Source organism: Chrysemys picta, chromosome 20 (assembly GCF_011386835.1).
Source record: "Chrysemys picta bellii isolate R12L10 chromosome 20, ASM1138683v2, whole genome shotgun sequence".
In the NCBI taxonomy this organism is placed as follows: Eukaryota; Metazoa; Chordata; order Testudines; family Emydidae; genus Chrysemys; species Chrysemys picta.
The window spans coordinates 7,649,478-7,757,627 of NC_088810.1; the positions used below are offsets into that span (position 1 = coordinate 7,649,478).

The following is a 108,150-nucleotide window of genomic DNA, read 5'->3' on the forward strand; positions in this document are numbered from 1 at the left end:
CGAGTTTCCTGGCACCCTGGGAGGAAATCGACAGCTCTGATGAGATGCAACCCAGACTCCTGGGTTCCCTCCCCACCCCTGGGAGAAGCCAGGAATCCTGGGTTCCCTCCTGGGCTCAGGGAGGAGCCAGGACTCCTGAGTTCCCTCCCCACCCCTGGGAGAAGCAGGACTCCTGGGTTCTCTCCCCGGCTCTCGGAGGAGCCAGGACTCCTGGCTTCCCTCCCTGGCTCTGAGAGGAGCCAGGACTCCATACTGGGGGGAGGGGAACTCATTTCTGCTCCCCCCGTTCCTTTCCTTTGTACCTGGCAGGGGCAGTCAGCCCCTGGGGGTGGCTGGGTGGGAACTGGAGTGTAGCATAATTGACAGCATCTCCGGATACTCCATTCAGGCACCCCACCGAGCTGGCGGGCCGCTGGACTTTCAAAGGTTCCCGTCTCCTAGGCTGAGAGAGAGACAAAACATCCATTGAGTGCACGGGGATGGCTCACCCAGCACTGAGATGCAGCCACCTCTGGGGTAGGGCATCTGGGGAACAGCTGCACATAACGCCGCATGGGGACGGCTCGCCCAGCACTGAGATACAGCCACCTCTGGGGTAGGGCATCTGGGGAACAGCTGCACATAACACCGCATGGGGATGGCTCGCCCAGCACTGAGATGCAGCCACCTCTGGGGTAGGGCATCTGGGGAACAGCTGCACATAACGCCGCATGGGGATGGCTCGCCCAGCACTGAGATGCAGCCACCTCTGGGGTAGGGCATCTGGGGAACAGCTGCACATAACGCCGCATGGGGATGGCTCACCCAGCACTGAGATACAGCCACCTCTAGGGAGGGGCAGCTAAGGAACAGCCGCTCAGTGATGCCACAAGTTTAGGACAGGAAGTGAAGAAAAATCCTCTTTCTTCTTGTAATGTCTGAGAGGGCTTGGTGGAGGGAGAACAGAATCTCCCACTCTGGGGTTTCGCCCACACGCTGGGTTTGATGTCCTGAAGTTTAGGGAATGGGCTCGGGAATCTTTAATGACCCCAAGGGCTCAGGACTAGAAATTCAACTCTGATCTGCTATAGGGCAATGCCCTGCAGCACAGCGCCCCCTAGCGCCACCCTGGGGCATCAGAGCCAGCCCTGCCTGCCAGGGGAGAGTCCCCCATCCCGCCCCCTGCAGCACAGCGCCCCCTAGCGCCACCCTGGGGCATCGGAACCAGCCCTGCCTGCCAGAGGAGAGTCCCCCACCCTGCCCCCTGCAGCACAGCGCCCCCTATGAAAAATCTCTCACAAAGAACGATCTCCTTCGCCTGCCCAGAGGCTCCACAACCAGCTCGGGAAGACGCCGCTTCCTCCTGCAATGACAATGAGGAGCAGGGTCAAGAGCCAGGACTCCTGGGTTCTACCTCTGGCTCTGGGAGGGGAGTGGGGTCTAGTGGTTAGGGTGGGGGAGGAGCGGCTGCACGAGCCTGTTGCAGAGGTCAGGTTGCCCGGCTCCGTGGGTGCTGATCCCTGGGGATTGGGGATGCCTGGGTTGGGGGTGAGGAAAGGTTTCTGCTTACCATCGCCTAAGGGCAAAGACCAGCGCCACCAGCAGGGGGATAAACACTATGACCACGCCGACCCCTAGAGCCGAGTTCTTGGCTATAGTCATGGAGCTGACTGCAAAACAACAGAGAGCAAGGAATGGGGGGCACAGGAGTGGGGGCCAGTGGTTAGAGCAGTTCGGGATTGAGGGGCACCAGCAGAGCTGGGGGTAGGGTGATCCCAGTGCTGGGCTAGCCGGGGCTGCGGGTCGGGGTTGAGGGGCACCAGCACACAGGCCCCTTACAGTAGACGGTGAGGCGGATGGGCGAGGAGTCCCCGTAGGAGATCTGGTTTCTGGCCCGACAGTGGTAGTGCCCGGACGCCCCGACCTTCACAGCCAAGATGCTCAACGTGTCCTGGGTCTGCCGCTCCTGGAGTTGGCCGTCCCGGTACCAGTCGTAGCCCAGCACGGGCGGGAGGGCATCGGCCCAGCACCGCAGCGTCACCTCCATCCCCTCCACAATCTGCCCCTGTGGGGCCATGGACAGCTGTACATCCCGGGGGGCATCTGGGGAGAGAGCCAGTGCCAGTGGTTAGAGTGGGGGGCTGGGAGCCAGGACTCCTGGGTTCTCTCCTCAGTTCTGGGAGGGGAGTGGAGTCTAGTGGTTAGAGTGTGTGTGTGCGGGTCTGTGAGTCAGGACTCCTGGGTTCTCTCCCCAGCTCTGGGGGTTGGTTACTTACACCAGACGTCCAGCGGGATGGGCTCGGCATGGGTGGTGCCCACGTCATTCTTAGCCTCACACCGGTACTGGCCCGAATCAGCCGACACCACGGCCGCCAGCTTCAGCCTGTTGGAGTTCTCACCCTGCCGCGCCTCGTCCTTGTACCAGGTGTAGTGCAGGGCAGAGGGGTTGGCGCTGCCCACGGAGCACTCCAGGGTCACGGCTTCGCCCTCCTTGATGGACCCCGACGGCTGCCGCACCACGGCGACGTGCTGGGGCGCGTCTGCAGAGAGACACAAAGCACCCTGAGAGCCTCAGGCAGCCGGCCCATTGACCCCAATGGAGCAACAGCCCATGGCTGGGGTCTGACACTAGCTAGATTTTAAAGGCCAGACCACTGCAGCCTCCCATACCACTCCTCTGGTTACTCTATTTCAATAGAAAGCAGGGATTTTCCCTCCTGGGTTCCCTTCCAGCCACTGGCCCCACCCGTTCCTGCTGAACATCAGAGGTAGAACAGGAGCCTAGTGACCCAGAGATCACACGGCCTCTTGGGCCAGTCTCTCCCTGCTTAGCTTCACAGGTGGGACAAATTCCAGCGCTCTGCTCCTTCAGTTCTCCGTCTCCATCACCCCGGAAGGCCCCGTATCCACGCACTGTGCGACCCTAAGGCCAACGGGACGAGGGTCCAATCCAGCTGGGCTCCTTCTGGCGCTCTGCTCGTAAGCGCTTCCCACAGCGGACTCCCCTCCGTGACCCAGGCGTGTCTAGCTCAGCTTAGATTCAGGGCTGCCCCCAAAGCCCCTGAGATGACAACCAGACCTGCCTGAGGCTTTTTCAGCAGATCTATTTTTGCCAGAAAACAGGGGGCTCACCCCCAAAAGATTTGTCTCAAAGGGAACAACAGTCATTTCTGACCACAAAAAATTGGTTGGAAAAAAATATGTAACATTTTTGGGGGAGAGGGGAAATCATTTCTTTTATGATTTTGGACAAATTTTGGTTGGAGATTGTGGTGAAGTTCTCACCATTGTTATTTACTGGAAAAAGCTGGGAAGGGGTAAAAGAGGGGGCGACATTATGGGGGAAACACTTTCTGGTCGTTTCTAAACATTAAACAAAACTTTTTTTCTCTATTTTTTCAGTGGAACAAAGTCCAAAAAGTCACTTTCCTCCCTGGAAAGTATAAAAAGGGGTTGTTGTTTTTTAATAAAACCCACTAGATAGTGAGACAAAATAACATTTTTAAAAACTTTTCTGATACTGTTCCAGTGAAAAATAAAGTAAATTAAGCCATGAAAAAGATATCTTTTAAAATAAAAGACTAAATCGTGAGCATAAATAACACTTTTAAAAACTTTTTTTGCATGCTTTTTCAGTCACAATAAAATGGAAAAAGCCAGGAAAAAGCATGAAAAAATGATTTTTTGTTTTTGTAAAGGCTAGGTGGTGAGAGAAAAACACAGCTTTTCAAACATTTTTTCTCCCTTTTCCAGTGGATAATCAAGCAGAATTTTTTTTAAAAAAGTCACTTTCCCATTGGAAAATGTGAAAAAGACTTTTTAATAATAATAATAATAATAATAATAATGAGAAAAGGCTACACAATGCAACCAAAGCACAATTTGTATTGGTTTTCCCCCCTACTTTTCTGTTAGAAAATAAAAGGGGGGGAGGAGGGGGGTTAAGTCACTTTTCTAATTAGAAAAGCATGAACAAAATGTAAAAGGCTAAATCATGAGAGACAAAGACCATTGTTCTAAGGGGAGAAAACTGAATTTTTTTGGTCTTCGAAAAGCACCAATGGAATAAAAATGTCGAGCTGGAAGAACAAAACGATTTTTTTTCGTCAAAATTTTGCGGTGGAAAATTCCAAGAAGACGTTGCCTGAGAAGCCAGGAGACGACGACTTACACTGCACATCCACTGAGACAGATGAAGACTGTCTATAGCTGATCGCGTTCTGAGCCTCACAGCTGTAGCTACCGGACCGCTCCTTTGTGGCAGGGAAGGTCAGGACGCTCTCTTGGGTCTCCTGATACTGGCTGTTATCCTTGTACCACGTGTACTTGGTCACCGGGGGGTTACTGCTGCTCACGGAGCAGTTCAGCGTCACCGCGTCGCCTTCCTGGATGCGCTGGGGGTTTTCAAGGGTGATTTGTACCTCCTTGGGGGGGTCTGGAAAAGAATCGAGATCAGAGTGTGTCTCGGTGTTCGGGGGGGAGGGTTATAGGCAGGAAATAAAAAGGAGGGAGCTGCCTGAGTGTAGCCGACGCCTGCCTGAGTCTGCAGAGAGCCTGAGCTCATTGCTGGGAGAGGAGGGTGTGACACCCTGGCACCCCAATAGTCACCACTGTCATGTAATTAGGATATGTTTTGTACAAAGTATTCCTTGTGAGGTATCATGTTAAAAGTCTTGATCTGCTAGACATTAATATCTTGTTGGATTGTACGTGCTATCGTCATATGTGGAGTTATGACGTTTGGCTATGTATGTGTTACTGAAACATGTTGTGAGGATGAAAACGCCCACAAGCAGCCTTTCAGGTACAACAGTATAAAGGCCAAACAATGTTAATGGCTCATTGAGGAAATGCAGACAATCACCAGGGTTACCCCAGGAACTGTGTGCAATCGAAACCTCTCAGAGATAGCACTGCACAATGGGAACCGTTTCACCCAGGTCACAGCAAAAGAGCTTTCCAGCAAGAGGAAAGAAGATATACAAGTGGGGAAATGATGGTACCTCACTCTCCCGACAACAACACACCTGGAAACACCTGAGGGGCAAGGAGTGAACCGTGGAAAGTGATGGTCTCGGGCTGGAAGTATTTTTAGCTGTGTATGAAAACCTGGGAAAGCCAAGGCAACTTGTGCCTTAAGAATCTGCCAGCCTGTTTATCACTCAGGGTGAGAATTTGCTAATTCATATCCCACCTATCTAGTGTGTTCAGCTCAGTTTGCGGTTTTGTTTATTTATTAGATAATCTGCTTTGATCTGTTTGCTATCACTTATCATCACTTAACATCTATCTTTTGTAGTTAACAAACTTGTGTTGGTTTTGTCTAAAACCAGTGTGTGGGAATTATAACTCGGGGCAGAAAGCTGTTGCTTCCCTCTTGCCACATTGAGGGAGGGGGCGACTTGTATGAGCTTGCGCTGTACAATTCCCTGTGCAGTGCAAGACGGTATCATTTGGGGCTTACACTCCAGAGGGGGTTCGTGCCTTAGCAACTGAGAGGCGCCTTAGCGGAGCCTTCCAATGCAGAGCTGATCTCAGCATCTGTGTGTGAATCTGCAGCTGGGTGTGTCCCTCTCTGTGTGTAGGCTGCTGAAAGAGCAGGCTTTGGGAGCTTGGCAACTGATCCCAGCACCACAGTGTGACAGGGCACCCAGGCTGGTGGGTCAGATGTGCTCAGTGGTACCCCAGTTCCAAGTGGCACCCCGGGGGGAGCCTGTCACAGAGAGAGCTACCCCAAGTGCGACTGACAGAGCAACGCTTCTTGGGTCTGCAGAGAGTCTGAGCCTGTCGCTTGGAGAGGAGGGAGCTGCCCTGAGTGTGACTGAGTCTGCAGAGAGCCTGAGCCTGTTGCTTGGAGAGGGGGAAGCCATCCCAAAGGGGTGCTAACGCTCAGCCCTGCTTTGCTGAGGCCCTGTGCCCAATCGGGGACTCTGTGAAGCAGAAGGAGGAGAGCACCCCACCCGTGCACAGATACCCTGAATGCTGAGGTACATAACGGGATCCCACCGCTCACACCAATGCCTCTTCAGAGGCAGGAAGGAGGTCCTAGGGGGAGGCTATGGCTCCTGCCCCTCCGGGATTCATGCAGGCTCTGCCACGCCAAGCTGGAGTGCAGATCCTGGATACCCCACCCAGCTGCAGCGCCCCCTGCTGGTCCCCTGGCTACTCACACTGTACGTCGACTGTAATGGCCGGTGATTCCGACATCCCGACTGTGTTCCGAGGCTCACAGTGGTAGGAACCGGACTGGTCGGGATGGATCTGGTCAAACCGCAGCTCCTGCTGGGTTTGTGCTGGGAGGTGCTGGCTGTTTCTGTACCATGTGTAGCTGCTGACGGGCGGATGAGCCCTGCAGGAGCAGCTGAGCACAACCCAGGTCCCTTCCTGGATGTGAGAGCCTGCCACCAGTTCAACACGCACATCCTTTGGGGCATCTGGGGAATAAAAAGACTCTGATTTAAACGGACTATTTCGTGGGAAACCCTAAATGACTTGACCAAGGTCACTCCGGGAGTCCAGTGGCAGAGAACGAACTGAACTTAGTTCCCCGATGAACACCTGTCACACGGGCCAATCCTTTCTCTAGAGGTAGGGTGGGGAAACTGAGGCAGTGTCACTGCAGAGCCCTGCCTGATGTGGGGAAATGGCCATTATTTCTCTCGGGAAGTTTTGGAGGGTTACATCTGAAATGTTCGTGTTTTCAACGAAAACTCCCCAGACATTTCCCATGAAAAAAATCATTTTCTGGTCTGTGATGGAGTGTTCACCCCACACCGGAAAGCAAGGGGTTAAAAGCAGCCTCGGGAGGCTGTGCAGGGAGCAGCCAATCAGAGAGCGGCTGAACGGAGCAGCCCATCAGGACCCAGAGGGCTCACATAAAAGGAGCTGCAGGGGCAGAGGCAGCCAGTGTCTGCAGGGTGCCCAAGGAGAGAGGACGGGGTTCCTAGCAGGCTGGGAGGCCCTGAGAAGAGGGCGAAGGAGATGCTGGGGCCACGGGGAAGTGGTCCAGGGAACTCAAGCACCAGAGACAGAGGTTAGAGGTGCAGCAGGTCTGCTAGTGGTGACAATTACGGGCGACACACCACCAGGAGGGGACTAATCCCCCAGACGGCCAGCAGGAGGTGCCACTCTAGCGAGTGAACCCCGTCACCCGGTCTCAGGAAAAGTTCAAAACCCTGAATATATTTTGGGGATTTTTATCAAAAACAAAAAACTAAAAATATATTTGGATTTTCAAAGGGCCACACCCCCACCCCCACCCCACAAAACCAAACCAATTGTCCAGTGAAACGAATTATCCGTCTGTGGCAAAACCTCCAAAAGCTGTGGGGGCGGGGGGAGGGAACGTGCTTTTTGGTCTGTGGGTTTTTTAGCAAAATCTGGGACATTTCACCCCAAAAGCGAATGTTCCTCCTGCATCACACGTTGTTTTCTGCATATGCCAGGGACCAAGCGTGACCCGCCGAATTCATTCAGGCGCAAGACGCTCTCAGGCTCTCCTGAGAGGTGACGGGTTGAAAAAGCTTTCAAATGTTTGAAACACCCGAGTCGCTTCTGCTTCAAAATGGGCCGATTTGGGGACGGGGAAAATGTCACATTTTTGAAATGACAAATTTTCTGTTTTTCTCCTTTTTACCCCTGAGTGCAATAAAATAAATTGTTCCAGTGTTTGCGGGTTTGTTCGTCTTTTTCTCCCAACTCTGTGTGTGTGTGTGTGTGTGTGTGTGTGTGTGTGTACACACGTCTCCTGCTGCCCCCTGCTGGAGGGGTTGAATCCTGCTCTGTGCGTGGAAGCACTCCCCCTGCTGGAGGGAATGGGTCAGATCCGCCTCTGTGTGTGTGAGTTCGGGTTCCCTCTGCTGGCTGGAACCCGAACTGCCATGCTGTGTGTCAGAGGCCATGTTCTGCTAAGAACTAACGGAGATTCCCCTTTAATTTTAGTTCCTGTCTTTTCCGATGCCACAAGCCCTGCCTATTTCACCTCCTCTGATGGCCACATCACAAGTGTCTAGGGAAGTACAATAACGTCCTCTCCTTGTGCTCAGCAGAGGTATCTAGTCTCGGGCAGTTCCGCAGACCCTGCCTTCCTGTCTGGCCCCAGCCCCAGCCCCCACACTCACACTGGACGTCTATCCGTAGCGCTGGGGATGGGACCGTCTGTATTTCATTGGTGGCTTGGCAGAGATAGGAGCCGGAATGCTCGTCCCCCTTGGCTTCAAACTCCAGCCTCTGATCCTGCCCCTGGTGCAGCCACTGTGTGTCCTTATACCAGTTGTACGTGGAGACGGGGGGGTTGCTGCCCTTGGTCATGCACATCAGCACGAGTCTGTCCCCCTCTCGGATAGTCTCTCCGGGTGTCGCGTTCAACTGGACTCCCTTAGGGGCATCTGGAGCAAACCAACACGCGGGTGAACAGAGATATGGACACTGTCCAGACATGGGGCAGGAAATGGGACACTGGGCCATTCCCCTTTAGGAGGCGCCAGCTCCCATCCAGGGCAGGGGACTGGCTGGCTCAGGGGGATGGGGAATGGGGCATCGGGCCTTTCCACTCTAGGGGGCGCTGGCTCTGACCCTCATGCCCACCCTGCCCAGTGGTACAGCCCCACTCTTCCTTCAAAATACTGCCAGCTCCCGCCCCATTGGCCAATCTGCTTCCACCCACCTGGACCCCAGTCCACCTCCCGGTGCCCCACAAGAACTGCAGCCCGTACAGCGCTTTATGGGTCAGTGCCAGAGCTGCTGGTGGGGCTGGTGCTGTCAGACCCAGGGGCGCCCAGTTCAAATCCCCCCACTCACATTTCACGTCCAGCACCACGCTGCTCTCGGAGCTTGGTGTCCCAGCCGGGGTGCTGAGCCGGCAGGTTAAATTTGTCCCATGGTCCTGCCAGGTGGGCGTGAAAGTCAATGTGCTCTCAGTCCTTCCGCTCCCCGTCCTTATGGTGGGCTCAGGGGTCCTATACCCCAAACCGACCCACGTCAGAGTTATGGGGTAGTTGGGGCAGTGATAGGCTACGGAGCAAACTGCCTGGGCCGTGATTGACTCCCTGAGCTCGCTGGGTGCTTGGATTTGAGGAGCTGGAGGTGAATCTGTATCAGGGGCACAAAGGAGAAAGTTATTATGGAGAACACTTTATTATTAGGTGGTGTTAGATGTTCGGCTGCATGTGTGTGTTCTCTGTGTGCTGCCCCAGCTCTGCGTAGACACCTCAAGCGAACTACCCAATGACCACAAGATCCGTTAAGGTACGAAGGCACCGGACCAGGTTTATTGGCGACAAAGCATGATAGTAGCACCCAGCAGACTCTACGAGGACACTAAGACATGTCTGCTCGTGACAATGGACGCAGCTCAGTCCATGGCAGGACTTTCCACTGCCCCCTCGGCTGGCCAACGAGTCTCCCTCTGAGGCTGTGTCTACACTGGAACTTCGTCGGCAAAACTTTTGTCATTCAGGGATGTTAAAAAACACACACGCCCTGAACAACAAAAGTTTTACCGACGAAGAGTGGTGGTGTGAACAGCGCTTTGTGGGCAGGAGTGCTATCCCGCCGACAAAGCTGCTGCCGCTCTCTGGGGGTGGAATTTTTTTGTCGGCGGGAGAGCTCTCTCCTGCCGACAAACAGCGGCTACACTGCGCGCCTCTTAGCGGCAGGGCTGTAGCGGCACAACTGTGTCGCTGAAAGGTGCCTAGTGTAGACAAAGCCTCGGGTACATCTTTATACCCTGCTATAAACAAGTTCCGTACTGTCAGCCTGATCTTATCTGTTAGGAGGGGTCAGTGTGTTCCCGTTATCCTGGGGGAAGGTTTTTGTACTTTCCTTGGTACCACTTAATATCGGGCGGTGTTTGCGGGAGTGCTCGGTGCCTAGCACTTCTTAGCAATGTGTATTTCTGCAAGATCAGCCCTGTTCTTGCCACATTCTGTGAGCAGGGCCTGCCTCATACCAGGCCTCTGATACAAGGGCTCACATCTCAGGCTCTCTTCCTACTGCATTAGGTAGAGTCCCTGCCCCAGGTGACATCAGGGCCCTGTTGTGCCGGGCGCTGCCCAGACACAGCAAGAGACAGTCCCTGCTCCAAAGAGACCACAGTGGAAATAGGCAAAGGATTATTCTCCCTGATTTTCAGGTGGGGAAACTGAGGCACCAAAACGCCTTCCCCTGGGGTAGCTGGAGGAAAAGGGAAAACATGAAATAACAAAACCCAACCCCCGACATCCTTCCTTGTGCTGCACTTGGGGTGAAAAGGGAACAAAAAGCAAGTGGAAAAATTAAATTCAAAAATTCAAAGTTTGTGAGTAAAATATTTCAGGAGAAATGTGGAAAAACACCGTAAAACGGAAACAACTTTGAAGTTTTCTATCCAAACTGTTGTTCCGTTTTGCTAGAGGCTCTGCTGAGCAGCACGGAGGATAACAACCTACTGCTTCTGCTAGGTAAGGACCCATCTCCTTTAGCTCGACTGGCAGAGGTCGGTGCTGTTCTCATGCAGATGGGGAGTTCAAGGCTGGCTGTAGCCCCAGACTTTAGTGAGAGTCGTTACCTCATTAAAGGGATGGAACAGAGGTGGAGAAAATAGGAACAGCTGGCCTGGATGTCATCCCAGGCGCATTGAGCTGTGTCCCCAGGCATGGCTGCCACCAGAGTGGGGTCTAGTGTTTGGGGGGGCTGGGAGCCAGGACTCCTGGGTTCTCTCCCCAGCTCTGGGAGGGGAATGGGGTCGAGTGGTTAGAGCAGGGGGTGGGGTGGGCTATGAGTCTTTAATCTGTTCCTACAAGGAAGCCCAGGACTTTCCCTCTTACCCATCACGTTCACATTGATCTTAGTCATCCACTTCTTCTCCTCCGGCTTCTGCGCGATGCTCAAGACGATCAGTCTCAGCCCGTACGAGCCGTTCTCGCTGGCCCGCAGGTCAGACAGCTGCAGGCTGCAATCTCTCTCCAGGTCCCCCAGGAACCTCACACGCTCTGTGACGGCCGGGCTGATGGAGGTGTTGTGTTTATACAGGATGGTGCCATTGAAATCTTTCTTCTCAGAGTCATACCCAGGGTTCAGGTACCAGGTCAGGGAGTTGATGGTCAATTTCTTTGTCTTTATGGGGTTCAGGACACAGGATCGATAGAGGCACGGGATGGACAGACAGGCCCCCGTCCAAGCGATCAGGGACTCGGGGACCTCGACAGGTGGGTCACATTGACAGAGGAAGCCTGGAAGCAGCAGAGTAACAGAGATGGGAGCGAGGGGCAGGCTGGCCGGGCGCTTCTGGTGCTGAACAGGGACTCAGGAGATCGGGGTTTGATTCCCAGCACTAAACTCCCTGTTCAGCTCATGGTGTGGCTCTGTGCCTCAGTTTCCCCATCAGCACACTGGGAAGAACCCACGATTCCTGATTCCCACCACTAAACCACTAGACCCCTCTCCCCTCCCAAGCTGGGATAGAACCCAGGAGTCCTGAATCCCAGCCCACCCCTCACCGCCAATCACTGGATCACATTAGTCTGATGCAAGTGTAGTAAATCTCACAGAGGAAAACCTTCTTCTGAGCTTGTGACACCCCCGCCCCCAGCCGGGTCTCCCCTCCCTTCTCTCTGGCCCCCAGGACTCTGTGGGGCTGAAGCAGCCAGAGCTTCAGGGCAAGGGGAAGGGGCCTTACCAGGTAGGAACAGTAGCCAGACGAGACGCCTCATGGTGACCCCTGGGCAGCCGCAGCACTGGGGAGCAGAGGAAGGAGCGCAGGGCTGGTCGGTTCCTGCAATGACCCAGAGCAACATCAGACACCCAGAGCAGAGAGAGACCAGCTAGAGGGGAGACTGCAGTGAACCTGCTACCCGCTCTAACCACTAGACCCCGCTCCCCTCCCAGGGCTGGGGAGAGAACCCAGGCGTCCTGGCTGCCAGTCCCCTGCTCTAACTCACTAGCTGCTGGATGGGTTTGTCACACATGGCGCAGTGCAAAGGGCGTCACGTTTACATAGGGAAGGCAGCTAAACGCATGGGGACCGTTACACACCCCGCTGGGCAGGGTTCTGTTATTACAGGTCTTGGTATAACCCCACCCACACCACCTGGGAGCTCAGACCGGAAGCCTCTAATCGGTTAGGGGGTGGGGGCTGGAAGCCAGGACTCCTGGGTTCTATCCGTGGTTCTGGCTGGGGAGCAGAGTCTAGTGGTTAGAGCAGCAGACGAGCCCAGAACTCTGAGTCCACTTGTGTGTGAGGTTCTCCAAGTCAACCCCCCGTGCCTCAGTTTCCCCAGCTGTGCAGCAGCTGTCAGGCTGTGTGCCTCACCGCAGGCGGGCACGGCGCAGTCCAGAGTCAAAGGCCCCGGCTGCTCCTCACGTCCGATCCCCCACTTGGGTGATGGGGTTGAAGACTCCTGAGAATGCCCCCCCCCCACTTCCGAGCAGAACAGGGCACCAGAGCAGCTGTTTCCCCCGCGTCAAGGGCCGCTGGCTGGGCCTCGGCCCGGGGTATTTTTGTCACAGAGATGCTGCCACTTCCTCTGGGCGTTGAGCAAACCAAGGTGAGGGGGAGGACGTGGGAGAGCAGCCTCAGGGTGTGAGAACTGGCGTTGACTGCCCCCACCCCATCCCCTGCAGCACAGCGCCCCCTAGTGCCCCCACCCCGCCCCTTGCAGCCCAGCACCCCCTAGTGCCTCCACCATGCCCCTTGAAGCACTGTACGTGTTTCCCTGGAGATCTCCCCTCCAAGCACTAAACAGGCCTCTTTCTTCGCGCTTAGCACTGGAGAGCCAGCCTGCACCACCTCCAGCTCCCAGCCCCCCACCATTACCACTAGACCCCAGTTCCCTCCCAAAGCATGGATAGAACCAGGAGTCCTGGCTCCCAGCCCCCGCTCTAACCACTAGCCCCCATTCCCGCCGGCAGGAGAAGGTGCAATTACCTTATAGTGCGTCCTGCAGCCGCGGCTCCAGCAGCTGATCTGGCCGGGGGGGAGCTGAACAATCACTCCAGCGGCTTTGGAGGGCGAAAGGGGAAGTGGCACCGGGTGGAGTGAGGAGGGGGTGAGATTTCTGTGGGTCTCCCTGGGGCGAGCTGGGGGAGCCGGGCCCCAGAGCGCCTCAAAGGGTTGCTCCAAACTTCCCCCTTTCGCTGCAGCTGCAGGGGGTTGTTTAGCAACGTCCAAGTCCTTTCACTTTCCTCTCTCTGGCTAAGCAGGGGTGGGCACGATCTGGGCATGGATGGGAGACAAGAAGGGGGGTGGGGGGCTCTCCCATGGCAGTCAGGGCTGGTCCCAATGCCCCAGGGAGGCACTAGGGGGCACTGTGCTGCAGGGGGCGGGGTGGGGGCTCTCCCTTGGCAGTCAGGGCTGGTCCCGATGCCCCTGTGCTGCAGGGGGTGGGGGATGCCACCCCTACCACAGGGGAATAGAAAGGACACTAATTGCTCAGGATATCTCAGTCCAGACCTGCAATAAACCTGGGGCACGGACAGTAGGGGGCGATCACGCCCTGGGCATGGCGGCGGGATGGACTATATGATCACACCTCTAACTGCAGTGCCCTCGGCCCGGTCCTTCTCTTGCCCTGCGTCTATGTCCCCCCACATGGGCAGGGATAGAATCACAACCAGGGTCTGCAGGATTCAGTGTTTGTTTCTTGATCATTTCAACAGACGAGATCAATGTTTAGCAATGTTTAGCAATGTGTGCGTGGTTTTTTTTCAATTCTCATCCCTGGAAATTTTCACAATTCTTTCCTGATTGTTATCGATTTCCCGGGGGGAAGCAGAGAGCAGCGGGGTCGGCCAAGAATTACTTCCTGACCGCCGCGGTTGAGATGCTAAAAGTTAAGGCTTTCTAACCCTTAAAACACAAATGTCGCTGGTGCCCATATGCAAAGTCAATATCCTGAAATCAAACACTGAGACGTTCTCAAGCAGCGTTCTTCTTACTCTGTAAATGTCGATTATTATCAAGGGAGATATTTTTCCGCCCCTTGACATTAACGTTCACTGATAAAAATGCCTCTCTGCCAAGCCTAGATATAGACGTGTTCGGCAGAACTCCATGTTTACTTTTGAAAAAATTTCCCCGGACAATTTACAATGCTTTTCTTTAATCATTTTTTAAAATGTCTCTATAACCGTGCAGTCGTGTGACGTTGCGGGGCGGTTAGTCGGTGGTTTTATTCGAAGGCAGTCAATCTTGGGGCTCAAGAAGCTACAGTTTTATAACTCTTTACAACACCCATTGTCAACATACATCAGGTGGCAAAATACACAAAAGACACAGCCATCAAGCAACAAATCAGACCTGTTCCATTTGTAACAGGCCTAGTTCAAAAGTCCAGATCGCTGGATTTTGACTCAAAGAAATTCTTCATCAGCATTTTTCTTCCTTTGCCTGGCTGTAAACTTTGATTAATACCAATGAGGAAATACTTTCTCGTCCGTTTGTGTGTAAACAGTGAAATCGGCATTGTTGAAAGCAGATTACAGCACGGCGTGAAAGGATTAAATAAAACTTTACTGACATTTACCAGTAAAAATCTAATCTTCCGTGCTTAGCTCTAAGCTGCTCTCCACAGCAGGGTTTTTCAAATGGAATCTCTGCTCCCACTCACATTTACCAACTGCTAGCAGTTATTGATCTCCCAATATTAATTCTTTTGCCGGCCTGTCACCTTTCTCCACCCCCGTGAAATCTCTGCGGTGAATTCGGGAATGACTGAAATTTTAAAAAGGCTAAAAGTGCCTGATTTTAGAGCTGGATCTAGATGTAAAAGCCAGAATTTGGGGGGATATTTTCCACATCATTTCAAAAACTAGCATCTAAGAAAGGAAAAAACCCTCCATCTACTCAGTCCCTGATTTACCCTGGCTACCTGCCCATCTCTTTCCCCGGCCTCCCCCGGTTTGAGTCACCCCCCTGCCCACCCCTTCCGTCTCTGACACTGCAGATGTCAGCGACTGAACACCTCAGCCCCCTGGAGCCTGGTCAGGGTCAGCGGCGAAGCAACTTTGGACAGGGAGTGTTTTATAACATTGCAGCCCCAACACCCCCAGAAACCGAGCGTGAGCTCCCAGAGCTGATGTGATCAGAACCGACGCCCCTGCTCTCATTGGTCGTCTCCCCGCTCCTCCCAGCACTAGGAATAGAACCCAGGAGTCCTGACCCCCCTTCCCTGCTCTGACCCACTAGACCCCATTCCCTTCCCTGAGCTGGGGAGAGAACCCAGGCATCCTGCCTGTCTTTGACACTCACCCCAGGGGAGTGGGAGGGATGGGGGTGTTGTTGAGGGGCCAGAAATCCCCAGACAGAAGGCTTAGAGGACAGGCCCTTTAATCTCCATGGAAGAAATAGGGTTCAGCTGGGGGTCCCGGGAAGAAGAGAGGAGGGCAGGGGGGCTGTATGGAGGGGGGGCAATCGCTGTGATGGGGGGTTGTGGGAGCCCAGAGTGACATATACACACAGCAGGGCTCATCCCCTCCAGCAGAGGGTAGTAGGACAGACAGACAGACACACAAGTTCACACACCCTGCTCGAGGTTCATCCCCACGACGCTGCAAGCTCCATCCAGCCCTCCCAGCTCCATCCCTAGGGGGCAGTGTGGGCCTCACACTCGGCTGTAGGAGGATCCCGGGGTGAGCAGCGTTACCGCACCTGGGGCAGAGGAGAGAAATGGGCTCAGGACCGTGACGGAACCAATGGAAGCATCATCCACTGGTCCCCAGCTGCCCCGCCCCAGAGGTGGCTGCATCTCAGTGGTGGGCAAGCCATCCTCATGTGATGTTATGTGTGGTTGTTCCCCAGCTGCCCCACCCCAGAGGTGGCTGCATCTCAGTGGTGGGCAAGCCTTCCTCATGTGATGTTATGTGTGGTTGTTCCCCAGCTGCCCCACCCCAGAGGTGGCTGCATCTCAGTGGTGGGCAAGCCATCCCCATGTGAGGTTTTGTGTGGCTGTTCCCCTGCTGCCCCACTCCAGAGGTGGCTGCATCTCAGTGGTGGGCAAGCCATCCTCATGTGATGTTATGTGTGGTTGTTCCCCAGCTGCCCCACCCCAGAGGTGGCTGCATCTCAGTGGTGGGCAAGCCATCCCCATGTGAGGTTTTGTGTGGCTGTTCCCCAGCTGCCCCATCCCAGAGGTGGCTGCATCTCAGTGGTAGGCAAGCCATCCCCACGTGATGTTATGTGTGGCTGTTCCCCAGCTGCCCCACCCCAGAGATGGCTGCATCTCAGCCCACAGAGCCCTAGGTGCGCTCACCAGTTCCAAGATACAGGAAGAAGGACAGCCAGCCCAGGCCATAGGACCAACTGTAGGAGAGCATTCCTGGCATGACAAGCTGGCAATCAGTATTGGCGAACACGACCAGCGCGATCATGGCACAGAGTCCTGGGGCAAAGGGAACAGCAAGGACACCCCTTAGTGCGGCCCACGCTCAGTCCCAGCCCCTGCCCCGGCCCACCACCAGGGGGAGCTGCCAGAGCCCAGGGCAGGATCCCAGGGGAGAGGGGCATCCTCCCCAGGGCTGGCTGTGGGGGATCCACAATATCCATAGAGCTGTGGGACCCGTGGTCCGGGACTGGCCGGCGAGGTGGGGGCCCTGTGGGTGCGGTACCTGCACTGAAGCTGCCCATGGTGGAGACCAGGATCAGGGACACGGAGCGAAAGTGGGAGCAAAAGAAGGAGGCGATGAGAGCGAAGAAGGAGAGAAACCCGGCGAACATGGCCAGGATCATGAAAAACCTGATGGTGTGGAAGAAACCTGTGGAGCGGGGAAGGGGTTAAATCAGTAACTGCACAGAACCCAGGAGTCCTGACTCCCAGCCCTCTAAGCCACTAGACCCCACTCGTCTGTCCTCTCCGAGAGCTGGGGAGAGAACCTGGCTCCCAGCCCCTCTGCTCTAATCCACTAGACCCCACTCCCCTGTCTCTCCCCTCACCCCCGGGCTGGGGAAAGACCCCAGGAGTCCTGGTTACCACCACCACTACCGCCCCCCGGTTTTACCCACTAGACCCCGCTCCCCTCCCAGAGCTGGGGAGAAAACCCAGGAGTCCTGGTTCCCAGCCTCCACCCCGCTCTAACCACTAGACCCCACTCCCCTCCCAGAGCTGGGGAGAAAACCCAGGAGTCCTGGTTCCCAGCCTCCAACCCGCCCTAACCACTAGACCCCACTCCCCTCCCAGAGCTGGGGAGAAAACCCAGGAGTCCTGGTTCCCAGCCTCCAACCCGCTCTAACCACTAGACCTCACTCCCCTCCCAGAGCTGGGGAGAAAACCCAGGAGTCCTGGTTCCCAGCCTCCAACCCGCTCTAACCACTAGACCCCACTCCCCTCCCAGAGCTGGGGACGGGACCCACAGCTTCCTTACCTGGTACTCTGGTTAGATGCAAGATGCAAATCTGCGACACACATCTCTTCCACAGCCCAAAATGCCTCCCCTCTGCTTCATTAACCTTCACCCAGTTGTCTGAGACCAGGGCCTCCACCAGCAGCGCCAGGCTGAGCAGAGCCAGGATGACGCTTGCGATCCGGATAAGCGCCATTGCTGGGGGGTCCCTGGGGCCTGATCCTCAGGGGGGAGGGAGCTGGTGGGAAGCCAGATGGGAAACAGGGATGGTCACAGACCAGCCTCCCCGTCCCAGGTAGGGGAGATGGTGAGGGACCGCCGAGAGCGAGAGGGAGGAAATGAAAGATGGGGAGGGGGCCATGACCCCAGCTGTCCCTTCACACTGGCCGGGGCGGGGGTGGGCAGGGCACAGATAAAGGGCTGCAGTGAAGGGAAACCTGGGCTGGAAAGAGAGCGAGATCTAGGCTTGCCAGTTTGGCTGGGACGTGTACCTGGAGGTTTCATCACATGACACAATAGTTCCAGGGCCGGCTCCAGGCACCTGCAAACCAAGCAGGGGCTTGGGGCGGCACATTTTCAGGGGCGGCATTCCAGCCAGCCTCTTTTTTTTTTTTTTTTTTTGCGCTTGGGGGCAGGCAAAAGCCTAGAGCCGGCCCTGGCAGCAGCAGCACGTCCTGCGTGGGGGGCGCCCTGGGGCCGCTGCGGTTTGCGTCGGGGAGCAGCGCCTGCACCTTATGCCCGGGCAGGCTCCGAGTGCGGGACACTCGGGCTGGGGGCCGCCCCGCGGGGCACATGGAGCTGCCTGCAGGTGCCGCAGGGCGGTCGTCCCCCAGTGCCGCAGCCGGGCTGGGCGAAGTGGCCCAAGCCACCCAGGGACTGCGGCAGGGCGGCCAGGGGCGACCCTAGCGAGATCCCACCCAGACCATGGATGGAGAGAACCTGCAATTAGCCTGATTCAGCCTCAAAACAGTTTTCTGACGCAGAGCTAAGGCTGCCCGGGGGGGAACTTGGGCCCTTCCCGAACACCAAGATCAACCAGCCTCTGCAGACCAGGAAATACAGCACTTGGGTCCACGCCCGTGTGCCACCTTCACGCTGCCTTTTTGTGCCATGCCCCCTTCACCCATAACACAACCCCCCCCCCACCACCTGTGCCATGTATTTACCAGGAGCTGCCTGCCCCCTCCTACAAGCCAGGTAGCCCAGTCTTTCTCAATGACCAGTCCCTGAGATCTCCCTGACAGTCTAGGAAGGCAGCAAGCCTGGTAGCAAAAAGGTTGAGAAGCTGGCAGCTACATTTCACAGCCCTTTCAGCGCCTTCCCCTCACGTGCCCCACACCATCTAACTCGCCTTTCACTTCCCCTTCTTTAAACCCACAGACCAGGGTCCTCTCCTGCCCCACAGCTGCCAATCCCCACCGCAGGATAAGCCAGTGCCCTGCTACGGACACACCCTACGCAATGCAAAGCATTCAGTTTTCATCCGCTGTCGAGCGACGTTGATTTCCCCGTACCCACCAGGCACTCCATACCTCAAAATCGCACCCGGGAACCTCCAGGCGGGTTCAGCACGGTTACGAAGGGTTTTATACAATGCATGCGGTGTGAGGTATTGTTTAAAAAGTCTTGCTGTGTTGAACATTAATACCCTGTTGGATTGTACGTGCTAGCCCTGTATGGGGAGCTATGATGTTTTCCTACGTGTGTGTTACTGGAATATGTTGTGACGTTGGGAGACGCCCACAGCCGGCCTTTCAGTGGCAACAAAGGCGCAGCAATCGCTGGCCAGACAGGCGATCATGGCCCATCAGGAAGAATCCACACTCCTCAGAGAGGGCACATATGCAGTGGGCGCTGCCTGACCCCTACGTCAGGGCAAGGATCTTTCTAGCAGCTGGAGAGAAAGTATAAATGAGGGTCGGTGACATCACCTCTTGGCCTCTCCCCGTCCCCATCTCAACACCTGGAAGATAGTCTGGAAAACAAAGACTTGGAACTGAGGAGATTGGTCCCAGGCTGAGAGGGAATCCAGCCTGTGTGTCAAGAACTGTGAGCTGCCTGTAACATCTATTAGGGTGAGAAACTGCTTGATCCAAATCTTGCTTAGTCTGTAGAATGTAGACGGCGAATTTATTTTTATTTCTACATAACCAACTCTGACCTCTAGGCCTGCTACTTATGATCACTTAAAATCCAGCTCTCTGTAGTTAATACATCTGTTTTATATTTTCCCTAAAACGGTGTGTTTTGGTGGAAGTGCTCGGGGAATCTTAGCTCAGCTTAACAGGGGCTGCTGCACGTCCCCTACCCTTTGACGAAGTGGTGAACTAATTAGTGAGCTTTCACTGTCCAAGGTAGTCATGAGCCGTGTCAGATGGTATGTTTCTGGGGTGCAAGGCATTGGGCTGGGGTGAATGGCTGGTGCCTGTCTCTGTATGATTCATGAGTGGCTCAGGGAGTCTTGGTGCAATTTAGCTGGGCGTGGGGCTCCACCTGCTGGTGGCTGAGTGATCGCAGCGCCTGGAGGGGATTGCTGCTTGTGACTGGCACAGCTTTGGGAGAGACAGCCCAGGCCGGAGAGTTAAGCAGGCACAGCAGTACCTCAGTTCCACGTTGTACCCTGATTTCAGAGTAGCAGTCGTGTTAGTCTGTATCCGCAAAAAAAAAGAACAGGAGTACTTGTGGCACCTTAGAGACTAACAAATTTATTAGAGCATAAGCTTTCGTGGACTACAGCCCACTTCTTCGGATGCATAGAATGGAACATATATTGAGGAGATATATATACACACATACAGAGAGCATAAACAGGTGGGAGTTGTCTTACCAACTCTGAGAGGCCAATTAATTGAGAGAAAAAAAACTTTTGAAGTGATAATCAAGATAGCCCAGTACAGACAGGTTGATAAGAAGTGTGAGAATACTTACAAGGGGAGATAGATTCAATGTTTGTAATGGCCAAACCGGACAGTCTCTACGCAAAAGAATTAATGGACACAAATCTGACATCAGGAATCAAAATACTCAAAAACTAGTGGGAGAACACTTTAACCTGTCTGGTCATTCAATGACAGACCTGCGGGTGGCTATCTTACAACAGAAAAACTTCAAAAACAGACTCCAACGAGAGACTGCTGAGCTGGAATTGATATGCAAACTAGACACAATCAACTCCGGTTTGAATAAGGACTGGGAATGGCTGAGCCATTACAAACATTGAATCTATCTCCCCTTGTAAGTACTCTCACACTTCTTATCAACCTGTCTGTACTGGGCTATCTTGATTATCACTTCCAAAGTTTTTTTTCTCTTAATTAATTGGCCTCTCAGAGTTGGTAAGACAACTCCCACCTGTTTATGCTCTCTGTATGTGTGTATATATATCTCCTCAATATATGTTCCATTCTATATGCATCCGAAGAAGTGGGCTGTAGTCCACGAAAGCTTATGCTCTAATAAATTTGTTAGTCTCTAAGGTGCCACAAGTACTCCTGTTCTTCTTGTTGTACCCTGAGGATCACGTCACACCCATCGACCCACTAGCCGACATTTCCATCTATGATGATCAAAATTGATCAAAAAGTAAGAGGAACGCTGCCCCGGGCACAACTGGAGTTTGATTTCAAGGTATTTGCTGAGTGTATGTTGACATGCAAAGCTGCAAGTTTGTGTTTTAAGGGTGGGGAAGTTTCACTTTTTGAATCGCAGCATATATTGTCATAAGAACATAACAGCTGCTATCCCGGGGCAGACCAATGGTCCGTCTAGCTCAGTATCCTGTCTCCAGCAATGACCAACATGAGGGCTTGGGGGTGTGTGTGTACAGAACAGGGTAATTTTGGAGAGATACACCCCAACTTCCCCTCCCAGCTTCTGGCAGTCAGAGATTTAGAGGCTGCATCCCTTTACACTTTACAACGTCCCCTGGCAATGAGTTCCATGGGTTAACGGAGCCTTGTTGTGTGAAAAAGCACTTCCTCTTGTTTATACTGACCCTGCTGCCTGTTCATTTCACCGGGTGACCCCTGGTTTTTTGTATTGTGGGAAAGGGTAAATAACACTTCTCTGGTCACTTACTCCACCCCCCTTCATGATTTTATAGCCCTCAATCATATCCCCCCTCAGTCGCCTCTTCTCTAAGCTGAACCACCCTAATCTTTTTAGTCTCTCCTCATCTGCAAACTGTTCCAGACTCTTGCGCATCTTTGTTCCCCTTGTCTGAACCTTTTCCAGATCCACTATCTCCTTTCTGAGTGGGGCGACCAGAACTGGAAGGATACAGTGAAACTGACATTAAATAATTATTGTCCGACCCTCCCCTATTGTCTGATCCCACCCCGCTATAACTTCCCACAACTATGAACATTTGAGTAAATAAAAATTAGGGGGAAAAGGCTTAAACCCCATAATTGTGTGCAATGGGGAACATTTAAATTTATAAAAATAGGGGGAAATGCTTCAAAATAAACATTGGTATTGTCTATCAAAAGTATTTAAAAAATAGAAATCGAATTCTGCCAAAATTGGACATACTGGGTCTCTCAAGGTATGCGTTCCCCTCTTTCCTTGGATCACACGCATGGGGGGCGGGGGGCAGTGAGAGGGGCCCATATATACCTCCGGATCACCCCAGACCACCCAGATCACAACCACAGCTCTGTCAAGATGCTCCGTCTAATCCCTCCACCCTGCATTGCAGCTGGACTGCATGCCGAGAATTCCCCGTGGCTACTGATAGCCCCAGGGGCAAAGATAAGGCTGTCTGGGCATTTACCTTCCCTCTGCATTTGCTGGCTTGCAGAGAGCTGCATTTGGCTGAACTTGATGCTCTGCACGGGCACGAGATACCCCCGGGCATCCTTAACCGTGCGTTGACCAATTTTTTTGCCACTCAATATGAAAAGGTCTCAAAGGGGCTGGCAGATGCAGCCATCGAGCGGACTGAGTCCAGTGCAAGGAGTTCACTGAGCACCTGCCAGGAGCGAGGACAAAAGCAAAGCCGGCAAATCCCTGCTCTCTGACGCTGCTGACGGTCCTGCACGGCCGTCTTCGGGGTGGGGATGTATGAGTTGTAGACTGGCGGCAGAGACAGGCACAGCTTAACAAGGAGAAAAGTTAAGGGGTGACTTGATCCCAGTCTACCAGCACCGACACAGGGAACAAATGTTTAATAATGGGGTTCTTCAATGTAGCAGACAACGGACGAGCAAGAGCCAACGACTGGAAGTTGAAGCTAGACCAGTTCAGACTGGAAATAAGGCATCAATTTTTAACAGGAAGGGTGGAACCACTGGAATAATTTACCAAGGGTCGTGGTGGAGTTTCCATTGCTGACCATTTCTAAATCAAGATGGGATAGCTTTCTAAAATATTTCCTCCAGGAATTATTTTGGGAGCAGTTCTCAGGCCTGTGTTATCCAGGAGGCCTGGCTAGATGATCACAATGGCCTCTATCATATAGATGGGGAAACCGAGGCACAGAGCTGGGCAATGACTTGGCCTAGGTCACCCAGCAGGTAGGTGGCAGTTGGGAATATGGCCCAGGTTTTCCGAGCTCCAATCTGCTGTTCTCTCCGCAAGGCCATACAGCCACTACGTGCTTGCTAAGCGCTAGGTTGCTAGGTGTCCAGTTTTCAACCGAACACCCGGTCGAAAAGGGACCCTCACCAGCTCTCCCTAGCCCGTTGAAAATGAATGAGTGAGTGAGGGTGGAGGAGAGCAAGCGATGGAGGGAGGAGGGAGCGGGACGACACCTCAGAGAAGGGGCAGGGCAAGGGTGTTCAGTTTTGTTCGGTCAGAAAGTTGGCAACCCTACGGATGGCTGCGCTGCATGCTTCGTGGCAGTGGAATGGAGTGAATGGCCATGCTTTGAACCACCTGCAACATGTCATTGCCCGCAGGGCTGGAGAGAGAAATCTCCGACCAGGTCTGTGCCCCAGAAACGGGGCAGTTTTATTACATGATGGTTACAGGAACTTTAAGCTTGTTAGAAAGGCTGGTGTATCCCTCTCCTTCCCCATCCCCTGCAATATGTAGCCCCCTTCCCACCATCATTTCCATCTCCCTCTCCCCTCCACACCCCCATTAAGCCATCAGATCTTTAGAAGGCAAGTATGCACAAAAAACCCATTGGGAGAATCTCTGAACTTGAAGGGGAGGGGCAGGGGCTGTATCTCAGCAAACTAGCGCCAATGACCCCACATGTAGCGCTTTAACTCTCCTCCATGAAGAACAGCAAATTGCTAAGACAATTGGAAAGAGCATGTGGATTTTAGAGCACTTAGGAGTGGCCTGTAAACCGAAAGCTGCTGTTAACTTTAGCAGAGTTGGCACCTTGCTATAATACATAGATAGAGTGGGTGTGTCTGGGGATAGAGAGATAGATGATAGCTGGATAAGATAGATAGAGGGGGGTGTAAGGATAGAGGTGTATAGATAGCTGGGTGTGGATGGGGACAGACAGACAGTTGTATTCCCCATGCAGTCAGGGGGCTCTGCTTAAATTAGCCCTCACCTGTTCTCTGCATCACCTCCTCCCTCGAAGGGCTCACTCCAGCCCAGCTCAGCTCCTTCGCTGACTCCACGAGATGGGGGCCCCAGAGGAAAGTGTCCATTATGTGGACACAGACCCTGCTCTCCCCATCCTAAGTTTTGTTTCCTTCTCACAGCCCACAATCTCCACCCCATCAGCCAGCTCCAATGTTGCTGAGCGATGCTGAGTGAGAGAAACTGCCTGGTCATTGAACCCAGGAGTCCTGATGCCCAGCCCCTGCCTGCTCTAACCCACTAGACCCCACTCCCCTCCCAGTGCTGGGGATTCAAGCTGGGTGCCCTGACTCCCAGCTCCCCCTGCATTAAACCCAATAAACATATTCCAGCAAGGCTGGCAGTCTAGATCTGAAGATGCCAAGAGACAGAGAATTCACCGCCGTCCTGGGAAGTGTGCCTGATTTCGAACTGGAATGAGCCTGGCTTAGGTGTCCGTTCTCCACGAGATTTGAGAGCTCTTGATGACCCAGGGTTTCCTGCCCGGGAAGGTCCTTATCCACGCTGCTTAAGTTACCTCTCGCTCATCTCTTTGACCAGTTCAGCAGCTGGAGCTCGGTCAGGTGTCTCTCTGTCAGGCCCTTTCTGCTGCACTTCTCTGCCCCCTCTGCAGCTGTTCAACATCCTTTTAAAGATACGTGCACCAGAGCTGGACGCAGCGTCCCAGTGGCACTCTCACTGGTGCCTTAGATGGAGGCTAAAAACCCCTCCCCACCTCTACTGAGGACTCCCCTGTTTACACGTCTGAGGATCGCCTTGGGCCCTTTTTTGCCCCATCGCACTTTGAGCTGCTAGGCAGTGCCTAGTTACGTGGAAGAAGCACGTCTCCCAGCAGCTGAGAGAGACGGCTGTCACTGCTGGGGAAAACTGAGGCAGAAAACAAGGGAAGCTGCGGAGATGGGGAGCTCTGCAAACAGCAGCTCTTACCTGGGCTGGGGGGCTGGTCTGATCCCACTGCTGACACTAACCAAGGCAGTTCTGGCAGATAAACGATAAAGACTCACTCATGCCATTCTGGAACTGCAGCCCGGGCACACAGCAATGCTCAGGGACGAAAAGGAGCCAGGAGGAACTTCCTGCTAAATAGAGACAACAAATCTTCTGTTCAGATGAGGGGAAAGTCCAGTGATAAGAAGATTAGAGCAGAGCTGGGAGCCAGGACTCCTAGGTTCTGTCCCTGGCTCTGGGAAGGGAGTGGGGTCTAGTGGTTAGAGCAGGGGGGCTGGGAGCCAGGACTCCTAGGTTCCGTCCCTGGCTCTGGGAAGGGAGTGGGGTCTAGTGGTTAGAGCAGGGGGCTGGGAGTCAGGACTCCTGGGTTCTATCCCTGTCTTGGGGAGGGGAGTGAGGTCTAGTGGTTAGAGCAGCGGGGGCTGGAAGCCAGGACTCCCGGGTTCTGGCTCTGGGAGAGGAGTGGATTCTATTGGTTAGAGCAGAGGTGGCTGGGAGTCAGGACTCCTGGGTTCTCTCATTGGCTCGGGGAGGGGAAGGGAGGGGAGTCTAGTGGTTAGAGCAGCGGGGGCTGGGAACCAGGACTCCTGGGTTGTGTCCCTGGCTCTGTCCACAGTTTATACACTGGAGCCTTCCACTTTCTTTTCCAACCACAGCAGAGAAACTTCCACTTTCCGGAAAACAGGAAGGTGATTGGTGCCTGTTCTCATTAACCCCTTCACCACTGGAAACTCCCCAGCCACAGGCCAAATGGGGCTGCTGGGTCAGATTGGACATAGGAAGGACAGGGGGGACGGACACAAGGAGGCCCGCAACATATAGTGCTGCTAATGGGAGACGGGCTAAACGACATACATTAGGGTGTTTATACACCAATGCCAGAAGCCTAGGTAATAAAATGGAGGAATTGGAGCTCTTGGTCCAAGAGCTGAAACCAGATATCGTAGGAATAAGGGAAACGTGGTGGAATGGCAGTCAAGACTGGAACACAGGTATGGAGGGGTATGCGCTGTTTAGGAAAGACCGGAACAAAGGTAAAGGTGGGGGGGTGGCCTTGTATGTCAATAGTGAAATAAACTGTAAAGAAATAATAGTGGATGGATTAGATAACACAGAGTCTGTCTGGGCAATACTCACACTGGGTAATAGGACTACTAGAGCCTCTCCGGGGATAGTGCTTGGAGTGTGCTATAGACCGCCGGGATCGACCCAGGATATGGATAAGGAACTATTTAATGTGCTTAGAGAAGTAATTACTAACAGAAACTGTGTAATTATGGGGGACTTTAACTTCCCGGATATAGATTGGGGAACAAACGCTAGTAGCAATAACAGGGCTCAGATGTTCCTAGAAGTGCTTGCTGATCAATTCCTCCATCAAGTGGTAACTGAACCGACGAGGGGGGAGGCCATTTTAGATTTGATTCTGGCAAGTAGTGAGGACCTTGTTGAGGAAGTGGTAGTAGGGGACAATTTGGGCTCCAGTGATCATGAGCTAATTCGGTTTAAAATACATGGAAGGAGTAACAGAATTAAATCAAAGACTAGGGTTTATAATTTTAAAAAGGCCAATTTTAACAAACTAAGGGGACTGGTAAGGGAAGTGGACTGGGCAAACGTATTAATGGATTTAAAAGCAGAAGAAGCCTGGGATTACTTTAAGTTAAAGATGCATGAGCTGTCGGAGGCCTGTATTCCAAAACAGGGAAAAAGATTACTAAGCAAGAGATTTAGACCGAGCTGGATGAGCGACCGACTCAAAGGGGCGATTAGGAAAAAACAGAAAGCGTACAAAGAGTGGAAGAGGGGAGGGATCAGTAAGGAAATGTACCTAAGTGAAGTCAGAGAATGTAGAGATAGAGTGAGAAAGGCCAAAGGCCGTGTAGAGTTGGACCTAGCGAGGGGAATTAAAAGCAATAGTAAGAGGTTTTACAGCCACATAAATAGGAAGAAAGCAAAGAAAGAAGAAGTGGGACCGCTGAAGTCTATTGCCGGAGAGGAGATTAAAGACAATCTAGGCATGGCGCAATATCTTAATGAATATTTTGCATCGGTGTTTAATGAGGCCAATGAAGGTATTAGGGATACTAGCACCACTATAGAGGGGCATTCGGGATGGGGGATTACCGTATCCGAGGTGGAAACAAAACTTGAACGCCTTAATGGGGCTAAGTCGGGAGGACCGGACGATCTACATCCGAGAATATTGAAGGAATTGGCGCGGGAAATAGCAGGCCCGTTAGCGATAATATTTAATGAATCTGTAAATTCGGGGGTGGTCCCGTTAGACTGGAGAATAGCTAATGTGGTTCCTATTTTCAAGAAAGGGAAAAAAAGTGATCCGGGTAACTACAGGCCTGTTAGTCTAACATCTGTAGTGTGCAAGGTGTTAGAAAAAATTCTGAAAGAGAAACTAGTTGAGGACCTGGAGGGTAGTGGCAATTGCGATAAATTACAACATGGTTTTACGAAGGGCAGATCGTGCCAAACGAATCTGATCTCCTTCTTTGAGAAAGTAACGGATTTATTAGATAAGGGAAATGCGGTGGACCTAATATACCTGGATTTCAGTAAAGCGTTTGATACTGTACCCCATGAGGAATTATTGGTTAAACTGAAAAACATGGGGATCGATATAAAAATCCAGAAGTGGATAAGGAATTGGTTACTGGGGAGAATGCAGCGGGTTGTATTAAAGGGTGAACTGTCGGGTTGGAGGGAGGTTACTAGTGGAGTGCCTCAAGGTTCGGTTTTGGGACCCATTTTATTTAATCTATTTATAACTGACCTCGGAACCGATTGCAGGAGTGGGCTGATAAAATTTGCAGATGATACGAAGGTGGGAGGCGTTGTAAATTCGGAGGAGGACAGGGATATCCTGCAGGGAGACTTGAATGAGCTTGTGAATTGGAGTATCAGAAATAAGATGAAATTTAATAGTGAAAAGTGTAAGGTGATGCATTTGGGGATGACTAATAACAATTTTAGTTACAAGATGGGGACGCATTGGTTAGAAGTAACGGAAGAGGAGAAGGACCTAGGGGTCCTTGTAGACCGCAGGATGACTATGAGTCGACAATGTGACGTGGAGGTGAAAAAAGCCAATGCTGTCTTGGGATGCATTAGGCGAGGTATATCTAGTAGGGATAAGGAGGTGCTGCTTCCGTTGTACAAGGCGCTGGTGAGACCTCATTTGGAGTACTGTGTGCAGTTCTGGTCTCCCATGTTTAAAAAAGATGAACTCAAACTGGAACGGGTGCAGAGAAGGGCCACTAGGATGATCAGAGGAATGGAAAAGCTGTCGTACGAAAGGAGACTAGAGGAGCTTGGGTTGTTTAGTCTGACAAAGCGAAGGCTGAGAGGGGATATGATTGCTATCTTTAAATATATTAGAGGGATTAATACAAGGGAGGGAGAAGAATTATTCCAGCTTAGTACTAACGTGGATACCAGAACGAATGGATACAAACTGGCCGTGGGGAAGTTCAGACTTGAAATTAGACGAAGGTTTCTGACCGTCAGAGGGGTGAAATATTGGAACGGCCTTCCGAGGGAAACGGTGGGGGCGACGGACCTGTCTGGTTTTAAGATAAAGTTAGATAAGTTTATGGAGGGAATGGTTTAATGGTAAAACATAGTAGTCAAGGAAAGCCAAGCAATGGTGGGTAAATAGTATAATGGCTAACGGGGTCGGGCTGGAGACTCTTGCCTATATGCTCGGGGTCTTACTGATCGCCACATTTGGGGTCGGGAAGGAATTTTCCTCCAGGGTAGATTGGCTGAGCCTCTGGAGGTTTTTCGCCTTCCTCCGCAGCATGGGGCAGGGAACTCTAGCAGGAGGGTCTCTGCCGATTGAAGTCACTAAAAACAGGATTGGGGACTTCAACAGCAGAGTCCAGGGAAGGGGTAGGGACGGTTGTATGGCCTGCAGCATGCAGGGGGTCAGACCAGATGATCATAATGGTCCCTTCTGACCTTAAAGTCTATGAGTCTATGAGTCTATGAGTCAGAGTTCGAAGGACCACGACCCCCGTGCTCTGAGAGACCCTGGGGAAGAGATGAGGCTTGGTTCTGTTCTAGCGCCGGCCAGCTGGGATCTCAACGCATCTGAGGAGCCACTCAGCCCTTGGAGCGAGAGGAAGGTCTCTAAAGGGGTAGAACCAAGCATAGACCCCAGGAGTCCTGACTCCAGACCCCACTCCTCTGTCAGAGATGGGGATAGAACCCAGGACTTCCAGCTCCCACACTCCCCTCCCCTTGTTGTGGTGAGAACCCAGGAATCCGGGCTCCCAGCCCCTCCCACTCTAACCCACTAGACCCCACTCACGTCCTAGAAATAAGGATAGAACCCAGGAGTCCTGACTGCCAGGCCCCCTGCTCCAACCCACTAGACCCCGCTCCTCTCCCACAGCTGGGGAAAGAACCCAGGAGTCCTGACTCCTAGTCACTCTAACTACTGGACCTCACTGCCACCTAAGTAGCAAGTGTGGCTAAATGGCCTTTACGAGCCTGGAAGCCTCTGACGCAGTTTCTTTTCCTCTTTGGAGCCACCTGCCGCTCCCGGGCCTGGGAATATTGCCACAGCCGGCGAGGAATACGGTTCCTCGGTAGCTGACTGCTCCGGCTAACCCAAGGGCTGGTGCTTGTAGAGTACGACCCCCACGTTCTTTACGGGGCACTTGTCTTAGTGGATTTTAGGGGCGGCTGGGCCTCGCAGGCCCCCTTCTCCAGGGGCCGTGACTGGCATTTAGGAGCTGCTGCCCGACCCCTCGGGCCTGACTGCCGGGTTTCCCAGAACACTGGCTTCCTCCGGAGCAGGACAGAGCTGCCTTCCAAGCTGATCTTTTGGGCCTTGAGACACTCTGTACCCCAAAGCAACACCATGCAACCCCCATTTTTACCACGGTGATATAATTATGATATTTTTTGTGCAGAGTCTGCCTTGTGAGGTATCATTTTAAAAGACTTGATCTGTTGAATATGAATACCCTGTTGGATTGGCTGTGCTGTCATTGCATGGGGAGCTGTGACGTTTTGCTACGTGTGTGTTACTGAAATATGTTGGGAGGTTGGGAACCCTCCACGACCAGCCTTTCGGGTACAACAGTGGAGCGGCCAGACGCGCTGATGGCCCATTGAAGGAATCCACACGCCCAGGGACTATCCCAGGAACCGTAGACAATGGGGACTTCTCCGAGGGAGCAGGCAGACAATGGAGGCTGCTTGACTCAGGTCATAGCAAAAGAGCTTTTCAGCAAGCTGGAAGAAACGATAAAGGAGGGAAAGTGACGTCATCACTTGGCTTCACTCCTCCCACAATCATGTCTGGAGGACAAAGACTGAACTGGGGAGGGGGCTGTAGCCTTACGGGGAGTCCCAGCCGTGTATGGAGGAGCTGTGACCTGCCTGGATTGTCTGTCAGCGCGAGACACGGCTTGGTTCAAATCCTGTCTCGTTTAGAGAACTCAGTTGCGATTTTACTTTTATTTCTCAGGTAACCAACGTTGATCTCTGCGCTCACTGCTCCCAATCCCTGGAAATCCATCGCTCTGTAGTGAATAGACCTGGTTTATATTTCACCTAGAACACTGCTGTGGTTGAAGTGCCTGGGAACTCGGCTCCGGATGCGGAGGCGGGTGCACGGCCACTGTCCTTTGTGGAAGTGGTGGATCGGTGTGACGGGGCTGGCACCCACCTCTAGCGAGTGCCCCCTTCTGATGGGGCGTGTCTGCGTTCTTTAGGTCTGGAGACCCCTTTCGGTGGTTCTCTAGTGGATTTCAGTAACTCAGCTTGTGTATTAAGGAACACCACCACCATCAGGGTGAGACCCGGCTTGACTCAAACCCTGTCTAGTTTGTAGAACTCAGTTGCGATTTCACTTTTTATCTCTACCCTCGCTACTTATAATCACTTAAAATCCACATTTCTGACCAGAGCAGGACGGTGTAGCTCTGGGGTCCTAGGCTGAAGAGAGCTGTGGGGAACTGGCTGGAGCCTCTATTGTTGGTTCATGAGGGGCTGGGAGACCATTCAAGGAACTCAGCTGGGTGTGTCCCTGCCTGGGGATGGCTGTGTAAGGGCAGGACCTGCCAGAGGTTTGTAGCTTGACACAGTTTTACAGAGTGCGAGGGAGCCCAGGTTGCTAAGCCAGAGAGCTCAGCAGTCACCCAGGCTGAAACCCATGACAGGGTTTTTTAGGTGGTCTCGGTGGTCCTGGTTTCCCCCTGTTTCAGGGCAATCCCAGCACTGGGGCAGGGGCCGGGCTCTGGAATGGGCCAAAACGCTCCGCGAGGGCACGGACGAGACGCACAAAAGTGTCAGTGATTTCAAGGCTTCGCAGACTCGAGCGCGTCAGTTACCGACCCGCCACAAGTGTGTCTGACTAGCTTGACTGAGGGCCCGGCGTTCCTGTAGGGCCGGCTTTAGGCCGATTCCAGCGATTCCCCTGAATCGGGCCCCGCACCCAAGCCCCGGTACGGTGTACTGGCAAGAGCCGGTACGGCGTACCGGGTGGCCCGGCTTCCCCAGGAAGCAATTTAAAGGGCCTGGGGCTCCCAGCAGGGGCTGGAGCCCCAGGCCCTTTAAATTGCCACCAGAGCCCCACTGCTGGAGCCCTGGGGTAGGGCTGTGGGGGCTATTTAAAAAGACCGGGGCTCCCCTTGCTTCTACCGCCCCGGCCCTTTAAATAGCCTCTGGAGCCCCACCGCTTCCCCAGGGTTCCCGCGGCTATTTAAAGGGCCGGGGCGGTAGAAGCAGGGGAACCCCGGGCCCTTTAAACAGCCCCCGAGCCCTGGGCTGCTGCTGCTATCCCGGTGGAGGAGGGAGCAGGAGGGGGCACTTACCATACAGGGTGGGCTGTACCCGCTGTACCCGTATCCCCTGCCCACAGCCAGCCCCTGCTGCACCCCTGCCCGCACCAGCCCCATACCCCCTGCCCTGCCCTGCACAGCCCGCACCAGCCCCTGCCTGCAGCCGTCCCCGCACCCCCTGCCCTGTCTCCAGTCAGCCCCTGCCGCACCCCCTGCCCGCACCAGCCCTGCACCCCCTGCCCTGCCCGCACCAGTGCTGATCGATTCCAGAGTGAGGTTGGCACAACAGGGCCTTGATCTCAGCTGGGACAGGGGCTGTCTCTCGCTGTGTGTCTGGGCAGCACCCGGCACAATGGGACCCTGATCTCAGCTGGGGCAGGGACTGTCTCTCGCTCTGTGTCTGGGCAGCGCCCGGCATAGCAGGACCTGGATCCTTAACCCTCCTAGCACCCAGTGGCGGGGAGTCCCATGGGTTAATGATTTGCTGAGTGGCAAATCTGTTTCTTTCTTTCAGCCTTTAGCATGTTGTGTAAACACCGGATGCTTTTCTGCCCCAGACTCCAGCTCTCCAACGTGCTTAGGGAAGGAGGTTTATTGTGATTTTCTTATTTTTCTGCACATTGGCCCCTAGCAGCCTTTAAATCCATTCCTGGAAATTGGGAAGTGCTGTTTGGCTTTAACGTCACACAACCAGCAGATTGGCCATCCCCGCACCATTAGCGCCGACGCCGGGCGGAGTCGCTGGGTGACTGGGGAGGGACAAAGGGCTGAGAGATCAGACACCCCTGGATGTTAGAGACGCCTGAGTACAATGAAGATCCAGCCCAAACCCACAGAGAGAAATGTGGAGCTGGGAGCCAGGACTCTTGGGTTCTGTCCCTAGCTCTGAAGGGAGGGGGGACTAGCGGGTTGGAGGAGGGGGGCTGGGAGCCAGGACTCCTGAGTTTTATCAGTGTGCACAGCACCCCTAGTGGGCAAGACCAGGAACACTCCCATTCACCCTTCCAGACCCTGCTGTTATAGGTCTTGGTTTACTTTCTTCTGCAAAGTCTCTGGTTGCTTCATGTCTTGTTTTGCTTCCTCTCAGCCGGCTGTAAAGTCTGCAATGCCTTCGTTATTTGCTCCATCTTGGCACCACAGGAATCTCAGCTCACAATTTTCTTTCCTTGGAAAGTGGATCCCCTGCTCACATCAACTTTACTCCTTTTTGACCCAACTGGTTCACCACTATTCAGGGTCTAGAGGATCCTGTCCATGCACAAGGGCCTGTTTCCCTGAATACAGCAGGAATCAAAGAGCTGGAGAAAATTTCTTTGTTTGCAATCCCAAGCCCCCTTCCAGCCAGCACTGTGCCCAATAGCGCTCGCTCTCTCTCTCGCTTGGTCGCTCTCGCTCTCTCTCGCTCTCTCTGTTGGCCTTTCTGAGGGCCGCATTCCCAGTGCTTGTTCTGGACACCTCCTTGGCTTTCTGCCGCTTCTCTCCACAGACACACCCCTTCCAACAGACAATACCCAGAGAAACTCCTCTGCCCAGGTGTGCCCTTGTTCTGAGTGGAGGCTGCAATTGTTTAATCTGCCTGGTTCTATCATCATCATCATCATCATCATGTTCCTATTACGCCTCTAGCGTTTAGGGCAGTGACAAAGCTTCTCCACTCCTGTCTCTTTCTGGCAAGTCTTTCAATGGTTCCCCAGCTGTGCCCCAGGTTTTTCAGCTCGGCTTCCACAGCTCTTCCCCCTATTGTTTTCGGGCGGCCTCATTTTCACTTGCCTCCAGGTGTCCATCTTATTGCTACTCTGGTGATGGAATCAGTTGCCATCCGAAGCACATGGCCAATCCATCTCCAATGCCTCCTGGCAATGATGGTGCTCAGATCCTCTTGGCTGCACTGTGTGAATAGGTCTTGGTTTGAGATTGTTTGGGGCCAAAAGATATGGAGGATTTTTCTGAGGCAGGTTGTATGGAATGAAGAAAGTTTGGACATGTCAGACTTTCTCATTCCTCAGCATTCTGCACTGTAAAGTAATGTTGAAAGTACACAGCTCTGAGAAATCTTGAGTTTGGGTTTGGGGTTGTATGTTGATGATTTCCAGACGGTATTTAAGCTCCTGAAGGTGTTCCTGGCTTTACTGATTCTGTTCCGGATGTCCTGGCTTGTTCCACCATCTGGCTGATGGTGCTGCCCAAGAATGTGAATGTTTCTACATTGGTGAGGACAGTTTTGTTCAACATCTTTATTAATGATCTGGATGATGGGATGGGTTGCACCCTCAGCAAGTTCGCAGATGACACTAAGCTATGGGGAGAGGTAGATATGCTGGAGGGTAGGGATAGGGTCCAAAGTGACCTAGACAAATTGGAGGATTGGGCCAAAAGAAATCTGATGAGATTCAACAAGGACAAGTGCAGAGTCCTGCACTTAGGACGGAAGAATCCCAGGCACTGCTACAGGCTGGAGACCGACTGGCTAAGCGGCAGATCTGCAGAAAAGGACCTGGGGATTACAGTGGATGAGAAGCTGGATATGAGTCAGCAGTGTGATCTCATTGCCAAGAAGGACAATGGCATATTGGGCTGTATTAGTAGGAGCATTGCCAGCAGATTGAGGGAAGTGATTATTCTCCTTTATTCGGCACTGGTGAGGCCACACCTGGAGTATTGTGTCCAGTTTTGGTCCCCCCCACTACAGAAGAGATGTGGACAAATTGGAGAAGTCCAGCGGAGGGCAATGAAAATGATTAGGGGGCTGGGGCACATGACTTACGAGGAGAGGCTGAGGGAACTGGGCTTATTTAGTCTGCAGAAGAGAAGAGTGAGGGGGGATTTGATAGCAGCCTTCAACTACCTGAAAGGGGGTTCCAAAGGGGATGGAGATCGGCTGTTCTCAGTGGTGGCAGATGACAGAACAAGGAGCAATGGTCTCAAGTTGCAGTAGGGGAGGTTTAGGTTGGATATTAGGAAGAACTTTTTCACTAAGAGGGTGGTGAAGCACTGGAATGGGTTACCTAGGGAGGTGGTGGAATTTCCATCCTTAGAGGTTTTTAAGGTCAGGCTTGACAAAGCCCTGGCTGGGATGATTTAGTTGGGGTTGGTCCTGCTTTGAGCAGGGGGTGGACTAGATGACCTCCTGAGGTCCCTTCCAACCCTGATATTCTATGATTCTATGTCATACTTTCTCATTCCCCAGCATTCTGCACTGTAAAGTAATGTTGAAAGTACACAGCTCTGAGAAATCTTGAGTTTGGGTTTGGTGTTGTATGTTGATGATTTCCAGACTGTATTTTAGCTCCTGAAGGTGTTCCTGGCTTTACTGATTCTGTTCCGGATGTCCTGGCTTGTTCCACCGTCCTGGACTGATGGTGCTGCCCAAGAATGTGAATGTTTCCACATCAGTGAGAACATGATCCTCTATCCGTACTGGTGACGCTGAGGCAATATTAAAGGTCATTATATCTGTCATACACTTGGTTCTATAGAGGAGTTTAATTGTTCCTTAAGTGTAGCAATATAAAAGGAGTCTCTCTCAGCCACCAGGTTCAGGCCAAGTTTAAACCAACCCAGAGGCATAGGTCTGGGGGAGGGATATCAGGGAGGGACATTGGCAGTGGGGAAGGCGGCAGTGTGGGAAGGCCAGGGCGGGGGCAGCGTCTTTGTTTGATCTGTTTATTCTGCAGCAGTTCATCCACTTCCTGATAGCAACAAACAAACAGTGACAAGCCCCAAATCTTCCTGTACTAACCCCTTGTCCCCCAGTCCAGCATCAGGGTGCCTGGGTTCTATCCTCACCTCTGGGAGGGGAGTGGGGTCTAGTGGGTTCGGCCTGGGAGTCTGGACTCCTGGGTTCTATCCCCAGGACTGGGAGGGGAGTGGAGTGTTAGTAGTTGGCGGGGGGAGGGGCAGGGAGTCAGGACTCCTGGGTTCTAGCCCCAGGACTGGGAGGGGAGTGGAGTGGAGTTTAGTGGGGGAGGGAAGGGGGCAGGGAGCCAGGACTCCTGGATTCTAGCTCTTGGCCACTCCAGGGATGTTGGTCTGTGAGACAACGTCCAGGCCTGAAATAGCTGGGGCACTAGAACGTGCCCCCCTCGCCCCCCGCCAGTAGTGGGACCAGGGGGGAGGGGAGCTCAGGAGGCCTACGCCATGCCAGCTGACTCCCCACCTGGCTACGTCTCCTCCTGTCTCCAGGCACCCACGGTCACAGACTTCTGCACGCCTCTGTTCCCAGGCAAAGGTGCAGTGCGACATTCACCCCACCTCCCTCCTCGGGTTTCACCAGCCCTGGGGAGCGGCGGGGGAGAGGGGGAAGAGAGAGAAAAGTAGGCAATGCAGCCACTTCTTGGGTGGGGCAGCTGGGGAACAGCCGCAGAACGACGCTGCATGGGGACGGCTCGTCTGGCGCGGAGATGCAGCCACCTCTGGGGTGGGAGCAGCTGGAGAATGGCCTCAAGGGGACAGCTCACCTAGACCTTTCAGGGGGTAGTTACTGGAGTCAGTGGTATCCAGATACAGAGGGAGCCACCCTGAGCAAACCGGAACATTTCTTATTTACCTTCTACAAGGAAGTAGGTAAACCAGTCCAAACCATCACTGACTCTCCTCTGGCAGTCAGGGCTGGCCCCGATGTCCCAGGGCAGCGCTAGGGGTGCTGTGCTGGAGGGAGCGGGGCAGGGGAGACTCATAAGAATTGGGCAGTGGAGTTCACTGAGGCCAAGCAGGAAAAATATCCCCCCAAAGGGGTTGTTTTTGCAGAGGTGGTAAAAATAGGCCAGGGAGAACAGCCCAGGTGCTTCAGTCTTATTACATTGAAATGGAAAAGAGGAGGCGAAAGGGTCATGTGACTACAGCACAGCAATGGGAATCAGGACACCTGGGTTCTATCCCCAGCTCAGGGAGGGGAGTGGGCGATAGTGGTTAGAGCAGGGGGTGCTGGGAGCCAGGATGCCTGGGTTCTCTCCCCAGCTGGGGGAGGGGAGTGGAGTCTAGTGGTTAGAGCGGGGAGCGGGGAGCCAGGACTCAGGGGTTCTGTCCCTGGCTGGGGGAAGGGAGTGGGGTCTAGTGATTAGAGTCGGGGGGCTGGGAGCCAGGACTCCTGGGTTCTATCCCTGGCTGGGGGAGGGGAGTCTAGTGGTTAGAGTGGGGGGGCTGGGAGCCAGGACTCCTGGGTTCTGTCCCTGGCTGGGGGAGGGGAGTCTAGTGGTTAGAGCGGGGGGGCTGGGAGCCAGGTCTCCTGGATTCTATCCCCACTTTGGTAGCACGTTTGTTTATACACATATGATTATATAAAACCAAGAGCCACATCCCACGTGACGCTGCGGCTCCCTCCCCATTGCCTGTGACCTGAGCGCACCAAGAAATGAGAACAATTTCACCTGCCGGGTTGGAATTCCTCACCTGGCCCAGCACTTCCTGCTGGCTGCGCTCTAGATAGCTCGGAGCCTGAGGCCCATCTAGCCTGGCGTCCCACCTGCACCCCCATCATTGACAGAGAGCCACGGTCCCATCTAGCCCAGTTCCCACCCTGTCCCTACAGCCCCGGATCTGACCCCTGGGCCCATCTAGCCCGGTATCCTGCCTCCTCCTTGTCACCTCAGATCAGACCCATGGGCCCATCTAGCCCGGTATCCTGCCTCCTCCTTGTCACCTCAGATAAGACCCATGGGCCCATCTAGCCCGGTATCCCGCCTCCTCCTTGTCACCTCAGATCAGACCCATGGGCCCATCTAGCCCGGTATCCCGCCCCCTCCTTGTCACCTCAGATCAGACCCATGGGCCCATCTAGCCCGGTATCCCGCCTCCTCCTTGTCACCTCAGATAAGACCCATGGGTCCCTCTAGCCCGGTACCCTGCCCCCACCCGGATCAGACCTCTGGGCGTACAATGGCCCTGGCGTGTTCCCCAGTTGCATCAGACCATCTCCTGGGGACACACAACCTGCTTCCTTTCTTGTCCCAGGGCTGGGCTGTAAGGTGCGTCACTGCTGTTGCGAATTATGCCTATAGGTCACACACAGTTTGAGTCTAGGCCAGTGGTTCCCAAACTTTAACAACCTGTGAACCTCTTTCACTAAAATGTCAAGTCTCGTGAACTCCCTCCTAAAAATGACTATTTCCAGGGATTTTCTCCTTTACCTGAGTATAAATGATAAAAGCAGTGATCTGGGAAATATAACATTTGTTTTTATGATGTGCTTATTACACACTATTTATTATTCATTATTATTTATCATTACAGTATTTTATTACATTATGAAAACGGCAACACTCTTCCAAAATCTCACTTTCGCAGCTTGTATCACGTTGAATAAGTCTGTTATAAGACAAGGCTCCTATATTTCATCAAGGAGTATCAGATGTGAAACAGCAGGAAGGTATTTAAGAAGCCAACTCAAAGACTTCCTCCTACACAAGCATTCAGGTCTTGAGCAGTCCAGGCAAACAACACACGTTACAACAAAGCTTAAACTTGTTCTTCATGATAATTTTAAAAACAATACTGGCTGCCTATTTAATTTTAAAAACAGCAAAAAATATCCACTCCCTTTCCATTTCTTATAAGGAGTCTTGAAGTTTAATTCTCCTCAGTGTGATAGATATGCTTGCTTTGATCTGCTTAGCTCTTGGACGTCCAGGGGCTCCGAGCTGCTGGCCCCCTGTTGTCCGGGGACCCTAGGGACAGCTCTGTCCGCCATTAGGGAATTTTTCCCCGAGAACCCCCTGCAACATTTCACGAACCCCAGTTTGGGAACCACTGCTCTAGGCTGAGGCACAAGAACCAAGTCCACAACTGCAGCGAATTACAGAGATAACAGGTTTATTACTCTCGAGTGTGGTGCCCCCCTGCTAGTCAGGAGAGGACCCAGAATGCAGGTTACGCAGAGATTATATACTTTTTAGCAAAGCGTGCTGTCCTCGTGCATCATAGCTAGTAAACAAACTTTTCCCTTATCTACCCCCATCCCCTCTAGGCGTGCTGCCGGTGCTGTCTAATGCTGCAGCTGATTAGGTATGCGGCTAGCTTGTTTCTCAACTGCTGCCCTTATCTTCTTGTGTCCAAATGCCTCCCCTTCTCCCTCCTAGTACATGGAATGCTGGCTTCTAACTAATAGTGGGCCTGAAACACAAAATGAAGTTACATTTGCTGTTTTCCCTTAACACTGCCAATACAACTCCCCAGGGCTGGACACGGACTCTCCCAGCACACGCCCTTGCCACGTCTGAGCTGGGCGTGGAGCTGTGACCGGGATGGCCCACAGTGAGAATGACGCACTCAGGGCAGACAATCCCCAGAGCTGGTGGTTTTCTCTAGAATCGGCTGCAGCAAAAAGAGGCTTTGCAGCACCAGACTGGTTAAGCAGAAGCCAGACGCCGTCCCCTTTAGGCATCCCAGCCCTTGACTCCCACCCAGACAAATAGGTCTAATATAGTGAGAGGTTACTGAAAACCCAATTCACCCGCTGTGAGGCTCGTTCCAATCCCAAAGGATGAGACACTTCCCCCCAGGTTAGGGTGACCAGAGGTCCCGTTTTTATAGGGACAGTCCCATTTTGGGGGACTTTTTCTTATATAGGCGCCTATTACCCCCCACCCCCCGTCCCGTTTTTTCACAGTTACAATCTGGTCACCCTACCCCAGGTCAATATCAGCTCAGATCTTAGCGCGCTGTCAGCCAATCCTTAGTAAACCAACTATAAAAGGAGAGAGAGTTATAAATGGGTAATAAATCCTATACAGACAAGTGATTGCAAAGTCCTTAGATAAGGTTTGACGGGACAGACGGCTTGACAAAGATTCTCTGGTAACTTCCAAAGGGTTGGAAGGTCCTCAGTCCCAAGTTCAAGGTGCTCCTGTTAATTGGGGTGGGAGGGATAGCTCAGTGGTTTGAGCATTGGCCTACTAAACCCAGGGTTGTGAGTTCAATCCTTGAGGGGGGATCTGGGGCAAAATCAGTACTTGGTCCTGCTAGTAAAGGCAGGGGGCTGGACTCCATGACCTGTCAAGGTCCCTTCCAGTTCTAGGAGATGGGATATCTCTATTAATTATAATTGTAAATCCACAGTCCAGTGAATGGGGTCAGGAAAGAGGCAAAATGGAGGTGTTGCAACTGCAATTTATATCCTATCTGCCGTGGGCATGGAAATGGACTGTCCCAAAGAAAGCCCCCAGCCCTGCTGCATGGAAAATCACTGGCCCAAGATGGATCCCAGAGTCACAGGAACTACCACATGCCCTTAGGTAATTTGCAGAACCACAGGGGGTGAAAATCAGTGCCAAAAACGAGTGATGATTTGTCTGGGTAAATCTTGGGGTTTATTTTGGTGGACGGGGGGAAAAGTGCTCAGTGGCTTAACACTTTGATGAACAGAATTCAATGTGGTTTGCTACAGAACTAACATCGAACTCCAGACACAAGGCCACCTCGGCGGTTAAGAGAACAATGTATCGCTAATCCCCACATAAAGCTTTTCATTTGAATAAGCCGTTTACTGTTGCTGACTTAGAACGATTAAGCCTAGAAATATGAATGTTTAATAATTGGGCCCCACCGTTTGCAGCGGATACACTCAACTTCATCCTTTTCTCCTTATTTTTTTTTTTTTTAACTTTTGAATGCGTCCTCGTGTTCTGAGACAGATTTTCGTTTTCTTCCCCTTTCAGTGCGTCAGATCTTTAAACCGTTCTCGGCGAGCAGCTTGAAATGTGTCCGTGGTGGGCGGGAGAGTCATCGGGACGTTCAGAGGCACACACTTCAGAGCTTGCCTGCGGGCCTGTTTGGTTATTGTGTGGTTATCTTCCAGACTAATACATAGCCTTACTTTAAGCGGCATCTTTGCATATACACACAGACTAATGTATTATCCTAATCCATATATCTCATGCCATACAGTGTATTTCCCTAATAAAACAAGTTATTTTTTATATATTTGAATGATACAAAAGTAGGGTGAAAATCAGAAACACAGGGTGATTGCATCACAGTGATAATATCAATGAGATAAATGGTCTTTAATCCTACAACTGCACAGGAAGGGTGTCTAGTGATTGGGAGGGCAGGGAGTCAGGACTCCTGGGTTCTCTCCCCTGTTATGGGAGGGGAGTGGGGTCAAATGGTTAGAGTCAGGGTAGCTGGGAGCCAGGACGCCTGGGTTCTATCCCTAGCTCTGGGAGGGGACTGGGGGCTAGTGGTTAGAGATGGAAAGTGCAGAGTCCTGCACTTAGGACGGAAGAATCCCATGCACTGTTACAGACTAGAGACCGAGTGGCTAAGCAGCAGTTCTGCAAAAAAGGACCTGGGGTTACAGTGGAGGAGAAGCTGGATATGAGTCAGCAGTGTGCCCTTGTTGCCAAGAAGGCTAACGGCATATTGGGCTGTATAATTAGGAGCATTGCCAGCAGATCGAGGGACGTGATCATTCCCTCTATTCGACACTGGTGAGGCCTCACCTGGAGTACTGTGTCCAGTTTTGGGCCCCACACTACAAGAAGGATGTGGAAAAATTGGAAAGAGTCCAACGGAGGGCAACAAAAATGATTAGGGGGCTGGAGCACATGATTTATGAGGAGAGGCTGAGGGAACTGGGATTTGTTTAGTCTGCAGAAGAGGAGAATGAGGGGGGATTTGATAGCTGCTTTCCACTACCTGAAAGGGGGTTCCAAAGAGGATGGATCTAGACTGTTCTCAGTGGTAGCAGATGACAGAACAAGGAGCAATGGTCTCAAGTTGCAGTGGGGGAGGTTTAGGTTGGATATTAGGAAACACTATTTCACCAGGAGGGTGGTGAAGCACCGAAATGGGTTCCCTAGGTAGGTGGTGAAATCTCCTTCCTTAGAGGTTTTTAAGGTCAGGCTTGACAAAGCCCTGGCTGGGATGATTTAGTTGGGATTGGATTCTGCTTTGAGCAGGGGGTTGGACTAGATACCTCCTGAGGTCTGTTCCAACCCTGATATTCTATGATTCTATGACTCTATGAAAACCCAGCCCTGGAGCAAACGCTCCCTTCCTGGCAGCCCAGATGGGAGTGTCATGCTGACTTTTAACGGGCCACTAGGCAGGGACATGAGGGGTAGGTGGGGCAGGAAACGGGCGATTTATTGCGGGATTCTTTCTCAGGGCTCACATTTGCTCTCTTGGGTGTGGCTGCACCTGGCTAGGCTGGTTCTTGTCCTATTCCTCTTTGCAGGCTGGGGGCGGGCCTGGGGGCCGTCTCTGTGTGGTGGATAAAGGGCACTGGATCTGCGAAGAAGAAGAGACCGGGAAAGGCAGAGCGGAGGAGCGGAGGATCCTGGAGCATCTGTTTCTCAGGGGAGGAAGACGGCAAAAGGCGGAAAGGAGGGAGAGATCCGGGGGTCTCTGATACTCTGCGAGGGAAGAGGGAAGGTGAAAGGCAGAAGGAAAAGAGTGACCGTTGTGGGTTTGCTCAGCCGAGCAGAGGAAGGACGTGACGGGCAGAGGGGAGAAGAGCAAACATCCTGAATTTACCCAGCGGACCCCAGGGCCTGAGGCAGCAGGGGGGGAAAGGAGAGCGGGAAAGGCGGCTCAGAGGGGAGAACGCCCCAAGTCGTCTCAGGAAATACAGCAAGCAGGTGCCGGAGGAGCGGGAGAACGGCCCGGAGGAGGAGAGGGGAGGCCTGGAAATTAGAGGGCTCGGAGACACGCCCCGAGGGAGCGGCAGACCGGGAAAGGCGCCCAGGAGGAGTGCGGCACCATGAGCTACCCAGGCTATGATAAAGGCCCCCAGCCCTCCGACACTGCTCAGCCCCCCCCATACTCCAACATGCCACCTTATGGGGCCCCTCCCCCGCTACTGCCCTCCGGCGGGCAATTCCCCACCGCAAGTTACGGGGCAGCCCCCGGAATGCCCCCCAACCCACAGGGCTATTACCCCCCGTACAACGAGGACCCCAACCGGGGCCAGATGGGCTATGCCCCACAGCAGGTCATCCTGGTCTCCCCGCCTCCTGCCAATGAGGCTGACTACCTGGGCTACTCCATCTTCACCCTTCTCTGCTGCTGCCTGCCCCTGGGCATCGTGGCGCTGGTGTATTCCATCCAGGTGAGTCCCTAGGGGTGCTCTCCCCTGGCCCCACTGACCCAGCATGGCCGCTAGGGGGCGCTGTGCTGCAGGGAGCAGGGTGGGGACTCTCCCCTGGCAGTCAGGGCTGGTCCTGGTGCCCCAGCCTGGCACTAGGGGGCGCTGTGCTGCAGGAGGCGGGATGGGGACTCTCTCCTGGCAGTCAGGGTTAGTCCCGGTGCCCCAGGGCAACGCTAGGGGGCGCTGTGCTGCAGGGAACCGGGTGGGGGGTGCTCTTCCCAGGCAGTCAGTGCTGATCGCATTGCACCACTTGGGGGCGCTGTGCTGCAGGGCATAGTGGGCTCTGTCTTGTGGTAATGAGTTCCACAGTCCACACCCATCCCACACCTTGCTCTTCTGGGGTCCTGTCACTGGAACAAGCGACACCATTCCTCGGGGATTGCTAGGAGGACAACGAAGCTCCCTACTGAGTGGGGAGCCAGTGTAAGGTTGGGAGGGTCTGGAGGTGGGGGCCCAGATGGCTGGTGATGTGGGCTGCTCCGCTCTGTGCCACCCGGGCCATTCCTTGTCCCTTTGGTTTCAGCGTGGTAATAGCCTGGATCGGCGCGGCCAGATACGTGTGCGGCCTGGAGCCAGGGTCTAAGGGGAGAGCAGGTGCTGGCATCTGATTCCCTAGGCTTGATTCTAGGCAGCCACAGAAAGGATCCGTTGGGACTCCGGAGCTGGGGACTGTTTAGAGCAGGGGCGGGCAAACGTTTTGGCCTGAGGGCCGCATCGGGTTTCGTAAATTGTATGGAGGGCCAGTTAGGGGAGAGGGTCGAGGCCCAGCCCCCACCTCCTATCTGCCCCCGTCCCCAGGACTCCTGCCCCATCCAACCCCCGTTCCCTGACGGCCCCTCTGGGACCCCTGCCCCATCCACACACCCCCGCTCCCTGTCCCCTGACTGCCCCCGGAACCCTTGCCCCTGACTGCCCCCCGCTGCCCTATCCAACCCCTGCTCCTTCCTGACTGCCCCCCAGGACCCCTGTCCCCATTCAACCCCCTGTTTCCCCCCTGACCCCTATCCACGCCCCCACACCCCCTGACCACCACCCTGGACTCCCCTGCCCTCTATCCAACCCCCCTGCTCCCTGCCCCCTTACCGCACTGCCTGGAGCACCGGTGGCTGGCAACGCTCCAGCCGCACCACCCGCCTGAAGCCAGGCCACGCCACCACCACCACCACGCAGCTCAGAGACCGGGTCAGCATTGCGCCGGGCTCTGCAGGTGCATTGCCCCAGGAGCTCACAGCCCCGCCGTCCAGAGCATTGCGCCGGCAGTGGAGCGAGGGAGCTGAGGCCGGAGGGGGAGGGGGAACAGTGGGCGGAGGAGCCGGGGGCTAGCCTCCCGGGCCAGGAGCTGGGGGGCCGGGCAGGACGGTCCCGCGGGCCGAATGTGGCCCTCAGGCCGTAGTTTGCCCACCCCTGGTTTAGAGGCATTGGGGAACAGCCACACGGAGATAATAAGAGGGGGTGTGGTAGAGGTGCTATTCATGGCTGTTACTCAGCAGCCCCACCCCAGAGGTGGCTGCATCTCAGCGCCGGATGAACCATCCCCATGCAGCGTCACTGTGCAGCTGTTTCCCAGCTGCTCTCTCTTGGAGACAGCTGCATCTCAGCCCCCAGTGAGCCATCCCTGTACAGTGTTATGTGTGGCTGTGCCCGGATGCCCCACCCTAGAGGTGGCTGCATCTCAGCGCCAGGTGAACAGTACCCATGCAGCGTTGCTGTGTGGTTAATTGTTCCCGTCTCTCTGTCTCTCCACAGACTCGGGATGCCAACCGCTCTGGCAACACTGCCCAGGCGCAGCGGAGTTCCCGGATGGCCCGGATTTTCAACAACACGGCCCTGGGGGTGGGGATTGTGGTGCTGATCGTGTGGGTCGCCATCGTGATTACCATCAGCCTCTCAGCCTATAGACATCACTGATCCTTCCTCCCTGCCCCCACCCCCCAACCCCCAGCTCTGAGCGGTTTTCAACACCTCCCTGCATCCACACACACAGACCCGCATGCACCACAACACAACCATCTCCTCAGCCCACCCACACACTCACTAGACAGCCAGTCTGCGCCCCCCACGCCCTCCCAATACAACATCTCCGCCCCCCTTGCCAGCCCCCCAGCCCACATCATGGGACCCAGCCAGTCTGCGCCCCCCACGCCCTCCCAATACAACATCCCCGCCTCCTCTGCCAGCCATCAGGACTCACACACCCCAGGCCCCCCAAATAGGCCAAGTACCACCCCCCTCCCCACCAGGGCGCATGGTCCGATGAGGGCGCAAAGGACTCTGGGAGACACTGGACTGGACGGGACTTCAGACGGGGTCTGAGATGATTCAGACACTGCAAGGGGGGCTGAGAGGACTGTGGTCCCAAATGTCCTGCTGCCCTCCCCCCAAATTTGGCCTTACCCTCTGGCTCCCCCACCACCACCATCACCACCCATCTGGGGTCCATTTCGGGCCACACCATTGGCTTCTGGGAAAAACGGGACTGGCCAGCCCATTGGCTAAGATTCCCTCGTGTCCCCCTTTGTTGTGTTAGAGGGTAAGAGCTCTACTACTCCTGCTGGCTGGTGGAGAGACTCCTTTATTGCCACCTAGAGGATACAAGCTCTACTACTGCTGCTGGCTAGTGGATTGACTCCTTTAGTGCCACCTAGAGGATAGCAGCTGTACTACCGCTGCTGGCTAGTGGAGCAATTCCTTTAGTGCCATCTGGAAGATAACAGTCTACTACCGCTGCTGGTGAATGGCTGAAGGAGCTGTGAGCAGGACCCATCCTGGCCTGACCAGCAAGAGCACTCCCTGCTGGGTAATCCCGGAAGTTTGGTCCCTGATCAGCATCCTAGTCACCCTGCGTTCTAACATCCTGTCTAAGGAGATGGCAGTGAAATCCAGAAAGAGAACGCGCAGCTGTCCTCACGCCTCCCATGAGTCCCCAGAACGCACCCCCATCTGCCTCGAGAAACCAGCTGCTGGCGCCCGGCTGGGAAAGCCGCACCCTGCTTTGAGGATTGGTCCTGCTTTGAGCAGGGGGTTGGACTAGATGACGTCCTGAGGCCCCTTCCAACCCTGACATTGGATGATTCTATGATTCCACCGATGAGCAGCAAAAAGCCTCTTGTACGTGTGCGCTGTTTGCCCCGGTGATGGCATGCTGCCAATGCCGCCCGCGCCCCCGGAACGACGGTCCCGGGTTACTCCAAAACGACGGCCTCTGAGGGCCTCAAAGCGCATGCGGTCGCACCGGTGTTTCACCCACCAGCCTTCGCCTGTCCGTCCAGAGATTGCCCTCGATCAGCTGACAGCACTGAGGCCGGACACACTCATGACTTTAATGCTCAGCGGAAGCTAGACACATTCAGGCTGGAAATGAGGAGTCCATGTCCAACAAGGAGGGCAACAACTCCGCAACGGCCGTGGCGGATTCCCCCACTGGCAAGCTGGGGTGGGTTTCTAAAAAATCTGCTCTCGTGCAAACGGGCATCGCTTCAGGGAAGCGTTCAGGCTTTGTCTTGATCCCCGGGCCCCTTTCTGAGCCTGCAATCGACGAAGCTACTGCTGGACAGCGCTGCCGAGAGCTAGGTAGGATTCTTACGCGACTCTTTGGTTAAAGGGGCATCGGACGCTCCAGAGGAATTCGGATGGGTTCAGCGTTATCCCCCGTATATTACCTTTGGGTACAGAGTCATGCCTGGAACGGCTTGGCTATGGAGTATTGAATTGAATTGCTGTTCTTGGCTAGATCAGTCGCTTGTCTCCCGTCCTCAATCCCACTTGAGAATCGTTTGCTTGACTTTAGAAACGAGATCCAATACTTCCATGGACAGCCCAGCTCCTTTGGGGATAAATGAAGGTCTCTATTTCAGGCTCCATGTCGATACCGAATTCCCCCAGCAGAAGGAGTAGAGAGGGAGGAGAAATGTTTGCTGTGTAGTGAGATTGGGACGAGATCTTCAGTTGCGTGGGCTGAGCTCTCCGAAATTGTAGCATCGCCCGTTGAGTTCAGTTTCTGCTGCTCATCTAACCATCTTTCTTTTGCTTTCTGCAAACTCTCGCCTGCTTTCAAAGTTATTTTTGGCTGATAAAACATCGATATGTGCTCATGCTCCAACATGCTCCAGCATGCTCCGGTGCTGTAAGGATCACAGATCCCAAGAACAGCGAGAAACCAATTAGAAGGAACTGGTTCATTAAATTATTTAACAAATGTGTGTTTGATAACTTACCTTGCTCACACTGCACTCTAACCCACTAGACCCCACTCCCCTCCCAGAGCCACAAAAAGAACTGGAAGTCTCGGTTCCCAGCTCCCCTGTTCTAACCACTAGGCCCCACTGCCCACCCAGAGCAGGGGAGAGAACCCAGGAGTCCTGACTCCCAGTCCCCTCCCTGCTCTAACGACTAGACCCTCCCAGAGTCAAGCACAGGGACAGAACCCAGGTGTCCTGACTCCCAGCCTCCCTGCTCTAACCACTAGACTCCCCTCCCCTCCCAGCTCATATATGGCAAGGTCTTCTGCTGGGCAATTCAGTGAGCAGCCCTGGTGAATTGTGTTGGCTGTGACACACCGTGACGGGTTCCCTGGGGTGCAACCCGGAACTGGGGTACCACAGAGCCCTCTGGTTTACCAGTCTGGGCTCCCTCTCACACTGGGATACTGTGACAAGCTGCAAACCCCTCCAGGTCCTGCACTTACACAGCCATCCCCAGGCCGGGACACACCCAGCTGAGTGACATGAACACTTCTCCTAGCCAGTCATGAACCAACAATAGAGCCAATCCCCCCCGCTCCCCAGGCTAGGACCCAGGGCTGTACTGTCCTGCTCTGGTCAGAAGCCTGCCAGTGTACGTATATTACCCAGTCCTCCACTTCTACAAAGGAAAGTGGACGTGCACCAGCTCTTCTTCGGGAGCAGATTCCCCAGGCTATACACTGTTTTAGGTAAAACGTAAAACAGATCTATTAACTACAGACCGATTGTAAGTGATTATAAGCCAGGGCCGGCTCCAGGCACCAGCGTAGCAAGCTGGTGCTTGGGGCGGCACATGGAAGGGGCGGCACGTCCGGCTCTTCGGTGGCCATTCGGCGGCGGGTCCCTCGGTCCCTCTCAGCGGGAAGGACCTGCCGCCGAATTGCCGCTGAAGAACGAAGCGGCGGCAGTAGAGTCGCGGCGGAAGTGCGGCAGATCGCGATCGCGGCTTTTTTTTTTGGCTGCTTGGGGCGGCAAAACCCCTGGAGCCGGCCCTGTTATAAGCAGCGAGCGTAGAGACCCCAGTTGGTCACCTACAAAATAAAAGTAAAAGCACAATCTGAGTCCTATAAACTAGACAGGATTTGAGTCAAGCCGTGTTTCACCCTGACGGTATTGTTGTTGTTCCTTTATACACGGCCTGGGACTCTCCTTTCCTGCCTGGGGCCACCTGGCCCGGTCGTCTTTGTCCTCCAGACGTGTTTCCAGCTGTTGAGTTGTGGGGGGAGAGAGGCAGGGCCGGCTCCAGCATTTCTGCCGCCCCAAGCCACAAAAAAAAAGCCGTGATCGGCGGCGGCAGTTCGGCGGCAGGTCCTTCGCTCCTAGAGAGAGTGAGGGACCTGCCGCCCCCGAATTGCCGCAGGTGCCGCCCCTCTCCCTCCGCCGACCCAAGCACCTCCTTGTTAAGCTGGTGCCTGGAGCCGGCACAGGAGAGAGGCCAAGTGATGATGTCACTTCCCCTCCCTTATAGGTTCCTGCAGCTTGCTGGAAAGATCTTTTGCTATGACGTGAGTCAAACAGTCTCCATTGTAATAATAATAATTAATGGAGATATCCCATCTCCTAGAACTGGAAGGGACCTTGAAAGGTCATTGAGTCCAGCCCCCTGCCTTCACTAGCAGGACCAAGTCCTGATTTTGCCCCAGATCCCCAAGTGGCCCCCTCAAGGATTGAGCTCACAACCCTGGGTTTAGCAGGCCAATGCTCAAACCACTGAGCTATCCCTCCCCCTTGTCTACTGCTCTCTGGGAAAGCCTTCGTTGTATACAGCTCCTGGGATAGTCCTTAGGAGTGTGGATTCTCCTCTGGCTCCTCCATTGTTGCACCCGAAAGGCTGGTCGTGGGGGGTTCCCAACCCCCCAACGTATTTCAGTAACACACGACGTCACAGCTCCCCATGCACTGACAGCACAGCCAATCCAACGGGGTCTTAATGTTCACCAGATCCAGCCTTTTAACCTGGTACCTCGCGAGGCAGACTTTGCACAAACAATATCATAATTATATCACCGTGGTAAATATGGGGTGCCAGGGTGGTGCTTGGGGGTGCAGAGTGTCACACACACCGCTGGGGCAGGAAAAGCAGCAGGTTGCATGTCCCCAGGAGATGGGCTGACACAGCCGGGGAACAAGCCAGAGGCACAGCCATTGTGTGGCCAGGGGCCTGCTCTGGAAGGGGGCGGGATACCGGGCTAGATGGGCCCCTAGGTCAGATCCGGGGCTGTAGGGACGGGGTGGGGACTGGGCCTGTGGTTCTATATCACCGACAGGGGCGCAGGGGGGATGCCCGGCCCGTGGGCCGACCATTGCCTGAGCTTCCCCTGCTGGCAGCTCCGAGCTATCTAGAGCGCAGCCAGCAGGAAGTGCTGGGCCAGGTGAGGAATTCCAACCCCTCGGGTGAAATTGTTCTCATTTCTCGGTGCACTCAGGTCACAGGCAACGGGGAGGGAGCCACAGCGTCACGTGGGACGTGGCTCTTGGGTTTATCTAATCACATCAGTTTAAACAAACGTGTGCTACCAAACTGGGGCTAGAACCCAGGAGTCCTGGCTCCAAGCACCTCCCTCCCACTCTAACCACTAGACCCCACTCCTCTCCCAGAGCTAGGATAGACCCCAGGACTCGTGTGTCAGTGCGTATGTGTGTCATTGTGTACGTGTGTGTGCGTGTCAGTGCGGATGTGTGTGTGTGTCCGTGTGTCAGTTTCTGTGTCAGTGTGTGTACATGTGTGCATCTGTGTGTGCCAGTGCATGTGTGTGTCTCCGTGTGTGTGTGATCTGTGTGCGTGTCAGAGCATGTGTGTTTCAGTGTGTGTATATGCATCAGTGTGTGTGTGTCAGTGCATGTGCATGTCAGTGTGTGTGCATGTGTGTGTGTCAGTTCATGTGGATCAGTGCATGTGCATGTCAGTGTGTGTGCATGTGTGTGTGTCAGTTCATGTGGGTCAGTGCATGTGCATGTCAGCGTGTGTGTGCATCAGTGCATGTCCTAGTGTCATTGTGTGTGCGTGTGTCACTGTGCGTGTGTGTGTCAGTGCGTGTGCATGTGTCAGTGTGCGTGTGTCAGTGTGTGTGCATGTGTCACTGTGCATGTGTCACTGTGTGTGTGCATGTCAGTGTGTGTGTCAGTGCGTGTGCATGTGTGTCAGTGTGTGTGTCAGTGTGCGTGCATGTGTCAGTGTGCGTGTGCATGTCAGTGTGTGTGTGTCAGTTCATGTGGGTCAGTGCATGTGCATGTCAGCGTGTGTGTGCATCAGTGCATGTCCTAGTGTCATTGTGTGTGCGTGTGTCACTGTGCGTGTGTGTGTCAGTGCATGTGCATGTGTCAGTGTGCGTGTGTCAGTGTGTGTGCATGTGTCACTGTGCATGTGTCACTGTGTGTGTGCATGTCAGTGTGTGTGTCAGTGCGTGTGCATGTGTGTGTCAGTGTGTGTGTCAGTGTGCGTGCATGTGTCAGTGTGCGTGTGCATGTCAGTGTGTGTGTGTCAGTTCATGTGGGTCAGTGCATGTGCATGTCAGCGTGTGTGTGCATCAGTGCATGTCCTAGTGTCAGTGCGTGTGCGTGTGTCACTGTGCATGTGTGTGTCAGTGTGTGTGCATGTGTCAGTGTGCGTGTGCATGTCAGTGCGTGTGCGTGCCAGTCTGTGAGGAGCTTGCAGCCTATCCCTCCCTCCCCCCTGCCCGCAATCTCCCTGCCTCCCCGATAACCCAGCCGTGATAAGGGTTGGGGGGGGGGGTATCGCTGCGCCCGGGACAGTCACACGCAGCTGACACAAAGCGGCTGTATCAGGCCAAGGGCCCTGCAAGGTCAGACCAAAGGAACCTGCCGAGGCAGTGCCAGCCTGGGCCACTGGGAGGGAACCACTGGAGAATAAGGATCCCCGGCTCTGGGAGGGGAGTGGGGGCTAGTGGTTAGAGCAGGGGGGGCTGGGAGCCAGGACTCCTGGGTTGTATCCCTGGCTCTGGGAGGGGAGTGGGGTCCAGTGGTTAGAGCGGGGGGGCTGGGAGCCAGGACTCCTGGGTTGTATCCCTGGCTCTGGGAGGGGAGTGGGGTCCAGTGGTTAGAGCGGGGGGGCTGGGAGCCAGGACTCCTGGGTTCTATCCCGACTTAGGGGGTTAGTGGGGTGTACAGGTTAGAGCAGGGGGGCTGGGAGCCAGGACTCCTGGGTTCTATCCCAGCTCAGGGGAGTGGGGGCTAGTGGTTAGAGCAGGGGGGCAGGGAGCCAGGACTCCTAGGTTGTATCCCAGCTGCCCTTGGGACACTCATTCTCCTTGTCATGCCTCAGTTTTCCCATTTGGACAACACCGGTTGTTTTACCAGAGCGAGTCAGGCCCTGCCGTGGAAGGGCTGACACTTAGCATCGCGCCATCCCTGAAGCTGGCCAGACCCAGCACCAGCAAAATGCCCCCTCTGCCCAACTCAGCAGCAGCGCGACGCCTGCTCTGGAGGGCCGTGTCCCCTGGGGCTCCGGCCGGCCCCACGAGCTGCCCAGCTGCAGACAACAACGTGAAGGAAGCGGAAGGGAAACACCCACCTTGTTTGTGCTGCCCAAGGGAGAGAGAAACCTGTGGGTATATATAACACAGTCTGGTCCCGGCACCCACTGTGCCAGGCGCTGCCCAGACACAGCCAGAGACAGGCCCTGCCCAGGTCACACTGTAACTAGACACGGGCAGGATTCTTCTTCCCACTTTGTAGGTGGGGAAACTGAGACACAGAGCTCTGCAGTGACTTACCCAAGGTCACCCAGCGAGTCTATGGCAGCCCTGGGCATTGAACCGAGGTCTCCTGAATACCCATACCTTAACCACTAGGCTAGTTCGCCTCCGGAGGCACATTCTGCAGAGGTGATGGATCTCGGGGTGCTGCTGCACCCCCTGGCTTGAAGTGGTTTTCATCATATCAGTTTGGTTCAATGGCTCTCAGCCCCCCTCCCCCCTCATACACATTGCTCCAGCACCCCTGATATTCTCTGCTGCAGAATCAAATGCTTGTCCCTACGGTCAGCAAGCCAGGGAAAACTGACAAGTCGCGGGCCAGTCGCTTCGCTGAACACTGAGCCGGGTCCTCCACTGTGTAAACCAGGAGTAACGCAGTGCTGTCCATGACCCCAGTGACCCCAGCTGGCCCATTGACTCCAGTGGCACCACAGCCCATTCATCCCAGCTGGGATCTGGTCCATTGACTCCAACCTAGCGACGGCCGATTGATCCCAGCTGGGATTTGGTCCATTAACTCCAACCTAGCGACAGCCAATTGATCCCAGCTGGGATCTGGTCCATTGACTCCAACCTAGCGACGGCTGATTGATCCCAGCTGGGATCTGGTCCATTGACTCCAACCTAGCGACGGCCGATTGATCCCAGCTGGGATCTGGTCCATTGACTCCAACCTAGCGACGGCCGATTGATCCCAGCTGGGATCTGGTCCATTGACTCCAACCTAGCGACGGCTGATTGATCCCAGCTGGGATCTGGTCCATTGACTCCAACCTAGCGACGGCTGATTGACCCCAGCTGGGATCTGGGCCCCTGATCTCTTGTCACCTGTTCATGACCTGAACTTGACTATGATTTTCAAAATCTCTTTACTCTTATTTATCCCCAGAACTAGCTTCTTCCCCCATGTTCTGTGTTCCACATACAGTGTAGAAAGATTTCTGGCTCCCAGCCCCCCTAACCATTCAACCCCACTCCCCCCCCCAGAGCTGGGGACAGAACCCAGGAGTCCTGGCTCCCAGCCCCCCCTGCTCTAACCACTAGACCCCACTCCCCTCCCACAGCTGGGGAGAGAACCCAGGAGTCCTGGCTCCCAGCCCCCCCTGCTCTAACCACTAGACCCCACTCCCCTCCCACAGCTGGGGAGAGAACCCAGGAGTCCTGGCTGCTGGAGGGCTGTGTCCCTTTCTCCCAAGCCGGGGGTGTCACCTTGCTGGTCCTCACCAGCGCCAGGCGCGTTGGTTCCCTGCGGGGTCATCCCAAGGTGATCGCAGTGTTTTGTTCTCCACCCGCCGAGGTTATCGGCTCCTGGGCTGTGACTTCAAGGCTCACGCAAAAGAGGGGCCCAGCCATGGCACCGCAGCGTCCGCAGTGGGCGGGGAAGGTCCCTGGGGACCGTATAAAAGGCTCCCTGACGGGCACGGGTGCTTGCCCGGGCCGGACTGCCAGTGCTAACGGTGCTGCCGCCCCTCTGCCAGTGCGGCCCCCATCCCCAGTGTGTCCCACCTGCCTGGGCGCCCAGAGAGCCAGGATGGGGAAAGCGGTAAGGGCAGGGCTGTGATTCTCTGCCGTGGGAAGGGGCCAGATGCCAGGGCACTGGGTCTCCTTGTGGGTAGCTCGACAAATAGAGTGTGTGTAAGGGGCCAGATAGATAGATAGATAGATTAGATAGATAGGGTATATGGGGATGGATGGATAGATAGAGGGGGAGTATATGGGGATGGATGGGTAGATAGAGGGAGTATAGGAGGGTGGGTGGATGAATAGTTAGATGACTCTGTATGGGGATGGATGGATAGAGGGGGTACGTGGGGATGGATGGATAGAGGTGTGTGTATGGGGATGGATGGATAGAAGGTGTGTATGGGGATGGATGGATGGATGGATGGATAGAGGGGTACGTGGGGATGGGTGGATAGAGGGTGTGTATGGGGATGGATGGATAGAGGGGGTACGTGGGGATGGATGGATAGAGGTGTGTGTATGGGGATGGATGGATAGAGGGGGTACGTGGGGATGGGTGGATAGAAGGTGTGTATGGGGATGGATGGATAGAGGGGTACGTGGGAATGGATGGATAGAGGGTGTGTATGGGGATGGATGGATAGAGGGGTACGTGGGAATGGATGGATAGAGGGTGTGTATGGGGATGGATGGATAGAGGGGGTACGTGGGGATGGATTGATAGAGTGTGTGTATGGGGATGGATGGATAGAGGGATACGTGGGGATGGGTAGATAGAGGGTGTGTATGGGGATGGATGGATAGAGGGGTACGTGGGGATGGGTGGATAGAAGGTGTGTATGGGGATGGATGGATAGAGGGGTACGTGGGAATGGATGGATAGAAGGTGTGTATGAGGATGGATGGATAGAGGGGGTACGTGGAGATGGATGGATACAGGGTGTGTATGGGGATGGATGGATAGAGGGGGTACGTGGAGATGGATGGATACAGGGTGTGTATGGGGATGGATGGATAGAGGGGGTACGTGGAGATGGATGGATACAGGGTGTGTATGGGGATGGATGGATAGAGGGGTACGTGGGGATGGATGGATAGAAGGTGTGTATGGGGATGGATGGATAGAGGGGGTACGTGGGGATGGATGGGTAGAGGGGTACGTGGGGATGGATGGATAGAGGGGTACGTGGGAATGGATGGATAGAAGGTGTGTATGAGGATGGATGGATGGATGGATAGAGGGGTACGTGGGGATGGATGGATACAGGGTGTGTATGGGGATGGATGGATAGAGGGGTACGTGGGGATGGATTGATAGAAGGTGTGTATAGGGATGGATGGATAGAGGGGTACGTGGGAATGGATGGACACAGGGTGTGTATGGGGATGGATGGATAGAGGGGGTACGTGGGGATGGATGGATAGAGGGTGTGTATGGGGATGGATGGATAGAGGGGGTACGTGGGGATGGATGGATAGAGGGTGTGTATGGGGATGGATGGATAGAGGGGTACGTGGGAATGGATGGATAGAAGGTGTGTATAGGGAGGGATGGATAGAGGACTTCGAAATCGCACCTGGTTAATTTCACAGCTGTTTTGTTATTTGACTTTCCAATTGGAGGTGGCCGGGGGTGTAATCGAGTTGGATACATGGCGCCCCCTAGGGGCCTCGCAAGGAACAATTGGCCCAGCTGTGATGCTCCCCCCTGGCTGGACATTTCACAGCCAGAGGATCTGCAGAAAGGAATCCATGGACTCCCGGCAGTCAGGCCTGGCCCCGCTGCCCCAGGGTGGCACTGGGGGTGCTTTGCTATGGGACCCTGGCTCAATAGGGGGTGCTCTTCCTTCTACACCGGCCTTTTGATGGCTTAGAGAGCAGCTGTCAATGAGAGAAGGAAGTGACCCGCACCACTCGCATTTGGACACGCGCTAAAAGCCCCAGCAAACCCCTTGGATGCAGTGCCTGAGGAGGAACAAAGGGATGTGAAGTCATCTGAATCAGTGCTATAGGACTCAGGAGTCCTGGCTTCCAGCCCCCTCTGCTCTAACCGCTAGACCCCACTCCCCTCCCAGAGCTGGGGAGAGAACCCAGGAGTCCTGACTCCCAGTCCCCTCTGCTCTAACCGCTAGACCCCACTCCCCTCCCAGAGCTGGGGAGAGAACCCAGGAGTCCTGACTCCCAGTCCCCTCTGCTCTAACCGCTAGATCCCACTCCCCTCCCAGAGCTGGGGAGAGAACCCAGGAGTCCTGACTCCCAGTCCCCTCTGCTCTAACCGCTAGACCCCACTCCCCTCCCAGAGCTGGGGAGAGAACCCAGGAGTCCTGACTCCCAGCCGCCCCCTGCTCTAACTCCTAGACCCCACTTCCCTCCCAGAGCCAGGCATAGAACCCAGGGGCTGCTGAGTTGAATACCCCGGCATTGAGATGCCTTATCACCTACTGGCAGCAGTAGTAGGGTTGTTATCTTGCACAGAGACCCAGCTGGGTCCCTTCAGCACAGCCCTCTACTTGTCGAGCTCAAGGAGCAACTCCCCCAAAGGCCAACAGCACTAGGGCTGTTCTCCTCTCCACAGGACCAATACGAGATGTATTCGGTGGAGATGGAGAAGCAGGGCAATGGTGCCATGGACGTGAAGATCAAGAAGAAGAAGACGAACAAGGCAGCGAAGAAGAAGGAGAAGCTGGAGAGCATGAAGAAAGAGATGGACGTGGTGAGTGGGGGCAGCTGGACTGGGGTCGGTCGCAAGACTCGACCGTGGGCCTTGCACAAAGCTCTGTTGCTCAAGCAGCCGGCAGTAATAGTAGAGCTGTTAGCTTCTGTGGGGAGCTAGAGGCAGCTGTAGACAACCCCTCATCTCAGAGCAATAGGCTCAGGCTCTCGGCAGACCCAGGCAGCGTCACTGCGTCAGTCACACTGGGGACAGCTCCCCCTCCCAGCGATGGGCTCAGGCTCTCGGCAGACTCAGGCAGCGTCACTGCATCAGTCACACTGGAGGCAGCTCCCCCCCCTCCCAGCGATGGGCTCAGGCTCTCGGCAGACTCAGGCAGTGTCACTGCGTCAGTCACACTGGGGGCAGCTCCCCCCTCTCCCAGTGACGGGCTCAGGCTCTTGGCAGACCCAGGCAGCATCAGTCACGCTTGGGGCAGCCTGTTCACCCACTCTGGGCTCCCTTCTCTCCTCCAGGACGATCATCAGCTCTCGGTGGAAGACCTGGAGCTGAAGTACCAAACCAACGTGAACAAGGTAAGGGCCCCCGAGATGGAGGCCAGGTAGGTCTGTGCCTCTCAACCCAGCTCCGGGTGCCGTTTACTTCAGATGCCCTGCCTCACTGCAGCCCAGGGGCTAGAGTACAGTACACCTTCTCTGGCTGTGCCCCCCCACCCAAAGGTGACCGTGCCCTCTACATGGTAGCCCATCCCCACTGGGCTTTGGGAGCCACTTCTTTTGGGGCCGTGGGCTCCTCCTTCAATCCCCCATGTATTCAAACAGCCTCTGACCTGTCCCCAGGGCTGTGAGCTTCCTCTCTAAGCAGTGCCCCAGCCAGGTTTGGAGGGTATCTCCAGAGCTGTGTGCTTCCTGAGGGCAGTGTCCCAGTTGTGATGAGAGGAAAACCAGCCAGGGGGAGGAAGACTGCCATAAATGGTGCTGTTTTCAGCCCTCGCTGAGCAATCAGCTCAGGCTCTCTGCAAACTCAGACAGGCATCAGGCACATTTCAGAACTTTTCTCCCCCACCACAAGAGCTAGAACCTGGCTTAATTTTTTTTAATGAAAGCTGAGATCCTGCGGCATTCACCTGACTCCAGGAGCTGGGGCCTTGGGTCTCCATCCGGCCCTGGGTGCATGTGGATCTCTGGAGAGGAAACTGAGGAAAGGTGGAGAAGCTACGGACAGCAAAGTGGGTGGACAAAGGCGATTCTGGAGACCCTAGACACACTCATAGCCCCCCCATCTTTATTGAAGCCCCATCCCCACCTAATAGCCCCGCCCCTGTGCTGTAGCTCCACCCCTATATTATAGCCACACCCCCACATCGCATAGGGGTGCCTCCACCTAACATGGGACACTCTCTCTATCTGCATCCAGGGCATGAACAGCACAGTGGCAGGAGAGATCCTGCTCCGGGATGGCCCCAACGAGCTCAAACCCCCGAAGGGAACCCCTGAATATGTCAAATTCGCCCGCCAGCTGGCCGGGGGGCTGCAGTGCCTGATGTGGGTCGCCGCTGCCATCTGCCTCATAGCCTTCGGCATCCAGTGCGGCCAAGGAGACCTGACCAGCGCGGATAACGTGGGTACCCCATGGGGGGGAGGGGTCAGGATGCCTGGGTTCCATCCCTGGCTCCGGGAGGGCAGTGGGATCTAGTGGGTTAGACCAAGGAGGGCTGGGAGCCAGGACTCCTGGGTTCTGTCCCTGAGTCTAGTAAGGGAATGGGGTCTAGTGGTTAAAGTGTGGGGGGAAGGGGCAGGGAGACAGGACTCCTGGGTTCTCTCCCCAGCTCTGGGAGGGTAGTGGGTTGTCCCAGGCTCTCTGCAGACTTGGGCAACTTGGCAAAGCAGGGGCGCCGCTGGGCCAGGGATGAGTAATAACCTTTCTCCCTGTACCGTTTCCCTGGGCAGCTGTACCTGGCTATTGCCCTCATCGCCGTGGTGGTCGTGACCGGCTGCTTTGGCTACTACCAGGAGTTCAAGAGCACCAACATCATCGCCAGCTTCAAGAATCTTGTGCCACAGGTAAGCACTAAGGTGGGAGGGGAACCCAGGCCATGGACACCCCAGTCATTGTACTGGGAGGGGGGTCTAGTGGTTAGAGCAGGGGGGAGGGGCTGGGAGCCAGGACTCCTGGGTTCTATCCCTAGTTCTGAGAGGGGAGTGCTTAAAGCAGACCCTTACCTATGTGCTGCTGTTCCCCCGCTGTCCACCCCAGAGGTGGCTGCATCTCAGCACCGGGAAAGTTGTCACTGTGCAGCGTTATGTGCAGCTGTGCCCCACCCCAGAGGTGGCTGCATCTCAGCACCGGGCAAGCCATCCCCGCGCGGTGTCACCGTGTGGGCATAGCTCTAAGGTTAACACTGACTCTTCTCACTCTCCTAGCAAGCCACAGTGATTCGGGATGGGGACAAATTCCAAATCAACGCCAACCAGCTGGTGGTGGGTGACCTGGTGGAGATCAAGGGAGGGGACAGGGTCCCGGCTGACATCCGGATCATCACGGCACAGGGCTGCAAGGTGCGGGGGGCTGCATTAGCTGGGCATGGGGGTGGGGGAACACGGTGCATTTGTACATTTGTGTGTGTGTGTGTGTGTGTGTGTGTGTGTGTGTGTGTGTGTGTATGTTTTGCTGCCCCCTGCTGGATGGTGCCTATCCGGGGCACCCATTGATCTACCCCCGCACTCCTGGGCCCATTCCCTCAGCCTCCACCCCACAGCCTGCCATCCACGCCAGAGACCTCCAAGCCGGGGCAAGGGGGTGGGTGCAGGGTGGCACTGACCCACTGGGCTCTCTCTTGCAGGTGGATAACTCATCTCTGACAGGGGAGTCCGAGCCCCAGACCAGAGCCCCCGAGTGCACCCACGAGAGTCCCCTGGAGACCCGGAACATCGCCTTCTTCTCCACCATGTGCCTGGAAGGTACCAGTAGGGAAGGGCCCCATTGGCGTGTGGGGGAGGGATAGCTCAGTGGTTTGAGCATTGGTCTGCTAAACCCAGGGTTGTAAATTCAATCCTTGAGGGGGCCATTTAGGGATTTTGGGGGCAAAAATCTGTCTGGGGATTGGTCCTGCTTTGAGCAGGGGGTTGGACTAGATGACCTCCTGAGGTCCCTTCCAACCCTGATATTCTATGATTCAAAAGGGGGCGCTCTCCCCTGGCCGTCAGGCCTGGCCCCGTTCATGGGTGGAGTGTGGGGTGGCTCAGTGGCAGACACTCTTTCCAAATTCCCTCCTGTGGTTTCAACTGGATACAAGATTCTCCTTCACATGCTGTCCTGAATCATTGTGCCATGTTGCTGTGAGGTTGCTGCCCAGCCCCAGAGGTGGCTGCATCTCAGCGCCGGAGAGCCCTCCCTTGGACCCTTTGTGGCCGAGGCCACGCCGGTCATCGTGTAGTCGTGTCAGCTCCATCTCTCCCCCCCCCAGGCACCGCCACCGGCATCATCGTTAACACCGGAGACCGCACCATCATTGGGCGCATCGCCACCCTGGCCTCAGGTGTGGAGAACGAGAAGACGCCCATCGCCATCGAGATCGAGCACTTTGTGGATATCATCGCCGGCCTGGCCATCTTCTTCGGGGGCACCTTCTTTGTCGTCGCCATGGTGATCGGCTACCCCTTCCTCAAGGCCATGGTCTTCTTCATGGCCATTGTGGTGGCCTATGTGCCCGAGGGGCTGTTGGCCACTGTCACGGTGAGTCCCCCTTAACTAGCCGTGGCGGGGCCCTGACTCGGAGCCAGTCTCAAAAGGGATCTGGTCCAGGTTTTGTGCCAGCTTCACCCTGACTCCAATCCAGTCCCACAATTGATCCAGTCTGGGTTTTCTTTCAGGTTCATCCTGACTCCACTCCAGTCTCACACTAGATCCGGTCCAGGTTTTATACATAGTTTGCCTCCGATCTCGCTTTGTACTGGAGCCAGTCCATGTTTTAAATTGTTTTCACACTGACGCCAATCCGGCCTCACACTGAATCCAGACCAGATTTAATGCAGTGGTTAGATTGACTTTGAACCAGTTTTGTACTAGATCCAGCCCAGGTTTTGTGTAGCATTTAGGCTGATTCCGATCCAGTCTCAATGTGGATCCAATTCAGGTTTTATGCATTGTTTAGACTGACTCCAATCTGGCCTCAGTCTGGATCCAGTCCAGGTTTTCAGCCTCACTCTCGATCAGGTTCAGGTTTTGTAGTGTTTAGACTGACTCCGATCTGGTGTAGCACTGGATTCTGTGTTATATACAGTACTTAGACTGGCTCTCATCCAGTTTTATATTGAATCCAGTCCAGATTTTATAAATAGTTTGAGTCCAAGATAATTTCATATTAGATCCAGATCCTTTCAGGGACTCTAGTCTGGTCTCACATCAGATCTTGCAGTATTTGGACCCAACTCCTAATCCAGTTCCATATTAGATCCAGTCTAGGTCAGTGTTTCTCAAATGTGGCCAACAGGGGCTTTTCTTGTGGCCACGGCCTCCTGGGCAGTGACTGGGGGGGCACAAAGCAGTGCCTCTCCCCCAGGGCCACCAGAAGGGCCCTTCCCACCATCCATCATAGAATATCAGGGTTGGAAGGCTGGATAATATCAGGAGGACTTGTGGCACCTTAGAGACTAACAAATTTATTAGAGCATAAGCTTTCGTGGACTACAGCCCACTTCTTCGGATGCTATATGCATCCGAAGAAGTGGGCTGTAGTCCACGAAAGCTTATGCTCTAATAAATTTGTTAGTCTCTAAGGTGCCACAAGTCCTCCTGTTCTTCTTTTTGCGGATACAGACTAACACGGCTGCTACTCTGAAACCTTGGATAATATCAGGTCATCTAGTCCAACCCCCTGCTCAAAGCAGGACCAATCCCCTGACAGATTTTTGCCCCAGATCCCTAAATGGCCCCCTCAAGGATTGAACTCACAACCCTGGGTTTAGCAGGCCAATGCTCAAAACACTGAGCTATCCCATTCCCCGTGTTGTCTTCCAACCCACCTCCCCATCCGGGGTGTAATTTGTCCCCTATTTTGCCAGGGCTGAGTAATCCTACTGTGAAAATTGATATTTGTACGGTTGTTAATAGCACTTTTCGCAGCCTCCCAGCTAGCTAGTAAGTCTGCCATGAAAAGTGATATTAACAAACATACAAATATTACTTTTCGCAGCAGCAGACTTATTTAGCTAGTAAGACTTTTTAACAAAGGCAACCAAAAACAAAAGAAACAACCACAGAAGACAAGAATGCGCAAAGCACCTTATTTGTTTTTCTAGTCTGTTTAGGTCCAGTAAAGAATAGAGAACTGGACATTAGTACTGAGTCTGCAAAAAAATCCTACATAAATAAATACAATGATTTGGACGTGTCTAGGTACATATTTAGTTGTTTTTTCCTAAAGTTAATTAAGTATTTTAAGAAAGATTGTCAGTGCGGCCAACAGCAAGCGTTGGTGGCCACACTCTGAGTCCACCAAAGAATTTCTTGTGAGAACCCCTGATCTAGATTGGGTGCAGCATTCGATCTGGGTTTACCCTGACTCCATTCCAGGTTTCAGGCTGTGTTTAGATGGTCTCCAATCCAATTTCAGTTTTCTGCAGTGCTCAGATTAGCTCAGATCTAGTCTCCCATTGCATCTAGTATAGATTTTGTATAATGCTGTTTACACTAACTCTGATTCAGTTTCAAATTGAATCCAGTCCAGATTGTGTGCAGTGTTTAGACTGACTCTGATCCAGTTTCACACTAGATTCAATCCAGATTTTGTGCAGCATTCCTACTGGCTGATCTGATCTCACACTGGATACACTTTTCTGTTTATGCTGACTCTGATCTTTCCTCCTTTCCCTCTGTCTCTCACCTGGCAGGTCTGTCTCTCACTCACAGCCAAGCGTCTGGCTCGAAAGAACTGCGTGGTGAAGAATCTAGAGGCGGTGGAAACTCTGGGCTCCACCTCTGTCATCTGCTCTGACAAAACGGGTACCCTGACCCAGAACCGCATGACTGTCTCCCATCTCTGGTTCGACAACCAGATTCACACGGCTGACACCACAGAGGACCAGTCAGGTATGGGACTCTGTTCAACCAGCTGCTACCATCCCGAGGTGGCTGCATCTCAGCGCTGGATGAGCTGTCCCTGTCCGATGTTATGTGCGGTGGTTCCCCCGCTGTCCCGCCCCAGAGGTGGCTGCATCTCAGCACCAGGCAGGCTTTTCCCATACAGCATTATGTGCGGCTGTTCCCCAGCTGCCCCACCTCAGAGATGACTGCATCTCAGCGCCAGGCGAGCCATCCCTGTCCGGTGTTATGTGTGGTGGTTCCACAGCTGCCCCACCCCAGAGGTGGCTGTATCTCAGCACAGGGCGAGCCGTCCCTGTCCGGCATTATATGCAGTTATGTTCCCCAGCTGCCCCTCCCCAGAGGGGACTGCATCTCAGCACCCTAGAAGTCATCCCTGCTTCTCTGGTGCTTTGGGACATTTCAGGTTGGAAGTGGGAGAGGGAATTCCTCGGCTGTTATATTAACCTCTCTCTCGTTCAGGGCAGAGCTTCGATCAGTCATCGGAGACATGGCGAGCGCTGTGCAAGATCGTGTCTCTCTGCAATCGAGCCTTTTTCAAATCAGGCCAGGACAACGTGCCGGTGCCCAAGGTATGGCCAGTAGGCAGGAGAGACGAGACGGGCAATATAGACAACTTAGATCTGACATACAAAATGAGCTCAGCAGGGGGCGCTCTCCCCTGGCGGGCGCTGTGCTCCAGAAAGCAGAGCGACCAGAGGGCTCAGCAGGGGGCGCTCTCATGCTCATCATTAAAAGAGCTCATGACTCTAGGCTCCAGAATCAGGGTGTTTTTCTCTTGCTGCTCCAGCTCAGGATAATTCCTCTGTGCCTCTGACCTGAGCTTTCATTTAGATGTGGCATTATTTTCCCTGCCATAACTGTTCAGCAGTGTCACTGTGCAGCTGTTCCCAAGCTGCCTCGCTCCAGAGGTGGCTGCATCTGAGCGCTGGGAAAGCCATCCCCATGTGGTGTTATGTGCGGCTGTTCCCCAGCTACCCCACCCCAGAGGTGGCTGCATCTCAGCACTGCTTGGAGTCCAGATTCCACTCACCTGTTCTCCCTTCTCCAGAGGATCGTGATTGGAGACGCCTCAGAGACGGCGCTGTTGAAGTTCTCCGAGATCACACTGGGGAACGTCATGGAGTACCGGGAGCGCTACAAGAAAGCCTGTGAAATCCCCTTCAACTCCACCAACAAATTCCAGGTCAAAAGGGGTTTGCGTCCTAGCCCTGCAAGGCCTTCAGCTCCATTTAGGAGGATAAGAACCTTCTATTGCTACCAGCTAATGTAGTGACTCCCAGAGAGGGAGACAGGACCCAGGTGTCCTGACTCCAAGGCCCCTGCTCTAACCACTATGCCCCATCCCCCTCCCAGAACTGGGGATAGAACCCAGGAGTCCTGACTCTCAGCTCCCCCTGCTCTAACCACTAGGCCCCATCCCCCTCCCAGAACTGGGGATAGAACCCAGGAGTCCTGACCCTTTTGCTCTCCGCACAGCTATCCATCCATGAGCTGGAGGACCCGCGGGACCCCCGGTACCTGCTGGTGATGAAGGGGGCCCCGGAGCGGATCCTGGAGCGTTGCTCCACCATCATGATCAAGGGGCAGGAACTGCCCCTGGACGAGCAGTGGAAGGAGGCATTCCAGACGGCGTACATGGACCTGGGGGGCCTGGGGGAGCGTGTGCTGGGTAAGGGGGCATGGATGAGGGCTGGGGGAGGGCGTGCAGGGTAAGGGGGCGTGGAGGGGGGCTGGGGGAGGGTGTGCTGGGTAAGGGGTGGGGGCATGGATTGGGGGGGCCTTGGGGAGCGGGGGATGTCCTGGGTGTGGGGCACATGGGACTGAGGTGGGGGGGTCTGTGCGTGGGACTCATGGGGCCAAGGCAGGAGGCCCCCCAAGGTGTGGGGGGTAGGGGAGCTGATCAGGGGGGAATTCCCAGGCCTAAGGGAGATGGGGGATCCCCAGGCATGGGGCACATGGGACTGGGATGCTGGTGGGGGACCCCAGTGCCCGACCCCTCATGGGCCCTGCCCCCGCTGTTCCCCGCAGGGTTCTGCCACCTGTACCTGGACCCAGGGCAGTTCCCACGCGGCTTCTCCTTCAACACGGAGGACATGAACTTCCCCACCAGCGGGCTCTGCTTCGCCGGCCTCATCTCCATGATCGACCCGCCCCGTGCCACCGTGCCCGACGCTGTCATGAAGTGCCGCACGGCCGGCATCCGGGTACGGCGCCACTGCCCTGGGGAAGCTCACAGCTCCAGAGTCCCCTCCCTCACCCTGCCTGGGGCACTGCCCTGGGGAGGCTCACAGCTCCAGAGTTCCCTTCCCCACCCCGGCTGGGGCACTGTCCCAGGGAAGCTCACAGCTCCGCAGTCCCCTCCCCCACCCTGCCTGGGGCACTGCCCCGGGGAAGTTCACACTGCCACCTGGAGCGCTGATGCCCTGCCCCCACCCCCAGGTTATCATGGTGACTGGAGACCACCCCATCACGGCCAAGGCGATTGCGGCCAGCGTGGGCATCATCTCGGAGGGCAGCGAGACAGTGGAGGACATCGCCGCCAGAATGCGCATTCCCGTGGAGCAGGTCAACAAGCGGTGAGAGCCCCGCCCAGACTCAGGAGAGAACCCAGGAGTCCTGGCTCCAAGCCCCCCCTGCTCTAACCAACCAGGCCCTACTCCCGTCCCAGAGCTGGGGACAGAACCCAGGAGTCCTGGCTCCCAGCCCCCCGCTCTAACCACTAGACCCCACTCCCCTCCCAGAGCCAGAGATAAAACCCAGGAGTCCTGCAGGGTGGCTCAGCAGAGGACGTTGTGTGGGGTTTCTCAGCAGGGGGCTCTGTGCTGCAAGGGGTGCTGTGTGGGCAGCTCCCCAGGGATCACTATGTGGGGTGGCTCAGCAGCGGGTGCTCTCTCTCCCTCCCCAGGGAGGCCCGGGCCTGTGTGGTGAACGGGGGGCAGCTGAAGGACATGGAGACCGAGGAGCTGGTTGAGATCCTGAAGATGCACCCCGAGATGGTCTTCGCCCGGACCTCCCCCCAGCAGAAACTGATCATCGTGGAGAGCTGCCAGAAACTGGTGAGGCACCCAGGAGCGAACCCACCCACTCCCTCTGCCCATTGCCCTGCGCTCAGTCCCACGTCTCTGGCTTTCATGTCCCTTCTTTCTTTTTCATTTTCTTTCTTTTCTTTGCTTTCTCTGACTTTCACATATTTTCTCTTCTTTATTGTTCTTCACTTTATTTTGTTGTTAGGGCTCTTTCTTTTTCACCATCCCCCAACGTTCTCCCTCCCTTCCACCTTGTCCCCCGCCCCCATGACCTGCCTGTCTCCCCTCCACAGGGTGCCATTGTGGCCGTGACAGGCGACGGGGTGAACGATTCCCCGGCTCTGAAGAAGGCTGATATCGGGGTGGCCATGGGCATCGCCGGCTCTGATGCGGCCAAGAATGCGGCCGACATGATTCTGCTGGACGACAATTTTGCCTCCATCGTTACTGGCGTGGAGCAAGGTGCCCATGGAGAGGGGGGCTTAGACCCCAAATAGGCCAGGGAGCCTGGGGGCCAGCAGGGGGTGCTCTCCCCAGGGTGTGGGAGGCACTGACAATGGAGCTGGGACCTCGAGAGGGTCTGGGAGCATGTCCCAAGCAGGGGGTCTCTCCCCAGGACAGGGGTGGAGGGTACCGGAGGGAGGTTCGGACATCTCCCCAGCAGGGGGCGCTCTGACAGCTGTGTCCTGCCTAGGCCGCTTGATTTTTGACAACCTGAAGAAATCCATTGCGTACACCCTGACCAAGAACATCCCAGAGCTGACTCCGTATCTGATCTACATCACGGTCAGCGTCCCCCTGCCCCTGGGCTGCATCACCATCCTCTTCATCGAGCTGTGCACTGACATTGTGAGTATGGGCGCTGGGCTGCAGACAGCCGGGCACGGGCTCTCCCCTGGCGGTCAGGGCTGGCCCCGATGCCCCAGCATGGCACTAGGGGGCGCTGTGCTGCAGGGGCAGGGTGGGGTCTCTCCCCTGGCAGTCAGGGCTGGCCTGATGTCCCAACACAGCACTAGGGGGCGCTGTGCTGCAGGCAGGTGGGTGGGGGCGCTCTCCCGGACACCTGGGTTCCTCAGCTCAGCCCCGCGAGTCTCTCTCTTTCTCCCCGCTAGTTCCCCTCGGTGTCCCTGGCCTACGAGAAAGCCGAAAGCGACATCATGCACCTGAAGCCCCGAAACCCCCGACGCGACCGGCTGGTGAACGAAGCCCTGGCGGTGTACTCCTACTTCCAGATTGGTGTGTCCCCCGCAGGATGCCTGGGTCCTAGCCCCAGCACCGGGGTGGGAGTGGGGCCTTGTGGGTAGAGCAGGGGGGCCTGGAAGCCAGGACTCCTGGGTTCTATCCCCAGTTCTGGGAGGGGAGTGGGGCCTAGTGGTTAGTGTGGGGGAGCTGGAGGATCCAGTTTGAACCCTCTGTCCCCCCTTTTTCATAGCTCACCATTAACCTTTCGTTCTGGTGGCTTCCCCGCATTAATTAACCCTCTTTGAGGGATTGACATTGGGTCAGATTTGGGGGGCAAGGGGTGGCTCTGACATATGGGAGGTGGGGCTGGACCTCAGGGGCGGAGCCAAACAGAGCTCATCCCGCCTCCTCACTAGAACTCATGGGTGGAGCCAAACCCCTCTGGCCCCGCCTCCCCAATAGAAAAGGTGGGTGGAGCCAGGCACAGCTGGCCCTGCCTCCCCATCCCTCCCTGTTGGGAGCCAGCAGGGGGCAGCACCAAGTCCCCAGGGTGCCGGGAGCATCCCACCCTCATGGCTTTTCCTCCCCTCCCCCCGCCTGCCCAGGAGCCATCCAGTCCTTCGCTGGCTTCACGGACTACTTCACGGCCATGGCCCAGGAGGGCTGGTTCCCCCTGCTCTGCGTGGGGCTGCGGGCTCAGTGGGAGAACGACCACCTCCAGGACCTGCAGGACAGCTATGGGCAGGAGTGGGTGAGTGATGGGCCATCCGAAATAACAGCTGCTGCCGGGAAATGAAGCAACTGGACCCACCTAGAGGATAACAGCTGTACTGCTGCTGCCGGGGAATGGAGCTACTCCAATAGCCCCACCTAGAGGATAACAGCCATACTGCTGCTGTCGGGGAATGGAGCTACTCCAGTAGCCCCACCCAGAGGATAACAGCCATACTGCTGCTGCTGGGGAATGGAGCAACTCCATTAGCACCACCTAGAGGATAACAGCCGTACTGCTGCCGCCAGTCTACTGGAGAGACTTCTGTCAACTTTAGCTCCAGTGGTAGAGGTCTGGACTGTGAATCTGAGTGTGTGGGGGTCCAGACCCTCACCCCAGAGTGGGAAGGTTGGCAGCAAGGCCTGGGATACCAGGGTGTGTCCTTCTTGAATGTCAGGGTTTAGGCAGGAGACCGGCTGGCTCAAGGGAATGGGACTCAAAGCCTTTCCCTTCTAGGGGGTGCCAGCTCCAATCTGGCCCCAGGGTCTGGGGGACTGGCTGGCTCAGGGGATTGGGGAATGGGACACGGGGTCTTTCCCCATGTGGATGGTGCTGGAGGCTGACTCTGACTGGTCGTTGTTCCCACTCTCAGACATTTGGGCAGCGCCTGTACCAGGAATACACCTGCTACACCGTCTTCTTCATCAGCATCGAGATGTGTCAGATCTCGGACGTCCTCATCCGCAAGACTCGCCGTCTCTCCGTCTTCCAGCAGGGCTTCTTCAGGTGAGCAAGGAGCCCGCAGGCCACTGGGGAGAGAACCCAGGAGTCCGGGCGACCCATTGTTCTGCGTCCATTCCCCAGCTGCCTCCCCTCCCCCAGAGTCAGCTGCATCTCAGCGCCCAGCGAACCATCCCCAGGTGGTGTCATTGTGCGGCTGTTCCCCAGCTGCCCCGCCCCAGAGGTGGCTGCATCTCAGCACCGGATGAGCCATCTCGGTGCAGGGTTATGTGCAGTTGTTCCCCAGCTGCCCCACCCCAGAATCAGCTGCATTTCAGCACTGGGTATCCCCTCCCCGTGTGCAGCTGTTCCCTAGAAGCAGTGCCCCAGAGGTGGCTGCATCTCAGTGCCAAGCAAGTCATTCACTAGCATCCTCCCTGGTGCAAGACACTACAAGATGGGGGTTTGGTCTCGGGTGTCCCTGCACGGACAGCGTGTTAGCCAGGGGCAGCTGCCGTTCACTGGCCTCACCCGAGCTCACGGTCTGCTTCTCCGGCAGGAATAAAATCCTGGTGATCGCCATCGTGTTCCAGCTCTGCCTGGGTTGCTTCCTATGCTACTGCCCCGGCATGCCCAACATCTTCAACTTCATGCCCATACGGTGAGAGCTGGGACGCGCCCTGCTGGTTCAGCCCACCGCGGCGCTAGGGGGCGCTGTGCTGCAAGGGACGGGGTGGGGGCTTCCCCTGGCAGTCAGGGCTGGATCCGATTCCCCCAGCACAGCTCTAGGGGGCGCTGTGCTGCAGTGGGGGCATTCCCCAGGCAGCCAGGGCTGGCCCCAATGCACCAGTGTGGCACTAGGGGGCGCTGTGCTGCAGGGAGCGGGGCAGAGGCTCTCCCCAGGAAATCAGGGCTGGCCCCGATACTCCAGGGCAGTGCTAGGGGGCAGGGTGGGGGCTGTCCCCAGGCAGCCAGGCCTGGCCCCGACGCTCCTGGAGGGCACTGTGCCGCCCCTGAATCCAGGGTTGGTTCTTCAGCCTGGCTTAGCGACCGCTAAGGGCTCCGTGCTCTGGCTGAGCGGGTGCTGCCGTCTCGTTCTCCGTGGCTACGGTCTCTCTCCCGGCTCCTCTCCAGATTCCAGTGGTGGCTGGTGCCATTGCCTTACGGCATCCTCATCTTCGTCTATGATGAAATCCGAAAGCTGGGAGTCCGCAGGCACCCTGGAAGTGAGTAACCGAGAGATCACACGAGTAGCTGTTCCCCAGCTGCCCCGCCCCAGAGGTGGCTGCAGCTCAGGGCCAAGCAAGCCATCCCCATGTGGCATTATGTGCGGCTGTTCCCCAGCTGCCCCGCCCCAGAGGTGGCTGCAGCTCAGGGCCAGGCGAGCCATCCCCATGTGGCATTGTGTGCGGCTGTTCCCCAGCTGCCCCGCCCCAGAGGTGGCTGCATCTCTGCACCAGGCGAATATAACCTATCAGGGTACAACTCAGACTAATGAGTCGATGTGTCACCCCTACCCTGCAACCCTGGGTGCCTTTAATGCCTTGCTGAAGTAGCTCCCAGCTGGGCCGCTTACAAACAGCCTAACAGGGTGCAAACCACACCGGCAAGTAACTGCAACCTGCCAGCCACCCCCTGGCTCTCCCCAGCCTGGGTTATACGGTGGGGTGACCCCAACAGTCTTAGATTCCCCCCCAGAAATGTCTGTCCTGCCCTGTCTAGTCCTCTCCTCGACAGCACAGACTCTTTAAGTCCATTTTAAGACAGTGGTTTTCAACCCGTGGGCCGCACACCCCTGGGAGTCCGCGGACTGCGGCTAAGATTTCCAAAGGGGTCCATACCGCCATTCGAAATGTTTATAGGGGTCTTCAAATGGAAAAAGGCTGAAAAGAAAACCCTGCTTTAAGGGACCCACGTGCCGGCTTCTTTCCCGCAGTTATTCGAACCCTTAACCAGCTGATTCACGAGCCGGGGAGACCGCTTTTAAGCGAGGCCCCGTTAACGAGGCATAAAAATGAGAAACAGCCCCCAGGAAAACAAAGAGACGCGGTTTCCGAAGGCCTAATCCAACCAACGATAGCAGCGTCCTTGACGATAGTGCTGCAGATCGAATCACGCCGTGCTTTAATAGCATGTGCTGCAAAGAGCCACGGGAGACCCATAAAAGCGCCACTCGCATGGCGTCTGGGGCTCTCTGCCCTGCAGATTGCTGACCGGCTCTCAGGCAGGGACCCCCCCGCCCCGAGCCCTGAGCCGATTTCCTGTCTCTCTCCTGGGGCAGGACGAGAGGGGGGGGCCCCCTTCGTTTTATAGGCCGGTCCCCACATGGCAAAGCGTTTCCAGCTAGGAGCCGGCAGCAGCCAGTTGGGGAAGAAAGGCAACTTTGCTAAAAATATAGATTTTTTTTTTGCACCTCCCACCGTCCTAAGAACCAGGTAACGGCCTATCAGCCTTGTGTACAACCGGCTCCGGTGGCTGGTTGCCCTTTGTCACGGAGGAACTGATTTGGCGGCTCTCCAGGTTTCTCTGGAAAACAGCCTTTTAGTCAATAGCTCAGCTTGTGTTCCTAACGTCACCTCAGGCGCTGCGCCTCCGGGCCGTCTGCCACCGTGTTATTGCCCAGCAAATCCGGAGTTTTCCAGTGCTGCCACACGGGGCCTGGTACAAAGTCGTACAATAGCGTGTTGGTTGAGGCGTATTCTGGCACAGTGAGTCATCCCAGTCTGGTGTTAGCTGCGGCTGTTCACCCAGCTGTCACACCCCAGAGGTGGCTGCGTCTCAGCCTCGGGCAAGCTATGCCCATGCAGTGTTATATGCAGCTGTTCCCCAGCTGCCCCACCCCAGAGATGGCTGCATCGCTGCCCCGGTGACATGCTCTAATGCTGGGATCCTCCACAGCTCCAGCAATCTCACCGTATTATTCATTCTTCTTTTCCACAGGCTGGTGGGACAAAGAACTTTACTACTAAAGGCAAAGCTCTGCCCCGCGGCTGCCGCTGCCCCTCAGCCTCCTGCAGCATCTCAGGCATTACACTCACCCCCTCAGTGCAGCCAAAGAGATACAGACGCCCACGCCGTGCTCCCAGTCCCTGCTTCCCCAGTCTGGAAACTACTGGAGAATGCAAAGCCTCAACCAGCCCCCCAGGCCAGGGGCACCAGCCATGGAGAGAACAAGACTGGCCTGCTCGCTTCTGTTCATACCTAGTCCTTGCTGGCTCTCTTTGTGTATGTGGCAGCAGGATGCCTGGGTTCTACCCCTGGCTCTGGGAGGGGAGTGGGGTCTAGTGGTTAGAGCAGGGCGGCTGGGAGCCAGGACTCCTGGGTTCTATCCCCAGCTGTGGGAGGGAAATGGGGTTGAAGGGCTAGAGTGGGGGTGGGAGGCAGGACTCCTGGGTTCTCTCCCTGGCTGTGGGGAGGGAGTGGGGTCTAGTGGTTAGAGCAGGGGGGGCTAGGAGGCAAGACTCCTGGGTTCTATCCATATTACTGTTTCCCATTGGTCAGGCACTGCTCACCCCTCCCCTTGCTGGGGTGGGGGAGCGTTAGTAGACAGCCGGTTCCCACGGCAGGTGTGATTAGGTAGCCGTGGCTTTCAGCCAGCCCATCTCTGCAGCGCTAGGACACAGGGGATCGAACAGACATCAACCAATCGGCTTCAATTCCCAGCTCACCCCGACCTGGGACACCTCCCTCGTTTGTATCCCACGGAGCCAGGATGGCAAAATACTCCATGAGGGGCTGACAGACGGGCACCCTGCCTCCCTGTGTTCCCGGGGGAGCTGGCCCAGTGGGGTTCCATGGTCCCCCTACATGGGATGGCAGCTTGGAGGACAAGCAAGAGGAGGTTGGGGGACTGAGCTGGACTGCAGGCCTCCCCCCGCCACTCTGAGCATCTGCCCATCTAGCTTGGTATCCCGTCCACAGCACCTGCTGCCCTAGATTGGGCACATCCACCCCGGTCTCCCGTCACCAGTACCTATCACCTATCTAGCCTGGGATCCTGCTCCCTTCTTGCTCCCCCAGATCAGACCCATGGGCCCATCTACCCCGGTATCTCGCCCCCACTCCCCCTCACTGATCTGTGCTGGATTCCTTAGGGGAAGGAGCACAGCTCCCATGATGCACCTGGCTGCCCCACAGCAGGGGCCTTGATTCCAGCCTGACCCGCAGGTGGGGCTCACCCCTCCCAAAAACTAGGGCCCCCTGTCCACCCAGCTATTACCAGCAGGGACCCCACCACACCAGAGACCCCAGCCCCGGTAATCAGCGACCACAGGGGCAGGTCGGACTGCTCCACAGGGATAAAAATCAACTGTTTATTTTTAATGATTAACTAATAATATCCAATGGTTAATTTAATTTAAATGGGATTTTTTTGACTGACGTCAAATCCAGTTTTCTTTTGAAAAAACAAACCGATTTGAGAGCCCGACCGCCTCCAATCACTGCCACTCAAATAGCAGCCCACGTTTGCTGCCAACGTTTTACAGAAAGTGAAGCCACTGAGCGGCTGGCACCAGAGTTCGCTAAAGGGCCAACTCCACTTTCAACAGCAGCTGCAGCGAGAAAAGGATATCTAGTTCCAGCTGTATTCAGCGACTCCAAAGCGAAGTTAGGAAAGCGACCGAGAGCTGAGCGAGCAGAAAAGCTTGTTTTCCTCTTCAAATGTACGAACAAAAAACTAAGCACAAAATCTACTAGTGCTAAAATCTTGAAGGATTTGGTGACCAAAACCAATTACTTCAACCCACTAACTCCAGATAACCTCTGATTCATTAGTTTTAAACGCAAACTCTGTTTTGATAAACGTACTTGTCCTTCTTATGGCTCCAGCATATTGAAAACTGTTTTATTTAACTAATAAAAACCATTTTAAAATGTTGGTTTTGTGCCTTTTTAAACCAATTCCCATTTTTTAAAAGCAAACCATATTTTTCAGTCTTCTTACGTATCCAGCACAGTCAAGGTCATTCTATTGAATCAATAAAAACCATTTCAAAAGGCTGGTTTTGTACCTTTTTAAATTAATCCCACTTTAAACACAAACCATATTTTGATAAATTGATAAATTTACTTATTCTTCTGCTCAAAATATGGTTTGCTTTTCAAAGGGGGAATTCATTTAAAAAAGGCACAAACCCTGCCTCCTAAAATGGTTTTTATTAGTTAAACAAAATGACCTTAAAGGTGCTGGCAACATAAGACGACCAAGTAAGTTCATGTTGCCGACACATCTAAGGTCATTTTATTTAACTATAAGAACCATTTTTAAAAGTTTGGTTTTGTGCATTTTTAATTGCGTTCCAATTTCCATTCAACGGCAGCTTGACCCCAATCACGCTTAGAAAAAATGATCGCGCGAATAAGGACTGCGTCATTTGCTGTTTTCTAACGCTCCCAAAAATTCAGCTTCTGAATAAACAGCGGTTAGGCTACCGAATTGCTTAAATGTTTCGCGCTATTTCCGCAATTCTATAACTTAGCCGCCATTTATCCAGGGGTTAATTTTTATGTTTTTTGGATTGTTAGAAAATAGCGAACAACACATTCCTCATTCGCCAGATCCTTCTTTTGGCTTTAGCAAAAAGCAGCACCAAATTTAGCATCAAGGCCGGGTTTAGTTGTAAAATCAACACGTGAGGTCTCAGGTGCAGAACTGGGGGGATGGGGGGACAACCTTTGATAACGATGGGGATAAACTAGAGAGAGTCTAGAGGACTGGGACAAAAATGAGCAAAGGTTCAGAAAACCTGAGCTGGGAAGGAAGGATAAAAACCTGGGCTTGTTTAGACTTGAGAGAAGACGACTGAGTGGGGATCTGAGAACAGGCTGCAAACATGTTTAGGGCCCTCCTAAGGACGACGGAGATCAAGGCAGGACAAGCAGGAATGGGCTTAACCTGCATCCGGGGAGATGGAGGTTGGATATTAGGAAAAACTCTCTAACTCCCAGGAGAGTTCAGCTCTGGAATCGATGGCCAAGGGAGGCCGTGGGATCCCCGTCACTGGAGGTTCTTAGGACCAGCTTGGACAAACCCCCGTCAGGGCTGGGGTGACTGGGTCCTGCCTCAGCGCAGGTCTGGCCTGGACGGGCTCTGAGGCCCATTGCAATGACTGGGTTTTCATGGTTCCTGGCCAAGGAGGCTCAGGGTTTTCCTTAGAAAAATCACTAGAAAGCGCAACTGGGAAGCCAGGTTTACGTGTCTGGTTACGGTGCCGGGTTCCTGCACTCGCCGATTCGAATCCTGATTAAAATTGGTGATTTAAATCAATCCACCCCAGCCTATTTCCTGCCTATTCCGCCCGGGAAGGGAGTGGGACCGTCCCCTGTCGTGCTGGGCTCCCTGTCCCCTGAGGGCGGCTCCTCCAGCCTCACAGACCCGTCGGCGCTGGGACGGTGCCCACCAAGAGCTGTCTCCAGCCACTGTCCCCCCACCCTGCCCTGTAATCACCCCTGCTTTGGTGTTCGCCATCCCGCGCTGGATCCGGCCCCCTCTGCTGAGCTGGGCAGACCTGGGTCGATTCCCACCCTGAGAGATAGAGGGCGCCCGGCACACTCATTCACACACAAGGGGCAGGGCTCGTCCCCTCCAGCAGGGACATACAGACACAGAGCAGGACTCATCCCCTCCAGCAAGGGGCAGCAGGGACACACACACACACACAGGGCTCATCCCCTCCAGCAGGCAGGCACACACACACACAAGCAGGAATCGTCCCGTCCAGCAGGGGGCAGCAGGCAGACACACGCACACACCAAGAGCAGGGCTCATCCCCTCCAGCAGGCGGGCAGGCAGACACACACACACACACACACACACACCCCGAGAGCAGGGCTCATCCCCTCCAGCAGAGGGCAGCAGGCAGGCAGGCACATGCACAGAGAGAGAGAGAGAGCAGGGCTCGTCCCCTCCAGCAGGGACACAAAGACACCTCCCTACCCCGAATACCACACACAAAAAATGTTGAAAATTAAAAAAAAAAAAAACGACAGCTTTGGTTTATTCTGATCCTCATCCTGGTGGATCCAACATGGATCGGATCCGGTGCCGCGGCGGGCGGCAAATCCAGGTGTTTAGCCATCCCAAAGGTCCCTCAGTAGCAGAGCTGAGAGCATCCCTGGCAGGGTGGGGGCAGGGACGATTAGTTTCCGTGGACCAAGGTAACGAAGAGACCCAGAGAACTGAGTGCCAGGAAGCCGGTGATGACAGCTTTGACCAGCAGCGCCGTCCAGCTGCCCAGCAGGAAGACGTGAACGAAGGATCTGGAAGGGAGAGAGAGAGACGGGCAGAGACGTGAGTTAGCAGGAACTCCAAGGCTGGGGCACTGCCCTGGGGAAGTTCGCAGCACCACAGTGTCCCCACACCCCTTAGTGAAAGGGAACGGGGCGGGAGCGCTCTGTGAACATACAGCGCGTGGCGCCGCGGGATGGCGGGCCGCTACGGAGACCCCAAGGGTGAGGAAGATTTTCGACAGGGCAGTTCACAGCTGTCTGTGGGAAATCAAAATGTTCAGGGCCGACAAGGGGGGGGGGGGGAGTGGGGAAGGTTGTGATTGTCCCAGGGCTCCGAGCTCGGGAGGCCCAAACCCCTGTAACTGGTGAAAAGGGAGGGAGGGGGACGCCGGCATACATGATGTCGGGGGCCCCAAACTTCTCTGGATGTACCTGTCCCAAGACAAGCCACACCCCCCAGCCAGGGCTCTTGGCCCAGATCATCCCCCCCCGCTCCACCCCCTAGATCCTCTCCCCCACCAGAGCCCCAGCCCACCCAGCCCCTAGATCCTCTTTCCCCCCTGCAGCCCACCTGGCCCCTAGATCCTCCCCCTGGCCCCAGCCAGGTCCAGCGGGAACCTAGGCCTGCTTGCCAGCCCCACACCCCACCTAGGTCCCTGTCCCACCTCCAGCTGGGACCTCCCACCCTCCTCAGACCCCCACCTCCAGCCAGGGCCCCAACTGCCCTGGAGTCCTGTGCCCCACCCCGAGAGGCTCCGCCCCATCCCCCGCCCCCAGAGGCTCCGCCCCCCGCGCTCACTCCATGAAGAAGGCCTTGTAGACACTGAGGCCCAGCAGCAGGGTGAGGGGCAGGCGGTAGCGCTTGGGCAGGTCGTAGCGGGTGAACATCCACACCAGGGCAGCCATGGCGATGTAGTGAACCTGGGGAGGAAATGCAGGGCAGGGGTGTGTCAGAGAGAGCAGGGCACTGCCCTGGGGAAGATCGCAGCACCAGGGCCCCACCCCCCACAACTGGGGCACTACTCGGGGGAAGATCACAGCACCGATCTGTCCACTCCCCATCCACGTCTGGGGCACTGTCCCAGGGAACCTCACAGCACCGGAGTGTCCCCTTCCTTGGGGCTGGGGCACTGTCCCAGGGAAGCTCGCAGCACTCACACATCCCATTCCTTGGGGCTGGGGCACTGTCACAGGGAAGCTCGCAGCACCAGAGCATCCCATTCCTTGGGGCTGGGGCACTGTCCTGGGGAAGCTTGCAGCACTCGCACATCCCATTCCTTGGGGCTGGGACACTGTTCTAGGGAAGCTCACAGCGCCAGAGCATCCCCTTCCTTGGGGTTGGGGCACTGTCCCAGGGAACCTCACAGCACCGGCATGTCCCCTTCCTTGGGGCTAGGGCACTGTCCCGGGAGAGCTCACAGAACTAGAGCGTCCCCTTCCTTAGGGTTGGGCTCACAGCACCTGCATGTCCCCCTCCTTGGGGCTAGGGCACTGTCCCAGGGAACTTCGCAGTGGCGGAGTGTCCCCTTCCTTGGGGCACTGTCCCAGGGAAGCTCACAGCACCGGAATGTCCCATTCCTTGCGGCTGGGGCACTGTCCCGGGGAAGCTCGCAGCAGAAGGCCCAGGCAGCAGTAGAGGGGCTCTCACCAGACTGATGTTGGAGTCGATGCTCATCTGGATATATTTCCAGTCAAACTCAATGCCGCGGGCTCCCACCCAGAGAGGAATGCACCTGACAGAGACACAGGGAGGGTCGGAGGTTGCTCAGCCCAAACCCCGCAGCTGGGACAGGCAGGGAGTGCTCGTCCAGCACTGAGATGCAGCCAGCTCTGGGGCTGCTGGGGAACAGCCACACAGAACATCAGGACAGGAAGTGAAGGAGAATCCTTGGTCCCAGTGACATTTTGTAGGGCCCTGAGTCGCTGACTGTTCACGGTGGCACAGCGCCCCCTAGTGCTGCGCTAGGGAACTGGGGCCAGCCCTGACTGCCAGGGGAGAGTCCTCACCAGTGTGCCGTCTAATTTGTCCCACCCGTGTGGGGAATGAAATTTGTTATGTGCAGCAATATGGAGGGGACGTGTGACACGACCCTGTGACACATCACCTCCATATTGGGGCACGTAACAAAATTCATGTGGCGGGGGAAGGGCTGAGGGGTTCGGAGCGTGGGAGGGGGCTCAGGGCTGGGGCAGTGGGTTGGGGTGCAGGGGCGGTGAGTGCTCTGGCTGGGGGTGGAGGCTCTGAGGTGGGGTCAGGGATGAGGGGTGCACGGCTGGGGTGTGGGGGTGGGGGTGAGGGCTCCGGCTGGGGGTGCAGGCTCTGGGGTGGGGCTGGGGATGAGGGGTGCAGGGCTGGGGTAGAGGGTTGGGGTGCAGGGGGACATGGGGGTGAGGGTTCCAGCTGCGGGTACAGGCTCTGGGGTGGGGCTGGGGACGAGGGGCTCAGAGCTGGGGCAGAGGGTTGGGGTGCAGGGGGACATGGGGGTGAGGGTTCCAGCTGCGGGTACAGGCTCTGGGGTGGCGCTGGGGATGAGGGGTGCAGGGCTGGGGTAGAGGGTTGGGGTGCAGGGGGATGTGGGGGTGAGGGTTCCAGCTGGGGGTACAGGCTCTGGGGTGGCGCTGGGGATGAGGGGTGCAGGGCTGGGGTAGAGGGTTGGGGTGCAGGGGGATGTGGGGGTGAGGGTTCCAGCTGGGGGTACAGGCTCTGGGGTGGCGCTGGGGATGAGGGGTGCAGGGCTGGGGTAGAGGGTTGGGGTGCAGGGGAGTGGGGGCTCTGGCTGGGGAGGGCTCTGGGGTGGGGCTGGGGATGAGGGGTGCAGGGCTGGGGTAGAGGGTTGGGGTGCAGGCGGGTGAGGGCTCCGGCTGGGGGTGGAGGCTCTGAGGTGGGGTCAGGGATGAGGGGTGCACGGTTGGGGTGTGGGGGTGGGGGTGAGGGCTCCGGCTGGGGGTGCAGGCTCTGGGGTGGGGCTGGGGACGAGGGGCTCAGAGCTGGGGCAGAGGGTTGGGGTGCAGGGGGACATGGGGGTGAGGGTTCCAGCTGCGGGTACAGGCTCTGGGGTGGCACTGGGGATGAGGGACTCAGAGCTGGGGTAGAGGGTTGGGGTGCAGGGGGATGTGGGGGTGAGGGTTCCAGCTGCGGGTACAGACTCTGGGGTGGTGCTGGGGGTGAGGGGCTCAGAGCTGAGGTAGAGGGTTGGGGTGCAGGGGGACATGGGGGTGAGGGTTCCAGCTGCGGGTACAGGCTCCGGGGTGGCGCTGGGGATGAGGGGTGCAGGGCTGCGGTAGAGGGTTGGGGTGCAGGGTGATGTGGGGGTGAGGGTTCCAGCTGGGGGTACAGGCTCTGGGGTGGCGCTGGGGGTGAGGGGCTCAGAGCTGGGACACAGGGTTGGGGTGCAGGGGGGTGAGGGCTCCGGCTGGGGGTGGAGGCTCTGAGGTGGGGTCAGGGATGAGGGGTGCACGGCTGGGGTGTGGGGGTGAGGGCTCCGGCTAGAGGTATGGGCTCTGGGGTGGCGCTGGGAGTGAGAGGCTCAGAGCTGGGGCAGAGGGTTGGGGTGCAGGGGAATGTGGGGGTGAGGGTTCCAGCTGGGGGTACAGGCTCTGGGGTGGCGCTGGGGGTGAGGGGCTCAGAGCTGGGGCAGAGGGTTGGGGTGCAGGGGGGTGAGGGCTCCGGCTGGGGCTGCAGGGTCTGGGGATGAGGGGTATGAGGTGCAGGCTGTCCCGGGCTATGGCGGGGAGAGAGGACTCCCTGCAGCAGTACCTGGGCTGGGGAGTAGAGGCACCTCTCCCCGCCGCAGCAGCTCCAGTCCGGGGTGGAGGCGGGGCGTCGAAACAGATCCGGGGCTGGGCGAGGGGCATCTCTCCCCGCCGCTGCCTGCGCGGCACTTCATAGGCTGCTGTGCGCGCAGCTTAGAGGGAACTTAGGCCCTCCCCCACCCCTCGCAGCACAGCGCCCCCTAGCGCCACACGGGAGCCAGCCTTGGCCGCCGGGGAGGTCTCCCATCCACGCCCTGGCCCGGCTTAGCGGGAGGGCGGGTCCCACCTGGACATGACGAGCTCGGCCGTGGCCCATCCCATGGCTGCCACCATGATCTTGTACTCGCCCTTCCCCGCGTTCCTCGACATCACCAGGTGCAGCCCCACCAGGTCAGCCAGGTCCACCGTGGCCTTCATGAACTCCTGGGGAATACGAGGGGTTAAACGGTGCCCCTCACTCCCGACCCGCAGCCCCCTGCTAGCCCAGCCCTGGGCTCTGCCCCCCCGCACCCAAGCTGAACTTACCCCCACAAAATCGTAAGCCCCGGCTCCACCCTCCCAGGTGGGAAAGAAAGTGGCCAAGAACAGCATCTGGAATGAAAAGCAACGAGAGATGACACAACATCACAGCAACAGGCCGAGCATGCCTCAGACCAGGTCAATAGGCCCATGTTGTCTCTCACTCCCCTCCCATAGCCAGGGAGAAAACCCAGGAGTCCTGGCTCCAAACCCGCCCCCCTGCTCTAACCCCTAGACCCCACTCCCCTCCCAGAGCTGGGGAGAGAACCCAGGAGTCCTGGCTCCCAGCCCTGAGGTCGGTGATAGACGCACCCCTCACCTTGCAGAGCTGGACAAAGAGGTAGGTAGCCCCAGCTTGGACGCATCTCCAGAAAGCGTTATACTCCGACCTGCGGGGAAGGGGGCAGAGATCAGCTGGGGGCATGTAGAGGGGCCCCCCAGTGATGTTCCCAACCCAGGACAATCCAACCCCTCCCCCCACAGCCACCCCTACAGTCCCAGGAGTAAAAGCAAGTTCATGGCAGAAGGAGGAATCCACTAGCCCAAACAATGCGGGGGTGTCACCAAGCCCTCGATTCATGATAGGATCAGCCCCAGGGGACCATCTACCCTGGTATCCCGCCCACCCCGCTCAGCCCCCAGGGACCCATCTACCCCAGTACCCCACCCCACAGGCAGTATCCCCAGCCCTCCCCCCACCCACCACCCGGGAGCATCACTGCACCCCAAACCCTGCCTCCCCAGCTGGGCAGAGCCCCTGCCCGGAAGTACAGACCCCAGACCAGGCACTCACAGGCCGCTGCACTTGTAGGTGATGAAGTAGGGGAAATAGGCCAGCGCGAAGCAGTTGCCAAAGTGGAAGAGGGTCATGGCTGCGCTGGCGCCAGGATCAATGTGAGGGTGGGGTGGGGGGCCCGTCTGGCACCGCCCAGATCCTGCCTGGGGAGAATGACAGGGATAGAACCCAGGAGTCCTGGCTCCCAGCCCCCCCGGCTCTAGCCCACCAGACACCACACCCCTCCCGGGGGCAGGGAGAGAACCCAGGAGTCCTGGCTCTTAGACCCGCTGCTCTAACCAATAGACCCCCCCCTAGCGCCTTCGCCCCCACTACACCCCACACACACCCGGGCCAGGGATAGAACCTAGGAGTCCTGGCTCCCCGCCCCTCCACTACACCCCCCTCCGAACCAGGAACAGAACCCAGGAGTCCGGGCTCCCAGCCCCCGATACTCACTAGACCCCACTAGTCCCTAGCACATGCGCCGCAATGAGCAGCAAGGTGGATTGACTCTTGCCCTGCCCCAGTGCACTCTGGGAGCTGTAGTTACTAGTTTCCCTTGGACCAGCCTTTCTATTGGCCTAACTGGGTAATTGGACTACAACACCCATGATGCAACGCGCACCCAGCTGGTCTGGGAGCAAAGCACTATGGGAATCAGACACGGTTACAGTGCCATCGGACTACATCTCCCATGAGGCTGTGCACCCAGTATGGCGAGCGGGGCAGCATGGGAGTTGTAGTCACTCGTTCACTGGACTACATTTCCCGTGATGCAGCAAGCGCTGGCAGCAGTGCACTATGGGAGCTGTAGTCTTCCAGCTAGCTTGCATAGCAATAAGGACTTCAGATCCCCACCATGCATGGGGAGGCATTAATAATAGTAGGGTGTAGTTGGTTTGAGAAGGGGAGGGAGAGGGGGAGTCAGGACTCCTGGGTTCTATGCAGGGAGTGGGGTCTGGTGGTTAGAGCGGGGGATGACGACTGGGAGCCAGGACTCCTGGGTTCCATCCCCGGCACTGGAAGTGGAGTGGAATTCTGCCTACACTCCACATCCTGAAGCTAAAGGGGTCTGTGGATGCCAGATCCAGGGGACAATAATGGGTTAAACAATCATTTTCCCTTCCCCCACCCCCCATAAGTGGCTCAATCCAGGGCCGCCTGGCCAGATGTTCCTCACTGCTGCATCCCGCGGCTCTAAGGGTTTCCCTGCCTTTGTGCCTAATCCCATTGCATAAGCGGCTGGGATTTTCTCTGAGCCCTTTATCCGGAGCCGGGATGGGAGGGTGGCAGAGGCACCGTCCCCTGCCACCGCCCCTCTGGTTAGATCCACGCCCTGACTCTTTTCAAGTAGATCCCTCCCAGCAGGCTGCCATAAATCCCTAGCTGGAGTCAGGGCTGCCCCGATGTCTGTGCTCTGTGCTGCACGGGGAAGGGTGCGGGGCTCTGCCCTGGCAGTCAGGACTGCCCCTGATGTCCCAGCACAGCTCAAGGGGGCGCTGTGCTGCAGGGGGTGGGGTGTGGGGGGGCTCTCCCCTGGCAGCTGGCTGGCCCTGGTTCATTATTCAGTTTTGCCACAGGCTGCTTTTGTGACCTTAGGAGAGTCACTGCATCTCTTGGGGCCATAGTTTGCCTGTCAGTACAATGGGCACCATAATCATCCCTTTCTATGGAGATTGTGACATCTAGGGCCAGGGATTGGCTCTGGGCAGTGCCTGGCACGACGGGGCCATGATCTCAGCTGGGGCAGGGTCTGTCTCTCTCTGTGTCTGGGCAGCGCCCGGCGCGACAGGGCCCTGATCTCAGCTGGGGCAGGGACTGTCTCTCTCTCTGTCTGGGCAGCACCCGGCGCGACGGGGCCCTGATCTCAGCTGGGGCAGGACCTGTCTCTTGCTGTGTCTGGGCAGCACCCGGCGCGACGGGGCCCTGATCTCAGCTGGGGCAGGGTCTGTCTCTTGCTGTGTCTGGGCAGCGCCCGGCGCGACTGGGCCCTGATCTCAGCTGGGGCAGGGACTGTCTCTCTCTGTGTCTGGGCAGCGCCCAGCGCGACTGGGCCCTGATCTCAGCTGGGGCAGGGCCTGTCTCTCGCTGTGTCTGGGCAGCACCCGGCGCGACTGGGCCCTGATCTCAGCTGGGGCAGGGACTGTCTCTCTCTGTGTCTGGGCAGCGCCCAGCGCGACTGGGCCCTGATCTCAGCTGGGGCAGGGCCTGTCTCTCGCTGTGTCTGGGCAGCACCCGGCACGACGGGGCCTGATCTCAGCTGGGGCAGAGTCTGTCTCTCGCTGTGTCTGGGCAGCGCCCAGCATGATGGGGCCCTGATCTCAGCTGGGGAAGGGCCTGTCTCTTGCTGTGTCTGGGCAGTGCCCGGCCCACTGGCATCTCCTCTGCAGCCTCTAGCTGCTCCCAGAACCCAAGTCCCCAGGATGCCAATGCCCCAGCTGGGTCGCCCACTGCAGCTTCACACGGGCGCTACAGGGCTAGTATTGGACTTTCCCAACCCGCCGAGAGGCTAGGCCCCGCGTTGCTGTCTCTGCATCCCGCGTCCCCGCCGCTGCTCCACACGCCCTGGCTGGTGTCCTCAGCCTCGCTTCCCGCTGACGTCAGCTCCTAAGTGGATCACATGCAGCCTGAGAGCCGAAGGCTGATGCCAGGCAGGGTGACCTTGCTGACGGGGCTCTTCCTCCCCATCATAGCCACATTGGCCACTGGGGGGCAGCCTTGGGTTGCCATTTGAATCAGCTCACCTGGCCTAGATTTGAAGAGGAAAATAATAGGACAGCTGGGTTGTGGTCTAGTGGTTAGAGCAGGGAAGCAGGGCACCAGGACTCCTGGGTTCTAGCCCCACTTGTGGGAAGGGAGTGGGGTCTAGTGGTTAGAGCAGGAGGGCTTTGCTAACCCCAGCCTGTGTTCTCCCTCCCGGAGAAGGCGCCCGTGTCAGGGGGAAGGTCCAGCTATGCTGGGTTACTCAGGAATTTCACACACAGGAGGAATTGCTGCTACTTCCCCTTCTAAGGGAAAGTAAATGGATGTTGCAGGCAGTGAAAGCAAGTGCCGGTGGGTAAGGAGGATGGGGTTGTGGGGAGCAGCAGATGGGGTTTTCAGAGATCTAGCTTATAAGCCCCCCTATCACTCCCATCCTCCAGAAGCCCTTTGCCTTCTGTGACTCAGTTTCCCTTCTATCATACATGGGTAAAGATCTGAGCTATGGTGCTTTGTCTACCCCACCCCTGACTCCCCTTCTCTATCACCTCAACCACCAGCTGCTTGTCTTCTCTTCCAAGACTGTTCCTGGCCTGTTGTGTGCCCCCCCCCCCCCTCAGGGAGCTGTCACCCCCTTCTCTGCTGCCAGCCTTCATCACCTACTCGTTACATTTTTCAAACCAGACCCCAATGTAGGCCCCAGGCCAGCCCCAAAGCCACATTATCTGGGTGTATAGGTTGCCATACCCACAGTGGGTCACTCCTGGGTCAGTGTTGCTTTGGAGCAGCTGTAGTTTCCTTATATAGTTAGATTATAGGATTGCGTTTTTGAACTGAGCGGATCAGTAACTGTTTCCTATCTTTTAACCCAACCTAGGAATAAACGGTCAGTTTTCACCATCCCAGGAAATAAATAGCGGTGAACGGTGGGGATCTGTACAGGGACCAGTGCTGTTCAACGTATTCCCAGCTGACTGGGAAAAGGGGTAAAGACTGAGGTGGCAAAGTCTGCAAGCAATACAGTTACTCAGGCTGGGGAAGTCCAAAGTTGCTGTTGAAGAGTTACAAAGGGACATCGCTGCACTAGGTAACACCAGGGTAAGTGAAATTCAATGTTGATAAATGCAAAGGAAGGCACAGGGGAAAACAATCCCCCTGCTGCCTACAAAATGATGGAGCCTCACTTGCGGTCACTGCTCATGAAAGGTCAGGCAGGCATTGTGGATAGTCCCCTGAGGGCAGCAGCTGTCAGAAAGCTAACAAGTGTTAGGAACCCTTAGGAAAGGAAGAGATAGTCAGACAGAAAATATACCACCACTCTATAAATCCATGGTACCTTGAATACTTGGTGCAGTTCTGTGCCCCACCTCAGAACAAAAATTAGAAGTGGAAAAAGCTGCCGAGAAGGGCAACAAAAATGATTAGAGATATGGAACAGCTTGTGTGTGTGCAGAGATTGAAAACACTTGGACCACTCAGTTTAGAAACAAGGTGACTGAGGGGGAATATGAGAATCTATGAAATCATGAACAGTGTAGAGAAGAGTTATGGGCGGGGACAACACTAAGAACTTGGGGTCACTATGAAGAGAGCAGGCAGGTGTAAGACAAGCGTAAATACTTCCTTCACCCAACAGCCAGCCAGCCTGGGGAACTCACTGCCAGGGGGATGCTGGGAAGGCCAAAGTTATAACTGGGTTCCAAAGAGAACTAGTTAAGTTCAGAGGATAGGGCCATCGATGGCTCTTAGCCAAGATGGTCCAGGACAAAACCTCATGCTCTACGTGTCCCTAAAGCTCATGGCCAGCAGCCAGGACTGGATCACTGTGGAACGGCCTTGTTCTGTTCATTCCTTATGAAGCCTCTGCTCCGGCCCTTGGCAGAGAACAGGATACTGGGCTGGATGGACCATTGGTCTTCCTACGCATGGTCATACGGGGTATTGAAGTGCCTACTACAGTGAGGTCCTGGCAGCAGGCTGGAGCTGCTAGAGTAGAATTCCTCTGCAGCCGCCAGGAAAGGCGGAGATATCAAGACTCTAGGGTTGGACGTCTGGGCTGCTGTTTTCCAAAGGCGCTGCAGGTTGTGATCCAGGGGGCACAGGCCGGCTATTGGCCCTTTTACGCTTTGGGAACAGCGCCTCGGCTACACCTGACACTACAGCTTAGAAGCAGGGGGTGTTTTCTGGGCAAGCACTGGCATTTCAGCATGTGGGTGCCCCAGCCTCTGGAGGGGACGTGCTAGGAAAGCACACACCAAGCATAAGGGGCCCAGCCGCTGCCAAGACCCTCATCCTGCTTTAGGCCAGAATGGCCCTTGGCCAAGATGGTGACATGCCAAGCTAGACATAATGGAGACCTTGATGGAGAATCTGCAACAGCTTGTTGACTGTTGCCGAGCAACGAGACAAGGCCCTGAATGGCTCCATTCAGAGATCAGGTGTGGACAAGCCCCTGCCCTGCTGTGGGGAGGTAGGGACTGCTGGCCTCCAGGCTCTAGAAGGAGGTCATTATGAAGCACCTTAAGGCTGCACTATCAGCAATGCTTTAATTTCTCCACCCCACCATGGTAGGACACCCTTGGCCCTAGCCACCAAGATCTGGTCCAACCCCTTGCACAGAGAAAAGGCCAGACAGCAGCTGTCAATACAGATCCCAATCCCGTGGACCATTGGTTGTCTACAGGCAGGTGACAAACATTCAGCAGAGAAACAAGCAGTTAGAGAGGTGGCCCCCATGAAAAACCTGCAACTATGTGGTTTGCAGATCAAGACCCTGCTAGAGCCTCTTCAGGACCTACTTTGTGCTTAAGGCACCGTCTGGGCCTTGCCTCAGTTTCCCCTCCTCCTCATGTATTTAGGCTTGGCTCTTTGGGGCAGGGATCATGTGTGCAGCACCTGGCACTACTGCACTGTTTGAGATGAGGTGCTACTGCACTACATTTGCAGTCCTTGAGGACTACACAAATAGTCTAGCTCTGAAGCCATGATGGCATTTGGGCCCAGGCTTCAAAAGCAGGTGGGAATAAAGGATCTGGACAATTTCACCCACATTTCCGCAACTTTAAGTGGCTTTTATTTCCAACACTTATGAAATCTCAATGACACTACCGCCACAGACCACTACTAACCCAGGGCTAGACTCCTTCCCCCGGGGGAGGTGTTGGTGCAGTTTTCTGGTTAGGCGCACGCAGGCCACTGTGAGAGCAGGATTCACACACGCACACGGACACGCACGAAGGTTTACGGGGACAGACGAGGCGCAGCGTTTGGGGCCGTGTGGTTGAAGCATTAAGATAGGATGGATCTCGTGGCCAAATATGTCTAGAGGGGGGTGAGGCGGATTCTTCAGATGGCCTGGAATGTATGTGGGACAGGCGCTCAGTTCTCCTTGGTGTACATGTGACTCAGGAGGTCTGCAACGCGGTTACTGTAGCCATATTCGTTGTCATACCTACGGGAAGAGAAGAGGGACAAGTTCAGCTCTCAGCCACCTCACACACCAAGTGGACATCTCTGACCACAAAGGAGACCCTCCCAACTGGATGTTCCCCCACGACCTCTAGGGGGCTCCTGGTTTCCCATCCCTATTGCCTCAGCCACATGCCACTGCCTATAGGCCTCTGGACCAATTGAGGATGGTTAGAAGGTGGCAGAGGACCTTGTGCTTAAGGCACTGACTGGGACTCAGGAGATCTGGGTTTGTTCCTCAGTCTTCCTGTGTGATCTCTGGCATATCCCCTGTTCTCCACGTGGAGCTTAGCTCCAGGGCCAGTGACTTCACTAGATCTGGACTGAGACCGACTGGCTAAATCTGAGGTTCACCCAAAGGTCTTCAGTTGGGTTACAGGGGCCCTTTGTGCATGGGACTAGGCTAAGGTGCTCCAAGCACTCTACGGCTGGGGGGAACCCAGACGCCTCATGCCAGGCAAGTGAGATGCAGTTGATAGAACCTGCTGGTTCTTGACCCACTCTGGAGAGTGGTCACTGGACTCCTAGAAGGCTGGGGTGGAGGAGTCCAGCATACTCGAGAGGCTGGTTTTCAAACCCCTCCCTCTGCCAGGCCTTACCAGGAGATGAGCTTCACAAAGTTATCATTGAGGGAGATCCCAGCTCCAGCGTCGAAGATGGAGGAATGGCTGTCGCCGATGAAATCAGAAGAGACCACCTGCAAGTGAGGGGGGCATGCATCAGGATTGGCTATTGGGGGCATTTGGCTTTAGTTAGAGAGATGCAGGAGCAGGGGGAGGAATGTGTAGGGGCCAGTGCAGTAGGAGGCCTGCCTCCCTTGGCCAGAGGTCCCCAGAAGCAGCTTTGATTGCACCATAGGCTACACATCAAGATTTAACAGGGCTGAAGGCCGAGACTATTAGATTAGTTTTACCATTGGTCTAGCACAGGCCACAGAATGTCACCGTTACCCCCATACTCAACCCAAGGACTTCAGACAGACTACAGCATTTCAGTCCTCAGGAGACAACTGTTACATGCCATCAGCAGAGAATAGGAGAGACTGAGATGCCACCAATGCCTGAGGTCCCATCCATGGCAGGGAACTGGGCTGACAAGACCTGCCCAGATGATCTATGCCCCATGCTGGGGAGGAAGGTGAAAAATGTAAGTCCCTGCCAATTTGATGGGGATGGGGGAAAGGGAAGATTCCTTCCTGACCCCAAATGCAGTCATCAGTTTGACCCCAAGCATGTGAAGATGCCAGGCAGGCATTCAAAAGGGATTCTCTGGCCCACCAGCCTGGAGTCCCAGCTGATGTTTCAGAGGAAATGAGAAGACCCAGATTACATCCAAAAATTCCTTCTTGATCCCTTCACGCAACCAGCTAAAGCACTGAATGGCGAATCCCCAGAAGGCCTAGAAGAATCAGTAGCAACACGCCAGGCCAATGCGTACCAGCGTGCTGCCCCCGTGAGCAGGCCCTATACAGCTCTGTGGATACAGAGCTGGCATTTGTTATGTGCTCCCCTCCACTCGGACCCAACCTGAAGCAACGCTTGATGTCATCTGTGGCCAGCGCTTTCCCTACCAAGGAGGTTCTGCCAGCTCTGCTAACATCCCACTGCTTCATTAGCATGGCTCATCTTCCGTGCCCTTCAGACTAGGCAACTGGCTGATGTGCTGCATGTGGGCACCAGTTGAGACAGGAAGTGAACCTATACTGAGATCTGCAGAGGGAGGGTAACTAGCTCAGCAAGCAGGAGTCTGGCTAGGGTACTGGGGTCACCCCCACCCCTGTTCAGGTCTCACCAAGGATTAGTTACTCCAAGCAGCCAGGGTCTGTTGCACCTAATCACAGACCACCTTCAGGGGAAGGATGCTCAGTGGTTAGAGGGATTGGCCTGGCTTCAACTCCCAGCTGGGCCAGACACTATGTATCAGTTTCCCATCTGTAAGATGGACAAAAGCTCTTTCATACTTCAGGGGTGCTGCAAGAAGAAATGTGTGGAAGTTGGTGAGGTGCCCAGACACTATGGAGATGGGCCCGATAGGTCCTTCTGCTTCAGTAACACTCTGCACAGCACTACTCTGGTGTATCCATCAGCACTAACTCACTCCCACTTCTGGCATCAGAGCACCCCCTAGCAAGGCATGGGGGTCAGCATGGGTAACGGCTCAGATCTCAGCATGTCACCCATGCTGCTTTGGCCTCCCCACTCTGAGCCCAACCTTGCTGCCAGCACTCAAGATGGCCACTCCCATTCCCTGCTCACCTCATCTTCTGTGTACCCCAGGATCCCAGCCATGGGGCCCTCAGAAGCCTTCTTCATGGCTTCTTTGATTTCAGCATAGGTCGCCGGCTTGGCAAGGCGGCAGGTTAGGTCCACGACGGAGACATCAGAGACAGGCACACGGAACGCCATGCCGGTGAGCTTCCTGTGAGGAGGGAAGTTCAGCCAATGAGAGAACCAGCTAGGACAGCCTGTGAGCAACACATTGATGCTCTAGAAAACCAGTCTGTGGTTCTGGCATTGGACCCCCAAAGGGAGACCCCCCAGACCCTCCTAACAGAGATGTGGTGTTTTGGGTTTTGCTTAGCGAACACTGCTAGCTTGTCAGCCACCATGAATGGTACAAGCTTCTACACAGATGTGGTTTGCCCATCCCCATGGCCACCTCTAGGAGGCAGAGTTTCTCTTCCAGCCACCATCCGGCCTGTGGGATGTCACCCAGACACCTGGGGCAGGATTGCTACTGGGAGGCCTAGGCCAGAGACCTCTCCTGCTGCCTGCTCTGAGTCATGGCCCATACCCGTTCAGCTCTGGGATGACCTTGCCAACTGCTTTGGCAGCACCAGTGGATGCTGGGATGATGTTCTGGTGGGCGCCCCTTCCGTCGCGCCAGGCCTTGGCAGAGGGTCCATCCACAGTTTTCTGTGTGGCAGTGTAGGCATGTACTGTGGTCTGAAGGTTGAGAGGAGAAGCATGGTTATGAGCTGGTAGAAGCTAGAGAGACAGTCACCTGTTCCTGCACACAGGTGAGCTGCTGGGGGTTGACAGCACACAGGAGAGACTTACCATGAGTCCTTCCACAATGCCAAAGTTGTCATGGATCACCTTGGCCAGAGGCGCCAGGCAGTTGGTGGTGCAGGAGGCATTGCTACATGGGGAGGGAAGGGAGACAGATTGATGTCTAGGAAACACCTGCTACTGGAGGAGTGCCAGTAGCCTGCCTAGCCAAGTTCCCATTCCCATCACCACCTCCATTTCTCCCTAGTGTAGGGGAGACGATAGAAACCATGCTAATTAGGATAGTCTTTGCTCACATGTCAGGGTGGAAGCCCACCTGCCCTCCTCTTGAGGGGACAATCTTCCAGCACAAGCTGTCTATAGGCCTCTTGCTTCCCAACTGTATGGCACAAGTGGCTAAATTCTTGTCACAGGCCCTTTCCTCAGGCACATGTCCCCAAGATGGAGGCTCTCAAACATCCCTCTGACCCTGAAGGGCAGATCCATACCCTCATCTCTCCTTGGCCACGTACAAGGCAGCTAAACTCAGGAGATCACTCCAAGCCAGTCTGGGGAGCAACTCAGAAAGCTGTCCCATCCCACTATCAAACTCTCCCCACCCCCCCAAATGTGGGGGGGGGCAGGCCTTACCTGACAATTGTCATGCTGGATGGGTCGTACTTGTCCTCATTGACACCCATGACGAACATGGGAGCATCGGGGGAGGGGGCGCTCACCACCACTCGCTTGGCTCCGCCTTGTATATGGGCCTGTGGAAGAGGAGGCTAATCACGGAGGATCCTGCTATGCAGAAGGCCAGGCCAACATCACCTAGGTCTGCTAGTGCCTAACTCCTCCAGGTGTTGGAGGACTCCATCATACCAAGGTCTTGGATGAAGGCTGCCCAGGAGAATGGCATCCCAGGCAGAGCCAGGCTCTCCTAGCCCTGTAGTGGCTCAGCCTGTTAGCCACAGGTTCTCATGGAATTCCCAGTCAAGGATGACAAGCAGGTCTCTGAGCCCCACACGCCAGTCAGACATGGGCCCTGTAGCTCCTGTACCCAGCTAGGTAGCTCAGACACTCACCGAAGCTTTGTCAATGCTGAGGAAGACTCCGGTGGACTCGACAACGTAGAGAGCTCCTGCATCACCCCAGGGAATCTCACTGGGCTTCATGCTGTAACAGAGAGCAGACCAGGGTTACTGCCCCAAGGGCTGGCTACTTCCAGGTCAATGCACATGTTCAAGCCCAGATGAGGACTCAGTCCCAATTCCATACAGCTTGAGGGAGTGGTGTGGGACCCCCAGCCTCCAAGGGCCCCGATACACCAGCCCCATGGCACCCAACTCTTCCTTTGACAATCTGTCATTTCTAGGGTGACCTAGAGATACTGCTGAGTGGAGACACATCAGCAATCTGGAGGAAGGCTGGTCTTCTGATTTCAAGGCACCGGACAGAGATTCGAGATCTAGATTCAACTGCCAGCTCCACCAGACTCCCTGAGCAGCCAGGCACAAGTGACTCAGTACAAATTTACAGGTTTGGGGGGAGGAGGGGAACTATTTCCCCTTGCTCACAGGAGGCTAGGAAAAAAGCCCATTAGTACTTGGGAGGCAGACACCACAATGATGGGCTGCACACAAGTACCTAGAGATCACTGCATAGCTCTGTCAGGTCCACTCACCATCCCTTCATTTGCACTAGCATGATCCTTCAGAGGTCCAGACCCCTGGCTCTTACCCACTAGATGCTAGGCTCTCATCTCCTAAATTGAGCTGGATTCGGAGGGGACTTCTCATCTAGTCTGGCCTGTGTAACAGGCCAGAGAATTTCACCCTGTACTGAGACCAATCACTTTTGATTTGGCGTGAAGCCAGACTGACATGTCCAGCTAGCCATGCTCTCAGCTCAACCCGACGGGCTTCAGAGTCGGGGAGGTGCCTCCATCTTGAAGTGAAGCAGGCAGGTCTAGTGATGCAGGAGGCAGACTAGGACATCTGGGCTCTGCTAGACTGGCACGAGTCTCAAGTAGCTATATGGGAAAGCGGTTATTTCTCTAGACAGTGCTGAAGGATGCGGTGTCCAGGAGTTGCTGTCTGTACACTGCAATGCTACCACCTCTGAAGTGGCACATGGCAGCTGATTGAATGCCAATGCTAGCTTCCTGTCCTAGACTATGTACAGGAAGTTACTACAGCCAGCTGAAACTGTGGGAAGGAGTTTTAGCCTAAGTCAGAACGCTGGAGTGATGCCACCATGGTGCAGAAAGGCTGTCAGGAAGCAATGCTCAGAGCCTCAGTTTCTCCAGCTAGCCAACAGAAGACAGCCCTCCAGCAATTTGGCAACTATTAGCACTGATCCACTGTCGAAGGAGCATCAATTCCTGCAGCACCATGCACAAGGCTCAGAAGTCTCCCCTCCCAGTGTTGAGCAGACTGGCCCCGCTTAGCTGGCAAGATCCCAAGCACTATGCCAGTGATGAGGTGCCAGGTGCTAGCCCACACCCTGTGCTACACAAGAACGGCCAGACCGGGTCAGACCAAAAGGTCCAGTATCCTGTCTGCCAACAGCGGTCGGTGCCAGATGCCCCAGAGGGAATGAACAGAACAGGTAATCAAGTGATCCATCCTGGTGAACAGAGGCTAGGGACACCATCCCTGCCCATGCTGGCTAGCAGCCATTGATGGGTCATGGAGGATAGGTCCATTCAGCTCCCCCTACTCACCACTGGAACACAGAGATCTCACTGCCGTCTACCACCAGCTTGCCATCTTCAGCCTTCACCTCGCCGCTGTAGCGCCCGTGAGTGGAGTCATACTTGAACATGTACACCTGAGAGGGGAGAGCGCGTCAGCCTAGCAGCCCAAGCCTTTGTGGAGTTACCCTAGGCAACTGCGGTCATTCAGCAGGGGAATCTCCCTAACGGATCAACTCCGCTTCCAGCAACTGCAAAGGGTTAAGCCGATGACCAGTTCTCTTCAAGATGGGGACGGATCAGCAGCAAACCTCTGGCTGTGCGGTAGAGCAGTGAGCATTAAGACTATCCTCCAAGTAGATCCAGAGGAGGATACCGAACGAGGGGGCATCAGCCCAGAGGGCAGAAGAGCTGAGATCCCTGGAAGCTAAGGGGTCTGGGGCCTTTAGAGTCCTAGCACTGAGCAATCAAACCCAACAGTGACGGCAGGATGGGGCCTAGACAAAGCTGGGCGTCAGATTCAACGGCTCCTTCGCAGCCAGCAGTTGCTGTATATGCAGGGGCAAGAGAAAAAACCCCAAGTCTCCCAGCCAGCTTCCAAACTACAGGAGCTGGCTTGGACTGGAACACAAGGATCAAGTCCCAGGTGAGGTAGCTCAAAGGAAAGTTGGCCATGGCTGTATGACCACGTGCACCCCATATTCACTATATGGGGATATAATTATGGCATGTTTTGTACAACATCTGCCTTGTGAGGCATCAGTTTAAAAGGCTTGATCTGTTGAACATTAGTACCCTGTTGGATTGGATGTGCCGTCCTTGTATGGGGACCTATGAAGCTTTGCTCTGTTGTGAAGTTGGAAGCACCCACACAGGCTTTCAGGTACAACAATGAAGAAGCTAGACAGTGCTAATGGCCCCATTAAAGGGAATCCACACGCCCAGGGACTATCTCAGGAATTGTTTACAACCAGAGGCTTCCCAGAGGGAGCACGTAGGCAATGGAGGATGCTGGGGGTGGGGGGAGGAGGGGCACAGACCCTCACATCATGAGCAAAGGTCTTTCTAGCAAACTGAAAGAAGCTATAAGAGGGGAAGTGACATCACCACTTTGCCTGGCTTCCCCTACAACACAACACCTGAAAACACCCGAGGAACAGAGACTGAACTGGGGAAAGGGGTCCCAAGCAGGACAGAAGAATTCCAGCCTGTGTAACAGGGCGAGCCACTCCTTGATTCAAATCCTATCTAGTTTATAAAGCTTAAATTGCGTTTGTTTTATTTCATAGGTAATCTGCTTTGATCCGTACACTCACTAAAATCTTCCTGTAGTTAATAAATCTGTTTTATATTTTTTACCTAGCAAAACACCCTGTTTTAGAAGTGTTTGGGGAATCTGCTCAGGAACAAAAAATGGTGCATTGTCCTCTCCACGTTGAGAGAGGGGCAGACTGGGTAATAAACTTATACCGGTCAGGCTTCTGACTAGGCCAAGACAGTACAGCTCTGGGGTCCTAGGCTGTGGAGCTGGGGGAAGCTGGCTGGAGCCTTTATTGTTAGTTCATGAGTGGCTGAGGAGAAGCATTCATGTAACTGCATCTGGGTGTGTCCCTACCTGTGTAGAGGTCTGTGTCAGTGCAGCACTGGGAAAGATCTGCAGCTTGGTACAGTCTCAGTGTGAGAGGGGACCCAGACTGGTATGTCAGAGGGCTCAGCGGTACCCCAGTTCCAGGCTGCACTCAAGGGAAGCCAGTCACAGGCTGAACGAGGCCCCTAGGTCCTCAGCTCCCATCACACGCTGATGGGCCAGCTGGCCCATCCCACCCATGCCGCAATCACTATCTACATAGGGTTGAGGTTGGAGATTCTCAGTGTCCCTGGACAACTAACTGTGGGAGTCTGAGCTTCTGAGACATGCAGAAGAGTGTCGTAGGCAGGATAGTTTGGCCATTGGATTGAGGGGCGGTGAAGTTACCATGTAGTTGAGGTCAATGAAGGGGTCATTGATGGCCACCACTTTGAGTCCCTTCTCCAGGCAGGCTCGGAGGACCAGACGCCCGATACGGCCAAATCTGGAACAGGAATGTTAGTAGTTAGATCGATTCCTGTAGCCATAGTCCCATCCAGGGAGCTAGTCATGAAGGGACGTCTCTTCCATGCTGGCCTTTGAGCTTCCTTAGCCATTAAGAGCCCCCCCCCCCCCCCAGTTGCAGCGCAGCCAATGGGAGCTCAGTCAGCAGGACTTCCCCACAACTGTCCAATCACTAGGACATTAAGCTACCCCCTTAGCTTTGCATTCTAGTGGTGTCCCCTAGCTCTGATCTGGTAGTAGCACGAGCCAGCCGCCCTAACCACCTTGGAACAAGTTCCTCCATGAACTCCCCGACATCAATCCGGCAGCTGCAGGAGTTAAATGCTTCAAGATGACAGCCTGGTGACCCCTGAAGTCACCTCTGACTAAAAGCAAGAACTGCATCTTTGGGCTCAGTCATTCAACACCACTACTGCTATGAATAAGCCGGGCTCTTCCTTGAAATTAAGATGGCTGCCAGTAAGTATGGTTCTGGTGACACCCAAGGGGCAAAGAGCCAGGTGCTATTTTGACTGCAGGGTGCGTTCCCAGCCACTGGAGCTACAGGGAGTCACCGAGTGACTTGCAAAATGAGTGGAAGCGCTGCAAGGTTGATTTTACCATAGCTGCCTGTTACGGCCACCACTTCTTACTACACGCAGCAGAACTTTCCACTCCTGCTGCGCTGGGCAGCCTCACGTGTGCCACAGTAGCAGAGGGCTACAACTCCTGCCCTGTGGGCAGCATAAGGGGGAGTTTGGGGCCTTACCCATTAATTCCAACAGTGAGCTCAGCCATGACTGGTTCTACTGGTTTCTCTACTGGAGCCGGTTCCTCAACTTTCTCTGGTGCTTTCTCCGGAACGGACGGTTTTCGGGACTGGGAGACCTCAAGTCTGGAAGGAAAAGGGGGAATCAGAGCAGAGGCTGGGGCAGATGCCAGTATAAAGATAACAGCAGACAGGCCTTTTTGCAAGGGAAAGCCACAGCTCCTTTAGAGCAACTGGGAACATGGGATTTGCCCAACTACATCAGTCCAGTGGGTCCATCCAGACCAGTATCCCAGTTCCCACCATGGCGTGTCCGAATTTCATTAGAGGAAGGTGCAAGAAAGGTCCCCCTCGAGGGCAGTGATGGAATAGCCTGCCCATGGCAAGAAGTGTCTTCCTGACCTCCTTTAGAGGTTGAGGCTTATGCCCTGAAGTCTGAGGGTTTACATCCCTTCCAAAAGCCTATTTTCAGAGGGTTTCTTAACTCTGGCTATTCTACGCCCTCTCAGCTCTCAGTCCAAGTGACCTCTTGTGGCACTGAGGTCCGCAGGCCAGAAGCATGGAACAAAAACATCTGATCGGTTCTAAGGGTGCTGCCTGTCACGCCCCTTGTTTGCATAGGGGAGAAGGTGAATGGCAGCACCCAAAAGGGACAGTCCCAACCCTTTCATTTTCATTACCCATCTCATGGTCCCTCTATTTCTGCTCTAACCTTTGAGATCCGAGTGATCCAGTCAAGGGCACCTAACTAACAATGCTGCTACACAAACTATTTTACAGTAGTGCCTTGGGCTGATCCAAAAACAGGGCCCCATTGTGCTACGCACCATAAGAGCGGCAATCTGTGTGCCCTGAAGACCTTGGTTTCAGCAAAATTCAATGTGCTCTATCCCATTCCTTACACACCAACACCATTTGCTTTCCAGGGGCTACTGCACATTGAGCAGGAGTCTTGAGGCTTGTCCAGACAGGGGTAGTGGGTTCAGAGTAACGTAGGGTGTGAATTTAAAGAATGGGAACTATTCCAGAAATGTCCCCCCAGGGAGCCAATTCCAGAGTAGCTTCACAGAGAGATAATCCAGAATAGCTTCTGCAGAACAGCTCCTTGTCAGTTTCCCCCTGTCGATGAATCCACAATGAGGCCCGGGACTATAAATAAAGTGACATTATAGTCAAGATGCTGCCTCCTTTGTGTCGATCAGTCCCGGCTATCAGCCCTCCCCAGTAAGGTAAAGTTACACTAGTCAGCCTGCAGGTACAGCCGGGAAGCGTGAGCTGGATTCTACGCTGACTCGTGCACCAGAGTTTTTAACGAAGCCCCAGTGGAGGAGTCTGTTGCACTGGACAAGGAGACGCTTGCTTTACTCTGGGCATAGCTACACTGCAATCAGAGGTGTGACTGCAGCATGCGCAGGCCTACCTGATGTAGCTAGCGTGATGAACAGCAGCCGCAAAGCTGACGCAGCACAGACTAGCCACTCGAGTCCATACACAGGATCCCAGCTCACGCTGAGGTTTCACTGCTGTTATTTCAGCTAGCCAGATCAATGCTTAGGGCCCTACCAAATTCACAGCCATGAAAAACACGTCACGGACCATGAAATCTGGTCTTGCGTGCTTTTACCCTATACTATAGGGATTTCACGGGGAAGACCAGCGTGTCTAGAATTGGGGGTCCTGACCCAAAACGGAGTTGTGGGGGAGGTCCCAGTATTGCCACCCTTACTTCTTCACTGCCTTCAGAGTTAGGCATCTAGAGAGCAGTGGCTGTTGGCCAGGTGCCCAGGTCTGAAGGCAGTGCCCTGCCAGCAGCAGCACAGAAGTAAGAGTGGCAATACCACACCATGCCACCCTTACTTCAGTGCCACTGCCTGCAGAGCTGGGCAGCCGGAGAATGGTGGTTGCTGACTGAGGGTCTGGCTCTGCAGGGAGCAGCACTGAAGTAAGGGTAGCACAACATCCCCCCCCCCCCCCAATAACCTTGTAACCCCCCCACCCCCTTTTTGGGTCAGGATCCCTACAATTAAAACACTGAAATTTCAGATTTAAATAGCTGAAATCATTAAATTTAGGACTTTTAAACCCTATAATATGAAACTGACCAAAATGGACTGTGAATTTGGTAGGGCCCTATCAATGCTGTATGCACTACAGTCACACCTCTGAGTGCTGTGTAGACATACCCAGATGGGACAGAGACTGAGGCCCATGCTTCAAGGGCTTAGATGCTACCAGAATACAGACAATATCGTCTACCGAATAGCCCTGCAAATTTACCCTGGGATCTGATCTCCTGGGATCAAGTCGTTTGAGAGATTAAAGTGCAGATCTGCTCTGTGTTTTGAAGGTCACTATCTGCTCCTACCAAGGCTGATCAAATCTTAGTTTAAAAGGGAAGCTGCAGTTATTTGCTCATCACTACACGCAGCTATAAAGGAGAGCAAGTCCCCAGAAATATACAGTCTCATAAGGCCAGAGTAAGGCCCACATGTATTTAAGTTCCCACTAAGATTCACTTAAATCAGAGCTTACCTGAAAACTTTGACACTAACAGATGATCCAACTGACTCCTGGCTCAACGGAGAGTTACAACGCTGCAGCATTTTGCTGGCTGCCCTAGCTACTGACTGGAGATACTGAAAACAGCGAGTTCAAGACACTTTTTAAAACTGATCTTTAACGTAATCACTGGCTATACTGAGCTCTATGTTGCTATAACAGTTAGTGCAGGTCTCTTTCAGAGAAAGGACCCAGACAGTGAAGTCATTCTTACTTTCAGTTGCTTTGACCTTGGTTTAGTCCCATCATGGGGACACTAGCCCTGATCCTGCACAGCACTTGGGCCCCCCGTCTCCTGCAACGGCTACTCACGTGTTTATGTGCATGAAGCACATTCAGATGGAGCCTCCAGAGATGGGCTACTGGGCCTACATGCCATGATTTCAGGGGAGGCCTCTGTTTTGTCAGGGCAAAGTCAGCCCAGCAGAGGATTGCAGGCAGAGGCTAGGCAGGGGAAGGGCTTGTGGGCTGAGCGCAGGCCTAGACCTAGAATGCCAACGTGACTGTAATTGACCCTGATCAAGTCAATTTCACCTCTAAGGGCTCAAGTCCTTCCCATTGTTCCCTGGCTTCAGGCAGGTTGGGGGCATCCCTGAGGAAGGTCTCACCCCCTCCAACTGAGGAGAGGATTCGGGGGGGGTGGGCTTTCTGCAGACCCTGAGTCCCCACCGCCCCCCAGCACTGTGACTGGATGAGCCAGCTAGGACCTTCCCAGAGCAGGTTTCAGAGTTAATGCAACACAGAGATGCATGGGACATTACCCCTGCACCGCCACGCTATTGTTTCAGGCTCCCTGCAGACTCAGATGCCGTCATGTCAATTGCGCTAGGGGCATGCGCTTTCATGACCCAGAGCAATACAAGTGGAAGCTAAAGTCCAGCAGCCAGGTCATTAGGCAGGCGTATCAGAATGAGGCCTCCTAAAGTAGTGGAAATACACAACACACCAAGCCCCTGATCGCAAGGCCCATTTACATAGCCCTCTCCTTCCATCAGCTATAAATCCTGGTATGATGCTGCCATCCACCATCTTGCATCTGAATCCACAGAATATAGCATCAACCAAAAGATTCCCAGAGGCCCCACTCCACGACATCAGTTACAAGGTTAAATGGCAAAGGTGAATCTGGCATGAGGCCCCGCTGGGGTAGAAGAGAGCACTCCGCTTTGTGTTTACACTGAGCCTGAACCTTTTGAGAGCCAAGAAATCCTTCTGGAGTCTGCCCCTCAAAAAAAAACCAGAAGAGCAAGTGATTCATGCATCACAGGCCACTTCATTCCAGGGACCAGTGCTTTTGGCAAGCAGTTTGAGTAGCGCTCATCCCCAACCCTCGGTTTGACAGCCTCTTTCATCCAGGCCTCCCTCAGATACAGAAGCAGTGTGACAAGGGTTAGTGCAAGGGATTGGAAATCAGGGTTCCCAGGTTCTGGTACCAGTTGGCAATGACCTTGTTCAAGGTCACACCAGGTTTGTGCCTCAGTTTCCCTATCTGTACAAGAGTGGGTGAATTCCCCGTTTTAACTGGGCTCCAGGTTTTAACAGAGCTAACAGCATATGACTGAGTCATCCTGTCGCTTCAGCACTAGACAGTCTCAGACTCCCCCCAGATATCAATTAAGTCACATACCAAGAAACTAAGGCAGAAATCACCAGCACTGACGGAATACAGTCCAGACGCCCTGACCCCCAGTGCCTACCCAAACCACTAACGGCACTGTCTAGGTCTTGCATGCTGCCAACCCCTCTGCCCCACAAAAATCGCAGTAGGGACTGGGACCTGCAGAGCAAAGATAAGCACCCAGAAATATTCTAGGCAAGCCAGCTGATCGCCTGTTTGGTTTCAAAAACTAGTCCAACAGCTGATCACAGATGCAGCAGATCAATGCAGGTAGGCAGAGGGTTTGGCCTGAGCCCTGATGGGGCACGAATATCCAGCCACCACCAAAGAATTAAGCCAACCGTGGGAGGTCTGCAGTTCTGAGTGCACCGATTGCAAAGCTGGGGTGGGATTTATTGTAGAATTTGTCCCTCCCCTCCCCATCAGAATCCAGGAGGTTGTAAAATAAAATATCTAGGCAGCAGATGGCATTTTGCTTCAAGATGGCCAGCTCTGCAAGATGGACTCTGTGGCAGAGCATCACGTGAGGATCAGCTCCCAACACCCCACTTGCATTTTGGGGGAAGCATCACTTCCATTCCCAGCAGAGACCATGGCCAGCTCTTTCACTCCACAGCTACTAGTCCTGAAATCTAAGACCATGTCTACACGATCACTTGTTTGGCAAAACGTGTGTCGCTCAGGGGTGTGAAAAAACCACCCCCCTGAGCAACACGAGTGCTCATGCCAGTGAAACTTGGGTGCACAGTACTAGGTCGGTGGGAGAGCTTCTCGTTTAAGTGGTTTTATTATGTCAACAGGAAAGCTCTCTCCTGTCAGCATAAAGCAGCTACACAAGCAATCTTACAGGGGCGCAGCGACATCAGTACAGTTGTGCCGCTGTAAGTTCGCTAGTGTAGACACGGGTTAAGTGCGGCAGGAAGGGCCACCTAAGATGGCTGCAGCTTTGAACCCAATGGCTGTGCTGCCCAAGGAAGAGAAGGTGCAGAGGATGTGCTGTTCTAGACACAAGAGGACTGGATCGCTCATTTCTGCAGCATCATTGCAAAGCTACGCTTGCCACACACTAGGAGGGTCTGCATTTTGGCATGACTCATGAGAACCCCTTCTGTATCCTTGCACGCTCTGATCAGACATTTGTATTACCATAGCAACTAAGACTCCTCCTCATGGAGTAGGACCCCCTTGTGCTAGGTGTCCATCACCATGGCCCCTTTCACAGTTGCCCCAGCTGAATGGGGGAAATACGTAGCAATGCGTTAGGGCCTACGCACAAAGGAATACAAGGGATCTTAAAGGCATACATCTGCACCAGCCCAGCTAAGGTTTTAACAGAACTAATGGCATACGACTGAGTCATCCTGTTGCTTCAGCACTCCAGTCTCCGACTCCTCTGGATATCGATTCAGCTTGATTCAAGATAAGCTGGCCGGTCTGTACTGGCCACGGGGGGCTGGGGGGGGAGGAAGATGTGGCTACTTCCACCCCACTGCAGGCATTCTACCGCAGTGACATTGAAAGGTCAGGACGCGGAACACCAAAACCAGACGAGAGCACATTAGGCACACGCCACAGACACTGCTGTCTTCGCTCAGGCACGGATACCCAGCATCAAACCTCAGGGACTTTACAAGCATCATTTTATGAATGTGGAGAGCTGGCGAGATTAAATGACCTTGGAAGAGTCAGTAGCAGAACAGAACACAAGCCACCCGACTCCCTCTGCTTCCACTGCTAGACTGCGTTGCCTCTGTAAGACAAGTGGCACTTGCCTTGGTACTTGTTCTGATCTCTAGGTTTCCTCAAGCACAAGAGCTGGTGTCTGCTTTCCCACGCCAGAGGACGCATCCAGTTTCACCTCTGGCAGACTTCCAGCAATCAAAGACAGGAAGTCTGCTCAGTTTAGATACTCACTCAGCACCACGGCCGAGGGTCACAAACATGCTCTATATGCACACCCCCTTTTTCTTCTGAGAGGAGGAGGCAGGAGAGAGAACAGCTTGCTGGCTGCAGATGCTGATAGAGGCAAGAGTGCCTCCCTGGAGAGGAGCTATAAATGTACTTGGGTCTCGGGGGTCTGATGTATTACCTAGCACTTATCTGTACAAGTGTAGATCTCAAAGTGCTTTACAGAAATTGCCTCAGTTTCCCCATCTATGAAATGGGGGTAAAGAGGGGAAGTGACTTGCCTAAAGTAGCAGGACCTAGTGGATAGAGCACACAACTCTCTCCCCACTGTCTACACTAGGTTGCAACAGATCAGCATTGTAACCAAGCAGGATTACAGAGCTGCTTCTCACCCTCCCACCAGTGGCTGATTTTAAGCTAGATGCCATACATGAATTAATAGGGAGAGCCCGCCTCTTCTGCAGAGGGGAGGGGCATGTGACATCGGTAGTGGTGCAATACAGCAGAGGCTGGGCAATAATATTGCAGTCTGTTCTCCGATGCAGGTGCAATTTTGCTGTGGGGAGCATGCCATCTCCTGCCTGTGCAACTGTTACCCCCACCTAGATCACCTGGAGGGAGGGGAACAATATAATCTCACTGGAAGTACTACAGTTCGGAAGGAAGCAGTTTAAATCTCTCCATGGTCAGGGGATTTTCAGCACCCGCTGTCTAAGGCGTGCAACTGGAAGGACAAGCATGCTAGCAATAAAACGCTTCCCATATCAGAGGGGGCAGGGCACAGGAAGGAGAGCGGAGGGCCACTAGCCATGGAACAAGCAGCAAAGCAAATTCCCTGGAGGTGCTCTGGGCTGGGTTGGGGGGAGGGTGGGGGTCCAGCCAGCTCCAATCAGGCATATAAGAGAGGCTTGGAGGGATGAGGCCTCAAACAAGAGATGCAGCTGTGGCCCCAGGGTTTAGCCTATTTTGAATGGATTCTATTTTAATTACGCAGCACAGAACCCACTTGATCTGATCAGCAGGGAGCCTCTGCCCATAGAAGATCTCCCACATGGGGAGGCGATGGGTGGGCCAAAAGAAGAGCAATGCATCTGCCCATCCCCCACAGAAGGACGGACTCATTTCTTGCATGACTGCAGGGGGTGACCAGAAAGTAAATCCCCCTAGGGCCAAGCCCTGCCCGGCCAGGAGGGGGAGGGGAGGTGATGCTACCAGAGTCTGATTAGAGTTTCCCCTGAAGTTGCCATGTTTCTAGAGAGATCCATGGTGCAAAGGCACCATCAGGTCAGTCTGCATCACCCCCCTCCCCTCCCCTCCACTTTGCAGACATCACCCCCTCAAACTGCCCCAAACACATGGAACTGCTCCCCAAGCAGATCCCTGCACTCCCCTCCCCACCCCAGGGCACCCCGATTACCCCCACCTCAGAGCCACATCCCTCCCTTACCAGACAGGGAACCCCCACCACCCCATTCCCCAATACACCCCTGGGCCCTCTGCCATTTACACTGCACCCTAGATGCTTGTTCCACTCCCATCCTACCCCTGGACACGACATCCCCGCCTCACAACCCCCTGCATATACATAGTGCCCCAAGCTATGCCCCCCCCGGCCTCCCCCCCATCTGCAGCATCCTCTACCCCCCAGCTGCAGTCCCTGCCCCACAGCCCCTCCAGTTCTGCCATTACTAACCCCCCTCCCAACTCCTCCACATGCTGCCCCTCACACCTCCTCTTGGCCCCTCTCCACATCACCCCCCATCTAACCCCAGCTCCCCACCCCATGCAGCCACCAACTGCTCCAAATCCAGCCCCAAAGCCCTGCTGTTCACCACAGCACCCCCCCCCAACTCATCCTCCCCCCCACTTCCCCAGCCCGCTCTGCCCATCACCACAGCCAAACACAGGAACACAACCACTCACTCATAGCTCCCCATCCCCCCCCCCAGCTCGCACCCAACCCCCCCCCAGAGCCAACCACCCTCACCCCAAACCTAACCCCTGCTGCATCCCCCACAGTTTCTCCCCATACCCCATATCCATCCCCCCCACCCATGGCCACCGCCCCCATATCCACCCCCCCCCCCATCTCCATCACCCCATCCAGCCCCTCCCCCACCCATGGCCACCCCCCACCCCATATCCACCCCTCAAGTCCAGCCCCCCCATCTCACATATCCATCCCCCCCATCCAGCCCCCACCCCACCCCTCCAAGTCCAGCCCCCCCATCTCCCATATCCATCCTCCACATCCAGCCCCTCCCCCACCCATGGCCACCCCCCACCCCCCACCCCAAGTCCAGTCCCCCCCCCCCCATCTCCCATATCCACCCCCCACATCCAGCCCCTCCCCCCCATATCCAGCCCCACAACCCACAGCCATCCTCCCATTCACACCCAGCCCCTCAGGTCCATTCCCTGCCCCCCACCTCATATTCATCTCTCCCACCCCATGCCCCAAATCCATCCCCCCATATACACCCCCCACCCCATAGCCAGCCCCCCCGGAACCATCCCCTCCCCGTCACCTGCCGCGCCCCGCACCACGTACCCGGGGGTCTGGTGTCTGGATGGCGTCGAACGAAAGGAGCAGCCACTCAAACGCCCGTTTATATACTCCCCCGCCCCTCCCCTGCCACGCCTCCCTCACCGCCTAGCCACGCCCCGCACTCGCTAGCGCGCGCTGTCCCCGCCCCGCCCTTCCCCACCAGCGCGCGCCTTAGGAACCGCACAGCGCGTGCAGGTCAAACCGTCGCGATGGAAAGCGGGCGAGGTGGGGGAAGAAAAATCTGGTGGCCTCTACTGCGCAGGCGCCATGGCGTGGTCGCGAGGCGCGCTGGCGGTTACCAACCGCCGCGGCACGCGCCTCCTCCAGGATCAACCACCCCGCCCCCCCCACTCCCGTTTTCGTGCGCATGTGCAGATCCTTCTGCCCTCAGCATCCTCTGGCTGCACACCTGCTCGCGAGGGCTTCTGGGGATTGTAGTTTTCCTGACTGCTCCCTGCCTGGTGTGAGCTGGACCCTGCAATGCAGCCCTGGTGGGGGGAGGGCGGGAACCAGGACTCCTGGGTTCTGCCACTGCCTCCCTGGGTGCTGGACAAAACACGAGAGGGGGCAGGGGATGGAAATGAATAGATAGATTAGATAGAGGGGTCGTTCAGGGATGGAAGATCGGGCAACACAGTGATGAGGGGTATGGAACGGCTGCCGTATGAGGGGAGATTAATAAGACTGGGACAGTTCAGCTTGGAAAAGAGACGGCTAAGGGGAGATATGTTTGAGGTCTATAAAATCATGACTGGTGTAGAGAAAGTAGATAAGGAAGTGTTGTTTACTCCTTCCCATAACACAAGAACTAGGGGTCACCAAATTAAATTAATGAGCAGCAGGTTTAAAACAAACAAAAGGAAGTATTTCTTCACCCAACACACAGTCAACCTGTGGAACTCCTTGCCAGAGGATGTTGTGAAGGCCAAGACTATAACAGGGTTCAGAAAAGAACTAGATAAGTTCCTGGAGGATAGGTCCATCAATAGCTAATAGCCAGGATGGGCAGGGATGGTGTCCTTAGCCTCTGTTTGCCAGAAGCTGGGAATGGGCGACAGGAGAGAGATCGCTTGATGATTCCCTGTTCTGTTCATTCCCTCTGGGGCACCTGGCACTGGCCACTGTCAGAAGACAGGATACTGGGCTGGATAGACCTTTGGTCTGACCCAGTATGGTAGTTCTTATGATAGATAGATAGATAGATAGATAGATAGATAGATTAGATGGGATATGGGTACAGATAGATAGATGGTGGGGTATGTATGGGGATAGATAGATTAGATGGATGATGGGTGTGTGTATGGGGATGGATAAATAGACAGGTAGATAGAGGATGTGTATGGGGACAGATACATAAACAGATAGATGATGAGGTATGTGGGGATGGCTAGACAGATGGGTGTGTTTGGGGGAGGATAGACAGATGAGGGGAGGTGTATGGGGGAGGATAGACAGATGAGGGATATGTGTAAGGGGGATGGATAGACAGATGGGGGGGTAAATGGGGGTGAATAGACAGAAGAGGGGATGTGTATGGGGGATGGATAGATGAGGGGTGTATGGGGGGTGGATAGACAGATGGGAGTGTGTGTGAATGGGGGTGGATAGACAGAAGAGGGGATGTGTATGGGGGAGGATAGACAGATGAGGGATATGTGTATGGAGGATGGATAGACAGATGGGGGTGTAAATGGGGGTGGATAGACAGAAGAGGGGATGTGTATGGGTGATGGATAGATGAGGGGTGTATGGGGGATGGATAGACAGATGGGGGTGTGTGTGAATGGGGGTGGATAGACAGAAGAGGGGATGTGTATGGGGGAGGATAGACAGATGAGGGATATGTGTATGGGGGATGGATAGACAGATGAGCGATGTGTGTGGGGATGGATAGACAGATGGGGGGGTGAATGGGGAATGGATAGACAGATGAGCGATGTGTGAGGAGATGGATAGACAGATGAGGGGGGCTGATGGGGGTAATGCTGAAGGAGAGGGACAGCTGGGCACTGTAGCTGGGTCCCCATGCCGGCTGGCTCCCTATTCCAATGCTGGAATTACTTGGAGGCCTCCCATCCCCCCAGCCGGGGGGGGAGGGGGGGGTGCGTGCGCGAGCCCGCGGCCCGCCTGACGTCAGCCGGAGAAATGAGCCAGCACAATTGAGCTGTTAATAATTCAGGCGACAGCGCCCGGGGGGGGGGGGGGGGGAGCAGCTGATGCTCTCGCCCACTGTGGCTGATGCCTTTGAAAAGGCCAGGCCTGGAGGAGAATCCCGCTGCCATGGCAACCCCCAGCCCATCACTCACACAGCATTGGCATCTCAATACTCCGCCACAGCCCCCACCCCCACCCAGCCCCCCTAAATGGCGGGGGGGGGGTTAACCCTCTATGGGCCAGAGGAATTGTGGGTCTATAGGAGGCTGGCCATGACTCAGCACAGATCACCCAACTCTAGTCTAGTGGTTAGGCCCAGCTAGGCCAGAGAGAAGGGCCAGGACCATGGGAGTCAGTATCCCCTGTGCCTCCTGTTTGAGGCATGATGAGGGGGAATCAGAATGAAAAAAACCAAGCCCCCAGGTCTTGTGACAATTAGGAGTCCAGACTCCTGAGTTCTATGTCTGAGAGGGGAGCAGGGTCCAGTGATTAGATCAGGGGACTGGGAATTAGGACTCCTGGGTTCTCTCCCCAGCTCTGGGAGGGGAATGGGATCGAGGTTTTTAGAAGGAGGTGCTGAGAGCCAGAACTCCTGGGTTCGGCAGTAGCTGTCCCCTCTGCCACATTGTTTGACCTGCAAGGCACAAATATTACCAACAAATCATCCCATAACCAGAAGTCCACAATGCTTTGTGAATGATGTTAGGGTTAGGGGAAGACCGCCATCTTTCACTGTGTGTTTGTGCAGCACCTGTCCTGGCACAGCAGGGCCCCGATCTCAGCTGGGGCAGGGACTGTCTCTCGTTGTGTCTGGGCAGCGCCCAGCACAATGGGGCCCGGATCTCAGTTGGACAAGCCTTGCACAGCCATTATGATCCTACATACATTTAACATCTCTGAGTTAAGGAAGAGCCCAACTGATACTTTAGGATCATTGCAGGACTAAAATAACGAGCCAATCAATGAGCAGAGCAAGAGAGAGGAACCAGCATCCAAATCAATAATCCGCACTAATGCAAACTCCGGCATGGACTGCCAGCATGACCAGGTATCTGTCTGCCCTAGGGAAGTTACATCTCAGAGCCAGTGATCTGTCCCCCACTCAGGCCACCCATCCTTTGGTCCTGGATGTGGTCTTTGGAAATGCAGAACCCTTCCCAGATCCTCCCCAGAGGTTGACACTGCCCCCCTCTGCATCTGAACGTAGCTTCACCGGATTTGCCCCCGTTATCTTGTCCCAGCTCTGACACTGCCTGCGTTTGCAGCTTTGGCTGCAGACAGGTCCGGGGGGGGGGGGGGGGCGGGTGGTGGAGAAGAGACTAAAAATAAATCGTCAGGCCTCACTGGAGAGAGAGGGAAAGACAGGGAGAGAAAGGGGAGGAAAAGAGAGAGAGAGAAAAATGCAGAGAGATGGAAGAGAAAAGAGAGAGAGAGAGTTGTGTTTGGCGATAGATAGATAGATAGATAGATAGATAGATAGAGGGGGTGTATGGGGATAGATAGATAGATAGATGTGTGTAGTGGGATAGTTTGTTTATGAGAATGTCATGTGGGACTGTCTCAAAAGCCTTACTAAAATCAAGATATATCAAGTCTACTGCTCCCCCCAAATCCACTAGACTAGTTACCCTCTCAATGGAGGAAATTAGTTTAGTTAGGTTTGTTTTCTTCTTGACCAATCCATGTTGGCTATTCCTTATAACCCTGTTATCCTTTAGGGGCTTACAAATAGATTGTTTAATAATTGCTTCTGGTATATCTTTGCAGGTATCAAAGTTAGACTGACTGGTCTATAATTGCCTGGGCTAAGGTTGTCTGTGGCTTGGATTGCCCACCATTGTGAGCCCTTGTCACAGTTTATTAGCTCTGCATCTGATCTTATGGGGGTGGGCTGTTATGGCTGGAAAAGGATTTCTCAGAAGCCCTGGGAGCCAGGACTCCTGGGTTCTATCCCTGGCCCTGGCCCTAGAAGGGGAGTGAGGTCTAGTGGGTTAGAGCAGAAGGGGCTGGGAGTTAGGGCTCCTGGGTTCTATCCCCAGCTCTAGGAGGGGAGTGAAGTCTAGGGGGTTAGAGCAGAGGGGGCTGGGAGTCAGGACTCCTGGGTTCTGTCCCCAGCTCTGGGAGGGGTTAGAGCAGGGGGAGGGTTAGGAGTCAGGACTCCTGGGTTCTAGTTTTGCTTTTAGGAAGATAGATGGACAGAGGAGATCAAATGGTCCATGGATAACAGACACAGAAGGAGGTGATAACGGAGAGAGGGAGATGGAAGATAGATATAAGGGGTGTATGGGGACGGATGAATAGATAGAGGGGTGTTTTGAATGGGAATGTTTTGCATTATATATATTCACTGTAATGAATGTGTGTGCATCCCTGCTGCCCCTGCAGGAATGGATGAACCCTGCTCTGTGTTTGTGTGTGTGTGTGTGTGTGTGTGGTCTTTATGTGTTTGGTATTCTGTGTGTGTATGTGTGTGCGCACATGCACATACACCTTCCCGCGCCTCTTTTGGCTAGAATCACAACTATTCCTGTGTGCCCATGTCCCCGCACTGCTAAAAGCCAGTGGAGAGTCCCGCCTCTCCTGCAGGCCGGGGCTCTGGCTGCAGTGGGCTGGGGAGCTCGAGATTAACTAGGGCATAAGCTGCGTGTGTGTGTCCTGTCGCCTTGTCCTGGCTTGTTTGTGCAGCGACGGGTCACGCAATGCTGCATGTGAGCGCACATACATCCCTCTGCTGGGCAGCCTGGGAATTTGCAAGCTGACGCACCTCAGGGATTCAGTGTGTTGTTTTATGGGCAGGCCAAGCTGTGCAAAGTGCTGCCAAAGCACAGGGAAAAGACAGCCCATCGGGGGGCTCTGTCAGAGGCAGGGAGGCA

General features: G+C 55.0%; 6 protein-coding genes across 12 annotated transcripts in view; 2 read left to right on the forward strand and 4 right to left on the reverse strand.

Annotated features, from left to right (window-relative positions):
• Positions 1-13,168, reverse strand: part of CD22 (CD22 molecule) — a 17,134-nt gene extending 3,966 nt beyond the window's left edge. The window contains exons 1-13 of one of the 2 annotated variants that reach the window (XM_065573687.1): positions 12,884-13,168; positions 11,636-11,731; positions 10,785-11,189; positions 8,779-9,069; positions 8,100-8,366; positions 6,150-6,413; positions 4,151-4,414; positions 2,256-2,519; positions 1,819-2,082; positions 1,550-1,649; positions 1,279-1,342; positions 303-442; positions 1-16 (exon numbers count right to left, since the gene is read on the reverse strand). The exon at positions 1-16 is cut by the window's left edge and continues 78 nt beyond it. In XM_065573687.1, the coding sequence (XP_065429759.1) occupies positions 1-16; positions 303-442; positions 1,279-1,342; positions 1,550-1,649; positions 1,819-2,082; positions 2,256-2,519; positions 4,151-4,414; positions 6,150-6,413; positions 8,100-8,366; positions 8,779-9,069; positions 10,785-11,189; positions 11,636-11,669 (2,373 nt within the window). In that variant the 5' untranslated portion in view covers positions 11,670-11,731; positions 12,884-13,168. Of the gene's footprint in view, positions 17-302; positions 443-1,278; positions 1,343-1,549; positions 1,650-1,818; positions 2,083-2,255; positions 2,520-4,150; positions 4,415-6,149; positions 6,414-8,099; positions 8,367-8,778; positions 9,070-10,784; positions 11,190-11,635; positions 12,144-12,883 lie in introns of those variants that run through there. The other variant, XM_065573686.1, reaches the window with a different exon arrangement.
• Positions 13,169-15,269: 2,101 nt separating this feature from the next.
• LOC101944189 (protein NKG7-like) lies at positions 15,270-24,900 on the reverse strand. Its single transcript, XM_024114109.2, has 5 exons — positions 24,766-24,900; positions 17,314-17,530; positions 16,561-16,707; positions 16,206-16,334; positions 15,270-15,604 (listed from the first exon to the last, which is right to left on the reverse strand). The coding sequence occupies exons 2-5, from the start codon at positions 17,486-17,488 to the stop codon at positions 15,558-15,560; spliced, it is 498 nt and encodes a 165-aa protein (XP_023969877.1). The 5' UTR covers positions 17,489-17,530; positions 24,766-24,900; the 3' UTR covers positions 15,270-15,557.
• Positions 24,901-41,834: 16,934 nt separating this feature from the next.
• Positions 41,835-46,876, forward strand: LOC101946288 (proline-rich transmembrane protein 1-like). The gene is made up of 2 exons (XM_008176616.4): positions 41,835-42,642; positions 44,428-46,876. Exons 1-2 carry the CDS (start codon positions 42,295-42,297, stop codon positions 44,587-44,589), a joined length of 510 nt encoding a protein of 169 aa, XP_008174838.2. The 5' UTR covers positions 41,835-42,294; the 3' UTR covers positions 44,590-46,876.
• An 8,498-nt stretch (positions 46,877-55,374) lies between these two features.
• On the forward strand, positions 55,375-73,099 carry ATP4A (ATPase H+/K+ transporting subunit alpha). The gene is made up of 22 exons (XM_065573761.1): positions 55,375-55,814; positions 56,288-56,347; positions 57,189-57,392; positions 57,722-57,835; positions 58,196-58,330; positions 58,615-58,732; positions 59,239-59,507; positions 61,664-61,862; positions 62,337-62,446; positions 62,926-63,060; positions 63,354-63,546; positions 63,906-64,081; positions 64,317-64,453; positions 64,783-64,933; positions 65,197-65,365; positions 65,598-65,752; positions 66,016-66,139; positions 66,691-66,836; positions 67,450-67,583; positions 68,077-68,178; positions 68,652-68,743; positions 70,458-73,099. The coding sequence occupies exons 1-22, from the start codon at positions 55,689-55,691 to the stop codon at positions 70,484-70,486; spliced, it is 3,078 nt and encodes a 1,025-aa protein (XP_065429833.1). The 5' UTR covers positions 55,375-55,688; the 3' UTR covers positions 70,487-73,099.
• A 1,390-nt stretch (positions 73,100-74,489) lies between these two features.
• TMEM147 (transmembrane protein 147) lies at positions 74,490-80,403 on the reverse strand. 3 transcript variants are annotated; one of them, XM_005312728.4, is made up of 8 exons: positions 80,254-80,403; positions 79,813-79,958; positions 79,339-79,408; positions 79,026-79,091; positions 78,787-78,923; positions 76,396-76,480; positions 75,547-75,668; positions 74,490-74,777 (listed from the first exon to the last, which is right to left on the reverse strand). In XM_005312728.4, exons 2-8 carry the CDS (start codon positions 79,887-79,889, stop codon positions 74,657-74,659), a joined length of 678 nt encoding a protein of 225 aa, XP_005312785.1. In that variant the 5' UTR covers positions 79,890-79,958; positions 80,254-80,403; the 3' UTR covers positions 74,490-74,656. The 3 variants fall into 3 exon arrangements, with proteins under 3 accessions (XP_005312785.1, XP_023968808.1, XP_065429839.1); XM_024113040.3 differs by having other exon boundaries at positions 80,144-80,264; XM_065573767.1 differs by lacking the exons at positions 79,813-79,958; positions 80,254-80,403 and adding an exon at positions 79,756-79,774.
• A 5,144-nt stretch (positions 80,404-85,547) lies between these two features.
• On the reverse strand, positions 85,548-103,261 carry GAPDHS (glyceraldehyde-3-phosphate dehydrogenase, spermatogenic). 4 transcript variants are annotated; one of them, XM_065573766.1, is made up of 12 exons: positions 103,127-103,185; positions 97,023-97,126; positions 94,491-94,616; positions 93,626-93,722; positions 91,681-91,787; positions 90,041-90,131; positions 89,607-89,725; positions 89,025-89,106; positions 88,759-88,910; positions 88,221-88,383; positions 86,565-86,662; positions 85,548-85,948 (listed from the first exon to the last, which is right to left on the reverse strand). In XM_065573766.1, exons 2-12 carry the CDS (start codon positions 97,091-97,093, stop codon positions 85,876-85,878), a joined length of 1,179 nt encoding a protein of 392 aa, XP_065429838.1. In that variant the 5' UTR covers positions 97,094-97,126; positions 103,127-103,185; the 3' UTR covers positions 85,548-85,875. The 4 variants fall into 4 exon arrangements, with proteins under 4 accessions (XP_065429838.1, XP_005312784.1, XP_065429836.1 ...); XM_005312727.5 differs by lacking the exon at positions 97,023-97,126 and having other exon boundaries at positions 103,127-103,261; XM_065573764.1 differs by lacking the exons at positions 97,023-97,126; positions 103,127-103,185 and adding an exon at positions 100,440-101,336.
• Between the last annotated feature and the right edge of the window lie 4,889 nt (positions 103,262-108,150).

What these genes read in the sequence shown, in the direction of transcription:
- LOC101944189 (XM_024114109.2), bottom strand. Translation starts at nt 17,488, where the DNA reads ATGGCGCTTATCCGGATCGCAAGCGTCATCCTGGCTCTGCTCAGCCTG. An exon ending in CATGGGCAGCTTCAGTGCAG is followed by an intron (nt 16,335 to 16,560) that starts GTACCGCACCCA and finishes CCTTTGCCCCAG; the next exon opens with GACTCTGTGCCATGATCGCG. An exon ending in CTTCCTGTATCTTGGAACTG is followed by an intron (nt 15,605 to 16,205) that starts GTGAGCGCACCT and finishes CCTCTGCCCCAG; the next exon opens with GTGCGGTAACGCTGCTCACC.
- LOC101946288 (XM_008176616.4), top strand. Translation starts at nt 42,295, where the DNA reads ATGAGCTACCCAGGCTATGATAAAGGCCCCCAGCCCTCCGACACTGCT. An exon ending in CGCTGGTGTATTCCATCCAG is followed by an intron (nt 42,643 to 44,427) that starts GTGAGTCCCTAG and finishes GTCTCTCCACAG; the next exon opens with ACTCGGGATGCCAACCGCTC.
- ATP4A (XM_065573761.1), top strand. Translation starts at nt 55,689, where the DNA reads ATGTATTCGGTGGAGATGGAGAAGCAGGGCAATGGTGCCATGGACGTG. An exon ending in TCGAGCTGTGCACTGACATT is followed by an intron (nt 65,753 to 66,015) that starts GTGAGTATGGGC and finishes TCTCCCCGCTAG; the next exon opens with TTCCCCTCGGTGTCCCTGGC. An exon ending in GTACTCCTACTTCCAGATTG is followed by an intron (nt 66,140 to 66,690) that starts GTGTGTCCCCCG and finishes CCGCCTGCCCAG; the next exon opens with GAGCCATCCAGTCCTTCGCT.
- TMEM147 (XM_005312728.4), bottom strand. Translation starts at nt 79,889, where the DNA reads ATGACCCTCTTCCACTTTGGCAACTGCTTCGCGCTGGCCTATTTCCCC. An exon ending in TCTTTGTCCAGCTCTGCAAG is followed by an intron (nt 79,092 to 79,338) that starts GTGAGGGGTGCG and finishes TTTTCATTCCAG; the next exon opens with ATGCTGTTCTTGGCCACTTT. An exon ending in TCGACTCCAACATCAGTCTG is followed by an intron (nt 75,669 to 76,395) that starts GTGAGAGCCCCT and finishes TTTCCTCCCCAG; the next exon opens with GTTCACTACATCGCCATGGC.
- GAPDHS (XM_065573766.1), bottom strand. Translation starts at nt 97,093, where the DNA reads ATGCTGCAGCGTTGTAACTCTCCGTTGAGCCAGGAGTCAGTTGGATCA. An exon ending in TCATTGACCTCAACTACATG is followed by an intron (nt 91,788 to 93,625) that starts GTAACTTCACCG and finishes CTCCCCTCTCAG; the next exon opens with GTGTACATGTTCAAGTATGA. An exon ending in GCATTGTGGAAGGACTCATG is followed by an intron (nt 88,911 to 89,024) that starts GTAAGTCTCTCC and finishes CTCAACCTTCAG; the next exon opens with ACCACAGTACATGCCTACAC.